The 102,632-nt window shown below is 39.6% G+C and overlaps 2 protein-coding genes and 1 long non-coding RNA gene across 10 annotated transcripts in view; 1 reads left to right on the top strand and 2 right to left on the bottom strand.

The window, feature by feature from the left end:
- The window catches only part of mthfd2l (methylenetetrahydrofolate dehydrogenase (NADP+ dependent) 2 like), a 14,903-nt gene extending 1,925 nt beyond the window's left edge, over positions 1 to 12,978 (bottom strand). The window contains exons 1-6 of one of the 2 annotated variants that reach the window (XM_023288628.3): positions 12,814 to 12,978; positions 11,462 to 11,646; positions 11,112 to 11,234; positions 10,453 to 10,605; positions 6,944 to 7,051; positions 3,269 to 3,361 (exon numbers count right to left, since the gene is read on the bottom strand). In XM_023288628.3, the coding sequence (XP_023144396.1) occupies positions 3,269 to 3,361; positions 6,944 to 7,051; positions 10,453 to 10,605; positions 11,112 to 11,234; positions 11,462 to 11,646; positions 12,814 to 12,956 (805 nt within the window). In that variant the 5' untranslated portion in view covers positions 12,957 to 12,978. Of the gene's footprint in view, positions 1 to 3,268; positions 3,362 to 6,943; positions 7,052 to 10,452; positions 10,606 to 11,111; positions 11,235 to 11,461; positions 11,647 to 12,457; positions 12,737 to 12,813 lie in introns of those variants that run through there. The other variant, XM_023288629.3, reaches the window with a different exon arrangement.
- A 10,291-nt stretch (positions 12,979 to 23,269) lies between these two features.
- Positions 23,270 to 80,170, top strand: slc20a2 (solute carrier family 20 member 2). 7 transcript variants are annotated; one of them, XM_023288641.3, is made up of 11 exons: positions 23,270 to 23,585; positions 52,776 to 53,361; positions 57,750 to 57,890; positions 58,617 to 58,702; positions 60,835 to 60,931; positions 61,141 to 61,260; positions 62,526 to 62,759; positions 64,714 to 65,350; positions 66,190 to 66,375; positions 71,182 to 71,266; positions 74,177 to 80,170. In XM_023288641.3, the coding sequence occupies exons 2-11, from the start codon at positions 53,073 to 53,075 to the stop codon at positions 74,339 to 74,341; spliced, it is 2,040 nt and encodes a 679-aa protein (XP_023144409.1). In that variant the 5' UTR covers positions 23,270 to 23,585; positions 52,776 to 53,072; the 3' UTR covers positions 74,342 to 80,170. The 7 variants fall into 7 exon arrangements, with proteins under 7 accessions (XP_023144409.1, XP_023144408.1, XP_035812398.1 ...); XM_023288640.3 differs by lacking the exon at positions 71,182 to 71,266 and adding an exon at positions 69,625 to 69,709 and having other exon boundaries at positions 23,271 to 23,585; XM_023288644.3 differs by lacking the exons at positions 23,270 to 23,585; positions 71,182 to 71,266 and adding exons at positions 23,602 to 23,745; positions 69,625 to 69,709.
- Positions 80,171 to 89,161: 8,991 nt separating this feature from the next.
- LOC129349201 (uncharacterized) lies at positions 89,162 to 102,505 on the bottom strand. Its single transcript, XR_008602100.1, has 5 exons — positions 101,975 to 102,505; positions 97,211 to 100,412; positions 96,109 to 96,209; positions 92,515 to 92,638; positions 89,162 to 92,451 (listed from the first exon to the last, which is right to left on the bottom strand). It is a non-coding gene; the product is annotated as an uncharacterized LOC129349201 (long non-coding RNA).
- Positions 102,506 to 102,632: the final 127 nt, after the last annotated feature.

The following is a 102,632-nucleotide window of genomic DNA, read 5'->3' as shown; positions in this document are numbered from 1 at the left end:
AGTCACTGAACAGCAGGCTGTCTTCATGCTCATCTTCACCGTTTAATCACAGGTTCCGGTGAAACACTGTGACATTTACCACTTCACCTTAAAGGGCAGCGTATCATAGAACCTCAGCCGACTGTCTGGGAGGAAGGAAATAATTTAGTATTGTATATTTATTTTGATAACTACTCCTCTTTGAAGTTGTCTGTCTGGAAACGGTCAATTTGAAGTTCTCAGACTGCAATTATACCGTAGCAACAATGGGACCAATCCTGAATCAAATAACAATTAAATACCAGGTTTAACTTATGAAAATAACACTGATCATAATAAGTGTAGCACACAGACACTAGAGGAGCTCAGTGACACGCTAACCTTAAACTACATACTGAATCTAACTGCCTACCAACTGCAATTACTGCAAGTTTCACAACAATTTAATCCTCACTAAATTCAAACGCATGCAGATTCCCAAATGGCTGGATGACTGGTGTTATTTAATCATAAAGTATAGTGTCAATGCAGTTGACTATTTCCTAAACTCATATTTAACAATTTGATAAAAAAAGAAGTTCAGGTGTCCTTCCCAGGGAGCAGCTTCTAGTCATGAGGAAAAAGCCGATGTATCACAAATGGACAACAGCACGGCACCCCTTGAGGTATTATGTTACCAAAGAGTGTTTCAACAGGTATTGCTGTCATGTATTGGTTGATGGTCTCACATTCCAGCTGCCAAAGATCACTATTGTTCCAGAAAGCTGAACTCTGTTACCGTAGATGAGGCAGAGCAACAGGTAACTACAGGGAAACTTCAGTGTTGGTTAGTTAGATTCCAGCAAGATCACTCAAGTAAGGGCTGGCAAGCACTTTTCACAATCTTTGCTACTTATTGCAAAACCAGGCCACATAATTCCCTCTATGCCAGTTCCAACAACAATGAAACATCATCCGACATGGACTTAAGGAGAACGTTTAGTGTTGACAACTAGAACTGCTTCAATTACACAATAAACAAGAAAAGCACTTTGAGAGTGCAGTACTCTGCCAAGGCTGTTCAGTCGTCGTATCATTTCCGATGGCTGAAATCTTGAAAAAATTTGTGGCTGAAATCACAGCACTATAGAATGTGTCCATTTAATATAAATGTACCCACAAACAAAATGACCTTGCACTGAGCACAGGTGCCTGTTATGCATGTGTACATTACGTACCGATACCAAATCGCTGAGCTAAATATGTTGCAGGCGGCGGGAATTGATGGGACTCGGAAACACCCCCACAATTTAATCAATCGTTTCTTGTATCATTTCCGACGGATAAATCCTGATAAGTTCGCAACAGTCCATTTGTAGTAGGATGACAATCATGTGATCGTCAGCAGGCAGCTGGTGTAGTGTTCACTTGTCATAGTTACAGTGACGCCGTGACGCCATCTTGCAATGATACAGAAATATTTAACAAAGCCGTGGATCCAGACCATAAGCCGCATCACTGCCAAAATCTAATCACTTGGTCCTTGTGTCACTTCTGACCCGTCTCTGAAAATTTCATCCAAATCCGTTCATTTTTCAGTAATGTTGCTAACAGACAGACAAACAGACAAACCAACAGCGATCGTCACATAACTCCGCCGAGGCGCCACCTCCTTGGCAGAGTAATAAAAACAATCACTTGCCTAGTTGTAGTAAATTCTGCTTAATTTGTATGAAAAATTGTAGCAAATAAACTAATGCATATATATATATATATATATATATATATATATATATATATATATATATATATATATATATATATATATATATATATATATATATATATATATATATATATATATATATATATATATATATATATATATATATATATATATATATATATATATATATATGTGTGTGTGTGTGTGTGTATAATATATGTGTGTGTATGTATATATATATATGTGTGTGTGTGTGTATATATATATATATATATATATATATAGAGAGAGAGAGAGAGAGAGAGAGAGAGAGAGTATATGAATGAGAAAAACACATTCACTGTCATATAGAAAATACTAACGTTCAGTTTACGTAAGCACAATTGTCAATTAATTAATGAATCTGGTGATATATTATTCACCACTTATATTTATAATTGACCCTCAACCCTGAGCAGTTTATGTGTGTTTCCTGTTCTGTCACATTTTTACACACTGTCGGCTCACTTTTCACCACAATATCAAGTCCTGCACCTCTACAGAAACACTGCAACGATGACGAGAAATAGACACAACTCAAAAATATCTTCTGTGCAGTATAACAAAGTTTAAAACCCATAAATCATTACATGAAAAAAGAAAAAAACAAATGTGTCATTTATTTGTTTCCATACTTGTCCCCTGTCTGCTCTGTGTAAGCATAGCCTGGAGTTCAGCACAACTCAGCCCAGTCACTAATGGCTTTTCATTGCGTTGAGGAATGCAGGTTTTTTTTTTTTCTGGGATAGAACAAATACTTTTTTTGTGGCATTTTCAATGGCACATAGAGAATAACTTTGTTTTAAAGAAATATCACAATTTTAAGCTTTGGTTTGGTTAATTTCCTTGACTTAACTGCATGCTACAAATGCATAGTTCAACAACTGGGGGAAAGCTTCTGGCTCTGAAAAATGATGTAATTTTGGTGATTTTTCTTAAAGATAACATGGACTACATTTCTAATCACATATTTTTTTTCCTTTCAGTATGTCCTGCAGCTTCCCAGAAAGTGCATGATGTTGAATACAATTAGACAGACTACTCCGTCATAAGATTGCGTGTTAAACTTTGACCGCCTTGCTCGTTTATCTGTCACAGGCTGTTGTGCAACATAAGCTGTCATCTGTCTGTGTACTCTGAGTGGCCCCAGTTTGTTTATACTCATGTCAGACACTGTGAGGTATTTGATATGACGACACAGAGGACTGTGGGTCAGGATGGCCAGAAAAGCATGCCGACACGCATCTTGTAAAACCCTACCGGATATAGTAGGACATCCTGGTATTTTCCTGGTAAACTGAAGTGGACATCCTATGTATTGAAACACACTAAATATGTTACACTATTTTTGTGTTGTAGTCTAAGTACTGGAACACATTCATGTCTTTATAACCAAATTGAGGCTGTAAAAGTTAATATAAAAGTTAATTAAGGAAACATTGGCTGGTGCCATGTTCTTTATCAGGCATGTGACTTTTACAATGACATCTTTAATTGTGAAAGAATGGACAGCATTGCGTCTTACTGTCTCCTGGCTGTAATTACCTGCAGCTGCAATAATGATGTCAGCCAGGCTGGTTAGTTCTTTCAGCCGCTCCCTCGGTGTGCATCTGTGAGCGATGGTCACTGTGGCATCACCTGAGGGAGAAAATGATTTTGCTTTTGTTAATTCAACCAAATAAGAAAAAAACACTGAACATTTTTTCACCTCTATGGTGCGTAGCCTTGTGAATAATTTTGGCTTCATATTGGTTTTGATGTCGGTCTCTGAGGTTTCTGCCACCACCCTTCCCCTTTGGGGCTACTTACTATAGAAACAGCAGTATCTATGAAAACCACAGACTGTGGTAGCTGTCCTGACTGAAAATTAAATTATTTCAAGGTATAAAAAACACGATTTTCAGCTATTTATACATTTTTAAAGTACCAAGAGTAAGCAATATGTTAACTTTAAATCACAATTTTGTACCATTTAAACTTTTAAAAAGCTATTAATAAATATTTCAAGTGGACTACATGCAATCTGCACAATTATAATTTAAGCATCTTGGTGGATCACCTTAAATAAACTGCTCGATTGCCAGTTTTTGCCAAGAAAGTAAATCTAAACTGATACTGATCCCTTCTACCATCCATTATCTGTTGTGAGGTGCTTTAATTGTTTTCTATCATTGTATATATGTGTTCAAATCAGCCTATGAGCCGACAGTGATTGATTTCTCACACTTTATGTTTACTTTGCAGTAAATAGTCCACAAACGGTCAACATTCTATCTGCTTGTGTTGTATTAGGTTGGTGGCACAGGTTGTCAAAGCACAGACCTAAAAACCTAACCTATGTAACTTTGGTGAATGTACTTTGAATTTGCATGTACATTCATTCTGGCCAGCTGTGTTTTGGACTATATAAAATATAAGTACTAATTTCTTTCAGTTACATTACTGTTGGATCTGCTAATACAGTGACAGGTGCTGGTGGCGTAAGGACACTTTACTTAGGCAGTAATTACACAATGAGGAAATGCAGTAATTTTAATCTTTAACTACGTGTGAGGACACTTTGCATCATCATAACTGGGACCAGTAATGCGGGTGTGGAGCGAGATAAAAAAGCCCACACAAGGAAGGATTCTGGGAAGATAAGAAAGCGAGAGAAGGAAGGGCAAGTCACAGCACATCAAACCTGCAGATTGCATACCTGATAAAATGTGTGTGTTTTTGTATTACTCATGTTGTGGGGACATAAATCTGTTTACACAGTCTCATTGTGGCGATTTGACTTCCATTTGGGAAAAGAAAGATGTATTTACTGGAGAAAAAAAGTGCTTGTTATTAGCTGCATCAGCTTTGTAATCTTATCATTATGCATTGGCACATTTAACTCGTCTTTAAAGGTATAGGTGAGCATACAACACAGGGTAAAAACAAGGCTGTTAGATAATATTTAAAGGTCCAGTGTGCAGGATGTAGGGGGATCTATTGGCAGAAATGTAATATGACACTGATAATTATGTTTTAATTAGTGCATAATTGCTTGTACATGGGAATTGTTGTGTTTTTGTTATCTCAGAATGACCCCTTTATCTACAGACGGAGTCGGTCCTCTTTCATGGAGTCTACCATGTTTCTACAGTATGTCAGAACAGACAAACCAAACAATGGGCTCTGCAGGGTTTTTTCTTTTGTTTTTTTTTAGCAGGCACTGTTGGTTCTCCTACATGCTAAGAAGGGGAGAGTGATGTAAGGCCTAATCAGATGGTTGAGATCTTCAACCTTCCTGCTAGAACTTTAACTGATCTTGTGGTGTGACACTGCAAAAACAGTAAATTATTTGAATTTGTGTACAAGCTGATACGCTTAAATGCTGGGATTTAGAGGTTTATGAAAATGTTTTTTTTTTCTACTACTGTTTATCATTTTATGTGAGGTCAATTCCTCTGAAGTCAGAAAAATTGTAAGGTATCCTGTTGACCCAACAGTCTTTCCTACATAGCATACACTCATTCCTCCGCATTTCAGTTCCAATTTTGCACAGTTACACATTACTTAATATCACATTAAAGTCATGAAATTCCTCTCTCTTAGGATCAAGTAGCAAAAGGGATTTTAATTAGAAATTTGAGTTCGACAGAGGGTTAATATCATTCAGATTGTTCTGCGTTTAGTGGGCAGACTGGTCTTAAATTGCCCATGGCTGATATGAGAAATACAATTTCAGGTGATACTAAATAGGCATAATTAAATTTTGTGAGTTCTTTTCTGCTTACATAAAAAACATTAGCCATCTGTGTGCACTCAGAAGTCTTGTGTTTTCTCATTTTACAGGATTAATTCAGGGGAGCTGTGTACCATCAGTGAGGCTAAAGTAGCTGCAACATCTGTATAAATCAGTCCAAACTTTAGGTGCTTGCACTTGCTTTTATGTGTTCACTGCAAAAGATCGGACAATCCCGAGTTATTTGACAGCAGCTTTGACAGGGCTGTGCTGGGTAAACAATAAGGGTACTGGTATTGCATCGTATCACTTTTGCTGCCAAGTAATTAGGAAAATGTGATTTTTTTTTTGAACGATTGATGTGAAATGAGTAATTCCAGTTTCAGGTAACTTGCCCAACATTGTTAAATACCACATGAAGACTCATTCAAACTGGAATTTCATTCCACACTTTCAGTTTCTCTGAACTGAGATTTCTATTAAGGGGAAATATCAGCCTAAACATTGCATGAAACAAAACTGGAGGAGAAAATATAAGCAATGTGGCAGACAATTTGAAAGGCAACATATTTCCAACAGTTTCAACATAAAATCTAGCAGCGGTTATTAATAGATGCTATATTGGTTGCTTTGTGTTACTCTTCACTGTATATTTTTTGCTATACTTTATAGGGCATAAAAACGGTTACAGTATAAGATACACATCAAAGCAAAAAGTTTTAATTTTTAATGGTGCAACCAAATTAAGTAAATCACTAGTTTAAAAGTAGCTAGTAGTTCCTAAGTATTTACAAGGACTTTACACGCAAACATAGACATGGATTTAGAAATCCAGGTAATTTGCTTCCTTGTTTTCTTACAGGCTTAATTTTTTTCCCTTTTTCCACTATGACATTCTAGGAAACTCAAAAGGGGTTCTCATTTGAGGTATCTGATATCCAAACTAGTTGAGGCTACCACTGATTGGATCCTAATTTTTTCTATGCAAAGCAACCTTAAATCTATGACAAATTTAAACAAATAAATAATGTTTTTTCTTCATCCAATTCAGAAATAGAGACTGAGGACCACTGCTATGTTTTGATCTCATGACCCAGACTATATTTTTTCAGAGCATGCAGCTGTGAGTGAGTTATTTACACCTTCATGTTGATCTGACCTGTGATATTGGTGTACTTTGACATGTCAAGCATACCTTGTTGCTTCATCCTAACATGCATAGCCATTCCAAATCCCATCCCTTCTTCCTGTACCCTTATAAGGAGTGGATCCGTCCCCAGGCGGTGCACAATGCCAAAAGTCTCACCCTGTGCTTTTCCTTTACACTCCCTGGGTTTTCTTCTAAAGCAGGACATGCATCAGCATTTTTTGTTTAATCAAAAAGGTGAGGAGTCATTAAAGCCTTCACTTATTTCCTACAAAGTGCAGCACACCAAACATACTACATTGCTGACTCACCTACAACAAAGAGAAACATACATGCACCCGCACACACATTCTCTTACCCCCAGGTCGTTCATGGTTGCGATCAGTGTGCAGCAACATTGCAATGGGCATTCCAACATTCTTGGAGCGACCAGCGACCAGAACATTCTTTCCCACAGTCTCTATACCTGCACAAAGACATTTTAGGGGGATATCATTAAAAAAATTATACTTAATTGACTGTATTGAAAAAAAGAGACATTTAAAATTGCTAGAGAAACACAAAATGAAAACAAATGAAGAGCCCAAGGCAGTATTTAACCTTTGAATAATCAGACAGGCATGTGGAGAGAGATTATTCCACCAACTGCACCATAGTCTAGCACCACAATGTCCCGCCTGTGACAACTACATCTATTGTTGGCTGACCGAAAAGTCATCAAAATGATTTATAATGGGAGGACAGGTATGCATACACTTGTCAAAAATTGCAGTTTGCTAATAAAGCTTGTATTAGATATATGGATGCTGTTGAGTCATGGTGTCAAATGTCAAGCTACAAAAACACAGTGACTAAGAATATTACAAAGACATTTCACCTGTCAGTTCTGTTTTTTTAACTAGAAATAAGAGTTGCTTCCTTGCTTAGTAATTTGAAACACCTACTAAACCGCTTTGATTAGGTGCAGTTCGACTAGACACAAACAAGTCTGATTACTACCAGCCCTAAAATTAACACTGAAGCAAACCATTTCCAGAAACATAGCATTGGCTAAAAGGTCTCACCTGTAGCCCACTATGCCAAAATCACGAGATGAGCAAGACAGTGACTGAAACATCAGTACATCAGTCTGGAAAGTGCTATAAAGTGAATTCCAAGGCTTTGGGACTCAGAAATCCACAGTGACAGACATTGTCTACAAATAGAGAAGATTTGGAATAATAGTGCTAAAACCACTGGTAAACCATAGGAACATTAAAGCTCATCTGAGGTTTGTCACAACACACTTTGATGATTCTCAAACATTTTGAGAGAATGTTATATGCAATTTAGAATTTAGAATACAGGAATCCAATTAAAATTAGCATAAACCAAAGACAAAATTAGACAAAATAATATACAGGTTGAGCATGGACGTGGCAGCATAATATTATGTTGATGCTTTGCTGCTTCAAGCCTGGGATAACTTCATAACTGAGAAAGGAAAAATCTCAAGTGAGTTAAAGGTCATCATTCTGTGAGTTTAGGCGCCAGTGCAGATGAGTAATGCTGCAAGATAATGATGCCACACATAAGAACATGACTCAAAAGGAATAAAACTTAAGTTTTGAAGTAGTCTTGTCAAAGCCCGGACACAAACCCCATTGAGTTGCTGTGGGACTTTAAAAAAGTGGTTTAAGTTGACAAACCCTCTATTGAGGCTGCACTAAAGCATTTCTGCAAAGAAGATAAAGATAAATCTCACTACAGTGATGTCAGAGATTGATCTTCAGGTACTGGAAGGGTTTGGCTGCAGTTGTTATATCAAAAGGTGGCACAATCAGCTTTTAAGTTTGGCTGCTTTTTTACACTGGTGATTTAGTGTGATCTAGCCCATTTGGTAGAATATAATGGTCTGGCTGCACCTCGCTACCATTCTGCTATAGGGGAAGAGAAACACACTGGCTTGTTAGCATTTCTTAAAACTGATTACAGTTCTTGTGGGTGGGGCTAAACAAATAAAGTGGCTTCAGTGTTCACTCCAAAGAGTGAACACTGGTGAAATTATTTTGGTGGAATATTTGCAAGCGCAGAGGTGACCACAGTCACTAAATTGGGCGATCCAACAATGAAAAACTAGCAGGGCTGCTTTACAGCACAATCCAAATCCTCGGCAAACCTTGAACTTCTCTGTGTTTTACGTTGCTACTCAAAATTGGGGTTGTTGTTGTTTCACGCAGCAAAGCAACAATATTGGAAAGAGAGAATGAAGCCACCTGACATGAGTGGCCAATGTCAGCTTTATACCCACATCCTACATTAAGTCAGACTAGGTGTTGGATAACTTTGTGGCTTCAATAAATACAATTATCACTTAAATTTGTATTTTGTGTTCATCCGTTTGTCTTTATTTTATGCTAAATTATGCTTAAAGAGCTGAAAATGTTTTGAAGAAGATAGTCACAAAAATACAGTCGGCACTGCAGCAAGGAGTAAATGTCTATTACATGCCTTTAATTAGTCAGATATGTTAATGGTTAAATCCCTATTTTTTACCATTGACACTAATGCCTTCTCATTGCTTTATTTAAACCAGGGACCTCAACAACTTCAGATCACTGACTGCCCACAGTATTCATGCGTGAGAAGACACCCTCTCACGCAAGCTTTGTACTTATCCAACGATGAGTATTTGAAACATCCTAATCATTCGGATAGACAAGCGGATTATGCTGCACCCTTGACTCTCCACTCTCAACTCAGTCAACAAAGCAAGTACAGAAAGCTTCTTAAGCAGCTTCAACATTGTGTGGGCAAGGGAATTTCAAAAATCTTGATAGCTGATAGTGCAAACAGCCATCAAGGTCTCTCATTTCTTCATAGTGGGTACTCTACATTTAACATCATCAAAGTCCCTCCCAGTCCTATCATGGTGTCTTTGTCCTTGATTTGTGGCCAGGGGAACCACAGCATCTGAACTATGCAATAACTTTTTTTTCCTCATCAGCCTTCTCAGAAACAATAAACTGAAGAGAATAAACCAGATCAGCACCCAAGATTAACTAGAGGTTTAGCTCTGCTTGTCAACAACAGCACCCTCCTTTGGGTTTGATTAGTAAGGCTACCAAGGAGTTATTTCCCATTACAGAAAATGTTCTGATAATATAGTTTAATATCAGAAACATCTATTCTAATACCTGTAGCATCTCTAAGTACAGCCATTACTGTCAGAATTAAAATCTGAATTAAAATCTGACAGTCAGTCACTCTACAGGACAGCTCTGTTTTAACAGCTGCCTCTAATACTTTGTTAAAAGATTGTTTGTAGTTTAACCTTGTCTGCTAAACTGAAGGAATTGTATTCCTTCTTTCAAGTTAATTTACACACCTGTTGAGAAAATTTTGATTTTAATTAAAATCAGAAGAGTTCTGGCTACCACACTGATAGCTGCTTGTCAATAAACACTTTTCAAGTTCTCAATTGCCACAGTATTTACACTATCTTGGTCAAGGGTATGAATTACAGCATATAGAGGTACTAGTATCTAGTGGGCCTGTCATGATAAATGACCGCAAAAACCCGCTCCTCAAACTGCCCGAGAGTTACCTTTACATTTTTCATAACTGGAGGTCACCATTTGTTGAGATTTGATGACTTTAAAGTATGAGTTGCAGAAATAGGTTTGGCTTCAGTTATGTATCTTAAAGATTGATAAATTATGGCAACAGTGCAAACCACTGCACTACAGAGCCACCCAATATCACAACTCCTCAGTTAAATTTAATAGGTCTATAATGCCCTCTAGGGGATTATTTGTTTCCAGCAACAATGAAGCTTGAAGAAAACTGGGCCTGAGTAAATGAGATGAATAAGATTTGGTGGTTTACCTGCTCTTTTGATAATCTCCCAGACAGCTGCAGGTGTGGCAGGAACCATTGATCTCTGGTCCAGGCACAGCTTCCCGATATTCACAATATGGAAGCCATCTACATCCTTCTCTGGAGCGATGGCATTACATACTGCTCGCTCATTGATATGTTCTAAAGAGAGGAGAGAAAAGAACAGATGCTCAGTGGTATGTATAAAAAAACGTGGGACATGAAGACAAATTGTTGATAACTAAACTTGTACTACATGCTGCTATAAACATACAAAATGGGGATCTTTTTAATATGTCCATAAATATTTTCCTCACTTTGATTTCAACAATCGCCTCAGCCAGGCATTTCCTACGGAAATAATACAATGCGAGACAAAAACTACTGAGGTGTGGAGAAAGGATTGATAGACAAGGTTTGTGTCCCTCAGCCAAATATAAATGTGTCTATTGTCTACAGTAAATCATGAAATGGAACATTATAAAAAAAAAAAACAATATGCTTAAAACCTCCTTTTAAGTTGTATGTATACTTACAAGTCACATATAAAAATCCATACTTGTACTGTGTGTACAGGTCAAGCTGAGATACCACTGTACTAACCAGTTAACATCGGGATGTCAGTGAGGAAAAGTCTGCTGTGTACAGCTGTGGGGCTTTTTGTTTACCTGGAAGTGGCAGCTGCACCAAGAGGCCACTGACCCTCCAGTCACGGTTCATCTTGTCAATCAGCTCCAGCAGCTCCTCCTGGGACACTGAGCTTGGTCGCACCACTGTGTCACTGGAAATACCTGGAGAGCACATACATATCCCACATACCGTGGTAAAATGTAGCCATGTGCATGTTGCATAACATTACGCTACATTAGTATTGCCTATGAAAAATGTGTTTAACCATGTGTATCAGTATATCCATGCATGCTTAAAAATATGGAATGCACAAGGGAGATCTATGTTATGGCTGTAACCTGCATGATGCACATTATGAATACAGTGTTCAAGAATGCATGTACTGTACCCAGGATGCTGGCTGCCCGGGTCTTGTTCTTTACATAGGTACGGCTGGCTGGGTCGTCCCCCACTAGGACCACTCCTAGGTGGGGTCTCATGTTACCCTGAGCTACCAGCTCTTCAACATCACGCTGGATTTCTCTGTGGAGCTGACGAGCCAATTCTGTTCCCGAAATCACCACAGCAGCATGCCTGGAGAGGGGTATTGTAAAGACGTGAATGAATGTGCATATACACAGCAACAGCAGCTAACATCATCAACATAACAAATTAACAGCACTACAAAATGGCGATTTAGGAGCTAATTTCGGACACAGGCATAGTCTACAACAAGCTACATACAGCATAAGCATAACAGAATCACTGAAATTCAGATACGTGTTTTGGTTTTTGTGTGCCCCCCTGCATGCACCCCTGGCTAGCTTAACTAGAGTAACAAATTAGCATTACGTTACTCTTTGTTTAACCTTTGAACTAATAAAAGTTTTTGAAATATGCGACTACTGAGAGACCCCAGTGTTGAAGTCCAGCTAAATAACTGAGGTGTAGAGTCACTATTAACCTCGTGATTCACCTTAACGGTTAAACTGAAGCTAACCATCCTTTAGCTGCCACAGCTAACATCACCAAGTTAATAAACTAACAGCACTACAAAATGGCGTTATAGGAGCTAATTTCGGACACAGGTAGTTTACAACAAGCTACATACAGCATAAGCATGACAAAATTACTGAAATTCAGATATGTGTTTTGGTTTTGGTGTGCCCCCTGAGATTTTCACGTCTCATCTTGCCACCCCTTTGAAAAAAATCTGGACGCGCCCCTGGCTAGCTTAACTAGAGTAACACATTAGCATTACATTACTGTTTATTGAAGCTCTAAATCTAATAGAAATGTGAGAATGTACTTTTGTTTTTGAAATACACGACTACTGACAGACCCGTGTGTTAAAGACCAGCTAAATAACTGAGGTGTAGAGTCACTATTAGCCACGGTGATTCACCTTAATGGTTAGACTGAAGCTAACCGTCCTTTAGCTGCCGCAGCTAACATCATTCCGATGCAGCGTCCATCAACGGTCAGCTACAACCGGCGAAACTGCGGTGACATGTAATTCTGACACATTTGCTGACACCGCTGTCCGGTTTAATTACACTAGTAATTCACGCATCATTCAATATGTGACAGTAGGTCCGTTAAAACCTGCCCTCTCTACCGTGAACGGTGAACGCCGCTGTCAATCACCATCCTCCGACACGTGACAGCACACACGCCTTCACCGGCGCTCATCCCCTCCGCAAACTAACACCGACTACTAAGAGGAGAAAACGGCGGTGTTTCTGACGTGCTGCCGTTTACCTCGTCGCCGACTGGTGGACATGTCTCCTCTGGCTCTCGCATTTTCTGTGCGTCCGCAGTTTGGCCCGGCAGCAGCGATGGTGTAACGTTAGCGGGCTACAAATCCTGAAGGAGGAGCGTAGCGGTGAAACAGAGGCCGCCATGTTTGTGTGTGTGTCCAGGAGCGTGGAGGGTGTGCGCCGTGCGTGTGCGCGTCCACGAGTGGGATAAGGTGGTGGGGGGGCAGGACAGTGAATGCAGCTGATGAATGATGGACTGATCTGCACGCACTGTATATACTGTAGTTTATAAGGAACAGCTGACTGCTTTGTTTCAGCTGATTCTTTATCTGTTGTGGAAACAGATGGACATGGAGCGCATCCACGACAACAGAGCTGCAGAAAGTACACAACTCTCACTGTAGAGATAGATCCCATATAACCAGGGTTGGAATGGAAGCAAACACATTTACTCAAGTGCGTGTACTCACAGGTAAATTAAAGTACAAATGAAGATTGGAACTGCTCCGTTGACCTTTGTTGTGTCCATTTTTAAATCTATATGCATAAGTGTAGAATATATAGTGAAGACACCAGAGAATATAAAGTGAGCAGAAATATAGAGTCAGCATGCAAATAGTCTTTTTTCTGACTTGAAGAAAAACTTACAAATCTCATTTCGTTTGTTATGCATACAGAAAGGGATATCCTTATATTGTTATTGTATATTATCTATTTCTCGTAGAGCGTCACAGGAAGACTGGAGCCCAGCTGACTTAAGGCGAAAGGCCATTTCCGCTCCATTGCAGAGACAGACAACCAGCCAACACCTATAGACAATTCATAATCTCCTGATATCCCACACAAACTCTCTGGCTGAAATTTAAACTCAGATTTGAAACCACCTTCTAGCTGTGAGGCAACAGTGCTAGCCAATGTGTCATCCTGCAAAGAAAAAAAAAGAAATTTAGCAAATAATACACGAAAAGTTTTTCAGCTACTTAACTGGTAATAGATTGTAGACCACTGAGTCAGTCCACAGTCCAGTCAGGTGTGGTTTTAGTACACAGACACTCTTTTAACCAGAGACTATTAATGATACAATCCCAGAAGTAACAAAAGATAAGCCTTTATTAATCCCACAGCAGGAAAATTTGCAACAAAGGGGATAGTGCAGAAATAAGGAGACATTAGTACAAAAACAGTCTTATAAACTTTATTTTTCACGTGTCACTTTTTACTGATGTTTGAGTCCTACGTAGGAAAAGAGGTATGGGTAGAAATTCATAAAATATTACATGCTGCATTTATATTTTTGTTCTGTATAACTATAAATAAATTAAATGTGATTTATCATTTTATTTTTAGGTGTAATATGCACATTTAAAGAGGTTACATCCCTCAAAAACCTTCACAAATGAGGAGAGAGGAGGGAATCACGATAATATTTGTTGATGCATCAGGGATAATAGCCTATGAGAAAACAGAATAAATATTTGAAAGCAATATATAATGCACAAGAGCCTTTATATAAACCATTATATCTTATGTTTTGAATTGTCACCTGGTGTCTGAATTTCATTTTTTTATATGAATAAGAATATTTTAACCACAAATTGATGCAGAAAAAATACAGATTGTTGCATAAAATTTTACCGGAAAGCAGAGAATTAAGTGTTTGATGCTCAAAATTTCTGCTTAATATTCCCCCCTTATTTTCCAACAAAACCTTCAATCATAGCTATGTATTTTTTAAACTGCATGGATATGTGATTTTCCCTGCTGTTGGGAAGTTCAGTGACAACTTGGAGAAATGCTTTTTTTGGATGTAAATGTACAATATTATCATGGAAAAGACAAAAGTGTAGGTACACATATGTGGGAATCCATCCTGCTGTCTGTAAAGCTACCACCAGCAGCTTAGTGGGTTTAACTCAGTGGTAGTCAACACAGTGCCCGCGGGCGACTGGTTGGCCGCAGAGACCACGTGAGTTGCCCCCAACACTAAAAATAACACCAGTCACCATGAAATTCCTTATAAAAAATTATAGTTGCTGTTATTTTTAAATCGGAAATACTTACATTAATGCAAATTTTAAATTACAACATTTATTATAATTAAAAAAAAAAAAAAAAACAACAACGTCTTTGGTGTAAATGAACTTTGACCTCTTCCGAGTCAAAGTTCACTGCGCATGTCCAACCACCACGTCACTCTGCTGAAGCGTCCGGGCGCAGACACTTCGGGAAGCAAAAAAAAGGAAGTTTAAAAAAAAAAAAAAAAGACACTTCGGGAAGCTAGGTGTGGTTTTTACCCCCAGAGCATGACAGAGAATTGAAAGAGAAAACACTATTTTCACGATGACTGGGAGGAAGAGTTCTTTTTCACGACAGTGAAAGATATGCGTCCTATTTGCGGGGCGACTATTGCGTCGGCAAAGCGGCACAATGTGGAGAGACGCTACTTTAGCCGCTACAAAGCTTCCATGCTAACTAGCCACCTGGTAGCACATAGACTGTATGCGCACTACCAACAGGAAAAGCCCCGCGGACGGGTTTCGGACGTACAGTAGTGCAATTGAAGTTTTCAGGATTGGTCAGAAATAATCCATGGACACTGGGTCTTCTTCTTCAGTCCAAATGGATGTAGGACATCTTCTCAGAGGGCCCTGCAGCGCCATCATTGTCCTTGGATGTGCAATAACAATAACAAAGAGTCAAAATAATCCCACACATCTGTGAAAGGAATGTTCTTCATAACAATGCTTATAACAATGCATCCATATGATTCAACATGCCATTTAGCACAAAACAATTATTTGTTTCCTTCTATAATGCTTGTGCACCTTCTACAATACCTTAAATAATGCAATGTGTGCTTTAGAAAGTATCAGGTCAATCTTATCTCCTATTTTGAAGAGTCTTTTATAGTGATCAGTGTGGTAATTAATAATCACCACACTGGTCAGCACACTGGTCAGCACGAATTACCACACTGGTCAATTTGAAACCTTTAAAATATTGAAAACTTTTGACCAAATGAACCTTTTTGGACCCTTACCTCATTTTGTTGATGATAATATCCTTAATGATAGTTTATTTATCTTACACAACATATTTTTTTTTTTTTCTGAGAATGTGTACTTTGTTACAACTTTATTATGTATTTTTGATACTTTGTGGTTTCAAATTTTTCCTGCCTGGTGACTGAGTCACTGCTGCCCTATTCCAATGTAAATGAGCAGATCTCAGCAGGAGGTCCATGTCTGTGTCCTGTCTAGAAAACGTTTCCTCTGAGTTAATACCCTCTTTGTGTCTGCAGGTCCCTTTTCACTCCAGTCTGCCCAGAGGTGTCTTCAGAAATGTTTCTTCGTGGAGAAAAATGTACCATTAGAAAAGCTTTTTTCAGTGGCGACAGACGGGGCTCCTCCATGACGGGTCGCCATGCAGGCTTCATTGTACGATGCAGAGGTGATCCAGACTTCCCAACATTCCTACATTACCGCTGCATCATTCACCAGCAGGACATATGTATGTACAAAAGTGGCCGGATTTGATCATGTGATGACTCGTGAAGATCATAAATGGCTCCAAAGCCAAACAACCAGGACGTTGAAGGTGCTGCTGGAGGAGCTGTTAGCTGAACATGGTGACCTGTTACTACACACAGAAACCCCATGGATCAGCAGGGACCAGTTTTGCAGCGTTTTTTGTCACTGTTGGCCGAAATCAAAGAGTTGATGCAATCCAAAGTGGAGGACATCTTGCTGCTTGACGACACTGAGTGGATTCTTGCCCTTGCATTTTTAACGGACATCACTGGGAAACTGAACCATCTGAACTGTGAGCTGCAAGATAAAGGTAAGACATGATAAGCTCTGCAATGCCAGGCTTCCCACTAACACACATTTACAGACAAAGAAAGAGGTAACACATGTTGTCATTCAAAACACCATGCCATTACACAAAAATGCGAAAAATAATTTGTTGAAAACATGTAATGATTTGTTGTTACGATCTGTAAAAAATGTTGCAATGCTGGTGAAAAATGCTGGTGATTATTACTAATGTGATAGGATTCATTTCCAAATGTGAAAGAGTTGATTTTTTTTCTTAAATAACTGATAATTTGTACAAACATGGGATAGAGTTCATGAATTGTTCAAAAATGTTACAAAGGTAGAGGTTTGCACAAATGAAGCATGATTTGATGACAGTTAATGATTTCCTAAAAATGTTAGAAGTGACAGTTTGCACAGAAATGTAACTGGTGTGATTTTGAACAAAATGCTGCAAATATGCTGATTCATACAAAACTGCCAAGAAAGATATTTACCAAAGTTTCAGAGATGGGATACCTCTGACTTTTAAATATTGGAACAGATTTCCATATATGTGTGTGTGTGTTTCCTACCGTCATTGTTGTGGAAATCGTTGTTAATAATTATTGTAAGGAATAATTAACATAAATGTGATCAGACAGTCTTTTTACATATTATTTTCATTATTTTTATTATTGTTTAAAGATGATGGTGCAAGTTTGCTATTGAGGAAGTTTGTATCCATCAAAGTGCCCTTTGTACTACTCAGTACCCTTGAAGTTGCTCTCGGGTTCAAAAAGGTTGGTGACTCCTGGTTTAACTTAAAATAAAAACTGCAAATAGAGAAATAGCAAGTCTGACTCCAAAGATAACAAAGTCCGCCTCCAGCATCTCTGAAGCTCACTATTTAAGCTCAGGAAGTCCCTGCCCAGCTGAGAAATTAACTCACTGTAATTCAGTTAGCGTATTTACTAAACTTAGATTTTTTTGTATGGATTTCTGTGCCTAATCAACAAGTAGCACAAACCTAATTAAATTTAGCACACTAAAATATATACGGAAATATTTGGATGTGCAGATTTTAATAATATTCTGTGACTTGTATTAGAGGGCGTGCACTTGTATACTTGATATTAAGTGTGGTTAAAACGAGCACACATTATTTCTTATTTTAGTTCCTACTTCATAAATAAATAAAATTCCCCTCGGTGCCTGCTGGCCTGGAAAGGTCAAGTTAAAAGGTGGATAAGTGTCATAAACTTCCTAAAATATTAGTCAATAAGTGCCCAGATGAGATTAAATCGATGTATTGTACATCCCAAAAGAGAATTATGAGGTCCTTGAGAAAATGAAAAGCAGTAAGTGGCCACAAGATGGCAGCAAATATTTAATGTATTAAATGACTATGTTACATGCTTTAAATTACTACTCAAATTACTTGGAGTGTCAGAGGTAGGAAAATCAGTATTGGGTGTACACTCATATTATACAGTATGACTCACATCTATGTGTAATATCATCTGGAGAACATGATGGACATCTACAGTCTGTAAAGGTCAAGAGGGAGTTTTCACAGCGTGGTGGTACTCATATACAGAGGATCCCTGGAGAGCATGTGCAGCAAATATTTTAACTTGAAGTAAAAATAACAAAGGATTATATTCAAAGACTGGGTGGTTTAACAAAAAATAATAAAGAAAATAGAGTCGAGGAAATGGCAGGGATATCTAACCTATACCGCACAGTTACATTCACATGCAACTAAGAGCTTCTAGGTTGCACATAAGCATTCATATCCTGTTTTATGCTTTAAACTAGTGTATATTCATTCAGTATTTAATCCAAGGAACAATTGTTTCTCTTTAGAGAAGCACGCATTAGTTATCTAAACATAAAGACCAGAAAACTGGATGTTGTTGTCAGCATTTAATGTTCAATGTGAACATTTTGTTGTTAATTTAGTAAAAAAAAAAAAAAAGTGTAAACAGAGTGGAATTTATTGGACAGAAAACAAGAAGTTTTGTCGCAGAAGCACACAAAAAAATCACATTAAATTCATTGTTGTCTGTGTAAACTTTAACAAAAAAAGGGTAGAACAGGGGCTGCACAGTGGCGTAGTGGTTAGCACTTTCGCCTTGCAGCAAGAAGATCCCTGGTTCGCGTCCCGGCTTTCCCGGGATCTTTCTGCATGGAGTTTGCATGTTCTCCCTGTGCATGCGTGGGTTTTCTCCGGGTACTCCGGCTTCCTCCCACAGTCCAAAAATATGCTGAGGTTAATTGATTACTCTAAATTGCCCGTAGGTGTGAATGTGAGAGTGCTTGTTTGTCTTTGTATGTGGCCCTGTGACAGACTGGTGACCTGTCTAGGGTGTCCCCTGCCTTCACCTGAGTCAGCTGGGATAGACTCCAGCCCCCCCCGCGACCCTAGTGAGGATTAAGCGGTGTATAGATAATGGATGGATGGGTAGAACAGGGAGGAGTATGTAGATTTGAGATATTTCACATGTGAAATAACATCATAAAAATAAAATTTCAAATGGCAGATAACTCAACCCCTGACCTTTGTGATAATTTTATCAGGTATAAAAAGTTATTTGGCATGCCATGTCATCATGACAAACATCTATAAATACAGTTTGCCTGCATCATGTTAATTTATGACAAAGTAAATGTCTAAAAACAACATGTAAAATTAACCACACATGAAAATGGCCCCATACGGAATAAACATATAAGTGGAGGCAAAAAACAGGTTGCAAGACTTGAATTTATTGCCAGGAAAGACTGGCAGTGATTCCAGGTTTTTGCCAGACAGGCGTGAGATGGATGTAAGATTTAAAGCACCAATAATGGCATTTATTGGTCCCAAGCCGTGTAATAACACCCCACCAAAAGCAGTTACCTAACTTTTATACCTGCCCTGCTACATGTCATTAACTGGAAGACACAACTCAGGTGGGCCGAAGTCCGTGTGAAGTAATAAATATTGATGTAAAACAACACCATAGGAAAAAATAATACTTAGATAAATATGGTGACATTTTCTATGCCAGTCACATGCAAGAACTAATACAACTACACCATATAAGGTACTGTAACCCTTTAAGTAACTAACATTACACTCATCCAAGTGGCCGAGTCATCATTTAACCCCTAATGAACTCTAAGATTTTTCTGCATCTACAACTTGATGATGTGTCAGTATTGATTTTTCATTTGTTGTACTGCAGTCAAAAAAACTCACTTAATGCAGTTGGTGAGCTGGCAAACTAACATGAGGCAGTGAGATGTATACAGCAAGTAACTCTATGGTAACCATTTGAGTGAGGACGAAACAATATAGCCCACAGTGGTGGGTGTTATGTAACTGGACTGCAGCATGTTGATGTCAAAAAGTTTTTCAAAAAAGAAACTATATGAGCATGAAGTCCGGCACAAAAAGAAAATGAAGGCAAAACATTTTATTGCATCGTAAACAACTGATTAAAATCGATTATGCAGATTCAACATGCATAAAGCTTGGAGCCAAAGACAGTTGGAAAAACTTGCATGTATGACAGGATCCTGCATCGTGTTGTTTGGTTTTAACTGCTCCTATAACTATATTATGAAATCCAGTTGTTGATTTTAGGAAGCCATAAAGATTATACCACATGTGACGCATTTGAAGTAAAGGTTTGTTTGAAAGGTGGGAGTCTATTCAGAAAATGTGGTAAACACCACGCCCAACCAGGCCTGTCTGGACAGGAGACTCCTAGAGAACGTACGCATTATCTAGTGTGACAAAGCTAACCTGTAGTTCACCTAATTAATGGCTTTTGCATACAATTTCTGTTTGCAAATCCCTCAGTTAATTACGCAACTCCCATCCATCTGCTGCAAAACAGCATTTTATTCTCTTTGACAGATTTTGTGGTTTCTTTATCATAACAACACAGACTACAGTAAATAGTAGTGTCGCCAAATGGAACTCAAGTTGGTATGAGAAGACTCCAGGAACGGAAGAACAAAGAGGATCAATTTCCTGTAACTGTGATCTAGATGTGATATTTGCTGTGTGGCTGCTAGAGAGCAGACAGTACATCTGAGGCACAAGATGTTGACCCCAGGCATTTGGTTGACAAGTGCTGCTGTTAAAAAAAAGTCAGATTTTGAACAAGATTGCTTCATTTTATTGAGCAAAGGAAATAAACTTTACATTTAAGCTGTTTTTATTTTGTTTGTTTTTTTTTTTTTTTTTTAAGAAATTTCAAAACTAGAAAGACTATTTTGCTGGGAAGAGTCAGATCAGACCTAGACCTTCAGTCAGAACTCCATTTACGTTAAACTTAGTCCAACTGCATGTTTTCAAGAGGTATCATATTACTGAACTTTATCCAGAACTTGATTCAGCCGGTCACCAGTGTAACCAAACCCCTATATTTGATCATTTTATCTCTCAACTGAGCAATAAAACCAATAATTCTGGCCCATCACGACCCAAACACCACTCTGTATGGTTGTAATTAGTTGTATTTTTACACTCCGTTTAGACTTTTTAATGCTCTTTTTATTGTAAATACTAGCAATTTTGCATCTTTATTGTAAAAAACTGCAATTTTGGCACCTTATTTCTTCTACTGGCATGATTGTCACATTGATTGCACATTTTTTTTACACTGGTTTTCTTATTTTTCTTTCATGCAACATGTCTGAGCTACTGGATACCTTGAATGTCCCCGAGAGGATAAATAAACTATCTATTAATCTCTAAGTTTGGACCAACCCAGGTTAAGATTCTGAAACCTTTTTGCGCATAGATGAACCCAAACGCAAGTTGGTGTGGCATATTTGAATATTTCTTGATCCAGACATCTTATTCAATACTCTGAACTTACTCTCCGTCTAAGCATTTGAGACGAGCTGGTTCACCTGCTTGAGAGGTTATGTTTGTGTTTATTGGGTAGTCCTTCAGGGCACGAGGAGGACAGCTTGTGGAAATGGAAAACACACACCAATTAGCCATAACATTTTAAAACCACCTGCCGAATATCGTCTTGGTCTGGTTTGTCCCATCAAAACAGCTCCAACCTGTCGGGGCATGGACACGGGACATCCAGAGGTGTCTGGATTTGAGACGTTGGCAGCAGATCTTTTGGGTCCTGTGGGATGCAGGGTGGGGCCTTTGGCATCTGCTTGGTCTAGAACAATGGTTAAGTGGGTGTTAACATGAATGCCAGGACAGAACGTTTCCCAGTAACATTGCATAATGAGAAGATCAGTGGGATTCACTTCACCTGTTTGTGGTTTTAATGTTGTGTCTGATCAGTGAGCGTGAACCTAGAAATACAGTAGCATCTGAATATATAAACTGTTGTTCTATGCATTTTAGAATAAGCATTAAAACAGTCATATCATTGTTGTAAATCTGCTGTCAGACACTTTATGATGGCAGGAAAAGCCCCGTTGGATATATTAGGAGTGCATGTTCAGAAAGTTCCTCAACAAGCTAAAATGTCATTGGTGAACTGCTGTGGTCTTGTGTAGTTTGAGAGAATTTATATGAGCGCTTCGACCACTGTGGAATAAAACGGTTGGCCCATCTAGGCGTGTGAAGAGTCACTTGTTCCACCCAACCACTGGCTGGATGGAACAGAGTCATGTCTAAACAAGACCCATTTACACAAATGAAAAGGGAACTTATTTCTCAGAACACATACACCAGTTCTGCTACATCTTACCATTAAATACAAAAAATGTGGATTTTTTAGAGGGTTGTAACAGACTGAAGCCTCTCCAAGGGGAAATCAAAGGTTAAATTGGAACCATTTGGCACAAGGGATTTTTTTTTTTTGGCAAATTGTCTACTTATTTAATTATTCAATGAAAGTAGCAAATCTCAGCTATGAGTCTGGTTTAATTACCCTCCAAACGACCCCTCCTCCTCCTCTACCTCTCTCTTTCTCTCTCTCTCTCCCACCCACTGTTGTTGACTGGCTCGGCCGGTTATGTAACACATTTATGCTTTGCGCACGTGGCCACAGTCATAATAGATGGCAATACGTGGACGGATTAAACATTATCATGCACCCAGTCATCACATGCGACCCAAATTCCACCTTTAAGACCTAAAATACGAGCTAAATCAATGGTGATCGACCGATTTTCCAAGAAATATCACAGACGCGTAAAAACGGATTCCTCCGCTCGCCCTTCCCAGTCACACACTATCCACAATGAAAACAGACAATGGGAAGGGAACAGAACAGCGTGTTTGCTGGTAATTAGATCAGAAGGTACACAGTTCACTGGGGCCTTCGTTGGTGTCTTTACGCGGAGAAAAATACCCTTTATCGTCTTTTGTATCCAGAAAAATGACATTTGTCTCAGCATATAAACACAGATTTAAAGCAAAGTTGAGCCACTGCAAATAAATATTCAAGTTGTCACTCTGATCGGCAACAGTCTAACCAATTAAATCTGCTCAAAACGCAGAGTTGGCCTCCTTCTATAATCCATTTTAACCTCCTTTTCCATTGAGCATATTAATGGCACTGCATCCCACCATATGGTCTAACCTTGCCCTCACCAGATTGACCACTGCTCCTCTCTCTCTCCCCCTCTCTCTCTCCTTCCCTGTCTCACGCTACTCCCCCCTCCTCCTCCTCCTCCTTCATCCCAAAGCTGTCATCCTGAGCGCTGCTGAGACGACGGACGGCTCAATCCCTAAACGCCCGGATGAGAGCAGCAGCAGGCGACATTCAGGGCAACATGGTCGCATGAAGTCCGAAGCGCAGACGGGGGGGACAACCACCATTCCTGAAGGAGGGGAAGCGAGCGACGCGGCCACTGCTGGAATCTGACATTTTTCCCTTTCGCCGCAGCCCACGTAGAAACGGTTCTGGGAGAATACAGGCGGAGATCTAGAGGCGTGGAGGCGAAGAGGAACGGCACATTTCACCCCCCTCCTTCTCCACGGTGTCCTATTTCGTCGGTAAGTACATTTTGTCTAAGACAGAAAGAGGGAAAAACCCGCTGCACATGTGTGCTTCACCAATACGACTGCGGTTTCTGTCTCGTTTGACCACTTTCTGTGCGCATTTTCTTTGTGGCGAGCGTCTGTGCGGGATGCGTTTCAGGAAGGAACAGGCCTGGTAAGTGTGGATACAGCGCAAAATACACGCGTGTCTGTGATAGATCAGCTGCTGCGGCTCTTCTAGAAGCATGATTTCCTCACTGTTACCCCCGGACACCGCTGTTATGTTGTGTGATTCGTGCGTGCTTGTACTGTTGCCGCCGCTCGCACGCAACTGAACGGAGAGTGAATGGAGCAGCTACACGTGTGTGGCTCCACATCCCCACAGCACACAATCACAATAGCACCGATTCATCTCCGGTGTCTGGCGGCCTCGTCCGTCTCTCGGAACGAGTGCGGGGAAACCGAAAGAGGGGGAGAAACAGCAGAGAGATTCGCGCTCGGTTGCGAGAGAGACGAGCTTTCACTGAGCGTTTTATTTATTTGCCTGTTAATCACGCGAGTTCATTTCCCCTTTGGTGGGCTTTTGGTGCGCAGAGCAGCAGACACTCAAGGCGGGTCGAAGAGTGAGCATGCGCACTAGAGCGACTCTACTACCGCCCCATTGCCCAATAATAATAAGTTGGGACCAGGCGACCTAAACCGTCTGACAAGTGCCTCGGGTCACTTGTGGAGAGTCTTAATTGCTCACTGGTACTGACAGGCAGACACAAAGAGACAGACAGGCAGACACAAAGAGACAGACAGGCAGACACAAAGAGACAGACAGGCAGACACAGGGAATAAGCAGGACTTGTTCACATAAACTTATGCTTTTTTGGTGATTCCAGACCTCACATTTAGTGTGGAATACAATACGTTTCTGCAGCTCATCGTGATAAATAACTGTTTTCCAAAAACAAAATCACAAACGGTGGGGAAATACACACAGTAAACATACAGAAATATGAGAAAAAGTAACTAAAACACCCTTAACCCTTGGATGCACGAGTGATTGGACCCTACGCTCTTCCATAATTGGGTCAAATATGATTCGTATAAGCATTTTTTTATGCCATTTTTGTAATTTTGGTTGAGAATAATAATTTGGATTATTGTTTGTATTATATTTTTGTCCACACAAGAGTGAGTTCTTGTTTCAAATATGTCTTTCACTTTATAACAGATTTTAAACATTTTGCCAATTGAAAAACAAGAATATTACACAGAACAGCAATAGAAGAATGTCAACATCCATTTTGTTGACATTTTTCCACTCTGTTCCTCCAACTGTTGCTGCTCTCTGCCCCTCCAAGTTTGTGCACTGCATCACCTCTTGTATGATATTATCAGTGATAAAGAGCTTGGGGTAGTAGTATAAAAATTACAATTTCTTTAAAAGTACAACTTAAAAATTTAAATGGAATGATATCAAAAACATGTTTTTTAGGAATAGCTGTAAAATGAAATGATAAAAACTTTCCATTAGAAAGATATTGCAAGAAAATGACGTCACCGGGTCATTTTTTGACCCACTCATGCATCTGAGGGTTCAAAGTAATGCACCAGACTGTTTACTTATCTAGATTAGAAGTTAAGGTCATGTCATTATTTATGTATCATACATTTATCTTAGATATTGCTGCAAAATGTTATTTATTCTATTCACTGCTGGGCCTGGGTACCAAGTTTTGTTCCTGAATTTTGTTTGAAACTGAACTGAACTAAAATATCACACTGTAAAAATATGAATTCACAAGTAAAAGTGCTGAAATATGACTTAATTTAAAGTGCATGAGCGTTATTGACAATAGCACAAAGTTTCAAAATGTAAAACTATTCATAGCAATATGCTGCTGCTCTATGGTTTGTTTGTAGATCAGTTTTAGTTTGTTTACTGGAGTACATTTTAATTTTTCCACCTACAGTTCATGTAAAATTTCAGTTTGTAAAGTAACTTGTCATATCAATAAAAGCACATTAGCTCTATATATTATCTATTGTGTACCTGTTGTCATGAATGGTATTATATCCTCATTCATTCAGGTTACCTCGTCCACTCACTTGTAAAATTCCACCTGCATATTGTTTTCTATATAATACATGCATGCCATAATAAAGATAACTTATCCTATGGCATACAATAGCAGTGGAAGTACACAGCATTCAAGCAGCTAGAATGTGCTTAACAGGTTAATTATTAATCTGCATGCTATGATAAGAAATGGTGAGAAAGAAGAAGAATGCTGGCGTCTGCCTGCCATGATTTCACATGTTTTCCCTTCAGTCCTTTTCTTTCATAAGTGCCTCACTGAGAAAATGTGTCATCAGTGCTTTTATGCAGTGGGGGCTCGTAAACTGGAAGAACCAGCTCTACTGACTGCTCTATCTTGTCTAGCCTTAAAGGTTATAAGACAGATACGAAAATGTATTATGATAAGATAGGCTTATTAATGACTTACCTCTCTTTTTTAACACACTTTTACGCCTATTAGGCTCAATGTATATGTAAAAGTGCAAAGTCTGAAGCTTCTGTTGACCGGATTCTTTGATAAGGACAAAGGAGAATGTGTCTGTGTCTTCATAAAGCAAATGACAAGCAGTAAAGGTCCGGTCAACTAAGGACTCACTGCTGTGGGTGTTTGTCCTCATGTGGTTTGTCCCTTAGCCGCTCAGCTTTTGGTTCATACTGTGCTTGACTAATAATGAAATCGCACTAGAATTTATTTGCACCGATCACTCACATTTGTGCCTCTCGTAAACAGTTCGTAATAACTCTAGAAGCTGCCAGCCTGCCTGGAAAACGAGCTCTAAGCTTCCACTCAGTCATGCAGGGATTTATAAAAATTTAAAGTTCTTACAGCCACACAGGTGGGTAATCTGCTGCTTTGCATTTGAAGCAGTCTGATTTGCTAGCGCAGTCCGCTTTCCAAGAAATATTCCAGTCCGGCTTCTGTGTTGAAGTCCTGCTGCAGTGATGCTGTGTCACCAGACAGCTTTGGCAGCAAGGAAAAAAATGAATGTTGGCCTCCTTTAGACTGACACTTGATTAAAAAAATTTCCATCACCATCTTGTAGAATCAAGGTGGTTGCACAGAAAGGGTATGGGATAGATTGCGTGTATTTGACTGTACTTTGACCTGCCTTTTGTAAATGTAATCCTTTCAAGGAAAAAAAAACAATCGAGGCAGAGTGATTCACACTAAATTGCCAGTTCTGTGGCGACAGGGTGCAGCCACAGCTTAGACCACACAGTCAATAGAGTCTCTCTTCTGTGCTAACCCATAAATCCAACTGCTTCATAACAAACACGCTGCATATTTAACGTGCTGTTAAGTCAGGCAACCAAAGCTTGTGTTTTCAAAGCTCTCTGTGCTGAAGCTGGCTGTCAGCAGAGAGGGTAAGGGGGGAGGCTGTTTGTTCGCATGGAAGAGGTATGTGTACATTGTGTAATGTTTTCATGTTCAACACGATGCTGAGAGAGCCAACTGGTTTTCATCTGGCTGCGCTCTCTCAGTACACGTACACAGGAAGTTTGACGGTTTCTAGGAGCTTTCTGCCATCCATGACTCCACTTTTAGCACCACGTGAGGCCGAGTGATTTGGGGAAATTGGGATTTTTCTGGCAGATACTGTAGTTTTCAGTTTAGTATTCACAGTGTAAGAGATTTTAACATGATGACATGAGATACCGTCAAATGTGGGACTGAGAGGACAGTTTCGACCGTGGGTCCTGTAAGATGTTTGAGCTGTGGTGGTATACACCGATCATTTGGCATAAGCATAAACAGCCATTGAAAATTTCAATCTGCTTCAATTAAATAAAATTGAATTGCAGTGTTCGTCTAATTATCTAATAACTGCAAGTCATCTATCCTAAATTGCCGCCTTTGTGATTTGGTGATTGTATTGTTTCTAACTGCAATTTCAATTGCAGGCTTGGCTGCAAATCAGTGTTAAAATCACCTTAAGCCTCTCAATTTGTGACAGGAACGTTCTCCAGGAGTGCAGAATTTAATACAGCATTATTTTTTCTCACATACCAAATATATTGTGCTTTATATAGAATTAATCCATAAAGTGTGATACATAATTGTGGAAATCTTATCCAGTATAATCCCAGATTTTGGTGGCGATCAATACAGCTGCAAGAGAATGAAGGTTTTAGTTAAATTTATTAGGTGATCCCAAACATGACTGCAGATAAATGATGATGGTGCTTCGTACGCCATAGATGTGTCAATAGTAGCTGCTTGCAAAGATGTTAAAAGTTAACAATGTGTCGGGGTTGTCAGCAAAACCTGCTGCCCCACAGTGGCCGAAAGTCAGTTGCGACTTTCAAACTGGCAAAATTGGCAAATGTTGCTGATTCTGGCTTCTTAAAAGACAGGATTTGCTGCTTTGTTATCTTTTCATGTTATCTTCAATTTAGATATCTCACAGATAAGGATATCCAAGCGTACACACTATACTAAGAGTTTACAGAGTTTGATAACGATAGTTGTTTTTATATGTCAACATTTCACGCATTTCAGTTCATTTTCTTAAATAAAAACATGGTTAATACATTGACAAACTAAATGTGACATTTTACAGCTGAAAAATGCTTGTTGTGCTCTCCAGTGGACAAACTATGTAATGGAATTAGTGTTTTTAAATGATCTCAAGCATATTTTTATTAAATTGGCAATGAAATAGGACTGTGACTTACTATTTCCACTACCAATAAATATGGTTATTATCGTCAAAAGTAATTGTTTTGCAGGAGATGGTGAAAACTGTGTATTGCAGTTTTGCTGAGGTCCAGATGACACATTCAGAAATCTTGTTTTGTCCAACTGATAGTTCAAAACAAAGAGGTACTGATTGTGATATCGTATATGACAAAGAAAAGCAGCTCATCATCTTGTCTGAGAGGCTTCCACCAAACAATGTTTACAAATTTAGCTTGCAAAGTGCCTTAAATAATCAGTTATTGAAGTACATAACACATTTACTGAATACATTTGTAAATCCCTATTGAAACTTGAAGACCTCAATTTGAAACCTGTGATTGGAGTTTTTTTGCTTCCATGTTTCAGACTTTATGGCTAGTTGATCAATTAAGTGGATTAAACATATTGATATGTAAAATAATTGTTAGTTGCTGTCCTACAGTGTAACATAAAAGTGCAGCTCATGGCAGAATTTTTACTCTGATCTGATGTTTTATATCAAAGCAAGAGGTCAGAAATATTTTTTTCAGCATAGCAGGCCATGTAGGAGTATGAAAGGCAGCTGAAATTTCAAATAAATCAGAAAGTGAATTCACAGTTTTCTGAGAAAAAGAAGAAATGATCTTGACCTTGTGGATCAGCATGAAAGGGAAGAAGAAGAAGAAGTGAATGGAAAGGTGTGTGTTGTGGTTTCCATGATGGCGGGGCCCCGTGCAGGCCGGCCCTTCTGCCAGTGGGTGTGTCTGTATCTCTGTGGGCGGAAGGGCAGTTGGCACCGGGACTGGCAGTGTCGCAGTCAGAGAACAGACTGTCTCTCTGATCAGCCCACCTCGCCCTCGGAGCACAATCACCCTGTTATGTCTGAGCCCTCCTTCGCCATGGCAACATCACATGATAGCACAGAAAGAGTGTGAAGCTTCATGCTGTGTGTTTGTGTGCTCCATGTCTGCTCGTACCGGCGTTGCTTAATCCTTGTTATTGCTGAGAACCTGTTTAAGCATGCCATTGATCATGTGGGGCTGATAACGCGCCTTTTCATTTCTTATTAACAAGGGTCAAAACAGGCACAGTGGACAGAAAAGGTCAAGTGTTGTTGTCGTTGGGAGGAAACTGAGAGGAGCCCAAGCTGCTGGCTGTCAGTGATGGAGAAAGAAGCTGAAAACAACTTCAGAATAGCCAATTTTTTTGATCATTTAATTTAAGCAATGCTCCAGGGTCGGGGTAACATTAAAGCTGGGGAAAATAGTCAAAACCACTGCATCTCTTTGACTACTTTACAACCGCTGGTTTAAGTTTTATCTCAGCATTTAATGGGATCTAAGTCGCCTGGACACAAAAATACTTGAGGCCGCATTGATACACTTAAATATTTGCGGCTCGCACACATACATATACATGCAGCTGGTTTCGGGGAACTCCTTCTGTGTGTTTAAGCCTACAACCGATTAAAAATGTTTGCATCGTCTGTCCTCCTGTAACCGCTGTCACGTAGGTCTGCATTCTTTTCCGACCCATAAGTGAGCCTTAATGGCTCATAATGCTGAGATTTTGTCCTCACAGAATGACTGCGGTATTTTTGAAAGTTTTCCTCCGTCTTCTTCACAAATCTGACTCAGTTGTTTAATCACGCCATAGGTTTCCTGGTACTTTCCCCATCTCGGTTTCTTTGAAGCAAAAAAGACCCTCATTTAAATTGTTAAGGGTGACGCTTACAAGAAACGCTCTATTCTTAAGGTTATTGCTTCCCTAAAGACAAAACCTCTGGATTGTTCTCATGAAAAAAAGAAAACCATCTGACAGTGAAACAATTAGGCACTTATTACCCTAGTTAGCTTGTTACTGCTGATGTGAGTTGCATCATTTTCTCTGACCCTGTTGTGCTGCTCCTGGCCCTGTTTGTGCCCTCCACTCAGGCCATGAGAGCTGTTTTGTAGTGTTTCTGGTGGCCTTCTGTAAGCGGCAGGGTCTGTATCAAAGCGCTGTCACACAGAGCGTCTCTTGTTTGAGTGCTGGCCTGGTGTTAACTATGCTAATGACAGGCTTACTGCTAAACCATGAGGCTTTGTGGTTTTATTTATGGAAGGTAGAATGGACATTATTCTCCCGTTCGTCTTGCTTGTGTATAGTTTTTCAGGAGCACCTTGGACTTTAATGAGTCATAATTTTGCCACTAAGGCCTGGGGTCAGTTTGAGGTTTTGGAAAATGTTTAAGGGTAAAGCACGAGAGGAAACACTGAAAGAAGCATGAGAAAAGCTATTTGGGTGATCTGTCAATGACATATATTGCTATTTTTTGCATGTTGAAAACAAATCTACGCCCATTTTACCTCCAAATGAGCTCCAGCAAAACAGTGTGCCTTCACTGCATCGTCTACCTATTTATCTATTTTTAATAACTAATCCTGCAGTATAGATTTGATGTTTGAACAGGTGTGACCGCACGTGAGCATTTTAACGTCACACGCTCTCTCAGTTTTACTCTGGGGAGCAGTGAAGCGTGCGAGGAGCGCCTCGGATATGAATGACCCGTCTGTACTGGTTAATGCTGTTGTGTTGATAATGTTACCGCCTATTTGCATTTGACTGTACGGATGGGGCATTGCTCCATGTAAGGATGAGCAGCTGGATGACTGGTCACTGCACACACTCATGTGACACTGCTATTTCTGGCCAAATCATTCCTCCTTCCCACCGCCTTTAGCAACAAGAGCGAGTGGTGGATATGTGACACCTCAGAAAGCAGCGAGGCTGGAAGGTGGGGGCAGTTGTCAGGTTCAGTCCAGTGGTATCTATCCAGGGGCCGCAGAGCAGGGTGGGAATAAACTAGGTGGAACAATGGAATGCTGAGCAATTGATTTTGAATGATTCCGTTCGAGATAAGAGTGACATAAAGGTATGCGCTTAAAGCAGTTTGACAAGTTGCTGCCACAAAACTGTCAACTGTCAGGTAATGTTTGCACCTTTTTTTTTTCCTGGGTGCACTGAGAATAAATACACAAACTGTTGGCTGACACACATCCATCATACCAGCTGATCAGATGTCAAGGTATCAGGTGGTTTTTAACTCTGAACCCAAGGCAGTTTCTGGTTGTTTTCTGTCCCTGTTGCGTTTTTTTTTTTTTTTTTACCCACTGGGCTCATTTTTCACTGTAATATAAAGACCTGTGCCTCTATGGAAACAGTACAACCTTGGCAAGAAGAAGAGAGAACTCAAAAATATTATCTGTGCAGTAGAACACAGTTACAATTCTGTGAGTCATAAAAAAGAAGAAAAAAGTTGTTTATTTGAATAGCAATTTTGTGAACATTTAAAAACCTGGAATTAACATGTACAACATTTTTCCAGGTGCCCATAGATGTAACCAGTACATTCTGCATACTACAGATATTTAACTAGCTAGATTTTTAACTTGTATTCAGAATTTTTTTCTCAATATTTTCTTTTTTTTTTTACTTATATTGTGTATGTATAGTGTATATATTTTGTGTCTTAATTTATAAATGTGTTCTCTTGATTTTCTTACTGTCACTTTGCTGCTGCGACGCTGCAAATTTCCCCTTGTTGGACTAATAAAGGATATTCTATTCTATTCTGTTCTATCTTCTCTGTGCAAACACTGCCTGCAGTTCAGCCTACCACATGCAAAAAGTCTCCGAATTCTTGTCATGTGATTGTTTATCAGAGTTAAGGTAGTAATGGCTTCACAGTTGTGTCAGGAAGTGCAGACATTTTTGATTTTTACACAATCTGTTTAGTGTAGACGCTTTATTTTTAGTGATTTTTAAAATGAGATGTGTAGAATAAAAGTTGTTTTGGTGAAATGGCGATTTTAAGCTCACGTTTAATTTTCTGACAATAAGGCATGCCATGAGTTGGTTTTTTTCTATTTTTACTGATTCTGGCTCTAATAAATGGCATAGTTTGGGCATTTCCTCTTAGAAAAAATAGCATGCCTTTTAAACCCACTGGTGGGTTTTGGAGTTCACAAAGTTAATGCATTTTCAGCTCAGGCACTCACTTAAACCATTCAGAAATCTAATTTTGTCAGTGTGCCACTGCCATTTTGTGCCTTGAGTAGCTTGGTGTAGTCACAGTAATGTTATTTTATGGTGCAGTTGGTTCTAAAATTTTTAAAATAAGGTTGTCCTCACATTTACACCATTTCCTAGTTTTCGAGATGATATGTTGTGATTGTGGCATCTCTGCGTTTTTAAATAATTCTATAGAAATACATGTTAGAACAGAATTATCTACGTTTCCTCATGCAGAATAGATGTCCTTGTTACAATAACAAAGCAATGTTGACCCCAAAAGGGATGTCTCTCGTACTGATTAAACTCCACAACACATTCAGAATATAAACAGTATTTTTGTCCACCCTTGCTGTTTTACTTAATGATTTGTCCAACAGAATGAAAGCGTACTACTGTACTGCAATCTGCGTGACTTTTATGTGCATTGTGTCCTTCATTTCACCTATTTTAAATCTAATTGTATGGTGTTATGATCTCATTCTTTGATTGCACTGACTCATACCAATAAGTTCTCACTAGCTGAGTCTACCCAATACAGAATTAGGGGCTGTTTAATTGTTTTTTGCAGAGGAATTACTCAGAGTATTCAAACTGAGAGGAGGATATGATTAGTTGTCCTTGCCCTCGTTTTTTAATAATGGTAAATTGTATTATTGGTCCCCTTTAGATCTATGACGGAAATGAGAAACACTTTGGAATGGAGCCTGGAAAGTGCACTGGCACCAAAAATACCTCTGTACTACGAGAAACCCCGGGGAAAACACTCAGAGTGGTGCGTACGCTGAATAAACAGGTTCTGTCTGCCGGCAAAGATGCTTTTCTGGGGTAATGTGAGACCAGCAAACTATGGGAGACGAGGGATTAAATATCGGTGAAAATCTCTGGGGTTCCATGTACTGAACAGGTGATGACATCTTCATAATGTCTCTCACATTCCAGCTCCGCTATGGCTCTACAGATGAGACCCCCTCCCCAATGCACCGGTAACACTGAGAAGGCTTAACCGGCTTCAGTCTGAACTGTAGTCAACAAACCTGTCAACATAATCTTTACACATAAACACTTATGTTTGTGGCTTGGAAAACTTATCATAGGGTACATTTTTCTTTAACTGTCGAGGCATTAACTTTTTGTTCCTTTTACATTGAAACTGTGATCTTTGGGACTTTTTTTTTTTTTTTAAAAACTTGACCTGCGATTTAATCTTTTAGGCCATTTTTAGGGTAATTTCACTGCCTATACTTTCATGCTCTTGTCTTGGCTGTTCTAAGTTCTAGCCATGCCTGCTAGATCTTCAGTTTAGGCTGTAAAGATCTTTCACTATTTGATAATGCTGCCGTTATATTAGCATTTTTTTTTCAAGAACAAAATATTTAGCATTCTAAAATTTGTATATTTCTACAGGTTTCTCACCATAAAAGGCTTGCAGTGGAGATGATCTTTTCACATTTGTGTTGGTGAGATTATCTGGAAACTAACGGTATCAGAGTTAAGATGATGGCAAATTCTGTGATGTAGAATTTGGGAAATATGTGTGCTTACTGCCTAATGGAAATACATGTCATTATTTTATTCACTGAAGTGTGAACATGCAGCAGCCGACTTGCAGAGGGATGGCACACCAGGCAACTATTTATGTTTTTGTGTTGCACTAGGGACGTAATGGCTTGCTCAGCCGAGAAACAGCAGTGTGAAAATGGTTTAAGAAAATAGAAAAGATATTACTTGCCAGAAGTTGGAACTATCTTTGTGTTGTTATTCCTTCGGCATGTACAGATATGTAATATGCAAAATGGCAAAGCTTTAGTTCTGCTTTTTCAGTGAATTTTCATTTCTCTAATATGTTTGCTTTGCATATACATTACCATATCTACATGTCAACATATCGATGCAATGACAAGAGTAATGTGTGTGAAGACTGACGTACAGCCGTATGCAAGTTATGATTTTGCCTAAATTTAGTGTGAATCCATTTTTATTCTTCCTTGCTGACACTTGATTGCAAAGACAAGTAACTAGCATTGTTGGAAAGGTCAAATTGTGCAGTTCTATTACAATGAATACTTCAAAAGCATTTCAACCCAGGAGGAGGGATGTGAATTTGGATGCAAAGTTGTCCTCTAAAGGTTAATGATAACCAGCATTGATAGCGGGGCCCTAATGAGCTGCAAAGTTAAACTTTAAGGGTGGTAAAGTTTAAGATCAAAGACGATCTTTTTAGTGTTCACAGACCTACCGAGTTGTTTGTCTAATTGTGTGTAAAGCCTGCAGGTAGCTGGACACTGAGTGGAAGGACAGAGATAACTGAATCTACCAGTTCAACATAAAAGCACGTCTGCTCACATTTTAAGCTCCACACCTTAAATTTTAGACCGACTGGATTTGCAACTGTGAGGCAATGAGCCACATCAGACTGACTTTAGGTTAAGCAGCGAGCATACAGAGGAGTCTAGTGAGCACATTGTCAAATGTGACTAACCAGGACTTTAATAGGCTTCCTTGACTGTGATTATTATATCTGGATGTTATTTAACCATGTCTTGAATATACAATATTAATACTATATTAATTTAGGAACTTTTTGTGCAGAAAGCTAAGCAGGTTTGCTTTGACTTCAGCCAAGCTGAACCCTGGGAGGTCCTTAACAGAAAGTAACTGTGCAATTTCACCTCATAATGTAGCAGCAAAGTAAGTTTTTCAAGTCATATCTTGTTAATGTTTACTCCAAATTGAGGTTGAGTTTATGACGTGAAGGTTAGGCTTGCCATTAATGTCCCACTGATTTGTTACCGTGGTCTGAAACTCTTGTTTGTCCTAATGCAGCTTTATGTTCCTGCTTTGGCAGTAAAAAAGGCAAATTAAAACTTGGAATGCGTCTGGCTGGAGACACACAGTGATCTCAGCATATTCAGATCTGCTGTAAAGGCACAACATTTGTTATAGTGGCAATAACAGGGTCATTATAAAACCATGTCAAAGAGAAGAGAAGTTGTTTAGGAATGTTTAAACGGTGGGTTACTTTAGTGGTGGCAACCTTAGGTACATCTGGAAGTCTTTAATGAAAACAACTACAGCCTGGGGCTTCTAAGAGACAGCATTTACTTTCTGCTGTAGGTAAATATATCCTACCAGTAGCCAAGAAAAAGATGGGGTTTTAAGCTTCAGTGTGCCCTCTCCTGGTTGGGCAAGATGATGCTCTGATTTGAGGCGATGGGTGGAAAAGTCTGAAGGAAATGATTTACTGCAACAGGATTAGAGGTGACCCAGGCAAACCCACCCTCCTCTCCATCCTTCCCTCCGTCAACCGGAACACCAGCAGACCACTTGTCACAATGGCTTTCCTTCAGCATCGAGCATGCTGCGGCAGCATCCAGACACAAAGAAGTAGCACATGCCACATACAGCCTCAAAGGACGCCGTCCCCAAAAATATCTCTCCCTGGAGTCACTTTGACAGCTGTATTAAAATACTGTGTGTGATATTCTGAAATGGGTGTGATATGTAGGCAGTCATTAGAGGACAGAGTAGAGTAATACTCGTCTGTGAAGAGAATTGCTTTGAAATTCATCAGCTTGGATTACAGTTAGTGCATTTATTGTGGAGGGCAGAAATTGCCAGACATAGTTTTTCTCATATCATAAAGTGCATTTGGGTGTAACCTGATTTGCAAACTTGCCACACAAAAGCAAAAATCAGCACCACTCCTTAGAGTTGAAAAGTACAGTCCTGTGTATGTGCGCACCATGTGCTATAAACGTGCACCACAACCTGCAAACATGTGATAGATAACACTGGTCACACACTGTTGACTTTGTGTAATTTTGAGAATAAGCCATTTGTTCTTCAGCAGCAGTAGTTGCAGTTGTAGCAGCAACAGAGATCCACAACTCCTGCTACGTTATATCTTTATTCTGTCAACAGTCCTGCATTCAAGATTGTGATTTTTGTTAGTGCACACATTTGTTCACTGTCAGGAGTCTGCCTGTGGACTGTTCGGGTTCTGTCTTCATCAATCATTTGGGAATGAAGCTGAGTTTTTGTTCAGGAATCTCTCCACTAGAACGGATCCAGCTGTTGCACAGCACCGTACCTGTCCTAAAATATCAACTTCATATCAAAGTTGAGTTCTCTAGTAAATTTGCTTATTGGCAAGAGAATATTTTAGTTTGTAGGACTTTTACTAGTTTGTCATGTGTGTATTGATTGTGTAATTTACTTTCATCGCTTCAGGATTCAGGAGAGTAGAATGCAACAAACAGTTCATCTCCCATCATGAAAACATGCTGTTCCAAAATCCCCAACAGTTTACCTCTTAAATTATTGTTTTCAGATCTGTGCAGCCTTATTTTGCTTTTTTCATACTTTGTTTAACAGTACAATAGAAAATGTTGCTAAATTTTATCTTTATTTGAAGCAGTATACCCAAATTTCTGTACTGTTACTAAGACAGTGTTGCTATTATAGTGAGGACACTCTGAACTTTGTATTATTTTGTATAAACTAAACATTATTTTTATCTGAATCAGGAATAAAACAAAAAATCTGACCACAAATTCAGTGCTAACTTTCTTTCATTTAACAGATTTCAATACTTGGCATTAGGATACAATTCTGGAATAACCTTTAATACCTATTCTTAATTTTAAAGTTCATTTCTAATCAGTTGCAACCTTAAATAATAGTTCATAAACTTTAAAATAAGCATCTCCCTTTCGAGACCCCTTGATGCGATTAAGGCCTGCTGCTGAAGTCGTCATGTGAAATTCCACTTCCTGTTGTGACCGCTCTAAGTGCCATTCTTGCAACTCCTTCCACAGCCTATCAGCTAATGCTAGCAGCACGTTTTTGAGCATTATACTTAGTTTTCACCTAGAATAACAGTGCCGGGGTAATCCGCTGACTCACTGACTCGGAGGCCTAATCCAGCCAGCCTCGTGTCTTTCCGTCCGCGGTGTATGCTGGGGTTAAACGTATGTTTAATGCGGTGTGTGTGGGTGTGTGTGTGCATGCAAATCTGTCTGTGCAGAGGCTTGGCATTCCTGCAAAGTGGTGGCAGAGCACAGGACCCCACGTTCCCCCACCGTGGCCACGTCTCCCACTACGTGCGCACAGCTGCAGGTCTAATCAAAGCACTCCATAATACTGTTAGCTGGGTCATGTGCTGGAAGCCAGGATTAAGAGCAGGAGGGCACAGGCCACTAGATCCAGCTTAGGAGGGGCTGTTCTCGCTCATTCTCTTTTACACCCTCTGTCTCACTCTCTTTCTCACTTCTCATTTGTACTCATCTTTAAGTAACCCCTCTGATGGAAATCAAGTTTTAACCTTGTTAACATGTCCATATGGAAACTACATCAAGAGCAGCACCATGGCTGAACATTTCTGCCTCAGAAGTGCAGTGTACAATGGACAGTCTCAAAAACAGGGATTCAGACAGTCAGTTTTTTCGCAAGAAACCTAATGAACCAATCCTTTGGACTGGCATGGTGGGACTTTCGTGGAAGCTAAGGGAAGAAGAAGTGAAGTGTTCTGTATTGGGTTGTAAAAGGAGAAGTTGTGGTTATTAGCAATATAGCATTAGCTGTTTAACAATGCTGTAAAGTTAAAAGCTAGTGTAATCTATTACCATTGCACATAGAATGCATCTCTGTTGTGATTATGGATGTTGCAGACTAATTGTTAATAGATTAATCACTGTTAATAATTAAACCGATTAAGAATGTATTGACCGATCAGGCAGAAGAGCGTACATGTCAAACAGTGCATTGTATTTTAGCTGTAGGACCTGGTTGCACCACTAGATGGAGTCTCTAACTGTTGGACTACAGCAGTTCCATGTTGGCAGGAATCGAGCATTATGGGAGTTTAGTCAGTAAAGGGCCACCATGAGAAAATTTCCTGTGACGCTTAATGTCTACTGGCCAGAGCTGTTGTTTTACAGCATTACTGCAGTACAGTGGCTAATCGTCTACACCAGTAATACGAGCTGTGGCTGCTGAGTTCATTTCATGTTCAGCTATTGATCAAACATTGATAAGATTATTGGTTAAGAAAACTGTTAATATTTTGCACCTCTAATTCTGATATATCAACTTGTAGATGACCCTGACAATTAGCCCTTCTTCTCAATCGACTTCTGATTTAAGCTTGCATGGCTTAACTACTCAAATGCTGTAGCACAGAATAGTTGTACAGAGTTTTAGCAGTGTTGAAGGTGAGCGGCACAAGAGTTGACGAAAATAGAGGTGGAAATGCATATTCATAGATCTTTGAATAGGCAAAGGTGTAGAGTTGCATCTTTTCATGAGATAAAAAACGTCAAAGTATGTAATTTTGATCAGCAGAGATTAAGTTTTAGGGATTTAATCAATGCCAGGAGAGGGACTTGAACCTCTTGTAGTGGACACAGTCATCCAAGGTCACTCATGTTTGTTATAAGATTGTTACCGTAGATACAGAGTTTGCAGTTTCATACTATACTATTCTGGAAGACATGAAAGTATTATTAATATTTTGTGTCTAATAGTGTCCTTCTTTGACCTTTTCCCCACATACTGTTCCACCAGCAGGACACTGAACACAATGACAAACTTTCTGAGACAGCCATACTACCCACAAGTACACAAATAAGAACGTGCCATGTGTGAATCAGTGGATTAGGTTCAGATTTTCAGCCACAGTGCTCATTTTCAAAATGAGGTTTTACATTAGTGACTAAATTAGATCACTTTCTGTTTTCACAAGGGCATAAAAGAGAGTTCTTTGCTGTTTATTGGTGTCAAAAGCTAAATTTAATCTTTGATTCAATAACATAAGATGATAAAACACAAGTTTTGCTTGTAGGACCTAATTTAGACATCATATTTTTTGGTTATATTTAACAGGTTATTATGATTTTATGGGGGGAAAAAAAGTGAAACAAACATGCTAGTGATCTAAGAGCTTTACAGTGTTTTCACCAGATGTGTTTTTGCCATTTTTAGACCATGTTTGTCTATGGATCCTGTGACACTCAGGTGTTTGAAATCGTGATGGTTGCATGTCAGCATTTTTGAAATGGCTGTTTTTTTTTGTCTCATTACACCACAAGCACAACACTTTCCAGATCTCCAGTTTGGAGAACATTTTAATTATGTTTTCATGGTTGAGTCGGCAGCTAAGTGTGGATGGAAAACACAAACAGTGATGACAACATGTATTTATTCCCATTAGTGTGGACGAAACCCAAAACAACACGAATCCCATCGCTTCGTCTCCTTTCTCACAGACTCTCTCGTTCTTGTGCTGCATTTTCTCACTAATACCAGCACCCACTTTGCCCCAGTAACACAGTTTAATACCACAGAGCATGCCAACAGTAGATTACCAGTCTCAGCAGTCGAGAAAGAGGCAGGTAGGTTGGAGGTCCTGGCAGTGCTTTGGGAGCACAGAGCCAGATCAACATTTCTCCATTTCCTCACCTAACGGGAGAAGGAAGAAGGATTGGTAGGGGCGGTCAGAGGAGAAGAAAGACGGGGGTGACTCGTTTCGCTATTGGGTACCTATACCGATTCGTGGAAGAGAACTGGAACTGTCTGGCCGAAGCTGAGTGTGGGAGGGGGGTGAGCGAGGAGAGGAAAACAGAGAGAGGGTCAAGGGTAAGACGACTCCTATGCTCAGGAACATGGACGCAGATGGCAGAAAGAGAAAAAAGGCCACACCGCAACCCAAAAAAGCCCCAGTTATTGGTAGGTACCAAGCCTAATTGTGTCAGTCATATGATGCAGAGTGGAGCCAACAGAGCCGGCCCCTGACTGCTGGTAATAAAATAGCTGGCTCCGTATTCCTATTTGTAGCGCGTTTTGATTGGTCTGTTAAGGTCCCTCTTGTGAGCATGGGTTATTCTCAGAGGTGACTAATAGTTTCTGCTTCTCTTAAAGTATTGTTCTGGTCAGTCCATCCTTTGTGTTGCTGCTATTTTCACCGTCGTGGTTTTTATGCATTGTGTGTGTGTGTGTGCTGTGCTGATTGTTGTTCAGATATTTGTGAGAAAAAGTCCGCTTATTAATATCGTGAAATAGCGTGTTTTGTTCGTGTTTCCTTTTATTACTCGCATTGTATTGATCCTAATTAGTCCTCTAGTTTGGATCCCTTAGAAACCAAACACAAACACTGTAAGGACAGTACAGCTTGTCTGTGTCAGGTACTTAAAACAGTCGTACAGACACTCGAACAGGGAGGAGTCACTCCAGTCACTTTGCCATTTCAGGGTGAGGGAGTCAAACCTGTGCACAGTCTCCAGTGAAACCAGAGAGAGCTGACCTTAAGAGTATTCAAACATAAGGCTTACGCAACACTCAAAGCCACAGGGGGGCTCAATTGTTTGCTGTTGTACCGAAGCTGGGTTTTACTGCTGCTAAAGGCTCAGAGTATGGAGTGTGAGGCTGTCACTTCTGATTTCTGTCATCCCGGTGAGCTGGATTGAAGATAACTGCTTGCTGAATAAATCCACTAAAGGACTGAAAGTGGCAAAAGCTCTTGTATCATAGACGCCATGTACAGATGTAACAGAGGTCTCTTTCGAAATTGTGATAAAAATATTGGATGTATTCGGTTGAGTAAATTGGTAAACTGGCAAATTGATTTTACACATCAGGATCTGTGTACAGGTTCTTGGAAATAGGACTACAAATCATGAGGAAAAGTGGAAGAAGCCTTGAAACGGCCACCAGAGGCTGAATACTACAAATTTGAAAATAGAATTAAAAATCTCAGGGCATTTAGATGGGAATGTTCGCAAATATTCACAGCACAGCGCACCCAAATCTTGGAAAAACCTTGCTGGTTAGTGAAGGTACTGTTTTTTGACATGCAAAAAGATTACAAGGGAAAAAACATATTATTTGTTTTCCCTCATCAATTTGATTGCTGTTTTTTTAAAATATGGGATCCAGTGTTAAATTGGTTGTGCAGTGCTAGTGACAGAAAATCCTCTCATCAGTCTATTCTAGCATTAACAATCTGCTGAATTCCTCCTGAAAGTTGCTGTTTTCAACACTTAAAGTATCTTAATCCAGCATTGCCAAATATAAATGTATAAGTACAGCGTTGATATTACGTTCTTCAGATGTTGGATATGTAACATTGTGGCTTCATTAATCTATTAAAATGAAGTATACTTTAATATTCTTTCATTCAGGCTGGAACTAGAACAGATGGAGCCACAGTACAGGCAGGATTTTTCCCATTTGCGTGATATTGGAATGCTCACCAATTGTCGTAGAATGTGGTAATGTAATCTTGTGCATATCTATCCATTTGTACGACCACATGCAGTTCAGATTGTTTTGTGGCATGTTGAAGGTGACACGTGAACGTTACTAGGTGACCAGGGTGCTCATTCAGATATGAAGCCTAAGCAAGGGAGTGTGTTTCATGTTGTCAGGTCTTTTGTCAAATTTAAATAAACTGCCATGAGAAATTCCATATGTAAGATAAAGCATCAAGTTAAGAGGTGATTTTGTGCTGTGAAGGCAAACTCTGTGAGATGTTTCACTGCTGCATTGAAACTTTAGAAAAGACGAGAAGACAGCAGGATCTCAACGAGGGTAAATCAGCGAGAAAAAGTATGCTGAAAACTATTGCTTTAACTGTGGGCCCGCATAAATTTTTGACAGACTGCCTGTGTGCTTGTAATTGCTGTCAGCAGCAATCCGAAACAGTACCAGAGTTACTGTCTTCGTGCTGCGTTGCAGGATAGAAAATAGCACGAGGACTTATGGAAATGTGTGTGTGAGGGACCTTTGAAGATGGTGTCGAAAGCTACATGCGCTGTTGTTGTCATTCTTAAGCGACCCCCCACCTGCCCATAGAGGCTGACTGATGTTAGCACTGTACCGCCATGTGTGTATGTGTGTGTTTGGGTTCTTAGAGACAGCGCCTCCCTGCTGTGAAGCGCAGAGTCAGAGGCAGCAGGTGCAGCTGACGCAGATCGGCTTTTAGCAGGCAGGGCCAGTGGGGGGACAGAAAAGGACCGAATGAGTGACACCACACAAGATCAGACCTCCGAACACTCTGGATGCGTTAATTTATCGCCACTTTTCCTTGGCAGTATGTGAGAGCCAAGGGACCTGAGTTGCACTTGGTGGCACTAAACTTCATCTTGGCTTCGATGGCAAATGTGAGTACTGATTGCGTTTGAGTATGTGGTTAAAAATGGTACACAAAGACAGATTCGGTATGGGGCAGGTAGTTTGTGGTTCAACCAAATCTCTATTTAAACCTTGTTACCATTAATACAGATGCTGTTTAATATGCTAAGAATATTGAATCAAGACTAAAACCTTCTGTGAAGCATCATCTAATTTGCTCCTCTTACCTTGTTTTTCACCAGAGTTTGCTACACAGTCTGCTCTCATATCTACAGTGGTTTGTCATTCTCCTTGTAGCATTATCAGCGAAGTGTTAAGGACCTGCTTAAGAAGGACAGACTCCAGTTCTGCCTTGTATTTCATCGCCTACAGCAACTCCGGTCTGCGCTCTTCATTGTGTTGACGAGAGCCCCTATTTCTGCCCTGCTGAGGCCGAGTGACATAAAGACATACTGTTCAGCATGTCTTTTCAAAGGGACAATTGTGGGGTGAGAGAAAGGCCGAGAAAGTGATGGGTGGACTGTAGCCAAGTAACGGCTATGAGACGCTGTGTGCTCTTGTGCGACGGGCCTCTGTGCTTCCAAGAAAAATGCCGCTGTCTCAGTTCATTTCATCATCACACTGAGCCCTCTGCAGCAACAAGCATCGCAGACGATTGTGCAACCCGGAGCTCGTTCCCCCTTGGGCTCGTCCACACTGTTGCTTTTCCTCGTGAGCGCTCAGCAGCCAAAGTGTGCATATTATATGAGTCTGTCCACCACTTGTCCTGTGTTGTGACAAAGGGAAGGGTAGTGCTCTGAATGCCCTTGATCTATCTGCATGCTTTTCACTGGCTGTAGAATACATCCACACAGGTTCAACCTCCCCTCCTCCTCGTCCACAGTCATTGGCTGCCTCCCCTCCGTCTGTCCATCCTCTCTGCACTCGCTCGACCAGTCAGCGGTGCAGCTCGGCTTCTCCGACATTTGTCATTGGCCGGCGTGTGCTGTGAATGCAGATACATTCCTTTAAGAGGCAGTCTAGACTCAGCTGGCTGCGCTGCTTTCTCTCTCTCCTCCTCTCTCCTGCAACACCACCACAACCTGCTGATTTCTCACTAAGCCTCTTTTAACTCCTTCACTTCTCCTCTCCACATCAGCCGCTCTCCTCTCTTTCTCCTCATAATTTCTTTCCCGTCAATCACATGCTCACCAACTATCTCCTTTATTTCTTTTCCAGTCTGCCATTTCCCTCTTGTCTGTGTCTCATCCCCAAATCCAGTCCTTTTTTTTTGTTTTTGACATTCAGTCATCTCCACCACTTTAAGCACCTTCTACTGATGTGAGGAGACATGAAGGTGAGTGGAGTTGATTTCCAGGCTTCTTTTCCTGCCTGTCTGTCTTTATTTCATTTTTTCTATCTAAATCATTTCTCTCTTTCTCTCTTTTAACTTAGTAAGCCATCTGTTAGATGTGGGCATCCTGTGTCCTTGGAGGCACAGACTGCAGTTGCGTATGCTTCAGGTGTAACAATTAGCCGGCATTGGTAGGATGCGGCTGTGAGTCATCATCTGACACCGCATGTATGTTCGACTTGTGCTCCATTCAGCATGTGCCAAGAGAGGAAGGGTTAGTTTGCCATGAGGAGATGAGGGAGGGAGGGAGGGGGGGGGCAGAGAGAGTTGAATCAGTGCGTGGATAGTGCAGCCGCGTGTCAATGCAGACTGTAGCTCGTGACACAGTGTTTTTGCAGCAGCTGTGGCTGTGCTGCAGTGGCATCTCAGGCAGATTAATGAGCACTGTACGGCAACAAACAGCGAACAGTTAAGGAAGTAATCACACTGAGTAGTTTGCACACAGGTTTTTTTTTTGTTTGTTTTTTTTAACAGGTCACAGCACACAACACATGCCACCAGAGGCAGATGCTGAAACAGGTTCTAAATGTTCTCCTCACTGCTCAGGTTGTGATGTAGCAAGATAGATGGAAACCTCTTCAGCTTTTTGACAATAAATGGATTAAAAAAAATTGCTTTTGCAGGTAAAGCAGCTGCAATTGATACAGACAAGTTTGTATTAAGTATGTGCAAATAATTTGGCAAAGAGACTTGTAGTGAGAAGCAATTATAAGGCGATTATCGCCCCTGCAGCTCTCATTGTACAATTTAGGGATTGATTGATTAAGAGTCTGGCCTATTATCGAACCTAATATTCAGTATTCTTCTCATTACTGGTGTGATTTTTTTTGGACAAATTCCTCATAAATTAATTAAAAAAACGCGCTACTTTGACTGAGATGCAGTTAACTCTCGATCTGTAGCTTCTTCTTTGTGGCCTTGAGCAATATCCTATAAACAGCGCTATCTGATTGATTACTGGTCTTGATTAATGGCCTGTCGGCACTGAAGGATAAATGTTACAAAGCTGTGTTTAAAGCAGAGATATGCAAAACACAATTAGACAAAGGCATTTTAATTAAATTTTGTGTTCATGTTTGTGTTTTTACTGCAAATGTATGTCTGCTATCAGTCTCCTGGATTAGTAATAATCAGTATCGGCCCTGAAAAAGACATATCTGTTGACTCAGAGGACAATTTCACCTGCGGAAGGCTGCTGTTTTCAGTGAAAACTTAATGCACACTATCTGCCTAGCACCGAACTGAAAGATACACCCAGTTAAGGATAAGCTGGTGACGATAGTGGCGCTTTTAGAGTCCAAAAACAGGTAAAAGGGTTAACTAGGCTTCAGGCGTCAGACATCAGCTGTCTGGAAACATAGCTTCTTATGAATGATAATGCTGCTCGGTAATTACTAGACGGCAACAAAAGTGGCAAAAGAAAACCAGCTACTGCAGGTTTAAATGTGTCCTCTCACTTAAATATTCCAGCAGAGACAGTGCAAGAACCCAATTTAGTCTTGTTTGCCCCTGATGTGCCTTTGTGTGTGTGTGAGTGTGTGTGTCGCTGCTCTCATTATGTGTACTGTTTGCCACCTGACACCCACAGGAAGAAAATGGGTCTGCCAGAAATAATCCTCAAGAGCATGTTGCTTTACAGAGTATGTCACTTTCAAGTGTTTTTATTTAGGGTAGCTTTCTTAGTCACAGTCGACACACTGCCGCTGTGCGAGGCTCTGCCCTGCTCATTAGAAAATGCGTTGGGGGTCGCACCTCGCCCAAAGACGTGTCAACATGGGGACGGGTGGTGTCGAGGATTGAACTAATTCCTTAGCAACTACACACAACAGGAATTTAACAAAATTAGAGGATCCCAAACAGTAGGTTGCAATAAGAAATGGTGTCTATAATGAGATACAGAGTGTAGGCTTTGAACCTTGTCTAAATGTTGTAAATTGTTCCATTGATTACCAAGCTTCAGGAGTCCAGATTGTGGAAGCTACAGTGTTCCTGATTTGATTGGAGATAATTTTCACAGCTGGAAACAATAAAAAAAAAAAAAAAAGTCATAGTAAGCTGTTAATTATGAATTAACTCAAGCAGAACAATCTAAAACGTCCATTTAAATATGTTCCAAGTGGAGAAAAGCATTGCTAGATATGCTTCTTGCGTTACCCTCACCTCACGCATTCCTGGTGGTCTCAGGTTCAGCACCTTGGACAGCGGTTGGGATGTAGTTTTTACATAAAGTTATAAAAGACACACCTGAGCTGGAAGCAGGATGTTAAATACTGTAGCCTAATCTTTTTACAGGCTACAGAATGCAACAAACCTTTTTCCAAACTCATCAATTTGTTTAGTTTTGACTTCGCAATAGTCGTTTTGTGATCCCTGAAACCTCCAGATAGATAAAGTCACACTACAATGAGCAGCTGCCAAGTGAGTCCATCCCATTTAAAAATACCAGCAGGGCTTTCAACAAACTTTGAACCAGCTTCGGTTGGATTGTGAACTCAGCTGGGATGAAGTATGCGCAGGTCAAAAAAGATAATTGTACATTTGCCTCCCACACTAATCAAGTCCTATTCTATGGTACTCCCTGTTAGTGCTAACATTGTTATCTCTCTGAAACTGTTTGACTGAGCTGACACGTCATTTCTGCTCTCTGGCCAAACAACAACTACTGCCAGTGTTCAAATTAAATTCAGTATATTACTGTTTCATCTCCTGTTTGTTTTCCTGCATCCCAATGACCAGCAGAAATTGGAGCATAAGTGCGCATACATAATATGTAACGGTGCATTCTCACCCAGGTAGCAAAAAGCAATTACGATCACTGCCAGTGAATCTGCATCACGGTGCTGCTGCTGCTTCCCATGGCTCCATTTTATGCTGCTAATGCTGAGCACTTTTTGTTTTTACCAGATTGTATATTGCCTGAAATTTTCCTTGCAGGGTGAGCACAAATAATTACCAAAGCACCGTCACCGTCCTTGATATGGGGAAATAAAGAAAAATCCATACACGTCACGTAGGTTGCATAACACACCGTTCAACATATTTAGGCACGTAATTTACTCCATTAATTCATGAAGCTGTTTTTTTTAATGTTTTCCAGCAGAGGTGGGGATGATTCATACTGAAGGTCATGCATTGAATGAAATCCATTTCATCCGAGCTCTGTTCAACGTGCACGCTCACGAGTCTCTGGGGCGTAACTGTGTTCTCCATGGTACGTACAGATCAGTGCTTATTGCAAGTCATGCCAGGATTGTTGACTTGTGTTCAAGGACGTGGGGTCACACGCTCTTCTTCATTTGTGAGAACCCGTAATCCTCCGCAGGTTGCAGCTTCCCAGGTTCACACCGTGCAGTGAACATTTTGATGCTTTGTCAAACCTCCTAGCAAACATACCAGATGTCGAGAGGAGCACAAAGGTGTTTGTTTTCTGTGGGGTTTTTTTGCTGACGTTATGAAGGACCAGTCTGTTGCTGACTCTTTGATACAAGTGCTGTCTGCTAGTGTTGCCCAGGTCTGTGTTTTTAATATCCGACTCATTAGGAGAGCCACACTGCACAGCACAACCTGCAAAAAACATAATCAACTGCTTCAACCCGACTTGAATCCCAGTTGCAGGGTGCTTTTGCTATAACTGTGACATTTCTGTTTCTACAATTCAATTTTATCCAATTATCTTCCTTCTCTCTCTCTGCTAAAACTGTTGTTTTATAACTGCCTAAAGTAATGATTAAACACAACTAGAAAATGTATGCCGTTGACTGAGTTTATTCACAGTGCATAAGAGGACAGGCCCCCTCCAGTTCATGAGAGAGGGTAAAAAGAGGGAAAGTGCATTAGTTTTCTGTTCCACGCAATGTTTTGGAGTTATTTTACAGTCTAACTCTGAACACTGCTTTGTCATTTTTTGACCCAGCCTGCCCAAGCCTGTGATATTTCCTATTAACCTTACCTGAACCCAATCAACCAACCCCATGTATCACTGCCATCCACTTGCACTTCTGTGTTTGGCAGTCTGGGTAATGCCCATAGATTTGCAGTGATGGATTTGTAGATGACAGGGATTTCCAAGAATTTGCTCAATGCAGGGGTCAAGACAGATGCTGGTGAAATTTGTTGTTTTTTTCCTTTCCATTTAGTAAAGAATTAACGCTTGTCATCTGTTCTATGTAAAGATCTGTTAGATACAATAGATCACGGTGCTATTGTGCTCTTGTCATCTCAAGAGAACAAAAGTCTTGGTTTGTTTCTAGGACCAGCTACTGCCTGTCTCTGTTGAATTTGCAAAATATTTAGCAGAATTTCTACCCACGACCAAAATATCTGCATGTTTAGAATTTCTTTGAGGAGGCATTGAATTAGGAAGACACTGGGCTCATGCTTTGCACTGCGGTTGCTGCTGAGTAGTTAGCAAATGTCCCTTCAGCGATGGATTTATTAGCACTTGTACATAGTAAGTATTTTTAAGCTTGTAACCATAGTTGCTGAATTCAATTTTGGACCCAGAATCCAGATTTAACCTGCAGATTGTTTCATCAGTTTTCCCAAAAGTCAAATTTTTAGCTGTTACAGGCTGTTTAGCAGTGCACGTTACAGAATATTAAGCCTGGTGACTGGACATTTCATGCTGAAAGGCCCCTTGCGAGTCAGAGTTAGCTTCTGCTCCAACCTTGAACTTTTTGTCAAAGGAAAAAAAACACATTGTGGAGAATTTTTGCCTTTATTTTGAAAAGGACAGTGGACAGATGAGCAAGAAGTGTGGGAGAGAGTGCAGGGGAATGACGCACAGCAAATGGTCCCTGACCGTGACTCAAAATGGAGATCCACCGCTCAGGGCGTATGTGCCCATGTGGTCTGCACCCGAACCACTCGGCCGTCGAGTCGCCCTGAGCCACATCTTTCCTCATGCAGCTGTTCGTCTTTTGGTACTGATGGTACTGATGAACTGGATGGAAAGCTGTAAAAATACTTCAGCTGTCTGTCACGTAACCTTTTCTTTGTCATCATTAGTTGTGGGTGGTAAAATGTTCTCGATAAAATGTTTCATTTCAGACAGAATCGATGATTATTGATCATTTTTGGTAGAGGGAAGAAAAAAGGTTTATTTTGAGTTTAACCACATTAGTCTGATTTAAGCACTTGGTCCACAGGTTCTCATTGTGATGTAAACACAGCAAAGAAAAACAGAAATACATACATTTACACATATAAAAAAGAATGATTAAGACCTAAGGAATGATGTCATTTTGATACGCATTATATAAAGAAAGCAGTTAAATCTGAGGTTCTTAGTGGCTGACATGGACAGGGTATCGCCATAAGACAACCCTGCACTGGCCTCCAGACTAGCACACCTAAGGAGACCTGCACAGAGCACATGAACAGAGAGACGGAGGGTGAAGGGGATGATTATTACAGTAAGTTAGGCTGCTTTTTAGCTAGGGAGGGAGCACGCTTGGGACTTTTTCATGGAACCATCTTTACTTTTCTGTTATGTGCTGTTATGGCAGTTTTTGTCTGATACATTTAGGTGAAACTGTCAAACATTCTATTGAGTAATTTTCTGATTTTTTTTCTGTTTCTTTTGCATATCACTATTATTTAATCACCGTGGTTAATTGCCATAACTGAATGAGAATTGAACTTCCTGGACCTGAAATAGCTCCTCACAGCTCAAAATGCTCCTAAACTCGTGGATTCCACAGATTATTAGAGTGAACATTGATGTGTATAACGCATGCAGCCGCCTGATTGATTTCTGGGCCTTGAGGGACTCATTCTGGATTTCTCTGCGCATGTTGACTAGATCTTCAGTCCTGACAGATTGTTTCTTTTTTCAGTAATCCCCTCAGAGTAGCTCCTTTAATATTCTTCTAGGTCTGAGAAAACGTTTCAGTCTCTTCTGTATTACAAGCTGAACAGGTCACCATGAGTCTACTGTACAGTAGAAAGTAGAAAATAGTTTTTATGTGCACAACTGCAAGGTCTTCAGACTGTACCAAGTGTCAGGTGTCATGTTGAGTTTCCCATGTGGTAAATGATAGATCATCTTTCCTCTCTTCGCTCTCACACAGTCAAAGTCGATGTTTGGTCTGCTTTCTCCGGAGACGTATTTGACCGTTTTACAGAACATCTCCCCTGTGTGGCGTCTGGTTTTTCTTGGTGGAGGGTCATGTTTGACTCTGGGTGTGTGATGTGGTCCTCTTGTGGCAGCTGTGCTCCCCGGATTAAACATTTGCACAGTGTCCTACTGTCAATACATGAACTATTATTTATAGAGCACTTCTAAAAAGTACTAAAGAAGTTGACAAAAGAGAGAATGTTGAATAAAATTAGTTAATGAGGATTCAAATTTGTAAATTCTGAATTTCAAAATAAAAAAACAAGTGTATCATAAGCTTTTCATTCATATCTGTGCAGACTCAATGCTGCGTTTAAAATTTTCTGATGAACCAATACAGCTGGACGCAGCAGCGATAAAAAATAGGAAGTAGTAAAGCAATCAACGGACTTTTAGGGCTTCAGGTAGAGATAAAACCCTACCTAGGATTGTATTGTTATGCTTGATCATTAATTATTAACTTGCTTAACCTTTTAGCTATTATCTCGATGGACATAAGCTTGAGACTGGTTTATTGACATTTCATCCAGAGAGTCTCAGACCTCTGTGTCTGAGGAGTGGAAGGGGAAGCGATCCTTTGCTCTGATCTCTCTCTGGAGAAAAGAAGGTGAAGAGAGAATTCCCCCTTAGGGATTAGTGAAGTATCAAATAATTTTTACTCAGATCTGGCAACCTCTGAGCCCTCCTTCCTTTTTTATATATATAGAAAGGGTATCTGTGAGACAATGAAACATTTCTCTTTTTTATATTTTAAACCAATCCCAAGGTAATAACTCTCAGTGTCAGTAGTAGATCGTGATCCTCGGGGAGGTCTTTCACAAACCTGGTTAAGGGACAATTTATTATCATCTTTTTTTTTTGCATGTTGTGGTTCAACAAAGGATAAAGGATAGCAGGGCACGACCTCAACTGTTCCAGATGGAGCTGTTGTTTGGGAGGAGGGAGCCATAACTTGCTGCAGGCTATTTAGAAAGGAGCTGGCTGCCCCCACGCGATACGGAGCACACAGTCACTTCATGCTGAGAGAATGTACTAGTCTGGCCTTCAAGCTGTTTACATTTAATGCTCCCCCATTAACAACTGGCTTAACCATAGAAGGAAATGCACTGCCATTAACCCCTATGAAATGACTTTGATTATGTGGCACACACACACACACACACACACACACACACACACACACACACACACACACACAAAAACCCAGACCAAGTCATTTGCGGTGCAGAGGTTTCTGCAGGACCACCAGAGGCTTCATTGTTGGTGGCCTCATCATGTGTTTTTTAAAGCGTGTTGTCATTGTTGTGATGTAAATAAGCCCCGTGGAACTCCGCGGGGATAAGGGAAGCTGTTTTCCTGCTGTTCCAGTGGATGTGATGCGGAATGGGATTGGTGGAGAAAATAATTCAACGATATTTTCATTACAGGTTATTCTAACAATGTTTTCTTGATTAATAGCTTTGATTGGAATAAGAGGGAGATAAGCAAATGTCAGCTTTCATCCACCCACGTTCAAAATCCGAAGATTTTTACATTACCGTGATTTAAAGAAAAAAGAAAAGCAGCAAATGTTAATGTAAAAGCTGAATCAAGGGAATATTTGATGTGGGAGTTATAGACACAGTAACTAGCTGATTCCTGAAAACCACAGCATTAAATATTCATGATTTGAAAGTTGTCTTTATATATTTATTTCTATGCTTTTGATGGTTTACTGTGGAGTCCTGTATCCACTGATCCATTCATAGTAAAATCATGCTTGACAGACTGGAGCTAATAAGCGTAATAGTTGCAGTTTATGGTTATTTATTGCATATCTGAAAAGCAAATTCCTCTAAGTATTTATATTAATTAATTTTACCAAATATGTAAGAGAATACAGTAAGATTTTCTCCACTTTAGTCTCAATTTAGTACCTGATACCCCCACAAAAGTGCAGTTTTGTGAACTATTCCCACCTGGAGCAGCAGTAGAAGATCACTGCTGATGTTCTTACTGCATTGCAGTCTTAACTTAAATCCATGCACCAGGTTTTTTTCCTTTTTTTTCCCTGCTGCACCGAAGCCTTTTGATTTAGTTTGAACTCCAAAGCTTGTTACAAAACTCCTCGTGTACCTTTGACTGTCAGACTCAGACATCCACAGGGCTGTCAGGGGCGTTTAGGAAGTTTTACAAGTGACGGTGCCGAGATGGTCTAATATTTAAACGGTGTTAATCGTAAATTTCTGTCAAAGACGACCCGGATGTGTGGCAAAGGCAAAGGCCGTGAAATAGAATCAGGTGCAGCAGACGTCAGCTGCCCTGTTGTGTGGGGTTAAGGTGTTGCTCTAATGTAGGGAGCATTACTCACATCTCACTCTGGACACTGTGGTCTTTTTATAGTGTCACTGCTGACAGCGAGACCTCTGAACAATTTGATTTCTTTGAAGCGCGGACAGTGATTTCCTATTCTGGCTATCTGATATGTCCCCAGCTCTCTCTAACGAAGTGTATTGAAGTGCTCTCCCTGTTTGACTAAAGCCAGATCCTGCATCGTCATTCCAAATCCTTAAATTTTTTTGTTGTTTTGTGTTTTTGTGCCTTTTGTCTTCTGCTCTCATAAGCTCTCCTCCTCCCTTCCCTTGTCCCTCCCTCCCCTTTTGTTTTAGGTTTTCGGAGGAAGTCGCGGGGAGGTGTTGTCAGATGGTAGCTGCTGTTGAAAAAGAGTAATCATGGCTTATGACACTAATCTGTTTCTGTGTCTCCTCTCTCTCTCTCTCTCTCTCTCTCTTCTCTGGCAGGTGAAGGAACGTGCAGACAGGCTGTCTCACACTAAGCTATGGAATGCTCCCTGCTCCCACCATCACTAGTCTCCAGTCTTTGGACTGAGCTCCAAACGCTTAGTTAGCGGCTGTGCTTCTCCCCTCGAACTCTTTATAACCAGGGGACGAAGAAAAAAAAAAGGAGCGGGCTTCTCAAGTCCTCCTCTACAAACGCACAGAGCACTTCTTTTTGTTTAGTTTTTTTTAGAATATTTAAGGTAGATTTTTTTTTTTCTTCTCCGCTTGGATTTTTTGTCGTGGAGAAATCATATCAAGATGGATCTGGAGTCGTATCTGTGGATGGTGATTGTTGGCTTCATCATTGCCTTCATCCTGGCGTTTTCGGTCGGAGCCAATGACGTGGCCAATTCGTTCGGCACGGCGGTGGGGTCCGGCGTGGTCACCCTGAAGCAGGCCTGCATCCTGGCGTCCATCTTCGAGACGCTGGGGTCGATGCTGCTCGGGGCCAAAGTGGGGGAGACGATTCGGAAGGGCATCATAGACGTCAACCTCTACAATGAAACGGTGCCCGTACTCATGGCAGGGGAGGTCAGCGCCATGGTTGGTAAGTTGGATGAGCTGTTCACATCCAGGGAGATGTGTGCAGTAACAAAGCTCCTTTCAGACTTTTACATTCACCTCATGACTCCAGAGCCGGTTTTATGTAATAGGCACAGCAGTAAATTCCCTTCACATTGCAACTTGTCAGAATAAAGCTGCAAGGAATATAAAAGTGAAATTCAAATATGTCTGAAAGTCTTTACTTAAGGATGAATGAAGCCAGAAACTTGCCTGTTTCACATCTGAACAGGACGTTACTTTTGATGGCATTTCTGCTGCTTCTTGGCTCAAAAACAGATGTTTAATAGATTAGCTGATTGACAGAATAAATAGCTGTCAACAATTTTGTGCACATTTCCCTCTCTTTGGTCATTTTTTCCCAAGATAAACTGCTTAAACCTAGCTCTGACAGGCTCTTAAATGTGAGGATTTGCAGCATTTCTCCATTTTAAATCTCAAGCATGTTTTGAGTTTTGGACTCTTTGATGGACAGGCTTAGGGAAACTACAATATATATGTTTTTCGTTGATTTTCTGACATGTTTTAGCCTAAAAAACCTGTAATAATAGATTCATCTATTACTGAACGTACCATTATTTGCAGCCTAAGAAGAGAAAACCTCAGATTTCCACTGCGTAGCAGTTCTTCAGGCGTTTCCAGAGTGATATTTTCAGGATGTCATGCTGTTGACGCTGCTGGAGAAAGGAGTTTGATTACGCCGAGTGAACTTCAGTCCCTAAATGTTTTGCCATTGGATGTTTAGATTCTTATCTGTCAGGCAATGACAGCCAGACTCATAAAGAGTTTTCTGCAGCTACAAGAACAAGGAGTCCTGCAGCAGATCGTAGAGCTCTGATCTCACGTTATAGGATGTTAGTGGACAAATAGAAACTGTTTACTACATTATTTTTAATTCATACTTGCATTAGTTTTAGAGCTTAAAACTTTTGACCAGTACTGTATGTATTATTCTTATTATAAATTAAAATGTAGAAATAGTGGAAAAAATTGCCACCATAGTTTCCTATCGTCTGACATTTTATTTTTAGTTTTTTGGCATATTTTGTCTGCCTGACAGCCCAAACCCCCAAAGAATTCAGTTTACAGTGATGCAAAACAGAGGAAAACAAAGTGTTCGCACATTTGAGAAGCCGAATCAAGCAAGTTTTGCATTTTCGCTGTTTAAATGACTTCAACAATCTCTGATATTACTATATACATTGTAATACATTTCATTTGGCATTTATCATGAAGCCCATTTGGGAATAATTAAAAAATAATGTATTACTTAGATGCAGACTGTAAACAAACCTGCTTGGATTTTACTGTTTTATATCTTCGTATCTTTTCCTGATGATAAACACAAACTATTATCAGCCTTATCTGACGCTTATAATGTGCACTGATACTGTTGCATGATTATTCTGTTCAGTATCCAGACTCCGTTCTTGTAAACAGCTCAGAGATGATGTGTGCAGCTGTGATCAGAGTCCATTAAAAGCTGCATCACTCATTTTATTGTGTGACAGTACGTTGTTGCGGCCTGACCTTTAGCCTAACTTTAAAAAGACTCCTGCACCTCTTTATCTGCCCTTCGTTTGCCTCCTTGAGCATTGCATAACTCCCCCTGTTTTGTTTTCTTCTGCCGCTGTTAAAAGTTGTTAATAGGAAGAACATCTGCTGCTGCTTTCAGAGCCGTTTTTCTTTATTGACTTTGAAAGATGCTGTAAAAGTTGTTTTGTATTTTCAAGGTTTCAAAAAACAGCTTTACGACTAAAAAGTGCCAAATCTATTTTCAGGACAACGTTTGTAAAAGTTTTGATTTCGTTAACTATTCTTGCAGCTCGGTAATAAATTCTAAAGTTGACTCGCATGAAAACATTTCACGGCATCCTCACGTGAAAACATATTTACAGTGAAGCACAAGTATCAACAGTAGTTTTATGCCTCGACGTCTCAGTAAATGAATGGTGCAGAGCAGAAAACAATGAGCCTCCCGTTCAGACAATGAGGCTTTAATGACAGGGAGACTGCTGGAAAATGGTGATAAATAAAGCGGTATTATGCACAGGGGATTCCCGTGTCACAGCGAATTCAGGTGTGGCAAGCTGCCACCAGCGAATGTTGGGGAAACATTGAACAGTTTTTCCTTGATCTCCAACAGGAAACATTTGTAATGGGCACATTGTTTGTACAGAATTACATGAAGTTTGAACTTCTTGAATTGATATGAATATACTTCTGTTGTGTACACTAGTTTTAGTGGTTAATTTTTTCCTTTAAAAATATATTTTTTGGGAGATTTTATGCCTTTATTTAATAGTTATGGTGGAGATGGACAGGAAACATAGGGAAAAAGAGCAGGAAACTGTCCAGGCATCTGGAAATCAAACTGTGATTTGCACCCATGTGGTTTACACCGTAATGTGTTTAGGGCTGCAGCTAAAGATTGTTTTTATTGTCAGTTTGCATGTTGATTTTTATCTCAATCAATTGTTTAGTTGTCAGTTCTTCAAAATGTCCGAAAATAATAATTGTTGATCAGTGTTTCCTTTACTCCAAGGTGGTGTCTTTTGTCCACAAGTAAAATATATTCAGTTTACCGTCATGGAGAAGTAAAAAACCAGAAATAATTTTTCTTTAAGAGACCTGGAATTACAGAATTTTAATGTTTATTCTGTGGAAAAATACTTGATACTTAATTTTCTTTATCAGTTGATTAGTTGTTTGGTCTATAAAATGTCAGAAAATGGTGAAAATTGTTTAACAGTGTTTCCTAAACTCCAAGATTATGTTTTGTTTTGTCCACAACTGAAATATATTCAGTTGATCATCACAGAGAAGTAAAGAAACCAGACATTATTTATAATTTAGAAACTGGAATTAGAGAATGTTAGCGTTTATTCCATTAAAAAATGCTTAATACTTGATTTTCATTATCACTTGATTAGTTGTTTGTTCTATAAAATGTCAAAAAAAACTGTTTAACAGTATTTCCTAAACTACAAGATTCTGCTTTGTTTTGTCCACAATTGAAATAAATTCAGTTTACTGTCACAGAGGAGTAAAGAAACCAGACATTATTTATATTTAAGGAGCTGGAATCACAAAATTTTCCGGTTTTTCCTTAAAAAACTTGATACTTGATTCTCTTGATCAATTGAGTAGTTGTTTGGTCTATAAAATATCAGAAAATGCAGAAAAATAGTGTTCATTTGTTCCTTAAACTTGTGTCATATCTTGTCCACAACCCAAAGATATTCAGTTTATTGCATAGAAAAACAAAGAAACTAGAAATTATTTATATTTCTGAAGCTGGAATCAGAGAATTTTGACATTTTTTTCTTTAAAAAAAAACTTGATACTTGATTCTCTAGATCAATTGATTATTTATTTGGTCTATAAAATGTCAGAAAATGATGAAAAATAGTGAACAGTTGTTCCTTAAACCTGAGAGTATGTGTCGTGTTTTGTCCATAAACCAAAGATACTCAGTTTACTGCATATAAAAGTAAAGAAACTAGAAACTATTTACATTTCCAAAGCTGGAATCAGAGAATTTTGACATTTTTTCCTTAAAAAAAATCTTAAACCAATGAGTCAAAGGTGATGAATTTAATAGTTGACAGCTATTTGATTAAATGTTGTAGCTCTATCCACGTTCAGTATGTTTTAATGTTTCACTAGAGTTCACAGATTTTAATCCAGTTTATGTGCTGCTGTCTAATTTAGGACTCTGAACAAAATACAACTTGACAACGACACACTGAGGTCTGATTATCCATTCATCAAATATTGGACTCTGATGTCCAAGAACAGCAAAAATAAGTGAAATTGTTGTCTCGGCCGATCCTCTGTGATTTTTCTAATGATGCGTTGATGAATGAATCATTATTCTCTGTCATTCCTGCAGCAGACTTGCAGGCGAGCATCTCCAAATAGTCCCTCATCAAAGATCTATAATCCCACATGTTGAAAGCGCTGCAATTACTGTATGCCATTTAGCCATTTCAGATCCAAGCTCTTTTTATAGGGATGTTTATACTGTACCTGTGTGGATATTTTTTTATGACTTCCTTGTAAACTACTCTGTGGTGATAGAGGATAATGTCTCGGTAGTTTTCAGATTATACTGAAACGTAAAGCGCCGGGTTATTTGTGCCAACTTATGTAAACAAAGGAAAGCTAAAGCAGTGATTTAGAATTTTAGAAAGCACTCTGACCTGCACTTAAGATGTCACACATGTCATTTTGAAAGCCTTTAGTTTGGTGAAGTAAACAAAAAACAGTAACACAAACTTTTTGTTCCAGAACTACATTTTTTTTTTATGGAAAACGGCGGCTGGTTAAATATGAGACCGTCTGAAAGTTGTTTCCCTCTTTTGGTCACAGGGTCAGCAGTCTGGCAGCTAATCGCCTCCTTCCTCAAACTGCCCATCTCCGGGACTCACTGCATTGTTGGTGCTACCATCGGCTTCTCCATGGTTGCCATCGGCACAAAGGGCGTACAGTGGATGCAGCTTGTTAAGATCGGTAAGGATTTGTGTCTCTGTGTGTGTGTGTGTGTGTGTGTGTGTGTGTGTGTGTGTGTGTGTGTGTGTGTGTGTGTGTGTGTGTGTGTGTGTGTGTGTGTGTGTGTGTGTGTGTGTGTGTGTGTGTGTGTGTGTGTGTGTGTGTGTGTGTGTGTGTGTGTGTGTGTGTGTGTGTGTCTCTACAGTGTTTATATCATTAGAACACCTCCGTTTTTTTAAACAAAATGTCATTTTTTTTATCCACCTAACTACCACTTCTCTGTTGAAACCTGACAGAGCATAAACCACACTGAGATAATTCCAGTACAGCACCGGTGCAGTTTGACATCAGGAAGGTTTTTAGCTCAGAAACTCATAAACAGTAGTCATCAGATTTTGTTGTCAGCTTGGATGACTCCCTCGGCCAATTTGCACAGCAAGTAATTTATTTTAGAGGAGACACAGAAACCAATTTCTCCTCCATTAGGAGCCTCGGTAGACCACCGTTAAGCTGCTTTAAGGCAAAATAAAATCTCTCTGGACCTCAGATAGAGAAAGAAACAGGTTGTTACTTCCTCTACTTACACTTGTTAGCTGTAAATTCGGACCTTTTCTTCCTAGAGTCATTCTAGAAAGAGTAAGGAACAAAGAACAAGCAAACACACTGCATCTTTTCTGATTATGAGTGATTCATGCTTTTTCACAAGTGTTGCTGTTTCTCTGACTGCGTTTTTTCCTCCTACTCCAGTGGCATCATGGTTCATCTCTCCCCTGCTCTCTGGACTCATGTCTGGACTCCTCTTCATGCTCATCAGACACTTCATCCTCAACAAGGTGGGATTGCATCACTGCACAGTTACAGTTTTTCACCCACACACACACACACACACACACACACACACACACACACACACACACACACACACACACACACACACACAAATGCCGACAAGCACAGTAGTCTCCTTTGAATTCGTTAGTATTTTATGTATTTCTGGGTTTTAAAATGAGACATTTTTGAGTTTTCAGCCTCAAATTCTAGCTGCTGGAACACAAGGAGTGTTCTGAATTGTGTCAGTATATAACTTTGGCTCGCTGCCGTGCAACTGTTTCATTTGCAGTGCGAGTTAGTTGTCGAGTTTAGATACTAGAACTTATCAGCAGACATACACGTGTACACACGACTCGTCCAAAGAACCTCAGCGCAGATAAAATCCATTTGATTTGGCAACACCCGCAGATCTGTTGTTACGTAACGGGCAATCTCTGGCAGACGAGGAACAGGAAAGTGTTGCAGATCATCCTAAGGTCACGACTACAGGATTATGTATGAATGACTCACAGGACGGTTCGTCATTTAAACTGGAGTTACTGCATAAACGGGTCAAATTCAGGATGAGTTCACTTCTGTCTCTGCAGGCTATTTGCATCAGCTTAGTCAAAATATGGATCTCTCGGTCATATGTTTCCTCGGTCGAGATTTGTTAGTTCAGTGAAATTAGTCCAGATTTAGTTTGTAGAGGTGAGACTTTCACCTCCAAAGTTGGTCGTATTTCATATCAAACTTTTAATGATAGCAAACCACACATTGCGTAAGAATGAACTGATGCACGTCTAGTTTTGTTTTCAACATTTCCACTCCTTTGAATTGACCTGAGCTGAACTTCTGACCTCAGTAGTAAGTTGTTATTTTATTAGTTGACTGCATAAAACAAAAAAAAAAAGGCACAACAAAACCTCTTTTGGACAAGCAGTTCTTTCTGTTGATTTGACAGCATCTGTTCACAAGTCTAAACTGCATGCTGTCTCATTAACAGAAAGGTGCAAGCAATTCAGAAAAAGGCTTTTTGCACATTTCCGCACCAAATATTGGTCCACAGATCTCACAGAGAGCTCAAAGGACACAGTTTTCATGCCAAAAAACCAAAACACCTCTCTCTTCACTTTGTTCTACAATTTCACATCTGTTACAAACGGAAATATCCATAAAAAATACAACTTCACTGCAACAAGGACAGACTATAACAGGTCAGAATAAAAAGTCAACAAACACTGTTATTCAGGTTTTGACAAAAACATAACATGAAGTTCAGCTTGTTGCCTTCGGCTGTTTGCAGAGAGATAGATACACTATTGATTCTTTGCAGGTAATAACTGTAACCATAATCAAGAACCAGCATCTAACACTGAACAGAAATTATTTCTGGCACAAAAACTATTCACTGAAGCACTAAAAAGTACTTAGGACTTAGTAAAAATGACTTTAATAGACTGATAGAGCCAGGAATTTTGCATGTCACATGTCTGAAAAGAGCCTCATTTATACAAAATCAGAGTTGTCTTGCAAGGCCGCTGATTTCTTGAAAGATCTGACAAGATTGTGATCACGAGAGAATCCATCTTACCAGGCTGCAGACTATGCATTTGTTTCCCCAAATCCACAACTAATTGGACAAACCAGCGTCTTTTGAGAAGCTACTAGCAGCTCCAGTTGAGCTTTAGTTGTGTGTTAGCCAATGATAGATAATAATAGACGCTTCATCAAGTATTTCTTGAAAGTGGCTGCCCTTTTCCAAACACTTTTCCTCAGACTGTTCTGTGTAGCAAACCATGTCAGATTATAACCTTTTAAACTTCACTACTGTGCTGCTTAAGCTCCAAATTGTCAATTGAATCAATCAGTGTCCCCCGTTCACACTTGATGATCACAGTTTTGGGCACCTGCTCTGACACAATAAAGCAAGTGCCCTGAAAGTGATCTAATTTTACCTCGTCTTGACCTATTCTGCCTGTTTATACTTGAAGACAGCTGCTCAGGATGATGCATAATCAGTGGGGAGATCTTTGTCTTGGAGCATGTTGTTAAGCTGTAACACTAAGCAAATCTCAATGAAATTCAACTCAAGTTAATAAATAATGATTCAGTCGTGTTTGATCATCACATCTGTGCGTTGTTTGCTTCACAGGATGACTCCGTCCCGAACGGCCTGCGAGCGCTGCCCCTCTTCTACGCCTCCACCATCGGGATCAACACATTCTCCATCATGTACACTGGAGCCCCATGTAAGTTCCTCCTTCCATTAATAGTGACATTATCTCCGTTTATCCGTCTGACACCAACGTACCATCAAATTATCATCTGGATCTTAACGGGCGACGGCGCCAATGTCATTTGCTCGCTCCAAATTCCGTTTGAAAGTGCGACATGACTTTGAAACTACTTGCAAGATGTGATTTCTTTTCTTCCCCGTGTGTGTTTTCATTTACTGCAGTGCTCGGGTTAGAGATGCTACCGGTGTGGGCCATCTTTCTCATCACTTTAGCTGGATCGCTGGTGTGTGCAGCTCTGGTCTGGTTCTTTGTCTGTCCTTGGATGAGGAGAAAAATAGCAAGTAGGTATCTGCATGTGTGTTTGCTCTTTCTCCCACCATCTGAAAGCTCAGCCCGAGGCTGGACAACAGAGCCCCTTCCTGTTGTTAGGCAGGCTGTGCTCTGACACCAAACAACGGATGCCATCGGATGTGTTCCCTTGTTCTAGCCACTAAAGCCATTCAAAAAAAAAAAAAAAAACCCTGTGAACTCTGTAGTGTTCCAGTTACTTAGATTTTTGGACACACAGCAACTTGGCCACACAAAATGGGTCAAGATCGTGGCCTGCAGTGAATAAAGCTTTCAGATGAAGGTTAGGAACTGTTTGCCTAATGGGACAAGTAGCTTGCAGCAAAGCAGACAATGCTGTAAAACTCATGAGATGTAAAAATAAAACTGTGGAAAGAGTAGTAGGTGGGATATCTGAGAGAATAGTGGACAACAAGTCTGCAAAATAAATAAGAATTTCTGCAACAATTAACAGACAAAGATACAGGCTCTTAATCCACATGTCTGGAAGGCCATGAATAAATTCAAAGTGATACACCTTGTAGTTTTGCGGTATTAAAATGAAAATTAAGGTTAATATGTGAGCGTGTTCCAGAGGCAATAACCTCATCAGGGCTTAAAATAGATTTTTTAAATTTCTCCAACTTGAACTGTTGCTAAATGTGTCACGACCTCTGAATGCTTGTGAGGATTAAAGGTGATATTATCGGATATTACGGCGTCCGTCAAAGTGAAACAGGTGACGGTGGAGATTGTTTCTGTGTTTGCACTGGGGTCTTTGAGGATTGAAGGGGGCATCAAGTGCATCAGTGCTGGGATTAGTTTGGATCAGCTGATGGCTCTATGTGTTTGTGGAATGTTTATGCATAGTTTTGTCTTTTCATTGCCAGGCAACAGTGTTTTTCCTGGTTGATTAGTGTTTATATTAGCACAGACGGACAACACAGTTTCAACAAGAAGGCATGGAAAATTAAATTGGAAAAAAAAATTATGACCTTCGTGCCAAATTAGCATTCCACTTGCAAAACTCCTGTCCTGAATTCTTCAGCTTGCCCTAAATGGAAATCATCCAGATAACTTCAGTCTTTTCAAGCAGCATTTGAATTTTTATGCTTCTCTATCACACTGTAAATCAGAAGAATATAAGCCTGGCATGGAAATATAGTTGTGACATTCTTGTCATATATGTTAGTATATAAGATCCTGCTAACGAGCTTTGTTAAGAGGTTTCATCTGATTGTTGTGTCTCCGTCAACCTCCATCCCTTCATTTCTTCCAGGTCGTTTAAAGAAGGAACAGGCTCTGTCAAGGATTTCTGATGAGAGCTTGGACAAGATCCCTGAAGAGGAGGAGGAGAGCCCCGTCTTTAAAGAGCTGCCGGGGGCCAAAGGGACAGACGAGGCTGTGCTGCCGCTCACCGGAGGCAGCAGCGAACGAAGCACCCGAGACTCCAGCGGAGAGCTCACCAACCTGGCCAATGGAGGCACCGTCCTGCCAAATGGCAGGGTGTATGGTAAAACTGTGAAATTGTATTTTTCAAAAAAATATCACAGGTTTGAGATGTACCAGTACAGAGACTAAAACACTGACTAAAAGCCGAGTTTTGGGGTGTTTTATTTGCTAATGTCACATTTTTACTCACTGTAGGCTCATTTTTCACCTCAATATATCGTCCTGCACCTCTATGGAAACAGCACAAATGTGGCTAGAAGTGGAGCAAACTCAAAATAGTCTTTTGTGCAACATAACATATAAGTTAATTAAAAAGCCTGGAATCAACATGTGCAACATTTTCCCAAGTGCCCACCACAGTAGTGACTCTTATATACTATAGATGTTCTCCTGCTTTCATCATACATTTGTTTCCAGATCTGTCTCCCATGTGCTGTGTTTAAGCACAGCCTGCAGTTCAGCCGAGAAGGCCCTGAACTTTTATCATGTGCCTGTTGGTCCCAGCTGAGTTAGTTGTGTTTAACCCCTTCCTGGCGTTGGAAGCATTTTATTAGGCTAGATTACTATTTTAGTCTTAAAAACAGGATCCTGAGTGCTTAGCAGATGATGGTGAATTGGCTAAATCCCCTTGTTTAAGTCGACCTTATTATAAGAGGCAAAATCTACAAAGAATAATAATAGCCTCCACTGTGGAACTACTTAACTCAAAAATCGATGAGCTACAATTGTATTTCACCAGAAACAAGTAACACATGTCTAAATATTACTAAACTCCAGTAATATGAAATATGCAGGTCAACCAAATAACATGTATAACAATAACACATTTAATATTTAACAGAATGAATTAGCTGTCTGAGGCACTGACATGGTTGTTTTTCCTATCAAAGGATTGAAAGAGCGTTTGTTTTATTTGTGTACCAACTAAGGGCCCCAACGATAAACATAAACCCCAAGCAGTTGGTAACATTGTGAACACACACACAGACATAGACACACACACACACACACACACCTGAACATTGAACTGTTAAAACTGTCTGACTGTTGACACATTCAGTTAAGCTGCCTTTGTTGAAGGTATGCAGCTTTACTGAAAACCCTATTGGCTTACAACATATCACTCAAACACCTTGAAAATACATTGACTGAGTAAGCACAACATTATACAATAAAAGAATCATGGGCAACTTGGTTCTCACTAGTTATACTCATACATATTGTAAAACACGTGTCTTTCAATTATCTATATTTTGTAGGTTGTTACATGTGGATTTTCAGTTGCACCAAAATGTGCAGAACTTTAGTTCTTTATAGAATCTGGTTACTGCAAACAGCTACATTTTGGTGATTTTTTTCAAATGACAGATGTACAATAAAATAATTTGGATTAAATGTCTTAGTTTCAGGGGCAGCACAGTGGCGTGGTGGTTAGCACTTTCGCCTTGGTTTGCATCCCGGCCTTTCCGGGATCTTTCTGCATGGAGTTTGCATGTTCTCCCTGTGTTTCTCCGGGTACTCCGGCTTCCTCCCACAGTCCAACAATATGCTGAGGTTAATTGATTATTCTAAATTGCCCGCAGGTGTGAATGTGAGAGTGATTGTTTGTATATGTAGCCCTGTGACAAACTTGCGACCTGTCCAGGGTGTCCCCTGAATTCGCCTCAAGTCAGCTGGGATAGACTCCACGATGAGGATTAAGCGGTGTATAGATAATGGATGGATGGTATTAGTTTCAGGCTTAAAAGTCACACATGATGAGTTCAAGTACTGTCGCAAATTTGAAAATCCAACAATTCTCTCTGTCCTTACAGTTTGTGGCTCTCATAACTGGTGTAATTTAGATGATTTTTCTCCTGCTGGCAAGTTTTGAGTTCAGAGGGTAAATATGACTTTTGATAAGTCAGGATATTAAGAAGAAATAAGGGTGTAGCAGAACTGTGACATTAATGGTGATTGAACCACTCAGTCATCCCAAACTTTCCTCACCCTCTTCTCCATCTTCTTTCTTCCAGGTCGGACCCACTCGATGACCAACGGCTGCCTCAAGTCGCCCATCTCTAACGGCAGCTTCAGCTTCGACGGCCACATGCGCAGCGACGGCCAGGTGTACCACACCGTGCACAAAGACTCGGGTCTGTACAAAGACCTGCTTCACAAAATCCACCTGGGCCGCATGGACGACAGCGACCGCTCGGGCTCCAACGCCGGCCCTCCGGACAACAACTACCGCCTGCTGCGCCGCAACAACAGCTACACCTGCTACACGGCGGCGATATGCGGCATGCCGGTCCAGCCGCTCATGCGCCAAGAATCCCGGGAGGACAGTGAAAAGCTGGTGGGCGAAGGAGGCGGCAGGAGCAACAGCGTGTCCTACTCCAAGAAGAGGGTACGCTACGATAGCTACTCGTCGTACTGCAACGCCGTGGCCGAGGCTGAGATTGAGGCGGAGGAGGGCGGGGTGGAGATGAAGCTGGCCACGGAGCTGGAGGGGGTGGACGAAGAAGGAGCTCCGGCGCCGGTGCCTCTGGATGACTTGGCAGAGGAGGATCACGAGGAGAAGGACAAGCCCGAGGTGTTCCTGCTCTTCCACTTCCTGCAGATCCTCACCGCCTGCTTCGGCTCCTTCGCCCACGGAGGCAACGATGTCAGGTGCTGCCTCCTGCTGCTTGCATAACAGAAAAGCAACTGAAATGACCCAGAGTGCATGTAGAAGAGTCTCCCTAATTTCTCGATCGATATGGGTTTTTCAGGGCCGATGCCTATTATTGGTAATCAAGAAAGGTTGATAACCGATATTTGGAACCGGGATCCATTGCGTGTAATGTTTTCATAGCAGGGACCCCGTCATTCATACCTAGGCTTCTTCATTAATAAGTGTAGCTACAACTGAATATGTAAAATAGAAGTTGGAGAGATTAAATTAGGATGCTCTCAACTGAGATTAATCAGTTTGTCTTCCTGCGGTTATGTCTGCTTTTCTTCTCTATTTTCTTCATTTTCAATATTTTTATTGCACACTAAGATCCGTATCTTAAAGTATTATCCCTCTGTTTTCCAGACTCTGTTTTCAGGATAATCTGTGGCTTCCTTTGAATTTAGCTGCTAGCCATTAGCATAGCCTTAACCACTGTGAGAGGAGCTAATTTCCTGTTTTTTGTTGTTCAGTTTTTGCCATTTCTGCTTGAGAGACAGAGTGACGACAGACAGAGAGAGGAGGCTGCATCGACCTGAAGTAGCACCTTTAATTTATCAATAATTGGCTAACAATCTTCCGGTACAGATAGTAGAAAAAATGCCAAATATCAGCACAATAATCGGCCAGGCAGATAAGTGGTCTATCCCTACTGTTTAGTTGTATCTGAAGGCTTCAATGTAAGTAAAATCACATGCAACTATTTTTTTCCAGCAAGAAATTGAGAAACCAGCTTCTGCAACACATATATCGGGGCAGCTAAAAGAAGTTACTATGTATTGTCTCATCTTTGCAGCAATGCCATCGGGCCCTTGGTGGCACTGTGGATGATTTACGACCAGGGAGGCGTGATGCAGGACGCCGCCACTCCTATCTGGCTGCTGTTTTACGGGGGCATAGGCATCTGCGCCGGCCTGTGGGTTTGGGGTCGTCGCGTCATCCAGACGATGGGGAAGGACCTGACTCCCATCACCCCCTCAAGGTGAGAGCGCCGCCTCGCAGGTAGAGTGAGTGCAAAGGTGTGTGTGTGTGTGTGTGTGCACGTTTGTAGCAGAGGTGAACAACATGCTTGGTTTCACTCGCTCCAAAGAGCTTCAACATGCTGACACAAACAAGCTCCTCCAGCGCTGCAGCCTCCTTGGTAAGTACTTAAATGCACTACAGCAGAATTGAAATGAGCAGCTGAAATGATATTCCACGCTATGCAGGCAGCAAAAGGCATAAACATCCTGCAGCATTTATAGCCTGCTGAGTCACCTCAAGCGCTCCGTCGTTAGGGGCAGTAAATTTGTATGAGGAATCAAGGAAATCTCTGTACTGCAGAGTGTTGCGTTTGCATTTTCTATGTCGGTTGCATGCGTAGTAGGATGCACATTTAAAAGTTAAGGGATGTTTTCCCTCTTAACAGCGAAACAGTTTGGTGAGAAGTCATGATCCCAGTGTTGAACAGCTACTAATTATTATTCTGGCAGTCATTCTTCACTCCTACGTGAACATAAACTTGGCTAGAAATAATTCTGGAATATTTGCCTCTGTAGTGGCTCTTTGCATAGGTAGTGAAATAAAAATGGTACGCTCTATTTTTTTCCCTCTGACCTTTTAACTTGTTACATAATCATTCTAAATAAATGAATAGCCTTTTGGACCGCAGCAGATAAAGCCCCGGGGCGCACTTTGTCCAACAACCTAAGCAGCCGACATCACGCATCCTTAACGGCTCGCTGCTGCTCCTCTGTCCTTGACTTCGATCTCCGTCTTACTCTCTGTGTCTCGCTGTCCTCCCGTCTTCCTACGCATTAGCCGAAGAGTGTGCATTTGTGTGTGTGATTGTGTGCGAAGCTCAGGGTTGTTTGTGTGTAAAGGAAGCCGAGCTCGGTGCCTGCAGGTTGCTGCTGTGAGGAGAATCTACAGTAAGTGTGCGTGAGCATGCATGCAGGCACACTGAGGTCTAATTGTTCCAGCTAGTTCTTTTTTGTTTTGACAGTGTGTGTGTGCAGTGTTGCCTGGCAGGAACATCACACAGGGTTACAGGAAGTTGTTTGGCATTCTGAATGAAGAGAAGTCGGGCAGGAGGGGCGCAGTGGGAACCTGGGTCTGTCAGGGAGGGACGCCAGCACGACTCCTTCTCCTACACTTTGCTCCTTCCCTCTGTCCTCCTGTAAATCTCTATTTTCAATCAACCATCTTCCTCAGTTCTTCTGATCTTTGTCCTCACTGCTTCATTCCATCTTGTTTTTTATCACCTTCTCACCTCTAAAGCTTTCCAAAGTCCCTCAGTTGCTCTCACGCCGTCTCATTATTTTTCCCTCTTTCTTCATTGGCCCCTCTCTCTTTGTGTGCCTCTTTTCTTTCTTAATCTCCTCCTTCCATCACCGGCTTAGTCTTCTTGCCAGCACCCAAAGACAAATTCACGCTGGTTCACTGTTAGAAAGGCTCTTTTTTTCCCCCCTCCAGTGTCTGTTTCCATGCATCCAGTCTGACAAAGAAGTTTGTTTGGGACCAGGACAGGAAAGTGTGTGTATAGCTGTGTGTCTGCAGTTTATTTGAGCAAGAACAAAAACACCTGAAAAGTCCAACGTACCAAAGCAGTGAAAACAGTTTTTATAGCTGAAATATGGAGTTCCATCATTCTGGCCAGTTTTCCTGCTGAACCACCACAGAAATTGACCTCTGCAGATGTACCTGGATCAGCCAAGTTTTACTAGTAGAGTTTCACAAACAAACCCATTTCTTTGTGGTGAATGTTTTTTGGTGTATTTTTGTCATTGCTGCATTGCATTCAGTAGCGATCTCACACAAAATCACAAGAGAAATGGGAGTGACATGCGACTATTTTGACATATACTGAGTACAGGTCAAGATTTTAGTGGAAATGCATTTTTTTGCATCTAGTAATGATAGTCTTAATCTTAATAATTACTTTATTTCTATAGCATCTTTTAAAAACCGAATTTACGAACCGGCAAGACACCAAAAAAAAAGATGGGCACTCAGGAGTAACACTGAACATCGTATAAGATTTTCAAAATAAATGAATACAACACCACCAGATAAAATATTAAAATGCTACATCCAAATAAGAACAAGTGGAATAAAAGAAAATAGAGGGTGAAATCACCAGCACAAGGCTAAAAATGATAATAGTAGTAAATAGGTAAAATAAATAAGTAAAACATGAAGGAGAATAAAATGAACAATAAATAATTAAAAATAAAACTAATTTAAAAAATAGAAATAGATGACATTTCTATTTTTTTGCTGCGTTCTGTACCTAACAAATATGTTCTCTTATGTCTATAGGATATGATTCATAATATAGAGCATCTCTGCAGCATCACAGTGCTTCATTTAAATGGCATGTTGAAAAATTGAAGCTCCTGCTTTATGGATATTGCACTTTAAGATTTCGATAATATTTGGACATTTTGACTGGACTTGCGCTGCAGTTGCCTGGTCAGTGTCTGAACTATTTCCTCACCTATGCCGTCTTAAATATTTTTACACACACTATAAAGGCAAGTGTCCATTTACAAATAGGTGTGTTCAACGCTGGCTCAGGTCGATTCATTAGAACACTGCTGTGAAAGAAAATTGGCTCTGGCTGTTCATGAACACCACAACAGCGACCAGAACGACATTTTGCCGATTGCATCACATGGACCAAATAAACAACTGCAGTCTGTGCCCCCAGAACTTTGGTGGCTGCTGCTTTTTATCTAATAAGTAATTCAAATGAAAGAGCTTCCAGTAGTTTCATTTGTCTCTGTCTCTTGCTGTTTTTGTTGCTTAATTCCAAAGCTTGGTTTCCTGTCGCACATAAGTGGCCGGTCGCTTGTGTTGGGATGTGGGGAAAGGTTTTTTTTTTCTTTCTCAATGATTTTCTCTTCTAGTGCATCTGCTGATCTGGTGACAAAGTGTGAATAATATTCTGGAAACGGGACATGACTTCAGAGAAAATGTCTCCTAGTAAGCGTGAGGCGCTGCAGAAGCACACCCACAGAGTCCGCTCTTTATGAACTACCTACTGACATTTAGACCCTGAAAGAAATGCTGTCTTTTAATATGTGTGTGTGTGCGTGCATGAGATTACTGCTGATCAAGCAACTGTTGCATGCTCTGCTGTGGTTAAATGTGGACGCTGGTGAGACCGTGTGCCACCAGCAGCAACGTCCCAGACATGACAATGAAGAATCTCTCTTTCCTCCCCCCCTTCCCTCCCCTCCTCTCACAGTGGATTCACTATTGAACTGGCTTCTGCACTCACAGTCGTGTTGGCTTCCAATATCGGAATCCCTGTCAGTACCACACACTGCAAGGTATGACTGAGCGGCCCTCCCGCTGGCCTCTCCACAGCTCCCCTCCAGGCCTCTCCAGGGGGGCGAGGAGCTCACACTGCCTCCCAGGGCACCGGGCTGGAGCTAACACACCCCTTTGGCCCATATCTGTAGAAAATAGCCACACTTTTCTATTTTTGCCAAGCATTCTGTCATGGAATCAGGTTTTTTGCTAGTTCACCTCAATAAACTGTATTCCATCACATACAGAAAGACAGAGTTCATATTATTGTGACAGAAAAGGATAATTCCAGTTTATTAAACCTCCTTTACAAGCTTTGGCCGTCATTTCTGACAATTATTTCAGCATATTACAAGCTAAATTCACTGCTGTGATCTGGGAAAATGGCACCATTGTTACAACAAAGTGTTGCTGTGCGGCATGTTTTTAGACAAATGAGGGAGTTTCCACAAGGAATCCGGAGGAGCATATGTCACTTGATTTCATAGCCCTGATTTTACAATCACGCTTTAATTTTCTCGCTTAAATCTCTCTAAATGATCTCCTTTGTCTGTCCAGCCCCCAAGACAGCGATGATATGAGCTAATAAATGGTTTATCAGAGTCATCTTTCAATATTACAGTGCACTCATGTTAGGAGGCTTTTTAAGTTTTAGAGCATTTTATTTGCCCTGGTTTTCATCTCTCGGGTCATATATCTGCCTTATATTTGAAGGTTGTCTGGGCTGTCTACAGTCTGCGAGGCACTGCTCATGAGGCCTAAAAATAGCTAAGTTTTTAATCAAAAAATCATTTAATCTATGCTTCTGTTCCCAACTCTTTCAGGTCTCTATCAAATATGTAGTTGGCATTAGTTAAAGGGGAGCTTTTTTAGCTGAAGAACTGTGTAATGGTGCTCTTTTCCCAGAATCTGGCTGTTATTTTGGTGAGCACAATAGCAGCATTATTATCAGAAATGGTTGCCGTAAGTATGTAAATAACATCTATGCTGTGACAAATCAGAATTACCCTTTAATTTTCTTGATCTGACAATCCCCATCAATCTTTACGCTGTATAAAAAGACAATCAGATTGTTCTAGCTGTGTCCAGCTGTCTGCAGAGAGCCCCGAGCAGCAGTGTGCAGCCCCTCTCCCCTGTTTTCTTTTTCAGGAACATCACATCCAAACTGGAACAAGAAACTGGACCCCTCTGGTCCTCAGTCCTCCTCCTGCCCCCTTCCCCATCAACATGGTGTCTCATCCTCATCTCCACCAACTCTCTCTTCTATGTTGCCCTGTCAGCACTGGCATGGTTTGGTGTATGGGGTCGTCCAACCCTCCCGTTGGCTCTTGGCTGCAAGCAGAATTCCCTCCCCCCTCCTCCCTCAAACTCCCACCATCAGCCTTCCTCCCCCCACCCCCAGATCCCGCCTGTCACACCTCTTCCTGTTTTCCACTTTTTTTTTACCTCTCCATCTTTCTCTGTGTGTCTCTCTACTCATCTATCTTCACAGCGGATTTTGCATTGAAGTAATGAGTGCGCTAACAGTGCTTGTTGCATCAAATGTGGGCATCCCAATAAGCTCCACCCACTGCAAGGTATCGGAGTCATTAGTAGTGAAGGCGCGTTAGAGCGACTTCCCAGAGCTCCACCTCATCGCTTCACCTGTAGCTGTCAAATCGCCACAGCCAATCACAACTCCCGAAGTTGAAGTTTTGGCTTCTCGTGCAGTTTTCCTCCAGCAGCACAACTTTGGAAATTGCCCCTGAAGAAAGATCTGTAACATTTGAAAACAAAATACAGGCAGTTTGACTCAAGCTTCTTAGTTATCAAGCTATATCACAGGTGTATAGCTGGTCAGTTATGCTTTTGAAAGCAGAGATTTCATCAACCTGAGATGTTTTATTAGTTATTCACAGCTATTTTCATTTAGTTTTTATGTTAAATTAGTACTAAAACATGTTTTCATTACATTTTTCTGCGTGCAAATTCATTTTTATTGAAACATAAATTAGATTTTGAGAAGCTGAAACTTGAGCTTGTGGACCCAGCAGATCCAGATTATAAAAGGAATAGGTAGTTGTTATTTTTGGAATTATACTTATTTACTTAGTTTCCAGCAGTGATTACATGAAAAGATTGTTGCCATGGAAATGTTTAGCTGGTTACCTAACATATTTTTCCTTACGTCTATATGAAAACTGATATGAAATAAATATACAAGACAGAACTGCACTTTTTGCCTTTACTTTGGTAGATTGTAGTGGAGAAGAACATACGAGTAGTAAAACACGTCTTAACAAGGGAAAGATTTGACTGCATGATAATCAGAGAAAACATGAAATCATCTTAAAACTTTATGATATATTTTCAAACTTCAAACATGTCAAGTCCTCTGAAGGGAAACTGCACAAGACTCAAAACTGGTATTCAATTACTGATGATCAATTTATCTAAACATCCACATCGCCATCCATATCTCATTTCCACTTCTCACCTCCAAATACCCTGCCTCTCCCCTAAAACCCTCTGATAATTAAATGCTATGCCAAAAAGCTAAATCTACTGATGGTTAGAGGTATATAATCATGGTGGTGGTGGCTGAATGTTTAAGTGGTTGTGTGGAGATCCACAGATGATGTTGGAAGAAATATGTAAAATCTGAATATTAACAAACTTTGAATAAATCTGATAAGATTTCAGATACAAATGTGAAATATTCACTGGAAAAGCTCATTGCTCCTTTTTTTTTGCAAGCATAACTAGCACCATCTGTGAGCATCTCTGGTTTGAATGAGCAGTGATGGGCCTCCATTTGGTGTTGTTTTGTTCAGGTTCGAGTGACCTTTTGTTTTTTGACCTACAGAGGTTGTTTTTGTATTTTTCTTTTGTTGAGGTTAAACCAGATTGAAGCCCAGCCCTGGTGTGTGGTTTGCTGTGGAATGGTATATGTCCAGTGAATTGTTTCTAAAGCTCTGTAGAAAACGGCAACACAGAGGCCACCCTGAGTTCCAGAATTTGTTGCTGCATGCCAGAGATGCTGCAGATTCCTGTAAACAAGCATCATGACCACTTTTCAATGTTGTTCCACACAGGCTCTGTGGTTGAAACTGCTTTTATATAGGCCCACTTATGCAAAAGGAAAAGAATCTGAGAAATTCACGTAACTTTCTGTTAAAGAGCCCATATTGTGCACATTTACAGGTTTAGAATTTTATTTTGGGGGTCAACTACAATATATTACATGCTTTAATCCTCAAAAAACACGTCATTTCTCTCAACACTGCAGTCTAAAATGCACCGTTTTAGCTTCTGTCTCTTTAAAGGACCCCTCCCAAAAACCCCAGACTGCACTTACAGATCAGCTGACCTGAGGACAGTGAGGTAAGGTTGGCTGCTACCGGGATGTACCTTTTAGTAGAAACAGCTTTAGTGAGAAAATAATGTTGAACGAAGCCGCTCATCTTTGCGCTAGCCAGGTGCAAATGTGTTACACAGTGATGTCAATAAGTCATGAACTTCGCAAGTTTGCAGACATTTACATGCGTAACAAAAACCTACATAAAAAGACTAAAGAAAAGGCACAGAAAAAGAAACATAATATGGGCTCTTTAAAGTGTGCTCTAGTAGTAATGTTGCCTTAAGTTGGACTACAAACATGGCTTTCTGCAGCCATATTTCCACGGTGTTGCATCACAGAGCTGAAACCAGTCACTGGACATGTTACTCCAAAATGATTTCTCATTTATTGGTATTCTGATGTGATTTTTTTCACAGAAGTGAGTAAAAATGCAGATATATAAGTGGAAGTCTGACATTTGCAGGTGTATTTACATAATCTTAGAAAACTTCAAAATCTCAATGTTTTTTTTTCATAACTTAATAACGAGGTAAATATAGATTTTTTTGATACACTAGACCTGCCAATTCAGACTCCCACACCTACAAATTCTAGTTGGGTAGTGATAACTTGTGTAATCAGCTTGCTGTAACTAACAGAAATTTGAATCTTAGCTGGTTTTGAAGAGCTAAAGGCTACACATGCTTTCCTGTTCAGCTGCTAATGTATGTTATCAAATACAGTACTTTAACTGAAGCACAGTTTGGGTTACTTTACTGGAATTTTAGAGTTTTACTCAACCTCAGCTTAGAGGGAAATATTTTACTACTGACTGCAGCTATCAGATGATGCACATATGATGATTTCTTTATACCGAGAATTGTTCCCACCATAACTAAATGGCAAAGCCAGAGGCTGGAACATACTGTATGATTTCCACCATTAATCACTGGCTGTTTAATTCATCAGCTGGTGTTTCAGCTTGTAGTTCCATTAGAGTTCAATAGACAGATAATGGCCTAAAATACATTATCGCCCTTCAGAAACTTCTCTAATAAGGAAAGCATGGCCAACCTGCAGCTCTTCACAGTGTCCTTGCCACGTGAAACATGTTGTTCAGTCCTGCCGCCGACTGTTTTTCTTTCTTCCTCCTGGCTCCGGCCTCCAGGTGGGCTCGGTTGTGGCCGTGGGTTGGATCCGCTCCCAGAAAGCAGTGGACTGGCGCCTCTTCAGGAACATCTTCCTGGCGTGGTTTGTCACGGTGCCGGTGGCCGGCCTGTTCAGCGCCGCCATCATGGCCCTGTTCGTGTACGGCATCCTGCCCTTCGTCTGAGGGCCGGGAGGGAGAGCAGAGGAGGAAAAGAGAGTCAGAGAAGGAGAAAGATGGAGAGGGAAACTTTTGCAGATAAAGGAAACGAAGCGAGAGGAATGGGAAGGGTAGACGAGAAAAGCTGCAGAGGTTTGCAGATGGACTTGGTTGTGGTGTGGATGTGAGGAGGGTTGGTTCACATGCTGCCTGGCTCCGTAGTCCAGAGATCTTTTTGACTCATTTGAGTTTCTGATCGGTTTTTATTTATTCTCTTTATTTTGGGTGCATAAGAAAGTGTGTAACCATTCAATCTGCTGTACATAAGACAATAATAGGGAGCTTACCAGTCTTTTAACAAGAATTATGTTGGAACAGTGGCAGTCGTTTTCTATTTCCTCCTTAAAAGAATCATGAATTTTAAAAAACTAAAATACGGACAGCACATGACTAAAAATTATTCTAAAAAAATGGTTAATTCTGCACACCTAAACTGTCAGACATGCCTGCAGTTAATCTATATCTTTCTGCCTGCAACCCCAGGTAGCATAGTTGGTCAAGTGCTTATTCTTCTTATTATTATTATTTGCATTATTCCAAAATGCCAGATAAAGAAAAAAAAACAACCCTGTACATATCGTTCTACTGGATTGAGTGTGATTTGTTGTATTGCGGCTTGCTTTAAAGTTCAAAACAAAAGAAGAAAAGATGTGTGTGTGTGTGTGTGTGTGTGTGTGGTCAACCAACCCATCCATCATCTCACTTTTCAACATGCTAGCCAGGTACAACTGGGGCCAAACGGAAAGGACGCCTCAGATAAGGGGTTGTGGGACTGTCACTCTGCTTTTTTTGTTTTTTGTTGTTTTTTTTTTTTGTATTTTCCACATGATACCATAGAAACCTAATTTACTAAAGAGTTAATTTTTTTGTCAAGAGCTCCTGTATGTTTTTAGAGATGGATCTCATATTTTTTAATGGTGTATTATACTGTAATTTGTACTGTAAATACTGTCCTTAAAGAGTTTGGCGGTGGGTTTGGGAGGGAGGGGGGCGGATTATGGTTTGTTTTTAATGTCGTAGTGGGCGGTGGAAGGGGATAGGGGTGGGAGGGGCTCTTAACCTCATCATGATGTCATAATTTACAGTATGTTTCATCTCCGTGGCTCATTGTAGAGAGAAAACACACACTTGACAGATTCTGGCAGAAGTATATCGTTATCGGGGAAATTAGTATTTGAGTTTCAAATAATGAACCCATAGAGAAAAGTGGAGCTGCTTGGTTCTACCTGGTGTTATTGCATCAGTAAATTCAACAGTATTGATAGAAAGTTCTTTAGTTAAAGGTTCCCTTCTTGAGAAAGTGTCTCCGAAACAGAGAGAGAGAGAGTTAGAGGGAGTTCGCTCTTTTGAGAGCAGAACCATGCCAAAGTAAGTTGTGCTACAACATGCCAATTAAAAGTAAAAAAAATAGGTTTAGGTGCAGCAGACGCCAAGACGGTGAAATGTACAAAACACACCATGACGAGGTCCCATGAAATGTTCACATATCTTCATCTGTTTGCCTTTGTTTTCGTACATAAAGCTCAGCTACTGGAGTCACCTCGTATCCAAGGCTCCCTGCCAATAATGGACCTCTAACTGTTCATTTCGGTTCTATCAGCCTGTTTATTGGTCAGATTATCAGAGTTCAGTTAGAATCCAAGTCTCATGCCATCCATGTGACAAATCTGAGTCTTGTCGTGTGTCATATCCAACACTTAAACTTGTGTTTTAACTCAGCCAGTTGTGCAGATGTGCAAGGAAGCGGTTCAGCCACACGTGTAGCTCCTCAAAACGGGCCGGCGTTGTTTGAAGTGCAGAAGCGTTTAGTCTTCAGACGACGCGCGTTTCAATCTTAAGTGCTAAAGGTTCGCTAGATATCACATGGTCGAGTTGAGGGCTGAATCGAAGCCCGCTGGGGGGTTTTCAGGCTGCTCATGTCAAAAAAATATCAAGACTTCTATCATTACGTCGGATAGAGATGGTATATTGGGGAGGGGGGACAGTACTGATCATCACCAGCTTTTTAACAGGGTCGTCTGACCTGTAGATGAACAAAGTCTAAAGCTTTTTTTTTTATTTGAACAAACTCGATGCCAGGTGTTGCAAGTTCTTTTTTTTTTTGTTGTTGTGGTGTGTTTCCTAATTTCATTTTTTTTCTCATGAACAAATCTATGCTTAAGTAGCCACTTGCCTTGTAACATTGTGTTTTACTTTGTGCAGATACAGTAAAAAATAATTAAGTACTGTGGTGTTTACATCGTAACCATATTGTAGAGTATCTGTAAAAAAAACAACAAAAAAGTTGCCTAATGATGCCAATGAAAGACAAACTATTAACCATGAATTTTTAAGTGCAAGTATAAAAAAAAATAACCAGAAGTGTCTAGAGAGAAAGAGAGCGAGAGCAAGTGTGTGCGCGATGACTTGTTTTTCGTTGGGGTTTTATTTTTTGTAGTAGTAGTAGTGTTAATCATGATCCCTGTCACTTTACACTGCTACTACAAACGTGTTAACACTACATGTATGGGTGCAATTCAGTAATGAAGAGAATAACTAGAGAAATTTCATCAAAACTATATATTTTTCTACCATATCTGAGTTTTAACCTGGGTGAGCTTCCAGACACTTTGGAGAACACACTGTGGTGCTGATGGGAAACTGGCAGATGTGGACCAGCTGTTCTAAGACTGTGATCGCAGCAATAACTGAAGAACGGTCTTATTTCAGGGGCGTCGCCTCGCTGGAGCCATGCGCCAAACTTCCCTCTAAAAGCCCGGTGTGTTCTTCTAACATGTAGACTGACGTGTCGGTTGCCAGTAGATCAGATTTTTAAATTACCATTTTTATTTTTGAATTTTAGATGAAAACACTTTGTAATTTTGTTTCCCTACTGCTTTGATCATGAGCTGCGAGAGCAGGACAGCAAAAACCAGGACGACTGCTCCCTGAAGGAGAAATCTGGAGGCTCGATATTTGCAAGCTGAGAAATGTTAAATTTTAAACTTGGTAACGGAAAACTGGACTGTGAGGACATTTGTTTCCTTGTTTTTGGCAGGTGGCCACTCTTGAAGCTCATGTCCTTTTATTCTTCAACAGTTTGTGTGTTACACAGGGCGGCTGCACAGGGCTGGTGTGTTCAAATCCACTTTGTACTTGTTGTAAGGTGTCTGGAGAAATGTGCATTTAAAAAAATGCACAAGAGGTCCAGCATTGTTTCCCAGAACATTTAAGAGCTTGTAGAAGATCAAATGTTTTTCCCCGTTGTCTTTAAAGTGAACCAGCATAATTGCGAAGCCTGCTAAAGCAGACTGCAACAGAAGTCAAGAAATAGTTTCTCAACAATATCTATCTTAAGTTTGGCAACATCAGCCGCCACAGGCTGCAATTTAAACCAGACCCAACAAGACTGCAGCAGTGTTTTATTACTTATATGCTCAACTTTTCATTTGTAAAAGGTAGATGAATTGCTTGAGCATGAATCACCGTAAACTAATGGCTTAAAATCTATCGATGGCACCATGGAAAAAGTCATCCAGCCATAAATAACATCAGTAAACACATAAAAATGCACATTTTCTCATCTAAGAGTGTGTAAATTCTCCTGCTATTCCTGACAAACTTCTTTTCCAGTAGCTTTCTGTTCTTAAAATATTCTACCTGTCTTCAGAGAAGCTAAAAAGATGCTTTCTTTGTTTGTATTCTAAGATAGACATTTACTACTATACTACTATTACTGTGGCAATTTAACAATATAAATACAGAAATATTGCTTCTGTATTAAACTGAAAAGGGAAAATCATAGTTAGCAACTTTCCATGAAGACAGAACTTGGCTCCGTCCCACCATCTACTCTGCTACATGTGCTGCAGACAGCACTGACAGCATTGCTGCTCTGCTGGACAAACTATACAATAAAACCATTTCTAAGTCACCTCAAGCACAGTTTTCTGTTTTATATTATATCCAAGGAAGTATTCAATATTGGCACATATCAGACAACACACATGCCAGCACCAATACATCTGTGACATCCCAGTATCTCTCTCCCTCTCTCTCTCTCTCTCTCTCTCTCTCTCTCTCTCTCTCTCTCTCTCTCTCTCTCTCTCTCTCTCTCTCTCTCTCTCTCTCTCTCTCTCTCTCTCTCTCTCTATATATATATATATATATATATATATATATATATATATAAATAATATCAGCCAGGCTCTAATTTTAGCCATACCAAGCACAATAATAGCATTCAACAACTGCAGTTCCCATTAGCCATTTGAGTGCAGTTAAAGTCTCAAGACGGCTGGTGCTGTAATTAGCAGTGTATTTATCCATGGCTAAAAGAAAGAGTTCCCCTGTTACTATCTAAAACTGTAACACAAACCCATTTGATTAAGATATGAACATAAAACATGAGTAATTATGTGACCAACTTTTAGAAGACTGACAAAAGACATTTTTTTGTAGATGGTGCGAGGTCGCCCGGCACCCTTCAGATACAAGGTTTGAACGTCTTCACTATGCTCTGCAGCCTCCTTTTGTGACTCACACTGTCATTTTTTTGTTATTCCATGCATTCTCAGTCCTGATAGGCCAAAAGGGATGCACTGCTCAAGATGGGGAGGGAAAGAGAAAATCGCCATCTGGTGGCAGCGTTGGGCTTAAATGATTACATTTAATTCAAAACGACAAAGGCTACGTGGAACATATTAGTCTAGTAATGCTTTTCAGATAAAGCCTTTATTCAGATTTCAAAAAGAAAAATCATGTTTGGACTAAAAACTCTTTGCAAAGAGTTTCACGCTACAACACTCAGCTAAGCGGCTTTAACAAAACTGGTTTAAACAGACCATTTAGTGCAAGATCATATGTTCTGTCTTTCTCTAAAAGTGAGAGAAGAACAGATCGAAACACAACTACTTAAGCCGTATGTGGAACAACTACAACTTTTTTAATTGTGGCCTAAAATTGTGTCTTCATATTAAGAAGTCGGACTTTATTGAGCCTAAATATCAAGTGCAGTTTACATTCAACTACATTTAGATGCATTTTTAGCTCATGTTTTGGTAGAAATGTAAAAAATTAAAAATCTAAAAATTGCTCAAGTGCAAATGCAGCCAGCTGATGGCGTAGTCGGACACTTTCCCTCCCTGTAGAGAGGGACAGCAGCATTTTAGACCAGAGCGTTTCAGCTGATCAGTATAAACCAGTGAGTGGTGTGATTGCCATTGAGGGAGTTACTGTGCTTCTACTGCATTATAACTGTTTAATAACCTTTTTGTAGAGAAAAACTCAACACAATGTGCCATTTCTTTCTCCCTGAATGTGCAATACAAGCTGTTTCTTGTGAAGGTGCAACTACATTGCTGTCACTTTGTGGTCGTGTAGCTCCACCTGCCCCGGTGTAATAGCGCCCCCTCCTGTTCGCGTGGAACCAGCACCACCTGACGGAGGCGGAGGGGGCTTCAGTTCAGACCTTCATCTGGATGTGGCGTGCTGTCTCTAGTTTTCTGGTCTGTTTTGTAATAGAATGTGCTCCTTGGCTGGCCTGCAGGCTTTACAGCTCTGTGTTGTCTTTTTTACTGTTTACTGCTACTTAACTGTCCGGTCCTTCAAAACTTTAAAAATAAAAAAAATGAAATAAAGTCATAAAAATAAAAATGAATAAAAATTCAAAAGAAACTGTAGCCTGCTTCTACAAAATCTTAAAGCTCTTCTGATTTGCATATATCGTACTGTAATGTTTTATTTAAGATTTTAGTGGAAAAAATGTCTGCATTTAAACTAAATTATGGGAATTAAAATTACAAAGAATACCTAAAATCCGCTGAGTCGTGTTTTCTTTTGTGAAAAGATCCTTGGAAGCTGTTTTATTTCTATGTACACCATGTAAGTGCAGCCTTATGATTTCACCACATATTGTCTGAGGAGTAAATCAATTTCTGTCTTGCATTAAATATTATTGACTAAATAAGCAAGAATCAAAATAAGAGTTTGGTGAAATTAGTGTTTGGTGATACTTAGACGGAAGTAGCTGTGGTTTGATAACATAGCAGCACGTTACCATATTACATGCTGAACTGGGACTGGTGCTTGAAATGCACTTTATGAACCAGAGCTAGTTTATACTTGTGCAGAAACTATCCAGGAAACAGAGCAAGCCTTCTAAGAAACAAAATTATATTGTGTTGCTTTGTTTTTATCTTTTTAATGTCACTGTTTTAAAGAGGAGCATCCTGGGGCCTTTTCCATAGGCTTATTTCAGTTAGCTTGAGTTTTTCAGCTCCATAAAGCAAATTCAACATATTTCAACCTCAGTTACTCTTGACACCCGATGCTGGGAAGCTAACCTGGCCCATTTCAAGGTTACTGTCAGGTTAAGCCTTAGGTGTTGCTTAACCATAGTTTCTATAACAGAAAAGCAAAGATTTTACCACTGACTCTCTGGCATTCTGCCATATAATACAACTTTATTCTTAAAAATTGAAATTTGTTGAAAATCAATTTAAATAAGTAGCAATTTAAATAAATGACACAATGATAAATGAGATTTAGACCTATACATGTTCAGTTATATAGTTTGTGATCAAATGTTTTGGCTTATGCTACATGAAACATATTTTAATCCAAATTACAAAAACATTCAGACACACAGCCCACACACACACCAGACATCCACCACGGTCCGTGTACGGATCTGGTAATTGAATTTTCCGTTCTGAAACGGGTATTGAAAAACAAAAAACGAGTGGTTATTTGATTTTCGTTTTAAAATACAAAAATCAAAATTGAAATACAAGGAGTTTTTCCTTTTCATGATCAAAAAGGGATATGCATTTTTTTTAAATGCTTTGATTTTCGTTTTATATTTAGAATAACAAGAAAGTAAAATCAGTAAGAGACAGAAACGGAAAAAGTCAGTTTTTTCATTTTCTGAGACCGGAAGTGGTCATCAGCAAGTGTGGAGCCAAACAGAGTACGTGCATAGACTGTACATACATTTTTTTCGTTAGTTTTAATGGTCAGAATGAGAGATCAGGTGGCCGATCTTAAAATAAATCAATATTGATTATTTTATAGAGCGTTAAAGTTTTGCGAAGCCAGGGGGCGGGACTACTTGATTGACAGTCTGGTCTGGAATGATTGACAGGTCCTATGGAGGAGGCAGCAGAGACTCTGCTCTCCTCGTTTGGATTAATTCTGATATAATAACTGTTGGTTTATTTATCGGTGGAGCAGCAGAACATTTTCCACAGACAGTTTTCCTGCCCGTTGGCTTGTTTTAACCAGTTTTCTACCGTCGGCTGATTCTACCAGCAGACACTGAAAGGACTCCAATAGTTCGGTAAGTAAATGTTTATTTTCCTATCGGTGCCGCTTTAATGCACTTTATATGCAGCTTTAGTGTCAGATATAATGTGTGCCATGCACTCCAGATGTTGGTGGGGTTTGTTTCAGTGTGTGTTGACCAGAGAAGAGAGTTAGCATAGTAAATATTAGCTTTAAGGTTAGCGATGCTAACCGAGCTAGCTGTTCAGTTGTAGCTTGATTAAAGCTAACGTAGCATCAAGCTAATGTGTTGAGTTTCATGTAAACAGCTGAAGTGTGTTGTGTTCCTGTAATGTGGTTCATTAAGTTCATAAAACTGTGGCTGGTTGACATTAATGTAATGTTCAAGAAACTTAAATGTGATTAAAACAGTAACGTTAACGTAACAGTAACGTTTAATTTGACACTAAAACAGACTGATAGTTTTAAATGACACCAGTTTCATTAATTTGTTGAAAATTGTCTCATTTGTTGTTGTGATGTTGCTGCTGATTCATTAAAAGCAGATGATCCGTGTTGAAGATACGTTTATTTCTAGTATCAAAAGTACAAGAAGGAAAATGGAAGTTTAGTTCTGCTACATCAAAGATTTCAGGATTAAAATAACTAAATGAGCCTTTATGCCTCAAACTTTATTTTTACAATAAAGAAATAATGAAATAATCACAGATAATAAAAATATAAATAGCAGAGAAAACCTGAGAGAATAATTTCCTGAAAAGTCTGTGAAGGAAAAGCAGCTTTTTTATCCTGAAAGATCAGAATCAGCTCCAACATCTGCATCTGACAGCATCAAGTCAACCAGAAAGAAAAGAAAAAAGAAAATGACTTCTTTCTGATCACCTCTGGTCCGCTGCTCACAGTCTGCTGCTGCTCACATTCTTCACATTTATAGTCCACTTTTAAAAGTTCAGCAGACAGGTGCTCTGCTTTGGAGTGTGACAATGTCATCGGTGATGTGGAGAGTGAAGTTTCTGTTTCACCCACAGCGTGCTTTAGGGCAGCTGGGTTGGACTTGATGTTTGAAATACTGACCGACAGCTCAGATTTAACTATCTGTAGTTCCATTTTGATGGGTGTTAAACTTTCATTCAAAGCCGCCAGGAGCTGGGTCTTTAAAATAACCGCTGTCTCGTTACAGAGTGAAAGTAGCAGTTCCTCCTGAAGGTCAGAGATTGCAGCATCTGAGGGCCTCTTCAAAAGAAGACGTAGTTGATGAAGACGTTCTGGAGCAGGACCAGAAAGACCACGACCAAGCAGCCTTGAGATCTTAGGCAGCGTCTCCCTCAGGTGTGTGTCAACGGTGTTCACAGTCAGGTCTGTGGTAATCCTGTCAAAAAACAAAACAGAAAAAAATCTAGATTATAAATCAACATGTAACCAAAGCACTCTGTGTATAACGTCATAGTATAGGATGTCGTTCAGAAAATGTCAAAGTATAGTATACTTTTCAAGAATAACATAGTATGGCCTGTAGTTCATAGTATAGCATGTCGGCAAAAAAACCCAGCTGATTATTATGTGGTTCAAAAAGTGCAAAATGATAGGATGTTGCCTAAAATTGTCATGTGTGATATGTGGTTCAAAAAATGTCATAGTGTAGTATATTGTCAAAATAGTATGTTTTTCAAGAAAACATCAGAGTATAATATGTCGTCTAAAAAATGCCATAGAATGATATTTCATTGCACAAGTAAAAGTATAGTAATTTCTAAAACTGTTCAAATTCTTATATGTTGCTAAAAAACAAAAGAAACTAAAACAAAAAAAAAGGTCATGGTAATATGTCAGTTTAAAAAGCCTGTAGTATAGAATGTGGCCCAACAAACGTCATAGTATAGCATGTCGCTCTAAAAATGTCATAGTATAACATGTCACCCAAAAAGGTCATACTATAGCATGTCACCCAAAAAAACGTCATAGTATAGCATGTCATCCAAAAAATGTCATAGTATAGCATGTTGTCCAAAAAACATCATGGTATAGCATGTCGCTCTAAAAACGCCACAGTATACTATGTCAAAAAAAAAAATGCGATTTTTCAACATGTTGTGAAAACGTGCCATATGATGAAATAATGTAAAGGAGGCCGTGAAAAACACTCCAGAAAGGTTTTCTTTGAAAAAAAAATCATGAATTTTGGTGCAAAAAAACGCCATAGTACTATGTCAAAAAAAAATGTCATTTTTCAACATCTTGTAAAAACGTGCCATATGATGAAATAATGTAAAGGAGGTCGTGAAAAACACTATGGTAAGGTTTTCTTTGAAAATAAAGTCATCATGAATTTTGGTGCAATAAAACGCCATAGTATACTATGTTGAAAAACAAACGCAATTTTTCAATATGTTGTAAAAACATGCCATATGATGAAATAAATATAAAAGGAGGCAGTGAAAAACACTCCAGAAAGGTTTTCTTTGAAAAAAAATCATGATGAAATTTGACTCAAAAAAATGTCGTAGTATACTATGTCGAAAAAAAATGCGACTTTTCAACATGTTGTAAAAAGGTGCCATATGATGAAATAATGTAAAGGAGGCTGCGAAAAACACTATGGTAAGGTTTTCTTCAAAAAAAATATGAATTTTGGCGCAAAAAAACGCCATAGTATACTATGTCGAAAAAAAATACGATTTTTCAACATGTTGTAACACAGTGTTTGAAGTTAAATAGTTAACAAAAACGTCATAGTATAGTATTTCATCCAACATATCACCAAAAACGTCATAGTTTAGTATGTCGTCAAAATTTGATCAAAAACGTCATAGTATAGCATGTCGCTCAACAACCGTCGTAGTATAGCCTTTGGTCCAAAAAACATTGTTAGGTCCCGGCTGTCTGAAGTAGGTGAGGAGCAACACAAAAACAGTCCAAACGCTGGTTTCCAGAGGGTTAGATGAGTATTTATTTGAAAGAGTAAGATTACAACAACACAACATGTGAGGAGGTTAAAAGCAAATGGGTGTTAGTAAAATAAAAATAAATAAACAGAACTAAAAGTGAACTTCATGTTGACATTGATGGGCATTCCAAACAGGAACAATGTAAAAGATAATCAATACAAAAAACAACCTCTTCCTGTTCACCTCTTAAAACCCAAAAACACACCGCAGTATCACCCTAAACTAAAACTACCAATGGGTTCCCTGTTTTCCTTTCTGAACAATTCAAAGGTCCCTCTCTATCTCCCCACAAATCCACCAACCACTGGAACACATCTCCAAAGTTCTGCCGGGCCAGCTCAGCTTCCCCTCAGAAGAAGTGCTGCCACCTGCCAGATGAAGGAGCCTTTTGAGAGGCAGCTGGCATCGTGATTGGACTGTACTTTGGTCTGTTCCAATCCAGCTTCAGCTCCAGAGACGGCAGGCAGGGACGAGTCAACGGAGGCCGGGTGGACGAAGGCATGCAGCAGAGTACAATCCAGAAAACAACAGAGGAGGAATGCAGCGGCTCAGTATAGCCTTCGGTATGAAAAAACACCATCATATACATTGTATATTGTACAAATAACAAGTCAAAGGAAAGAGACATACATTGTAGAATTGTAGTAATTGTGGGCTGACTGATTTACTGATTATCAGTATTTTATTTTTTACTGATTTACGGTAATAAATCAATTTAAAAATGGTGCTACTTTGGCTCTGAACCTTTATCTACCTGTGGTCTCTCTGTCTTCTGGAGTGCTTTGATTGGTTATATGTCACGAATAAAACTCCTTTAACTTAACATCTGTAAACAAAACAAAAACGTATCAACAAAGTTTTCTGTTAGAGTTTGTGTTCTTCTAAGTTTAACTCCAAGATTTTAAATACTTTCATTTACTGCAAATGAATATCTACTCCAAACGTCTCACTAATAATCATTATCAGCCTTGAAAACCCACAAAACACCCCTCGATACTCAACCACACTTAGTACAGTCCGGTTCCCCCTTCTATAAATCTGCTTGGAATCTTCCACTTCCTGTTTGTCAAAGTGGCCTTCTACCTGGACAGGTTTTGTTGGAGCTCATGCAACAAACATTTTGGGTAACTGCACTTTAATATGGATGGATGACACTGAATTAGAGTCTGTTTTAATGAGACTGAGTTAAGATGTGTAGCTCTGTCATTAAATAGTAAATTATTTCTCAGAATTCACAGAGAAAAGTCTGAAATGTTTGCTAGGTTAGCGTCCCACATGTTCTTTGGCTCAGCTAAAGCTAACTCTCTCCAACTTCTGGATCTCTTCAGTTGCTTGTTGTTAAAATATCTTGCTAGAGGTACTGAAGCTTAGAAAGTCTGAGATGTTTGTTCAAAATAAGCTCATTCTCAAGTCTTATCTGAACTGTGTCCTCTTTTGTTTGAACTTTCCCTAAACTTAGGAGTTAATGACAGAGCAGCACATCCAGACTCAGTCTCATTTATGTAGAGATTAAACTTCAGTGTCATTCATTGATGTTAAAGTGCAGTTTTTCAAATGTTTGTTGCACATGCTCCCGACCAAACCAGTCCAGGTGGAAGACGATGTGAAGAGAAAGCTCCAGAGGATGAATATCACACATTTACGTTGGAAATAAATGTCCTTTAATTAGACATTGTCATACAAAAGTTGGATTTCCCTTTAATGATGTTCAAGTCTTTGTTGACTGTTTTGTTGATGTTGGTTTCTTAATGTTATTTGACACTCGGCCCCAAAGATTAAAACCTTTTACGGTTCACAAGCTGCAACAATTCACACATAATCAACTGTGTTTCTGACTAAACTAAGATGAAAAGTGAAAAACTGTCTGATTCCTGCATCATGAATCTTTTTGGTTTTTATGGCAGTAAACTGAATATATTTGGGTTTGACATTTTATAAACCAAAACAAGAAATGAATTACTGGAGAAAACAATCACCAGATTAATGGACAAAGAAAATGTGTTTTCCAACATATATGGCTGAATTACTCCAACATTACAAGATACATACAATTTTAATTCAATTTTCTTTATATAACGCCAATTACAGGTCAAATTGTCTCAAGACGCTTTATTTTTATTAAAATAACTTTCTCCACTAAAACTAATAAACATGAGGTCAAATAGAAGGAAGAGTTTTAAATACTGCAGTCCTCAACAAAAACTAAATCTGCTGGTGGATTCCATTAAAGTCCTAATAAAGGATAATAAAATGTGATACTAAAGGTTTGTGGTGCTAAAAATGTCAATGATATCAAGTTGAACATCTGGATGGAGGTTGATAAAAGTTGACACTTCATTTCTCTGGAGTCGACTCCATGGATTTTATGGATGGTGGTTAAAGACCTGCTCTTCTAGTGGTCTTCCTTCTAGTCGCTGTAAAAAGTCACACCATCCTCGCCAACTTCAACACCTCTTCATGACAACTTGTTCTGCCTCGGACCTCGTGGAAACTTCAGAAACTGGGGAAAACCTGTGGAGACTCGAAGAACTCGTGGAGACTCGAAGAACTCGTCGGGCGGGGGAAGGTGTGGTGGGCGGTGGGGGGAGGTGGGGGAGTAGAGGGGGGAGGCCGCCACCCACCTCCCCGCCTACTCTCCGCCCTGACTCCACCCAGACTCCGCCTTGGCTCCACCCATGTGGAGACTTCACAAACTACGATGTCAAAGGGACGACGAATTTATTTCTTTTCATCTGATCTGTAGCTCAGTGAGTTAAGGATTTGCCTATGGAGCTGCAGGTCGCTGGTTCAAGACCAGACACTTCTTAAATTTTCTCAAAATTCTGACAAAGACAAAGAAAGAAAACTGCCACTGGCCGGTCTTGAACCTGCGACCTTCCACTTGGTAGTCCGTCTTCTTTTCCCCTGAGCTATTCGCTCAGATACTAATTCTTCTTTTTTTTGCGCATTTATCATCTATTTTTTGTCATTTTCGAGTTTTTTTTTTTTTACTTTCTCTTTTCTCGACCGTTTTTCTTGGGAGGTGGGACTTCAGCCTTTGTGCTGGAGGGTTGAACCCTCACTTCCAACACTTTCAAAGCCTCCACACCTCCCAAGTCCTCAGGACCTGAGCTTTCACACAGTCTGAGGGCTGAAATTTTCTAAGTCCCACAGTAGTTCTCTGTTAGATTGAACTTTCAGACAGCCCAAGGACTGATATCTTCAAAGTTCCTGAGTACTTCTCTGTTAGTTTGAACCTTTCGACAGTCTGAGGACTGAAATCCTGAAAGTTTCTCAGTACTTCTCTGTTAGTTTGAACTTTCTGGTTAACAGAAGCCTTAAAACTTGTGACCATGAGTCTTGATTTCACATTTAGACCATCCATCTGAGTTCTTCTCAGACCTTCACCTGTGGGTTTTTTAGAAATCCTCAACAAACTTTGATTCTCTTCACTGAACAGTAAAGTTTGTGGAGATCAGAAGGTAACATTAGTTTGATAAATGCCTTCAATGACTAGTAGACTTTATCTGGAAAGCAGTTTTCTGAAATGAGTTCTTAGTAAATCTGTCCACAATCAAACCAAGAACATAGAAAGAGGAAATGTTTGAAGAAACAACTTGATGTTTTCATTTCAGACTAGAAAACACTTTGACCTTTATCTGTCTTGACTCTTTTTGATCGTTTTATTGTTTCTTCTGTTTAATTTGATCTTCTAAAGTCTAACTGGTGTCTTTCAAATGTTTTGTCTTTAGTTTGATTCTTCTTAAATGTCTAGAAAAGAATAAAAGGTGAGAAAAGAAACTAATGTCTGATTTGATTTCCAAATGTTTTGTCTTTTTAATGTTTAATTGTTGTTTCTTCAAATGTTTTATCGACTTGTTTAAAAAATTTCCTTTTCTTTCCCAATGTTTAATTTTTCAATTAAATCTTTAAGGTTTTTTTTTTTTTTTTTTAAATCTTTTACCACCTTTTTGTTTAATTTTCTTTTTAAATGCTTCATTGTATTTTCTGATAATTCCTATTTAAAGTTTTATTGTCTTTAAGACAATTTTCAAATTAAACATTTAATTTTTTTAATGAAATGTTTTGTCTTTTTAAAGGTTTAACAATCTAAAATGTTTTGTATTTTTTTAAATGTTTAATATTCTTCTTGTTTAATTGTATTTTTTTAAATGTTTAATTATCTAAAATATTGCATCTTTAATGTTTAATATTTTTGTTATAAAAATTTTGTTTAATTTCATAATTACATGTTTTGTATCTTCTGTTTAATTATCTAATTAAATGTTTTGTCTGTATAATATAATGTAATTGTATTTGTTTAATTTTCTTTTAAAAAGCTTTATTGTATTAATTTTTTTCCTTTGATTTAATTGCTTTTTTTTAAATGTAGTTTATTTCTTTAATCTTTTTTTTCTGTCAAGATTTTAACCCAACCTTAAAAATGAAACAAACCCTTAAATCACATTGAAAACACTTCTGTTGTCACAATCATGAGTTAGTCAGTTATTCAGTTTATCAGTTCAACTTTATTTGTTTAGCACCTTTTACACAGATGACAAAACTAAACAAGCAAAGAGAAAAAACTATGCTAAAACTATGATTAAAACTCAAAAATATACTTAAAATAAAAAAGATTTAACATGGTAATAAAATCTGTTGAGTCCAGGGGATGGAGGGAGTTTATTGAAGTCTTTTTGGGCTCATATGTTAAATCATTTAAAATATAAACTTGATATTCAGTCTAAGGAAACTGCAGAGTGACAGAAGAACCAACAATATCTCCTGTTATCTCCTTTAATGAGTCGACTCTTCTTGTGCTTTCAGACCAAAGAACTACAGACTCTTCACAATCTGCTCAAACTCTTGGTACAGGACCTCACCACACGGGTCAAGAAGGTTTCCATCTCATTTCTACTCTGAAGCTCACCTTCTCCTGCTCAAACTGCTGACAAATGTTTCTGCTGCTCTAAAGTCTGGCTCTCCAGAACTTCCTAAAAACTCTCAAAGTCTCTTCTGCTGCAGGTTGCTTTGTAGAACTGTTCCAGAAAACCTCACTAAACCACATGAAGGGGCCTCAAGATAGTCGTCCAAATGAAACCGTACAAAAACCAAACTAGCACAACCCAAACACTAAAGTCTCCTGCAGCCTACCAGAGAACCTCTGAGAACAGAGAATCAGGACAGGAACTCTTACCTTCTGGACAACCAACGTTGGTTCACAAACACACAGAATGTGTCTGACCAAAAACCTCTAAAGACTCACTACAGCCAAGATAAAGACACAACTCAGCTGTACCAAATCCACTAATCACTGCACACATTAGCACCATGTGCTAACTGTGGCTAAAGAACCACATTTACCAAGACAACTATCCAGTACAAAGCCCTAAAACACACCAAGAAACACATTAAAGACAATTTTACTGCTGGAAGCTGCAAGCCAAAGCCTAAAGAACAAACTAAAGCAACGAAGCCAAACCCGGTTCAGTGGTGGAGAGAAGCAGAGGAAATGTTTGTCTGCAGCTAAATAAAGCAGGAAGACACTGAGCTGCTCAGGTGTTCCTGATAACACCAAGCAGCCACCTGGACAGCCAATAGGAACACAGCTTAGTGGAAGTCCAGAGGGCTGGGTTAGTGAAGGAAATTTAGTTTAAAGTTGAAGCAGAAAGTTAACAAAGAAAGTTGAAAACCACCTCTGATACCTGAAATCTCTGAGTTTTCAAACAAAGAACACCTGAACATGTCAAACTGGTTCCATAGTAGAACCATCATTGTAAAAACATCATAGTATGGTGTGTTGCTCAAAAAACATTACGACCCGGCTGTCTAGGGTCACGGAGGAGCAACACAAAAACAGGACAAAAGCTGGTTTCCAGGGGGTTAGGAGGATATTTATTTGAAAGAGTAAGTTTACAACAACACAACATGTGAGCAGAAAAATCACAAAGTCTGTCTTTAGTTCAGATGAAAATATTAGTTTTTGTCTTTTATTGACCAAACTTTTCAGGAAGTAGATGAAGAATAATTAAAGCTCTCATGTAGAAGTCCAACTTATTTTGGATCCTTGTGGAGAGTTTAATCTTAGAGTTTGTAAAGCTGTTGAGTGTTTAGAGACACATGGATTGTTTTGACATTTAATAACCGAGTCCTGAAATAAAATTACAGTTGTGGATTTCTGTCATTTAGTCTGGACTAAACAAATAACAGCAGCATAAATCTTAAATGTCATTATGAGGAGTCTGGATTGAGGTTTCTCACTTGATAATGATCAAAACATGAAATTTTGGTTGGTTTAAGGGAATATTCCACCTTGAATCTTTTAACGTTGACCTAAAAGGTTGGTTTCAGGAAGTATTCCACCTACAAGGTCCTCAAACATCCACCTTAAAGGAACAGTCCACCAAAAATCCTTGGACATGCACCTAAAATGTTGGTTTAACCGAATATTCCATCCAAAATCCTCAAAGAGACCTGAGGGGCTAGTTAAAAGGAATATTCCACCTAAAACCCCAAATATAGACCCGAAAGGGTGGTTTAGAAAAAATCCTTCAATGTAGACCAAAAAAGTTAGTATGGAGGAATATTCCACCTGAAATGTAGACCTGAGAAGTTGGTTTGGAAGAATATACCATCCTAAACATCCTTAAATGTAGACTAAAAGACGGTTTGGAAGAAAATTCCACCTAAAATCCTCCAATGTAGACCTAAAAGGTGAGTTTAATGGTATATTCCACCTAAAATCCACTACTGTAGACCTTGGAGGTTGGTCTGATGGTATATTCCACCCAACATCCTTGAACATAAACTTAAAAAGTTCATTCAAAGGAATATTCCACCTAAAATCTTTCAATGTAGACCAAAAAATCTTGGTGTAAAGGAGTATTCCACCTTAAATGTAGACCTAAAGGATGGTTTGGATTAATATTCTACTCTAAAATCTTCCAATGTAGACCTAAAAGGTTGATCTGATGGTATATTCTACCCAACATCCTGGAACATTTACCTAAAAGGTTGCTTTAATGGTATATTCCCAGAAGAACCCTTGAACATTGGGCTTAATGGTATATTCCACCCAAAATACTTGTACATATACCAAGAAGTCAGTGTAAAGGAAATGTAGACATAAAAGGATTGTTTAAAGGAATATTTAAACTGTTATTTTCATTATTTAATAATCTATCAATAATCAGAACCTTGGCAAACTTATTTTCATCAGTTTTTTTTAGTGGAAGTCACAAATAAAGGAGCTCTTGGTTTTTCCTGGCGTTACTGAGTCCAAAGCTGCTGTTCCAACACAGAACGTTTACATGCATCCACAAACCTCTCAGCACTCAAACACCCACAGACAGGAGGCCGGCTGGACCGAGGCTCGGCGGCGTCCTCAGACCCACGAGTCGGGGAGTCGATGAACTTGTTGGTCCGGTTTGAAGGCCTCCGTGTGGTCCAGTAGAAGTCCACGTAGTCGGTGTTGGCTTTGAACCACAGCGACTGGCCGCCATCAGGTGGACCGGCTCGTCCTCGTAGGACTCCTCCTGTAGCCTTGAGGGAACCACAGGAACATTCAGTAGCTGTTGGAGTTCTTCCTGTCAGGCTCGTGGTAGAACGGCTCTGAAGAATCTTGTACTTGTCTTATCTGGAACAATCTAACAGCCTAAACTGTTAACAGCGGTGTAAAGAAGCAAACACACAGGCATAGATTAGGACTCAAACTAGATTTATTTTAGAAAACAAATCAGCTTAGAGGCATTTGTTCACACGTGGCTGAATAGGAGGCCGTCCAATCAGATTCAAGGTCTTCACTCTTGGACCTCCATCAGCTGACGTGGATGTTTGATGGTCTTCCTCTCTAGTGCCAGATGATTCATCCATGAATTCAGCAGCTACAGACTGAAATGAAGCTCATGCTGCTGTGATTGAATTCCTGTTCCAGATCAAATGTTCAGAGCTCACCTTGAATGCAGCTGTCTGCTGTCTGATAGTTTTTCTCATTGTAGTCTTCAATAAAGTCTTTTTCCTCATGTCAGGATGTGGTGAGACTCTTTCTCAGTCTCTGCAGACGTCCCTCATTGTGCATCTCCAGAGAAGAAACAGAAAAACTGATCACTGCTTCAGCATCAAACGCTCTCCAGCACTGAGAGTGTTTTAGGAATTCATTCATTGTGTTGTGAACTTTGAAGGAGCAGAAACTTTACAGCTGCCAAAGATATGAGCTCCAATTCTGGATGTTTTAGGAAATGAAGTTCATCAAATGAACACTTGATTTTTGCTGATAACTCATTAAATTACTGAAGAAATCCAATATAAAAACCTGTAAACTCTCAGGCAGCTTTTGTTAAAGTTTGTCTATAATTCTATCATCATGTTCTGGAACCAGGACTCTGCAGAAGTTCCTTCAATCAGATACTTGTGTGTTTCTATTTAAGGCCTCAGGTTTGAACGTACAGCAGAGGATTAGAAAGGAGTGATTTTAATATTTAAATCAGTCCAGTAAATGTTTGGTGTGAAAATTATTAAAATTTTGATTTAGATAGATTTGTGTCAAATAATATTGTAGAGTCTCACTTAAATATATCCAAATGAGTTCAGTGTATTTACATTTTATAGAATATTTGATTTCTTAATCTCAATACTGTAGGGTCTGACCCTAAATATTATAATAATGATGTCAATTTAAATAATATTTTAGTGCAGAGTCATAAACTTTAATCAGCTAAACTTACATAATAAATATCACTGTACAATCTTAACCTGAACATTCATATTATTGAGGTAAATTTACATAAATCGTGATATTCTAGAGTATTAACTGGAATATTTCTAATATGAATCTTTTTGTATTGTGCTGATAAACAACAATAACCCGACTTTCAGATAATATTTGTTGTCTGTGATTGTGAGACTAAATTCCTCCACATTCTGGAACTGGACTACATTTCCCAAAATGGAAACATGGACAGAATTTAACACTCATGTATCCATGGCAACGCTAACGTTTCTGCTTCTTACCAAAGTTCACAACACAAGTAAAGATTTTAATGTAAAACTTCAGGGATGACTGCTAACCATAAGTATTCTGATCAATACTTCATGATCAATATCAGGACAGATATTACAATTCCAGCTGTTGCATTAGACTGCAGTTATTCACAGAGAAATTAAAACATCACATTCCTCATGAAAACTAGATGGGACTTTTATTAAATAAAGTGTTGGTGAATAAACAGTGTAAAAAGTGCAAAGCATCTCCATTAAATCAGGAGATGTGAGACTTCCACAGCATGGATCACCATCTGCTGTGTTGATTCATAGCTGAATGTCAGAATGAACTGAGCTAGAAAAGCTGCTTTGAGCTGCAACATTACGGTCTGACAATCCAACACCATCACAGTTTTCATCTGGTTGTTTTGCTCCAACATGCTGTGAAGTTCAGTTTTTACCTGAATCAATACAGAGATTCTATTTCCAACCAAGACTGAAATAAAAATTAGAATGTTATGAGGTTATTAATGCAACTAGATCCTTTCAGATGGAAGGATTTACTTACTTAGTTCTAATTCAAGTTTCAGTTGGAGCACATTGCATTCACAAAGAAAAACAGCGAAACCTTCATAGCAACATTTAATAAACCTAAAGCTTCCCTGTTGGCTCATTGGTGGAGTTTGTTACTGAGCATCTGAACCTTAAATCCAGTGAGACGACCATCTTCAGTCCAGGACCAGTCAGAGAACTTCAACACCTTCCATCAGGCTGGACCAGATGTGGCATCATCTCCCTCTGAACATCTGGATGACAGGAGAAAAGACAGAAATCAAACACAGACACAAATACAATTAATTCACTTTCATCATTTTATAAAAGTAGCATGAACTTTATTAAAACTTGACAATATCAGTAATGGAAGTAAATGTTTTTATCTCGTGTTGAAGCTAAATTTAAAGTCAATTTTAATGACAGTTTATCCTGAGAGGAGTGAGAATGGAGCTTTTCTTTCCTTTTTAGAATATTCCCTCAAAATATTCTGTTTATTATTGGCTTTAGAAGCATTTTTCTTTACTTATTTATTTTTAGATACCTCAGACTGATGCACTTTGCTGGTTTGCAGATAATTTCATGTACAATGACAATAAAGATCTTCTATTATAACATATTTTGCTAAAACAAGAACCTGCAAACTTCTCAACCATCTCTCAGTCTGCAAAATTCCAACTGCGACAAAGAATTATCTGATGTAGTTATTATTATAATCTTTACTGAACCAGCCCTGGAATTAATAAAAATCTGTATATGGATATGATTTTCTCTGATGGAACCACTAAAACTGCATCCAATAAAGTAAATCTCTTCTGCACTGCACACATACTACACTTTTGTAGAACTCTGGATGTCAGAGTAAAGGCAGACAGATCCACCAATCAGCCACAACATTCTGACCACTGACAGCTGAAGAGAACAACATCCATCATCTTGTTCTAATGCAACGTTCTGCTGGGAAACCTTGACGTTCATGTGGATGTTTGACATGTACCACCACCTAAACACTGCAGGACAAACAACCCCCTAGTCTCCATGGCAACAGCAGTCCTTGATGCCAGCTGCCACCCTCAGCAGGACGAACTAAAACTACTCAGGAGTGGTCTGAGGAACACGACAGAGCTAAGCTGTTCACCTGGGTTCCACACTCCCCACATCCAGATCTGATGGAGCATCTGTGGGATGGTCCAGGATCAGCCTGGTCTAGGTAGGACCCACCCTGCAACCCACAGGATCCACAGAATCCACAGGACATCCCCAGAGGTTCTGATGAACTACTGGGTCAGAGGAGTTTTAGCAGCATAAAGGGACCAACACAGTATTAGTCAGGTGGTCAGAATGTTCTACTGTTATATTGTCATGCTGATTATATGATCAGTAAATGTTACCATCAATTATAACGTCCACATTGATCAGGAAAAAAAAACAACTATCAGTTCATTCAGAAACTGTGGGGTTAAACCTAAAAACACAGACCTCAACAGCAGTTTGTTTCAAAGCAGAACACCAGCTGGTTTTCACTAAAGAAGCTTTCAGAGCAACAACTAAATGACAGTTTTGTTCTCATTAAGTTCAGAGTCAGAATCAGCCAAAATAATGTATACACACATCAGGAAAAGAAAAACTTTTATAAATATTTCATTTGTATCAGTACTTCTATACATATAGATTCCTCTTTCTAAGTTTGATCAAATCACGATAACTCTGTGTCCTGTTGTACGATGTTTTCCCAACAGATGGCGCTACCCTCATGAATGGAGCATCAACAAGTGACGTCTACAACACAACAGAAATGTCTGGAAGCCAGTGGCCTCCACTTTGAGCACCTCTTGTAATTGTAGAGGCCAAAGATAACTTTTATTAATCTCCTGATGTCTGAATACATTTGGTATTGAAATATTTATGCTAGTTTTTCTTTTCCTGATGTGTGTAAACATTATTTTGGCTGACTCTGTAGGATGGGTTTCTGACAGGTCACCAGGCAACATCTTTTTATAATAATGACAAACATACCTGCATTCTACAGGAGTGATTTTCCTCATGTGCAGGTAAAGATGTGGGAGGAGCTTAGAGATGACAGGAGCAGGAGTCATCCTCACTAATTCAGCTTCCACCTAGAAACAGAAAGACCACAAACAAACACACTGATAGACTCTCAAACGTTCAACCTCACAGCCTCAAAATATCTGTTTAGGAAGTGTTGTGTTTCTAAATTCTGCTGAAAGCATTGACAGACATTCTCTTACAAGGTTGTGTAAAAAGCAGCCTGTCCTCTGAGCTACTAAGAAATCTTCCTGAACAAAGTTTCTACGTGTAAATCGGCTCAACAAAAACTAAAGCCTCAGTCACAGATAACAGGTATCACAGATTATAAACAACTTTCTTTGTTAACTCAGACTTTCTGCTTCAACCTCACATAAAAAGGGGAGTTTAACTCGTCAGGTGACTGAAAATGAACGGCTTGTGCAGTTCTAGATCCAAAAGTAGGATGTTTCATCTCATGTTTTACTACAAATACATGCAATAATAAATAAATACAATGGCTGTTAGTTTATTCACTATTAATGTCACTTTATATACTGGATTGAACTTGAGCAGTGGAAGAGAGAAGGAATTTAATGAAATTATGGAGATTCAGAGGTAATGTTGCACAATGTTATGTTAAGCTCGGTTTAATTCAAACCAGCTGAATGTTAAACTTCAGTGCAGCTGAACAGGTTTCAGTGAACCTTAAAGTAAAATAACTTTTTTAAAAGCTAAAATAAACAGCAGAGAAATACAGGTTGAGAAGTTCCTTCTAATAATGAGGACAGCTGCAGCAGCAACTAACACAGGTGTTCAGCAGTAAGTTAGCCACCTGTGTTAATTAGCCCGCTAGCTAACTTAGCCGCTTAGCTAGCTAACTTAGCCGCTTAGTTAGCTAACTTAGCCGCTTAGCTAGCTAACTTAGCCGCTTAGCTAGCTAACTTAGCCGCTTAGCTAGCTAACTTAGCCGCTTAGCGAGCTAACGCGTCCGGACCAACTGCTCAAACACGACAAAACACAACTCTTCACAAGTCGCTGACTTAACGTACAACAAAACAACGCTACAAATTAGAAGTATTTATCTTCTTACCGTGTTTTACTCCAAAAATAAGGTCAACAGCAGCCAGAGACGCTAACAGACGTTCCGGCCATAGATACATACAGCAGACTAGATCCACTAGCGCGCTGTCTGACCAATCACTGCTCTCTGGCTCTCAGTCAGTCTGACCAATCACTGCTCTCTGGCTCCACACTTGCTGATGACCACTTCCGGTCTCAGAAAATGAAAAAACTGACCTTTTTTCGTTTCTGTCTCTTACTGATTTTATTTTCTTGTTATTCTAAATATAAAATGAAAAAAATGAAAATCAAAGCATTTTTAAAATTTCGTATATCCCTTTTTGATCATGAAGAGGAAAAACGCCTGCTATTTCAATTTTAATTTTTGTATTTTAAAACGAAAATCAAATAACCACTCGTTTTTTGTTTTTCAATACCCGTTTCAGAAGGGAAAATCCAGTTGCCAAAATATACACGGACCATTTTGCTGCTATATTTTCTCTTTTCAGTGTATTTTGCTGCTGTATTTTCTATTTTCAGTGTATTTTGCTGCAATATTTTCTATTTTCAGTGTATTTTGCTGCTGTATTTTCTATTTTCAGTGTATTTTGCTGCTGTATTTTCTCTTTTCAGTGTATTTTGCTGCTATATTTTCTATTTTCAGTGTATTTTGCTGCTGCATTTTCTATTTTCAGTGTATTTTGCTGCTGTATTTTCTCTTTTCAGTGTATTTTGCTGCTATATTTTCTATTTTCAGTGTATTGTGCTGCTGTATTTTCTATTTTCAGTGTATTTTGCTGCTGTATTTTCTCTTTTCAGTGTATTTTGCTGCTATATTTTCTATTTTCAGTGTATTTTGCTGCAATATTTTCTATTTTCAGTGTATTTTGCTGCTGTATTTTCTATTTTCAGTGTATTTTGCTGCTATATTTTCTCTTTTCAGTGTATTTTGCTGCTATATTTTCTATTTTCAGTGTATTTTGCTGCTATATTTTCTCTTTTCAGTGTATTTTGCTGCTGTATTTTCTTTTTTCAGTGTATTTTGCTGCTGTATTTTCTATTTTCAGTGTATTTTGCTGCTGTATTTTCTATTTTCAGTGTATTTTGCTGCTATATTTTCTATTTTCAGTGTATTTTGCTGCAATATTTTCTATTTTCAGTGTATTTTGCTGCTGTATTTTCTCTTTTCAGTGTATTTTGCTGCTGTATTTTCTCTTTTCAGTGTATTTTGCTGCTGTATTTTCTTTTTTCAGTGTATTTTGCTGCTATATTTTCTATTTTCAGTGTATTTTGCTGCTATATTTTCTATTTTCAGTGTATTTTGCTGCTATATTTTCTATTTTCAGTGTATTTTGCTGCTGTATTTTCTTTTTTCAGTGTATTTTGCTGCTGTATTTTCTATTTTCAGTGTATTTTGCTGCTGTATTTTCTATTTTCAGTGTATTTTGCTGCTATATTTTCTATTTTCAGTGTATTTTGCTGCAATATTTTCTATTTTCAGTGTATTTTGCTGCTGTATTTTCTCTTTTCAGTGTATTTTGCTGCTGTATTTTCTCTTTTCAGTGTATTTTGCTGCTGTATTTTCTATTTTCAGTGTATTTTGCTGCTATATTTTCTATTTTCAGTGTATTTTGCTGCAATATTTTCTATTTTCAGTGTATTTTGCTGCTGTATTTTCTCTTTTCAGTGTATTTTGCTGCTGTATTTTCTCTTTTCAGTGTATTTTGCTGCTATATTTTCTATTTTCAGTGTATTTTGCTGCTGTATTTTCTCTTTTCAGTGTATTTTGCTGCTATATTTTCTCCTTTCAGTGTATTTTGCTGCTGTATTTCCTCCTCCTGCAGCAGGACGCAGCTCTTTACGCGCAGCGGCGTCACGGTGTTTCCGTCCCGCCCAGTGGAGCTCCTCTCCTCGGGCCGCTGATCCTCCAGACCATCCTCCTCCTCCTCCTCCTCCTCCTGTCCGGGTCACAGCAGCCCTCGGCCGGGCTCTGAAGGCGGCTCCTCCTCTCTGGATGATCCGGAGCTGCGGTTCGTCCTGCGCTGTTTGAAGGTAAGAATTTAATCCTGATGGAGGAAAATCCTCCGCCGTGTTTCCGCCGTATCGCTGCAGACATCCTCCTCTTCTTCATCCTCCTCATCCTCCGGACCGAACCTCGGAGGTTCCAGAACCGTCGAAGCAGCAGCCGGAGGTGTTTTTTTATCCGGACAGAAGAGCTTCTGGTTGTGGTTGTGGTTGTGGTTGTGGTTCGTGGAGGTTGAGAGCTGGTGTCAGGCCTCCTCAGCATCACTTCATCCTCATGATGCTCAACAACAACAACGTGTTTATCAGGAGACTCCATCAGGCTCAGATATGACAGAAAAGATGAGGAAATAGAGAAAAAGCCGCTCCAGGATGTAATATTTAGATCTAATGTGATGAACGTCTCTGTAGCAGCAGACAGGTTCCATTTACTGCCGTTAAACACCGACAAAAACAGCAAATATCCGCATTTAAGGAGCAGAAACCTGCAAATATCTGATGTTTTAGAGGCTGCAGGTTCCAGATGTTTCCTCTGAGGGTCTGTTTGGTTCATATTTACTGGATGAAGTTCATTAAATAACAGAAAATAGTGAAATATGTCTGATGAATGTGTTGGATATGTTTTATTAACCATCAGCACAAACCCTGAAAATATTCAGTTTACTGTCATAAAAGACCAACAGAACCAGGAAATATTCAGTGTTTTAAAGGATGTAGCTGCTTTCTTTGTGAAATATGTGGATTTAAACTGGAATTGTTTGGTTGACCGACTTATAGGTGACACGCTGGAACAGACAAATACACACACACACACATTTTAAAGGCGACAGCTCAGAGATATTCTCACCTTTGGTCAGTGTGATGATATTTCATCCATTAAATCTGGATTTCTAGTTTTGGTTTCTCAGCTACTTCAAGATTTGTATTTGCTGTTAATGACAGAAAATGCTTTTATGAATGAATTCTGTGACATTTTAACGGCTGATAGCTGCAAAGAGACACAAAGCTACCACAGAGAGACACGAAACGACCACAAAGATACACAAAACAACCACAGGACTGTGGTTGATGTCGTAGATTTTGTCTCGTCAGAATAAAATCACAGAAACGTTGGATTCTAGTTTTAGCTGAAGTGATGCTGCAGATCTCTTCCATCCGTTGGGAGGCGTCTGGATTCAAAACGTCCTGCAACCGTCGTGTTCCAGTAGAGACTTTACAGAACAGAGAAACCACAAAGAGATGTGAGTTTATGAATATTTAGTAAATCTGATGAATGTTTACATCATTAAATCTGTAAAATGTGATACAATGTCAACAGGAACAGTAAAAACCAGAAACGTTCAGGTTAGAAACACAGATAACGGCTGGATCTATGGGATGAATGAAGCTGTGTCTGTGTGTGTGTGTGTGTGTGTGTGTGTGTGTGTGTGTGTGTGTGTGTGTGTGTGTGTGTGTGTGTGTGTGTTTGGATGGATGGATGGATGTGGTTGGACTAATGGACACTGAGCTCAGCAGCTGAAAGCTCTCAGATAAGAGTCGCTCCTCAGAGACTCGCAGACAGTAATCGAGTACTTTTACTGACCGAGTACCAGCGTCATGTACTCAGTCAGAAATACTGCACTTTTTACTGCATGTTTCAAACCTGTGATGAGTTTAAACCAACAAACACGAACATATAGATATACAACAAATACAGAGAGACACAAAACGACCAAAAAGACACAAAAACAGGCAACAAAAGACCGTAAAGGCACAAAAAACAACTAACCAGAAACACAGGACAGCTACAAAGAGATGCAAAACGACCAAAATAACACAAATAAGTACAAATTTACACAAAATGAGCACAAAGACACACAAAACAACCCAAAAAGGCACAAACTAGCCTCAAAGAGACATAAAATGACCATAAAATAATCACAAAAAGACAAAAACAACAGCAAAGTGATGAAAAACAATTGCAAAATGACACAACTACAAAAACACAAAAAATGACAGCGAAGAGATGAAAAAGACCCCAAAAAGAAGCAAAAATTACCAGAGATATACACGGAACAATCACAAAACACAAAAATGTACTACAAAGATGCTAAAACTGGCTACAAAGAGACACAAACAACCTGCAGTCGATGTGTTGAGACACAAAATGACCACAAACCTTTGTGCGTCTGTCAGTGTGTTGGACTGTGTTACATTTGGACTGTTTGCCACCTGTTTTCAGTTGCTAGGCTACGCTAAGCTAGGCTATGCTAAGCTGAGCTAAGCTATGCTAAACTAAGCAGAGCTAAGCTATGTTAAGCTAACAGCTGCTTCATGTTTACATTCAGAGACAGACAGGAAGTGGAGTCACTGAGATGTGGAATGGTTGGAATGCAGTACTTTTACTTTACATGGTGCAGTATTTGTACTTTAACTACACAGTATTAGTACTTGTACTTCACAGTATTTGTACTTGTACTGGAGGTTTTCTGTGGGTTCAGTTTGAGGACAAACATCAGTAAAAGGCTCATTTCTGGACCAGATTTGAGATTAAATCCAGTTTCTTTTAGTGAAAATACATAAAACTGCAGATTTGAGAGTTTTTTTTCCACGTTAAACCAGACTCAGATGCAACCAGAGATCTGCGCTGGTTCTGGTCTGGACGAGATCATCGTAAAACACTATTTTAAATTCGTTAAACCATCCATATCTGTGTTAAAAAGAAAATGATTGAGTTTTAGTTTCAGTTTTAGCTGCAGCAGGAGGAAGAGGAAGAGGAGGACGGGGTGGTTACCACGGCAGCGGTTGAGGAGCAGCAGGGCGTCGCCTCGGCTGCTGCAGCTGATAAACAGGAGGAGGATGGAGATGAAAGGCGTCCAGAGGATATCCTCCCCCAGCAGACATGTTGTCCTCTTCTAGCCTCCCTCAGGGACCAACTGATCTCCGGATCGATGATCTGAAAGCTGCTCAGAGTCACAGCGAGATGTTTGGACAGAGGCTGGAATTAACAAATGAAAACAACTAGTTAACAGGCTTAAAAACACAAAAACAACCTCAAAAATACAGAAATAAAGAGACAAAAAAGAGACAAAAAGACTGTAAAGAATAAAACAGCCTTAAAAACACCAATGAGACACACAAAACGACCACAAAGAGACACAAAACGACCACAAAGGGACACAAAACAACCAGAAAGAGACACAAAACAACCACAAAGAGACACAGAACAACCACAAAGAGACACAGAACAACCACAAAGAGACACAAAACAACCACAAAGACAGCGGTGTTAAAACAGTCCTGCTTCTTTAAATGTCTGCTCAGAAACATGGAGCTTCAGGGTTTCATTTCCTCTGATGAGTCATTCAGATCCAGATAACAGACAGTACTGGATACTATATACTACTGGATACTATATACTACTGTGTACTATATTCTACTGTGTACTATAT

The sequence above is a fragment of the Amphiprion ocellaris genome, chromosome 6 (assembly GCF_022539595.1).
Source record: "Amphiprion ocellaris isolate individual 3 ecotype Okinawa chromosome 6, ASM2253959v1, whole genome shotgun sequence".
Lineage (NCBI taxonomy): Eukaryota > Metazoa > Chordata > Actinopteri > Pomacentridae > Amphiprion > Amphiprion ocellaris.
This window is presented reverse-complemented; position numbering and strand designations above follow the sequence as displayed.

What these genes read in the sequence shown, in the direction of transcription:
- slc20a2 (XM_023288641.3), top strand. Translation starts at nt 53,073, where the DNA reads ATGGATCTGGAGTCGTATCTGTGGATGGTGATTGTTGGCTTCATCATT. An exon ending in CATGTACACTGGAGCCCCAT is followed by an intron (nt 60,932 to 61,140) that starts GTAAGTTCCTCC and finishes CATTTACTGCAG; the next exon opens with TGCTCGGGTTAGAGATGCTA. An exon ending in TAAGCTCCACCCACTGCAAG is followed by an intron (nt 71,267 to 74,176) that starts GTATCGGAGTCA and finishes TCCGGCCTCCAG; the next exon opens with GTGGGCTCGGTTGTGGCCGT.